General features: G+C 56.1%; 1 protein-coding gene across 1 annotated transcript; it reads right to left on the bottom strand.

Annotated features, from left to right (window-relative positions):
• Positions 1–8,223: 8,223 nt before the first annotated feature.
• GALNT9 (polypeptide N-acetylgalactosaminyltransferase 9) lies at positions 8,224–102,713 on the bottom strand. Its single transcript, XM_036823794.1, has 11 exons — positions 102,088–102,713; positions 78,116–78,296; positions 60,486–60,652; positions 58,077–58,251; positions 53,526–53,723; positions 44,283–44,400; positions 18,699–18,884; positions 16,533–16,670; positions 14,365–14,460; positions 10,057–10,224; positions 8,224–9,110 (listed from the first exon to the last, which is right to left on the bottom strand). The coding sequence occupies exons 1-11, from the start codon at positions 102,326–102,328 to the stop codon at positions 8,964–8,966; spliced, it is 1,815 nt and encodes a 604-aa protein (XP_036679689.1). The 5' UTR covers positions 102,329–102,713; the 3' UTR covers positions 8,224–8,963.
• Between the last annotated feature and the right edge of the window lie 19,183 nt (positions 102,714–121,896).

Genomic DNA, 121,896 nt, shown 5'->3' with positions numbered 1-121,896 from the left:
ATCTGTGTCCTGGGCAGCCTGGCGGGCGGGGTCCTGGTGGGGGCCACCTGGGATGTGCCTCTGGACGCCCCCGGCTCCCCTGGGAGTGACGGTGGTTGGCAGGCAGCGCTGTGGTCCCGTTTTAGGCTCCCCTCCAGGCCTCGGGGCTGGCAGGGTTCTCGCGGGCTCCACTCCCCCGTGCCCAAGGCAGCACCATTCTCTACTGTCCAGGAGACCTCTCTTGCGTCTTTGGGGGTCCCAGCTGCACAGGGTGCCAGGAGACCCCGGTCCCTGAGCCTGTGTGTGGCCCTGAGTAACCCCTTTCTCTGCAGGAGGCCCCCGTGCTTTCTCAAAGCTGTTGAAGGAGATTTCTTGGGCTCTGGGGGTCTTTTCTCTGCCGTCTACTCGGAGCCCCAGGACAAACCGCGTCCCTGGCTGCCCTGCCAGCCCGAGAGAGGCAGGGTTGGGACCCTGTGCCTGAGATGTTCCGTGGGCCGGGGCAGTTGATGTCCTCATTTGTAACCCTCTGCCGCCAGACGCAGAAGATGTTTTTCAAAGACAGTTGATCGATTTTCCTCCTGCTCCCACTGTGCCGACATTCATCTTCCTTCACGCGACGCTGCTGGGAGATCCACCGTGCGCTGCGGCCCGAAGCAGCAGCATTTTGAAGCGAAAGGGGGTGTGACGGTCTGGGTCCAGGAAGGGGAGGATGTCCCCTTTCCCAAGCCTCAGGGATGCCCCAGGGTCCCCTCCCAGGCAAACGGCACGGCTTCCGGATGCTGTGACGGGGATGACGGGCAGCGTCCTGGTCACCCAGTCGGTGGGGACCATGGATCAGCCGGGAGCCACACGCTAAAGCCGCTCTGATGGGGATTCTTTTATTTCCTTCTGGAGAGCTTTGGTGACTCCAGAAAATAGCAGCTCTTTGGGCTTAAAATGGCAGGGATCCACCGACCAGCGGGGCTTCCCCCAGGGCCAGTACGCAGTAGGGGCTACTCAGTGCCTGCCAGCTGGCCACCAGCTGTGCTCGGGGCTGCAGGCTCATGAAACCTCAGCCCACATCGCAAGCGAGCTCCAGGCTCTCGTCATGAATAAAGTTCTTTGTACACCTTTGTTGAGAGAGGGCTCATAATTCACCTCTCCAGGGAGGCCCTGGAGAGGCAAGGCTGGGACCCTCTCCCCAGCTATGGGGGCCCTGCCACGGGGCTGGGGGCTCCTGGCACCTTTGCTTCCCCGGCGTTCACAACCCAAGGCTACCCACTCCCAGCCAGTGTGCTCAGAACACCCTCGTTGAATAAGTGAGCGAGTGAATAAATGAATGAATGGCCCAGGCAAGAGGTATTCCCCTCCAGTCACCATTGAAAGGGGGTTTCAGGACAGGCTCTGGGGGGGCGGCAGACGTGTGGCTGGACCGACCACACGATTTGCCCAGCTCCTCGTTCAAATATGATTAGGGACCTCAGGTAAGTATTAAATGCAGCTGGGGTCCTTCTGAGCGGGGAGGGGGGCACTGTGGCGATGCCAGGTGGCACCACGCTGACCCTTAGTGAGTGTGCCTGGGGGTGAGGTCTATCCCCGAGAGAACGCCCGGCAGGCTGAGAGCACAGCGATGGCCCCTCTGTGCTTGTGGTTGGGACAGGGACCCCAGGGACCCCAGGACGAGGTAGGTGCTGGGGGCCCCCTCATCCCATTTCTTCTTCCACGCCAGGCCCTCCCTCGGGGCTGCACGAAGACTATTAATAATAATGACTGTCTTTGGCTGTACTCATGCCAGGAGCTCTGTGTGCTGTGCTTTTCTCCAAACGGTGATGGGCGGTGTTTTATAGAGCTCTTTTATTGCCTGGCGGTCATTTCAGTTTTCCTCTCATGCCATCTATGCGCACACAAGCTCTGTCTCTCCCCCGTGATGTGCTTTCTTCATTGGCCTCAGTATCTGAGCTGCCCTGCTGTGGGCTGAATTGTGTCCCCCCAAAAACATGAAGCCCTAACCCCCAGGGCCTCAGGCTGTGACCTTATCTGGAGATGAAGTCTTTACCAAGGTGATTAAGTTAAAATGAGACCCTTAGGGTGTGGGTTCTGATCCAACAGGACTGATGTCCTTATAAAAGGGGAAATTCGGACACAGACACGCACACAGGGGGAACATCACGTGCAGCAGAGGTGGAGATGGGGTGATGCTTCTAGAAGCCGAGGAGTGTTGCCAGTGGACCGCCAGGACCTGGGGGAGGGGCAGGGATAGACCCCCTTGCACGGCCTCAGGAGGAGCCAGCCCTGCTGGCACCTTGATCTTGGACTTCTGGCTGCAGAGCTGGGAGACATACTTGTCTGTTGCTGAAGGTGCCCATTTCGTGGCGCTTTGTCTGGCGGCCCCAGCAAACTGGTTCTCCTTCCCCAGGGCCTCCTTGTCTCCGAGGCCCTGCTCTGACCATCTCCACTCCTCTCCCCTCGCCTGCCCCAGCCCAGGGCACTTGCCCTCTGGTTGCTGCTGCCCCAGGGCATTTGCACAGGCTGTCCTCTCTGGTCTTTGCTCAAGCGGCACCTTCTCTGTGGGGTTTCCCCTGATGTCTCTTTAAGGATTGCACACCAGCCTCTCCCTCTTCTGTGGTGCTTTATTTTTCTCCTCAGCACTTACCACCATCCAACACGCATTTTGCCTATTGCTTATCATTGTCTGACCTGCTCTGTGAAGGTGAGGCCCAGGTCCACGGCAGGGCGGGTCGTCCGCACCAGGGACATCGCACAGCGTGTGGCAGGTGTTGAATAAACTAATGCATGAAAGAGTAAATTATGGCTCACAGCCGACACGTTTCTTGGCAGAAAATTTCAAAAATACAGATAAGAAAAAGAAGCAAATAAAAAAAATCAAAACCACCATGGATAAGATCTGTTATATGTTTTTTCCTAATCCTCAGAGCAAACTTTGGAGCAGGAATTACTTCTCCTTTTCAGGTTCAGACAGGGAAAGAAATTGACCAAAACCACACAGCAAGTAGAAGCTGCTCCTGGTGTCCCTCCCTAGGACACAGGGCTGCTTCCCAAAGGTCCCACAGACCCTGGAGCTGCCCCTCTGTTTATTTGTTGCCTTTGCTTCCTTCTTAGCTAAATTTTGCTCATGAACAGAGACAAGATGCTTCTCTTGGATTCTCAGAAGACTCTCCATCCCTTGTGTCTGCTGGGTCCCTGGCCAGCCCCTGCCAGGCCTGCATCCCGGCCTAGGAGCCCCTGGGGGCTGTCTCTCCCACCTGCTCCCAGGTGTTGGGGGCTGCCTCTCTCCTGGGGACCCCACTCCCTGGGCCCAATCCCACTGCAGTCTGCTTCCCCCAGGGTCACTCACTCAGACGGCCTGAGCTATAAATGAAGATGCATTGGAGTGATGAACATTTTTATTAGACAAAATTAAATTCTGATATACATTATCTCTCTCAAGAGCAGAGGAAAGGAAAAACAAAAAAACAAAAAAACCCAACCCTGCACGTTCACTGTTTTCCATCAGAAGCACCTGCTTATTAATGGGCTTTCCCAGAAACCCGTTGGGTTACAAATGAACCGTTTTAAACAAACGACATGGATTTTTCTGAATTTGCTACAGAGCCAATTTATAATTGAATTAATGAAAGAAGCGGGCCTGTTATTAAGTTTTATTAAATTCTAGTTGCTTGTATCTTTGCCATTTAAAACACGACTGTTGTTTAAAAAGGAAAAAAAAACACTAGGCAGCCGGGTAGAGTGGAAGAGCAGAGGCTTGGGGTTGAGCAGATCTAAGTGGCCCCCCGGGCCTGCCTTGGGCAAAGCGTGTGTTTGTGCCAGGTCACTTCACTCCCCGGGCCTCCGTTGCCCCATCCGCAAAATGGGCACAGAAGTTCTCAGCGCTACTTGGGGTTATTTCAAGAATTAAGTGGGATTAAAACCTGGCATTTTGAACATATTTCTCCCTCCCTCTCTCCCCTCCTTCCTTCTCCTCCTCCTTCTCGAAAATGGTTGCCAGCTCTTTTCCCAAGCAGGCGGGGGTAGGAAATCGCTGGGCAGGAGATCCCCTTTGTTCTGTGTGTCTATCCTAGTCCTGGTCACGAAACCGAGGAGACTCATCGTCGGGGTCCCGGGGGAGAACACAGCCGCGGTGTGCTGGTCAGACCCTAACCACCGACTCCGTGATGCCCAGTCTGGCCCATTTCCATCTACAAATATTCCCGCCAGGGGTGATTTCCAGCTACCAGCCTGACCTCTGGGAGCGTGGAGTTGAGAACAGGAGCTCGCCACCGTCCTCACCACACGGATACATAAACGCAAATAATCTCAAATAGAGTAAATCACCAGGAAGTGGTGAGTTTTGAGTATTTATTACCTTTGCTTTTAATATAATTGATTGAATTGTAAGTTCATGCAGTTGATTTTTAGTAATAGCTCTGGTTCACGACTGGTGCACAAAATTCCTGAAAATTTCAAAACTGGCTCTTGCCAGCTGGAGTGGCCCAGCTTCAGGTGCTGCTGCGGGTGACAGAGCGAGCCTGATTTCATCATGGGTGCCTCTCAGCCCGGGCCCCGCGAGGGGGAGGGCGTCCTGGGCCCTCTGCAGGGCAGGGGGACCCTGTGGCCCGGCTTCAACCTGTCCGAGTCAGGAATCCGGTCCAGCTGAGCTGAGCTGTGGCCGCCACCTCCGGGCCTGCGCTCAGAGCCACCTCCCGCCTCTGTGGCCCCGCCCGGCAAAGCAGAGAATTCTGTGTCCCACCTTTCTTGTCCTTCAGCTCCAGGTAGAGTCAGCCAAGAGGATATGTTGGAAAATTGGAGGGTGCAGAGAAACCACGGCGTTTCCCTCCGCGTCTCTGGTTTTAGGGCTCTTTCTGGAAGCGCCTTGTCTCGTCCATCCCTCCTCCTGGCTCTAGTTGCACCACCCCCTCCGGGGTCCCTTCAGCCGATGGAAGATGAGTCCCTGGGATGTCTCAGCCCTTCCGTAACTTGTGTGATCAATCCCTGGTATCAAATTCCCTTTGTCTGACAGATGGGATGCGGGCTGGTACAATCGGGGTGGCCTCAGCCATGGGCCAGTGGTTGGAAAACAAGACAAAGAAGAAACATTGTCCCTAAGGTAAGGGAAGTATGAACAGGAGGGCCAAACGGTTTAGGGGGCCGGGATGGCTTCAGTACCGTCCGTGGATGGCGTTAGTGGTTATTCTGAACCCAGGATTACAGAGGCGGGGGGGTCAATGAATGTGCATGTCACCATGAATTAGAAAGCTCTGTGAAGTTGGCCCCAGACAGAGGCACGCCTAGGGTGCAGGCAGGGGTCTCGACCAGCAGGGACGTTCCCACCAGCCGTGGCCAAGTGTCGACCACAAAACTGCAGGGACCGCTCCCAGTGGCACCACCAAGTGGCTGCCCCCCACACAGCAGCATGGAAACCGTGGTCCATCTTCAACTCTCTTTCCAGCTGACGTTTGGGTGGGGACTCTTTGCATGGAGTTACCCCCAGGATTCTCGGGCGGTTCTTCTAGAAAAGGGCAATCCTCACGAGGGATACACCTGCTCATGAGGCAGGTAAGGACTGCAGGGAATAGACATGAGTGCTCCAGGGTCATGTATTAGGACGAAGGCCACTCGGATCCGATAGACAGCTGCCTCCCACTAGGAGACCATGGACGATTCTGGGCCGTCATGGGCTGATTCACTTAGTCCCGCTGCCCGTGGACCCAGCTCAGCACCCCCTGCCTGGTCAACACCTTTGTCCTCACGTGTCCTGGTGCCAGGCAGGACCCTGGCAGAACGAGCAGGGTTTCAAAACACGGGAACTCGCCACCTCCCAAGGGGATGAGAGGTTTGTCAAGACATTGAGAAGCAATTTTCCAGGTGTCAGGCTTTCATGGGATCCTGTGTGAGCTACAAACCAGCCGACTTTGATGGGAGTGTCAATTTGCCTAATGAATTGTAACACAAGTAAGGTTTAGACGTTCGAGCCTGTGATATTTTCTATTTTAAACCACAGGCAATGCACGTTGCATGCTAATGGCCGCTATGTGTCGTAATTTCACTTAAGAAACTTCTGGATTTCTGCAGACCAGTCCTTGGCTAGAGACTGGCTTTCTTTTTTTTTTTTTAATAAGTTTATTTATTTTTGGCTGTGTTGGGTCTTCGTTGCTGCGTGCGGGCTTTCTCTAGTTGCGGCGAGCGGGGGCTACTCTTCATTACGGTGCACGGACTTCTCATTGTCGTGGCTTCTCTTGTTGCAGACCACGGGCTCTAGGCACGCAGGCTTCAGTAGTTGTGGCATGTGGGCTCAGTAGTTGTGGCTCGTGGGCTCTAGAGCGCAGGCTCAGTAGTTGTGGTGCACGGGCTTAGTTGCTCCGCGGCATGTGGGATCTTCCCAGACCAGGGCTCAAACCCGTGTCCCCTGTATTGGCAGGCGGATTCTTAACCACTGCGCCACCAGGGAAGCCCCAAGACTGGCTTTTAAGGCTTCACTCATTGCCAGTTTTTTTTGCCTCCATCATCGTCTTAAATTTGGGGGAAAATCTGGAATAGAGAGAGGGTTTGGGGGATTTGGGTTAGAGCTGATAGAATCCTCTGCTGAGAATGGAGAAATTGGGACACTTCAGAGCTCTCCCAGCAGCAGGAAGCAAGGCATTGGAGGAATGGGGTCAGGATCCCCAAGGAAGGAGAAGCGGAGGAGGGTGCCCAGTGGGCAGGGCACTGGGGGAGGGGCACATGCCACTGGGCTTGGGATGGAGGACAGTGAAGTGTAGATTCATTGCTTCACCCCAGGGCAAGGGGGCCATGGACTCACACGCCCCCTCAGACGCTGAGGGAAGGCCAGAGCCCTCACTCTCCACAGAGACCCAGAGTTCGCTTCTGTAACTGAGCAGGACCCTGTGGGGCCTTCCCGGGACAGACCCCCTGCCCCCGCCATGTCCTCTGCCTGCCTCTTGTCTGCAGAAAAACTTCAGCCTCTTAGGCCTTCCCTAAGTTTCAAAGAATAAATTTAATCAGAGAAATGAGACAATGCAAAAAGAAAGGAAAACAGTCAAGCAAGGCTATAATAGTTTAGCCATTAAACAAAGTCAAGGACCTTTAGTTCCTCCTCAAGGGCTGTAGATACTATGCTGAGCCATGTCCTTGAGCTGTTTTGCAGATACTGAGACCCCCACCAGGTGGGAGAAGTTAACTCTATGCTGACCACAAGCACGTAGACCCCAGACCGGCTGGAACCAGAAAGTTGATGATGTTGACTCCCGATTACCTCACCACCAGCCAATCAGAAGAAGGTCCACAAGGTGATCATGCACCTGGAAACCTCCCTCCCTCACCCTGTCTTTTCCTTTCCCTGAAAGCCCTCAGGGAGTGCGGGTCTTTTGAGCACTAACTACCTGGACTCCTTGCTTGCTCCCTGCAATAAACGCTGCCCTTCCCTTCACCACAAACTCGCGTCAGTAGATCAGCTTTACTGTGTGCAGGCGACTGGACCCAAGTTTGGTTCAGTAACACTTCTTCTGCTTCTTTCATATCTTCCAGGAAAATTTTCATCTCTTCTTTGGGGAAAATTCCCCCACGAGATATAAGATCCCTGGCACCACCAGAAGTGACTTTTCCTCTCCCAGAAAGAGGCACTATGGGATTAATGACTGAGAGGCAGGGAGCAAGAGGGGGGAGCCCGGGAGGTGTGGGGGATGGACTGGCTCCCCGTCTTCTGGAAGGACGGGCTGCCTGGCCACAGCAAAGTGAGAACAGGTAGGGTCTTCAAGCCCCCCAGCTTGAAGCCCTGATGTCTGGAAACCCTGCCAGCCTGCTTTCCAGGTTACTCTATACGAATGGGGAGAAACTTGGAGGTTACTGACGGTGCCCACAATTTCTGTCCCTGGGAGACCACCAAAGGGGCCAGGAGACCCTGTGCATGGGGCGGGGGGAGCTAGGTGGGTTGGCTTTCAGGAGCTTGGCATCCCATCTACTCTTCATTTCCATGGCTGGGTGAGCCAAGCCCTGGGGCCCCTCACCGTTGCACAGCTGAGGCCTTCCACCATTGGGCCGGAGGCAGGAGGAAGCAGCTAGGATTGGGAAGAAGCTAGCTTGGCACTGGACCTGATGGGGGAAAGCGACAGGCAGAACTTTTTGTCCTGCAATTTTAAGTGCAATCATGAGAGGACATCCTGGAGGCCCTGGGACAGCCCTGGTGGGGGTGTGCTGCTTCTCAACTCCAGCCCTGGAGTGTGAAAGCCACTGTGGACAGTACATAAACCGAGGGGTGTGGCCGTGTGCCAATAAAACTTTATTTATAAAAATAGGCGAGGGGCTGCGGGTCATTGTTTGCTGACCCCTGCCTTAGAGCAACACAAGAGGTGCCTGGCCCCGGGTGAGCTGCTAGAACAGGGTCCCTCCCTGGACGGCCGACCAGCTCTGGCTCCTGTGGACGAGACATCAGGTCTGTATGGTTTAATCACTCTTTACTGGACTGAAGCAGTCACATCAGTCTCCTCGTACGAGCGCTGCCGGGGGGTTGTCTTTGAGGCCACTGCAGCTGCTGTCCCCATCCCCCCTCACCAGCCAGGGAAAGCCTTGCTCCGCTCGGTTTAGATGGAGGTGGTCACCGGGGCAGCCCCGCCAAGGGGCGGAGAGGTCAGGAGCTCGGAGTTCACAGGGGGCTATTGCTGCCTGGGGGATGGACGGGAGCTTCAGCACATGCAAGGAGGTGGCCACTGGCGGCTCGACAGGAATACCGTAGAAAAGGCACGTGATTCGGATCTGGAGTTGGCGGTCAGCTGATGCGCTCAGGCAGAGCCGCCAGCTGCGGGGGGTCCACACTCCTGGAGGGGGGGAGGTCCCCATGTCCCCATGTCCCCAGGACCCGCCGGCAGCTGAGGACAGGTCGCCCCCCCCCGAAGTGGTGCGGGCACGGCCAGGGCCCTCTGGGTTCCAGTGGTGGGCTGAGTGGGAGGGGCCCCACGCCTGCCCCAGGTCCTCGGGGTCTGCGCTGGGGCGGGGGCACAGGGTGAGCCTGGGGGTCAGTGCCGCCCTGGCTGGATCCAGTTTCTGATGGTCCACTTCTGCCCCGAGCACCTCTGCACCACCAGCCGGAGCCCAAAGTTGGCATCCTTGGACATCTCCACCTCCAGGCACCGGCCCGTGTCTCTGCTCACGATGGGACCGCCCTGCATGGGAGGGAGACCCAGTCAGCCCGGGGGTCCCATCGCAAGAGCTTCTAAGGAGTGGGGGTGATACCAAGGCCAAGCGGGTCACTGCACGGCCACCTGAGACTCGGGGTCCTGACTCTCCCGGTCCCTCTGTCCCCCATCCCTTGGTCCCTCCTGACCCTCTGTTCCCCTGTCTCTGTCCTCAGTGACCTTCTGTCCCCCAATTCCTCTGTCCTCCCACCCCCGCCCCCATCAGCCATCTCCCTTCTCCTGGAGTCCCAGGAGTGATCAAGACAATGGACGCCAGGGCCCTTGAGACGGGTGTTTCCCCTAGAATGCCTCCCTGACCCCTGGCACGTCTGATTTGCCCATCGGTCACCTCTGCAGGCCCTCTGGTCCCCCAAACATCAAGGGCCCTGGCCCAAACCCATGGACCCCCAGGCTCATGTCCTGTATGTTCTCTATCCTTCCCCAGACAGGTCCTTCCCATGCACTCTGGCCCTCAGCATCCTGGCCCCACACACGGCCTCCTGGGGACCGCTGATCTCGTTGGCTCCACTGAGGCAGTGACAGCTAACCCCTGCAGCCTCTCCTGTGACCGGGAGCCCCCAGACAGGACGTGCACACATCTGTCCCAGGGTCTCCTGCGTGGGAGGGGTTGGGTCGATCTCAACAAATCTCTGGGGAGTCCAGTCTGGTCCACTTGGCCAGCAGCTGGGGCGGGGCTTCCGGGGCAGTCAGAGCCCATCCCTCTGCCAAAGCCCCTCCCCAGGAGGCCAGAAGAGGCCGCCACGGGGCTGTGCGCAGCCCGGCCCTTCCCTGGCTGTGGCTGCAGGCAGGTCCCCTGACATCCGTGAGGGGGTCACGTGGCAGCAGCTGGTCCAGCCCCCGAGCCCGGCAGCCCCCGCTGCCCTCAGCTCCCCACAGGCTGGTCCAGCGCCCGGGGTCCCAGCTGCCCGCTGACCTGGGTGAAGTCCCACAGCCGCTGCGCTGGCCGGGCCACGTCCTCACACTTTCTCAGGGCGGGCGTGCGGCCCCTGCCGTCATCCACCAGGCACTTGGAGTCGGGCAGGAAGGCGGTGGAGCCCAGGGGGCCCAGCTGCAGCAGGCCCTCGGCGCTGTACCGCACCAGCTGGGGAGAGGCGCGGAGCGGGCGCGTGGGCGGGGCTGGCCTCACACGGGGCCGCCCCCCCTCCCCCGCCCCAGGCCCTGGAGGGAGTAGGTGGGGCATGGTGGGTGGGGCCAGCCGGGTCACCGGGCCAGCCTTGCTGGGGAGGGGCCGGGCCCCGAGCAGCCCCCTCGGCCCCAGGGCACCGGGGAGGCCGTGTGCGGGGAGCCCCCGGGGGACGCCTTCCAGCGGCCCCAGCCCCCTTTCTTCCACAAATCCCCCCAGCAGGATGCTCCTGGACTCCTTCCCCCGAGCTCTGCTCGGACCCCTCCCTCCATGGGGCCCAGAGCCTCGGCCTCAGACGAGGAGGACTTCCCACGTGCCCCGGGCCGCCCATCTGCCCTCGAACCGGAGGCCGCCCCAAGTTCACGGTTCCAGGTCACGTCATTTGCCAAACACCATCTAAGTAACACCTGTGCGCTCACGAGACCAGTGCCCTAGATTCCTCCGCTCCCCGGCTGTGTGGCTTTGGGCAAGTCACGTCACCTCTCTGTGCCTCGGTTTCCTCATCTGTGAGCGGGAGATGATGACAGTGCCTGCCTGGCAGGGCCACCGTGAGGAACCCACGGGCGTGTGGAGCGCAGGCTGAGCACAGCAGGTGCCGGTGTCGGCCAAGTGCTTCTCTCCTCTCCTTTTCTCTCCCATAAGAGTGGGTGCACGCGCACACACACACTCTGCTGTGTTTTCCAGTACAATCTGATGGCACAGCACCTCCCCTGCATGTTCGCGCGGCCCTGCGACTCTGACACCCCCGCTTAGCGTGGGGCCCGCGTTCTCTCCCGCGTCCTCCTGGGGGCGGCGTGTGAACATCGCCGGAGTGGTGCCGCCGGACTCGGGGGCTGGGCGTAAACGCGCGTGACACCTCCCACGTCTCCTGGGGCGACCGTCCTCGGCATCACCGCTCCAAGGTGAGGAGGCCCGAGCAGCGGGGGGAGGCCGTGTGGGGAGGGGCCGAGGCCCCGGAGCGGCCCGCCCACGGCGGCTCAGAGGTGGCCTCACCAGCCTGCGGGGTGGCCTGGGCAGTGCCGTGCAGACGGTGGGTCCTGCTGCAGATCTGTGAGCAAAATAAAGACTGTGGTCCTTGCAGGCGGTTCTGTCTGGGGACAGGTGGTCACAGATATGCTCGTGTCCCTTCTCTGTAAACTTTCTGAAGCCACGGAGGTTTGACTATGGGGCCCGCAGCCCCTGAAATGTCCAGCACAAGCTCCAAGCCGGATCCCCTGCCACCTGTAGCTTCAGCCTCGCAGGTAAGGACCTGGCGGAGCTGGGAAGCGGGAGCCTCAGTGTCGGGGAGCCAGCACGGCCTGTGCTCAGGGAGGTCTGTCTCAGACGCCGAGTGGGGCAGTGAGCCGGGCTGGGAAGGGCTTCGGTGACTTTAGGCATCACTGCTGGCTTGTGGGGAGGCCATACTTTTAGAGATGCGTTCTGATACACTCCGAGGAGAAAGGACCTGATGCCTGCAACTTGCTTTAAAATGACTCAGAAAAAAATAAATGATGCAAATACGGCCCGATCTGAACACCACGGCGTCTGGATCAGGGGTGGAAAACGGTGTCTGTGAAGCGCAGGGAACAAGCCTGTGTGCTTCATGGATACCGCTGCACGTTGTTTTCCTTCTTTTCCCTCCATAAACCTTGAAAAAGGTAAAAACTTTTCTTTGGCCGGCAGGCTGCTGTTTGTTGACCCCATGAGTGTGTGGTTAGTCGTCTGAAGACTTTTCTTTTATTTATTTATTTATTTATTTATTTATTTATTTATTTATTTATGGCTGTGTTGGGTCTTCGTTTCTGTGCGAGGGCTTTCTCTAGTTGTGGCAAGCGGGGGCCACTCTTCATCGCGGTGCGCGGGCTTCTCACTGTCGCGGCCTCTCTTGTTGCGGAGCACAGGCTCCGGATGCGCAGGCTCAGTAATTGTGGCTCATGGGCCCAGCTGCTCCATGGCATGTGGGATCTTCCCAGACCAGGGCTCGAACCCGTGTCCCCTGCATTGACAGGCGGATTCTTAACCACTGCGCCACCAGGGAAGCCCCTGAAGACTTTTCTACTTTTCTGGAAGTTTGAAAATGGTCAGAATAAAACCTGGCAAGTTAAAGGAAGGGCCTCCTAACGACCCCCAGGCTATGTTGAGTCCAGCCCAGGAGGGGTCCCATGCCCACACGGAGGTGGACGCGCCTGCCCCGTGTCCCTCTCACTCACACTGGTCAGGCCAGCGCAGCGGACAGAGGACAGGGGGCTGGGCCCCATCGTGAGGGGTCCATGCACTGGTCTGTCTGCTCCCTGAGGACTGTTTACTAACCATCTGTACGTGTGCAGATTTTGGTCCGAGACTGGCTTTCTTTATGTTGTAGGCTGAACTGTTTCCCCCTCAAAAGTCATGTTGAAGTCCTAACCCCCTGGCACCTGTAAATGTGACCTTATTTGGAAATAGGGTCACTGCAGAAGTGCTCGAGGTAAGATGAGGTCATACCGGGTTAGGGCGGCCCTAATCCAACACGACTGGCGTCCTGATAAGGAGAGAAAACAGAGACACAAGGAGAAGGCAGGGTGAAGACGCAGCACAGGCCCGCACAGGCCACGCGATGACGGAGGCAGAGCCTGGAGGGGTGTGGCCACCAGACAAGAACCGTGGGACCACCGGGGCGGGAAGGGAGGCCCTAGAGCCCAGGAGGGATCACAGCCCTGCCCATGCCGTGATTTCAGATTTCTGGTCTCCAGAGCTGAGAGGATAAACACCTGTCATTTAAACCGGTTCCCAGTTGGCCCCAGGACACTAACACAGCCGGGGATCGGGGTTTGGGGATGTAGCTCGTCCCCGTGAACACTTCAGCAGCCTCCACTGAGACCAAACCGACTGAGGTCATTTGCAAAGGAGACACCACCGCGGGCGTGTCCGGCCTGGTGGGCACATGGGTCCATCCGACCTCTCCGTGGGGCGCGGCCCCGTGGGCTGGCCTCCCCGTCCACCTGCGTCCACGTCCACCCCGGTTCCAGCAGCGAGGCCGCTTCTGCCGGCCGCCCCAGGGTCCACTCACGGGGGTGGGTCTCCCCCAGGCGTGGCGCGGGGTCCTTGGAACACCCACCCTCACTCAGCCACGCGATTTGCTGCCCCAGACACCTCCGAAGCTGGCCCCGCGCTGCCTCTCTCCACAGCAGGGCTCGCTGGGAAATGACCACCGTCCACCCAGCCACGTGGAGTCGCAGAGGAGCAGGGTGTGTCCGGCGACGCCCCACAGACGTGGCCTCTCGCCTCAGGTCTGTGCCGGCCAGAGGCTTCCCCTCCTGCAGCTGAGGGCCCAGCAAACTGGACTTCTCCTGGGAGGCCACGTTTGCACCTCGATGGGTGATTCTGCTTCGCTCTCTAAAGGCGAGGCCATGTGCGAGCGGGGGTCCTGTGAAGAGGCGGCAGGGGTGCCAGGGGAGCACCGTCTTCTCCGTCGTCACAGGCTTGGCCCCTCGCGCCCGCGATGGGCCCCCGCGCAGCTGTGTGGATGTGTCAGCACCCGTGGATGTCCCAGAGCGGGGGCAGGTTCAGAGAGCTTCAGGGGGGCCGAGTGTCATTTCGGGGGTTAATTTAAGTAACACCCGCTGAGAAGAAGCCTTGTCGTTGAAAGCAGAAGGCGGATTCCCTGGGATTGGAAACATCAGGCTCCGCGTCGGGGTCCAGCACACCAGCACCGCCAGGAGCTCTGGAAACGTACCTGCCTGGGGTCTGGACACCCGCCTGGGTGTTTTTAAAGCCCTCCAGGTGATTCTGGGCTGGAGCATCGCTTGGTAGGCATTCAGCTGAGAAGAACTGGCAGTTAATGTGATACTTCCTGGGCTACGTCTACACTGTGGCTACCATTTACCCTCATTTTCCACTTCAGTCCACGCAGCAGCCCTGAGAAATAGGTACCATGATCATCCCATCGATGGATAGGGAAACTGAGGCACAGGTGTCAGGTGAGTCGCCCAAAGCAAAGCCATTGCTCTCAATTTACCCAGGGCCTGAGCTCACAGCCTGCACGGCATCAGAATGCCCCGGCAGGCCCGCCTCTGCCCCCCGGGAGCCGCCTCCACCTGTGTCCCGGGCTGTGTCCCTCAGGAACATCACTGCCACCCCTACCTGGGAGGACATCCCGTGGCAGGGGTACAGGATGGCACGGTCATCGTCTTCTGCCCCCTGGTCCAAGCAGTAGCCGCTGGCTTTGCTGTTTCTCACCTACGACCAGAAACCAGAGAGGCCCCATCACAAGGGTCCTAAAGGCAGAGGCCGGCTAGAGGGAGCTTTATCCACCTGTCCCCTGCCCAGGGCCTGCGGTGTCAGGAAGGGGTGGCCCTCCTGGGATAAGAGGAGGGGGAGGGGGAGGGGGAGGGGGGAGGGGGAGGAGGAGAGGACAGTGCTCTGGCCGGCGGGCTGGCTGCAGAGTGACTGGCTGGGCTCCTCGGAAGGGATGACCGTGCCTGGCTCCAGGGGAGACACGGACAGATGTGCCTCCCGTGCGTGCGTGTGTGTGTGTGTGCGTGTGTGTGTGTGCATGTGCGTGCATGTGTGCGCGTGTGTGCGTGCGTGTGTGTGTGTGTGCATGTGCGTGCATGTGTGCGTGCGTGTGTGTGTGTGCATGCGTGTGCGTGCATGTGTAGACCCGGCCACCCTCCCCGGGTGAAACTCGCCACAGAAGCGGTAGCCTTGGGAAACAGCGAGGAGGGCCTGGCTGGCTCCCGGGAACGGCCTCCCCACATTCACGCCTTTTGCCGCGTGACTGCAGCTCTTCCCGTCAACGGGGGTGGGGGGGCTACTCCCACAGCCCCCGAGTCTGGTCTGGCCTGGAGGCTTGCTCAGCCAATAGACGCAACAGAGACGGCTGTGTGCAGCTCTGAGCCTCAGGACACCCGCAGCTCCCACTCTGCCTTGAACCCTGACTCTACCCTGAGAACAAGCCGAGCTGCCTGCTGGGGGTGACAGACATGTCACCTGCGCCCCAGTGCCCTGTTGACAGCCAGCCACCCTCCAGGTGTGTGGGTGAGCCTGTCCCCAGAGACCTGATGTCAGCCTGGCCGAGGTCAGCTCAGCCTGCCCCAGGTCAGGGCTACCTGGATGACCCCTAGACTTGTGAGCAAGCACAGACGCTTACCGCCTGAACCCTCTGTGTTTTAGGGATGTTTGTTTGGCAGCACTAACTAACTGACACAGCACTCCCACCCCAGGAGGTAGCACAGGTTTGAACCTTGTCAGCTGGCAGAGTTCCTAATGTTACAGCTTCTGTGGGTGGGTGACGCGTGAGTTTGACTCATCGTGGTCAGGAGCAGGCAGGGCAGCCTGGGAGAGGCTGGGAGGACAGTGGTCTCCTGCCCACACCGCTGACACATCCGTGGTGCTCCCTGTCACGTGGGAAACCTCTGTGGCCAGAGGAGTGGGAATCTGGCTTGGGGGTGGACCAGGAGCTCCAGGAACGGACAGGCCCTCTGGGATTATCCCCCGCCCCCTGGTGTCACTTCTGCTTGGCCCACTTAAGTTCACGCATTCCTTCGCCTCGGGGAGCCTGGGTCCCCATGGAGGAGCTGAGGCCTGGGGTAGGGGGAGGCCCGTCCCCCAGCACAGACCAGGACGAGTGGGCAGGAACGCGGTGCCCTCCCCTGGCTTTAAGGAGAGGTGTGCGTGACCGTGCACTTGGGGGCCGGTGCAGACAGGTGGGTCTTCCCACAGCTGGTGCCTGTACTGGTGTGAGTCTGTGTGTCCTTCTGTCGTGCACTCATATGCAGGTATCGTGGCACACAAACACGGCTGTGTGTGTGAATGCATCCATGTGCAGGCCTCTGCGCATATGTACTCACGTGTTCACGTGTCATTTTGTCTCAGTAACAAGTATTTGTACCGTGCAGGACAGGCAGCTTGGGTGGGGTCTGCATACACTGGTGAAGATGTACAGGTAGCTTTTTGTGTGTCTGTGAGCAAAACTGTGTGCAAATGTACACTTCTGTGTCTGTGTGCACTTACACACATATGCATGTTTGCACGGATCAATGCATGTGCATGAGGGCATGTATAAACACGTGTGTAACACAGATACGTATACACACACGTGTCTCTGAATCTACTTTGTGTACCTCGGTATGCAGGCACGAGTGTGTGTCCCTGCGGCCCTTACACTGGTGTGTGCCACGTGCGCGTGAGTGTGCCCGTGTGCTCTGCTGGCTGCTGTCCGTGAACGTGCGCCCGGGGACAGGCCAGGACGCCGGGAGGCGGGGCGCGGGTGCGGGGCGCCGGGTGCAACCATCGCTCGGAGGCGGTACCTCTCCGTACGTGAGCGTGTCGTTGTAGGTCCTCATCTCCGGGTACACGTTGTCCAGGTACCACTTGAAGCTGTGGCACTTCAGCCTCTGGCGCAGGGCCAGCCGCTCGGACACGTCCCCGAAGTCCACGCCGGGGTTCTGCGAAGCCGGAAGCGAGGCAGGACGGGCGCTGCGGTGTGCAGAGCCCACACCAGCCAGGCCTCTGCCCGGGGGTGGGGGGGAGCCCCAGGACCTGCAGGGCCCCCATCCCAGGAGCGTGCCCGCCCTCAGGGCTTCCCGGCCCCGAGCCTCGTCTGGGGGCCTTCTGCCCTCCCAGGCCCCTGGAAGGTCCAGGGCAGCGGGGCCGGTGGGAAAGGCCTGGCATCTCCGGCCTGTTTGCAGCAGGCGCAGCTGGAGAGCGGCCGGCCTGGACAGACGGCCACCGGCAGTGTGTGTGGGCCAGGCTCGTAACACCCTGAGCCCTCCGAGGGAAAGACCTGACCTCAGCCAGCTCCCGGGAGGTGACTTCAAACATCCTGAGTATTGTTTACGGGGGCCAGGCCAGGTCGTCTGTGCCACAGGATGATCTACGGGGGTCGCTGCAGGGGCTGGAGACCAAGGCCGGCCACGTGGAGGTCAGCCACGTGCACGTGAGCCCCCGTAAATTCTGGGTGCTGAGGCTCGGCTGAGCTTCCCGGCTTGGTGACACGCTGTACGTATTGTCACACGTTGCAGCTGGGAGAATTAGGTGCAATTTCTGTGACTCCCTGGGAGTCATATCCTTTCATTCTAATAAACCACAGCCCCCATGTAACAGCTGTTCTGAGTTCTGAGTCCTTGTAGCCAAACACTGAACCTGAGGGTGGTCCTGGGGGCCCTGACACTCTGTGACAGGTTGGGGACGTGGGTGGGTTTGAGAAAGCCCCCTCCCCAAGCCCAGGTCCCTGAGGCTCTGATAGCAGCTAAGGAAGGACCGTGGGCCTGGTGTGAAGGGCAGACTCTGGGCTGGACGTGGGAGCAAGTGGCCTTGGCAGCCCTCCACCTACAAGGCGGCATCAGCCAGACACGGGGCCATGAATCCGACTCGGGTCAGGAGGCTGCGGTGAAGATGTTTAAAATACCAGGACGTTTTGCACATAATGAAGATAATGTTTAACTTTTCTGTTATATATACGAAGCTCTATCTGCTGACAGCTAGAAATCCATGCACGCGTGTGCCTGAGTGTGTGTGTATCCTAATAAAAGATCAAGCTCCTTCTGTGGGTGGATGTAAAAAAACAGCTGTTTCCAGGATGTCTACCCCAGAGACTCGAACCCTCCCGTGTCCAGGGGAGCAGCGAGTGCGTGAGGCTGGCCCTGCAGCCAGTGGGGGTGAGCGGGGCGGGCAGCCTGTCCTCAGCGCTCACACGCACACGCACGTACATGCATGCACGCAGGGCACACACGCGTGTACGCCCAAGCCCCCTTCTCCGGGCTGCCCCGCCCCCAGGCGCTGGTTGGGACCCTCTGGCTCACACCCAGATCCTGCTTCCCACCGGCCACAGGCAGACCCCTCGTACAGACCCCTCCTGCCCCCGCTCCCTGCAGGGCAGGCAGATCTGGCTGCAGACACCACGCGTGGGAGAAGCCGCCATCCCCACAGCAGGCGGGCCCTGAGAGCCTCGTGACAGGGTCCTGCGGAGGACCGAGTTACATTCCGGCTCTGCCTCTTTTCAGCCGCGCACCCTCGTGTGCCTCGGTTTCCCAATCCGCCGTGTGGAAGTGACGGGGTCATCATTACGGTCATCGTATCACTGTGGCCTCGTGCAGAACTGACTGGGGGAGGCTTCTGCGTGGCGAGGGGTAGGCTATGTGTCCTAGGAGGGGCTGTGGTCACCCTGGGGCAGCTCTCAGCGCAGCAGCGACTGCGACCCCGCAGTGCCACGTCTGCAGCCGCTCAGGGGCTCACACCGTGGAGGGAAGGAGCTCTCGTGGCGGGAGGGAGGCGTGCCGACCAGCGTCACAGCTGCTGGAAACGGGCTCTGCTTGGTGAAGGTCATGACGTTCCTGAGACTCATCCTGGCTGAGCTGTCCAGGAGGCCCCCCCCTCGCGTGGCCGGGCTGCGCCTTGGAGGACCCCCGAGGCTGTCCCCGGGGGGCAGCCCCCGCCCCCAGCCCTCCCCCTCCCCACGCGGTCCGCCAGCTTACGCTCATGGGGATGTTCCAGGCCATGTACACGTGGGACTTGAAGCCGTCCATCCACACCTCAGCCGCCCGCAGGGCGTTGCGCTTCGCGTAGTAGTCAATGTCGTTGTTGTAGGGCTTCTTGGTACGCTCGATGTGGGCCACGCGGGAGCAGGGCAGAACCTCCATGCTGCCGCCGCACTGCCACACCTGTGGGGACCCGGGCCCGGATGGCAGCCCCCGGGGCCAAGGGCACCATCCTCCCTCCCCGCATCCCCTGCTCGCCATCCCCGGGACAGGCCTTCCAGAGGGCAAGGAGGCCTGGCCGCCTGGGCCGCTCCAGCGGAAGACGCCAAAGAGGAGCCGCGGCCTTGGGTTAAGCCCACCAAAGCCTGGGGCAAGGCTGCCTCCCCGTCTGGGTTGCCCACCGAATTTCATTTCTCTTGCACGTTCCACAATCTAAACAATGGAGGGATTTTTCCTGACATCCTGACAATTCATTACTATCCCTTTCCTATGGTCCCCGCCCCCACTCAGTGTTTGCTCTGGGCCCAGAGCCTGGCCTGAGAGGGGTTACTTCCCACCAGCAGCTGTCCTCTCCCCCAGCTGGAAGAACCGACCTACAATCTAATTTTAAAAGAGCAGCTTGCGGGACTTCCCTGGTGGTGCAGTGGATAAGAATCCACCTGCCAATGCAGGGGACACAGGTTCGAGCCCTGGTCCGGGAAGATCCCACATGCCGTGGAGCAACTAAGCCCGTGCGCCACAACTACTGAGCCTGCGCTCTAGACCCCACGAGCCACAACTACTGAGCCTGAGATCTAGAGTCTGCACGCCACAACTACTGAAGCCCGTGCGCCTAGAGCCCATGCTCTTCAACAAGAGAAGCCACCGCAATGAGAAGCCTGCACACCGCAATGAAGAGTAGCCCCCATTCACTGCAACTAGAGAAGAAAGCCCGTGTGCAGCAATGAAGACCCAATGCAGCCAAAAATAAAATAAATAAATTTATATTTAAAAAAACAGCAGCTTGCTATGCAAACAGTGCTTCAAGCACCCCAGACACAGTCTCGGTCTAAAGGAAAAGTCTAAACAAACAGCTGTTTCCTCTGCAAATAAGGCTCCCCAAAGTCCGTAACTGCTAGAACCCTCACTTGTAATAGAAATGTTATCTTGCGTCAGGATCTCCTTTCATGCCTGCTTGTTTCTGCACTGCTTCACCTAACAAAACAGCCTTACTAGGCATGGGTTGTGTTAGTCTGTTCTATTCTACCCCATCCTATGCGATCCTACCTGTGCCACGGGGCGCCCAGATATTTGGTTCACACAGCTCTGGGTGTGTCCAGGAGCATGTTTCCAGGTGAGCTGAACACAAGTTGGTGGGCTAAGTAAAGCAGATTGCCCTCCTCAGTATGGGTGGGCCCCAACCAATCAGTTGAAGGCCTGAACAGAACGAAAAGGCTGAGGGAGAGACAATTCACTCTCTTTGCCTGACGGTCATCGAGCTGGGACACTGGTCTTCTCCTGCCTTCAGACTTGGTCTGGAACCACACCTTCGGCTCTCCTGGGCCTCTAGCTTACCAACTGCAGGTCTTGGGCTTCTGAGCCTCTGTAACTGTGTGGGCCAATTCCTTATCATCTCTGGGAACCCAGACTAATGTCCTACCCTGTCCTATCCCACCCCGTCCCATCCCACTGAAAAAATGCTGGTGCAACCCACCAGGTTGACTTCACCATGAACAACTCAGTCTGATCAACTTGGCCCAAGCGTTCTTCGGTCAGATTCTTACCCCTAAGCCTCTTCTAATTCAGACATTTTGGAGGTGCCAGGCATGTGCTAAGCACCTTACTCGCCTCATCTCACTCAACCCACCACGACCCAGGAAGCACGGGTACCACAGGCAATGTTCTCCTCACTGTACAGAAGAAGATACCGAGGGTCAGAGAGGTTAAGCCAGTCACACAAGCTCACGGGACCTGACCAGGCCTGACTGATCCCGCAGCCTCTTAATGTCAATGCTGTGCTGCCCACACCTCCCACACACAGACACTGTCTTCTGGAAACTGTTGTCTTTTATAGTTGAAATATAACATCAGTTCACAAACATTTGTCCATGCAGCCACAGTTGAAAGTTGTCGTTTCTTTTTTTTTTTTTAATAATTTTTATTGAAATATAGTTGATTTAAATGTTGTGGGTTTTTTTCTTTTTTTTTTGGCTGCTTTGGGTCTTTGTTGCTGCACGCAGGCTTTTCTCTAGTTGCGGCGAGGGGGGCTACTCTTTGTTGTGGTGTGTGGTCTTCTCATTGCCGTGGCTTCTCTTGTTGCGGAGCACGGGCTCTAGGCCCACGGGCCTCAGTAGTTGTGGCTCGCAGGCTTAGTTGCTCCGCGGTGTATGGGATCTTCCCGGACCAGGGATCAAACCAGTGCCCCCTGCATTAGCAGGCGGATTCTTAACCACTGCACCACCAGGGAAGTCTGAAAGTTGTCATTTCTTATCGCAGAGAGGATGGGCCTTAATTCACTTCCCTATTGCCCCAGTTATTAGACGTTTAGATTTTCCTCCTGTAGTTTCTTCACTATTAAAATCAAGGCTGTACTCCATATTAGAAACACTTTCTTGGGCTAAACCGTCACCGTAAGTTGGCAGGCACGGGTACTTTAAGCTAAAGTCTTGCTGACAAGTACAGCTGGGTGTTTCTCAGTCTTGGGCATGGATTTCACTCCGTGGGTCCCTCTGGCCTCTTGTCTAGCCTTCTTCAGCCTAAACGTTCTCCCTTACGCCCAGTTTAAGTGGTGCCAGCTTCATCAAGGCCCACTCCTCCCAGATAGCGACTGCACAGAGTGGCCTTGATGCCTCGGGGCTCCAGCCTGAATTTCCAGAACCCACTGTGGGGCCCATGAGGAGAGGGGCTTGAGAAGCGGGGCTGGCTTCACGGGAGGCATGGAAGGCAGAGCCTGCTAGAGCTCGCAGCAACTAGAGGCCGCCCTCGTTTCCTGGGGCCGCGTAACGAGGACCACAGACCAGGTGTAAACAACAGACACGTTCTCTCACAGCCCTTGAGGCCCCGCCTCCTCCGAGGCTCCAGGGGAGGGTCCCACCTCCCTCTCCCAGCTTCTGGTGGCCCCAGGTGCCCTTGGCTTGTGGCCCCATCCCTCCCGTCACGCGGCCTCCCCCGCTGTGGGTCTGTGTCTCAGGTTCCCCTCTCCTCTCTCGCGTAAGGACAACGGCCATCAGATTTAGGGCCCACCCTAATTCCAGGAGGATCTCATCTTGAGACCCCTCACAGCTTCCAGGCAGAGGTCTCTGGGGCTGCCATTCACCCACCACAGACGCCAAGCCCCCGTCTCGGGGAAGAGGACGGCCCAGCCCTGCCTGCTCCCTCGGTCCCACTCTCTGCCGCCGGAAAGCAGAGGAAGAAGGCAGGAGAATCTCGCAGCGGGTAACGGGCGGCCCCTCCTGACACCACCCACGGCTGGGATAAGAAATCACCTGAGCGCGGGAGGGAGGCTGCCCGCTCCTCGTGGCTCACTGAGCACGTGCCCAGCGCGCTCTCCCCCCGCCCGGCTCAGGGCCACCCGGGACCGCCGCTTGGCCCCCTGCAGGCTCAGCAGGCAGCACCCACGGCCTCCGCCCGATGGTGAGAACCGCGCATGCTCCGTATCAGAGACGCGGCGGATGTTTACGCCCGGGTCCCGAGCGGCAGACGCGGGCTTGCTTCCACGTGGCTTTGCTTCCACGTGGCTGGAGGTGGGGCCGCAGGGGGAGGGCTGAGGGCCCTGCCCAACTCCCACCACTTCGGCTCACACGTCTCCGTCAAACCGCGGCGCGTGGCCCAGCTGCCCAGGAGGCTGGGAGCGCAGGTGGACACCTGGTGAGCCGGCAACCTTCCAGGAGGCCAAACACTGAAACAAGCAGAGGAAGCTCTGCAGACCCGCAGGGCAGGCGCCTGGTGCCCCTGCCCATCCTCTGGGGCCACCGGCACCGCACGTTTCCTGAGGGGCCTCCCTGCCGTCCATGCCTGCCTGGCCTCCACCCGGGGCCGGGGCTCTGTCCAGCCGTCCAGCCCCCTGAACCTCCCAGGACTCGCCACCCCTCGCCCCTGCCCGTCTCAGAGCCCACCCCACACCCTGCCCAGGGCCTCTGTGCTGGCTGTTCCCTCTGGCGGGGACGCCCTCCCCGACCTCTGCCTGCCCAGCTGCCTCTCCACCTTCAACTCTGCTCGGATGCCACCTCCTCTGCGACTCCCTCCTTACCACCCATTTACAGCGCAGCCTCTCAAGCCTCACTCCCCGGCCAGCCCTGTCTACCCCTGTGGCTTTCGTGTCCTTCTAATGTGTGACACCATTTACCTGCTGATTCCACGTTGTCTGTCTGCCCCACTAAAATGTAAGCCTCGGTCAGTGGGGTTTTCCACTGCTGCATTCCCAGCTGACAAAGCTGGACCAGGAAGTAGCAGTGGGATGAAGATAAACCCCAACAAGGCCACGCGGGGGCGGCGGGGGATTAACCTCGTCCTCGTTGCAGATGAAAATAAGAACTGAGGCTCAGAGACGTTAAGAAACACATCCAGGGTCACACAGCTGGTTCGTGGTGGGACAGGGATTCAGAACCCTTGCACGAAGACCCTGAAGTTGCTGCTTCACCCACAGCTGTGAAAGGTGTCACGGGGACGATTCACACGATCTAAGTGTTCCTGTCACACCCACCCTGTGTCTCAACCACTAATTATCTCAATCGACTTCGTTAATTGCCACCCAAACAGAAACATCAAACAGGAGGCAGAGGACCAGGTGTCAGGCCTGCAGGCAGCTGCTTGGAGGGAGGACGAAGGGCACAGGGGTGCAGGGGGGAGCCCACCCCACCCAGAGGGACCCCCGCCCCTCAGCCGGCAGATCTCCTCAGCTCCTGGAGCCTTGGTGCTGGTTTCTGAGGCTGGGATTCCAGAGCAGCAGCCTTTATACATCAGCCCTTCTCCTTAAAAAGTCCGGAAATAATGGTCCATCAGCAGGAATGCCAGTGAAGGTTTATTTACCCTTCAGCCACCCTGGCAATGCGAGCCCGACAGGTGCCCCAATAGGAGCCGAGGGGCTGGGACCAGGACCCGGTGATGGGGGGCCGCGTGTGGCCTGGGGATGGCAGAGTGGGCGACAGGGCCTGAGTGCCTTCCCTCGAATCGACGCTCTTAGGACGTCCATCGTGAATCAAGCTGCCATTTCTCATGGTTTCTTCCCCATCTTCTTCCTGCACCACAATGGTCAACACGACATTTCTGGAGAGCCCTGCTACTAAAAAGCCGGTGCTTCCTGAAACCTGAGCGGAGAAGGAGAACGGTCCCGGCCGCTTGGCGGGGGAGGCCACGTGTCTGTGCATCATCTGTATGGAGACGCTTCTCCGGACTCTTGAGTTCATTCCCTTGGCCGCGCAGCCCAGGAGCGTGGCACGCGGCCCCTCGCCGGCCCCGCCTCTCCGTGAGCCTTCCCGTGAGGCCCGAGGGACGCGGAGGGGGACTGCCACGCTGCCAGGGCAGGAGCTCCCCAGTCTGCTCTGCGGTGGCATCTCCTGGTGGAGGTTAAAATCCTCACCCCTGTTGACCGCATCAGAACTGATGGTCTGATGGTCGGGTCCCTGGGGCCCGAATCTGCACTCGGGGTGGGGCGTGCTGTCCCGGGGCCTCCTGGGGAGGCGGAAGGAGCAAGCCCCGCGGTTCTGTTTGGATATAGCTGAACACAGGGGCCTCTGCTGCTGCAACCAGGGTTTCCAACTGGGTCCCCCCAGAGAGGCGACGCGGCCTGCGGCTCGACCCTGCAGCGAGACCCGCAGGGCGGCCAGGTGGGTGGGAAAGGACACACACATGCGCGCACGCACGCCGCTGGGGACGGCTCGCCCTGTGGATGTGCAGCTGTTCTGTGAAGCAGCCCCCTGCCCCGTGGAGGGGACTTCAGGAGGGACATCCAGGAGCCCCCCGGGGCCTCTGCCGGAGCCCTAGGGCCCAGCGCGCCGGCCACTGGGACAGAAGGCAGCTCTGCGCTGACACATCTTGGACCCGAAATAAAGAGCTTCGGGCCCAGAGCAGAGACCCAGCCAATCTCAGGTCCGTTGGAGCTGGCGGCCCAGCAAACAACCGCAGCTGCTTCTCCAGACGCAGCCCTGATCCCCGAGGGGGATGGAGGAGGAATGGGGGTCGGACGTCTGCTCCCTGCTGCCTCAGCGTTGACCCCGAAGGCCTCAGGGGTCTCAGGGTCGAAGCTGGAGAGAGGCCGGGGCTGCTGCAGCTTCTCAGAGTGGTCTGGGGGCCGGTCAGCAGTGCGGATGGTCAGGCCCGGCCCGCCCTCCCTGATCAGAACTGAGAAGCGCCCCTGGGAGACCTGGCGGGAGGTGCCACGGCGACGGTCGAGCTCCTGTTTATGTATCCAATCCCACCACAGTTGGGCGCTGACTGGTGAAACAGTGCCGGATAACAGATAAACCGATAAACCACCAGGCTGCGGGAATTCCCTGGCGGTCCAGTGGTTAGGGTTCGGCACTTTCGCTGCCATAGCCCAGGGTTCAATCCCTGGTTGGGGAACTAAGATCCCGTAAGCCACGCAGCGTGGCCAAAAAAACCCCGAAAAACAAAACAAACAAAGCAAAACCACTGGGCTGGTCCACCAGCCTGGAAATGCAGGCAGTCTGAGCCTTGAGCCCCTCCCCAAACGTCTGTCCATCCTTCCTGTACTTTCAGAGAACCCGGGGAGCACCGCTGGTGTGGCCCAGCCTGATTCACGTGGCCACTGCCAGGCTGGGTCAGGGCTGGGGACACCACCTCCTTCAGGATTATTCAGGAGAAGGATCACCCCAAAGGGCATTGGAAAAGAGGGCATTGATTCATGTGCCCAAGTGCAAACGTCCATGACCTATAATGCTGGCTCATTAGGAGACAGCTGGCCTGGGCTTGCACAGACTCGAGACAGGCCAGAGGGGAGCTATGCAGAGGGGAGAGGAGGGCTGGCCTGTGTAGTAACTGTGTCTTTTTTTTTCTTTTTTTTTTTTGGTTGCTCCAAGCGGCCCGTGGGATCTTAGTTCCCCGACCAGGGATCAAACCTGGGCCCTCGGCAGTGAAAGCTCGGAGTCCTAACCACTGGACTGCAGGGAATTCCCTTAACTGCGTCTTTTAAATTTCTTTATTCTGATACTTTGACGTTTGGGGCCTCGCTGACCCGGAGGGACGGCCTCTCCCAGGTTCCCGATTCCAGGAGGCTGTAAACCACTCACCTGAGCGCCCCTGTCACGTGTAACCCAGCCGGCCCGAGCCCCACCCCGACCCCCCTCTGTGGGCTCTCACACCCAGGGCAGGGCCAGCTCCGCGCCCCAGAGCCCCGGGAATGGCTCAGCCTGCCACTGCTGGGCTCCCCTGAGGCATCTTCCCCTGGGAAGCCCAGTAAAGGCTCTGACCCCGGTGCACCCCCCCCCCTGCCTCCGGACCTCCCCGTGGCCCCTCCTCCTGGGAGCCTCCCGTCAGTGGGCGTGGTCTCCTGATCCGCCGGCCGCTCCATACCTGAGTAATAATAAAACAGCTGGCCAGGGCTGGTGGCTACCTGGGGGCTGGGACAGCAGGTGACAGCGGGGCCTTAGACCCCAGTTCCCTCTCAGCTTTCATCTCACAGAGCAGGGCGCGCCTGGGCACTCCACAGAGGCCCGTCCGCATTATTATTCTCCAGCTGCCCTGGAGGAAGATTCTGGCTGCTGGGCAAACTCAGAGCGTGCTGCCGGGAGAGCTGAGAAGTTGCTGGCTCCCGCGTGCGGGCCTGGGAGAAACTTCTGCTGGTGGTGGGCTTGCCAGCGTCCTCGTGACTGCTCTCTGCTCCAGCCTGTTTGAGGCCACTTGGAGGGAATGATGGACAAACTCCTGCTCTCGGGGGTGCACACCCCAGTCAGGCGCCGTGGGCCCCGCCGGGGCCACTTTGGCAGAACAGAAGTCGGCAGTTTCACAGGCGACCTGCTCGGCACCCTCAAGTCTTTCTCACGTGATTTGCAGGTGACACAGGGAGGCTTTCAGTACCGCAAACCATCCCTGGCACGCATCCTGAGCTGCGGCTTTATCAGCCCTGCCCGTGTGCGCACAGATGCCTGGTGGCGGCCGAGTCACGGCTGTTCCGCGGACTCTGCTGTGCGTCCAGGCGGGAAGGGCTCTCTGAGCGCGGCCCTCGGCTCCCGGTGACGCTGTTTCTTGGTAGCTGCCCCGGCTGACGCGTGGACAGGCTCACCCACGCAGACGGCCTCTCCCGTCGTCCGGGGAGCTCGCTTTGCGATATCAGGATAGGCTGATCGCTACAATCAGCACCCGGATTTCACTGGACCCGCACAGGAGTTCACGCCTGGCTTCCGTCTCAGCGCACTGCAGGCAGCGGGGCACAGGCCGGGCGGCTCCACGCAGCCATTGGGGACCCGGCACCTTCGCGGCGGCTCCCTGCTCTCCCAGCGGCTGTTGGATGGAGAAGGAGCGCGGCGTGGGCGCGGAGGACGACGTGGGAGGACGTCCCTGCTCAGGCCTGGGGGTGGAGCCACCGCCCCCTCCCTGCATTGCCCCATCCGGGAGCCGGGGGTGGGGGGTGGGGGGGGAGGCCACGCCTAATGGGGCGGGCTGGTGCTGGACTCCAGGAAAGGGAGGCTTGCGATCACGCAGGGAGCTTTGCTGCAGGGGGAGGGGAGGGGGAGGGGAGGGGAGGGGGAGGGGAGGGGGGAGGGGGGAGGGGGAAGGGAGGGGGAGGGGGGAGGGGGGGGGGAGGGGAGGGGAGGGGAGGGGGAGGGGCGGGGAGGGGAGGGGAGGGGGAGGGGGAGGGGGAGGGGAGGGGGAGGGGAGGGAAGCAAAATGGAGGGAGGTGATCCGGCCTGCGTGGGAGACCCCGTGGAAGAGAAGGAGCACATGCTGAGTGAAGGCTGGAGAAGCAAATGAGAGGTCCAGAACGGCCCACCTCCATTCATCCCTTCTAAGGGGCTTCTGTTCCAGAGCTGGGGAGGGGCTGGCGTTTCCGAAGCTTCTGCCAGGGGGGCTTATCCGCGTGAGTCAATTCCTTAGTTCCGAACAAGAGGCACTGCAGCAGTATAACAGGCGGAGTGGGGAAGCCGGAGGTGGGGTGTGGGAGCCCAGCCTGGCGTCTTCTCGCTGCGCTGCCCTGCAGCCCTGAAGGACATTTTCTGAGGCAGGAGGAGGGCTCGTGGCAGATGCCGGTGGGTCCCCAGGCCTGCAGCACCCATTCCCGGATTCCCCTCGCTGTGTCCCTGGCCTGCACTGGGCATCTTCCTCCTGAGATCCGTGTGCCCTCATCACCCCTCTGGGAAGGGGCTCCACAGTCTGTGGGGCACGTGTTTTCTCTTCAGGCCGGTGAGCAGGGAACTCATTGGCCAGGCCAGAGGGAACCTCAGGGGCTGAAGCTGATGTCTTTACTGAGTGTTACTCTGCGTTTAAAGCTGGCTTTGTCCAGGCGGTGCATTATGAGGAACATCTTCTTGAGTCTCTGGGCTTGTCGTCCTTGGGCTAGCCTGCGTTTGTAAATGGTGAGGACAACTCGGGGATAATTTAGTTCTTAACTCCTAGGTTTACATGTGATGAACACACACATTTCCTTCTGGGTGTTGGGATCCACTGAACATGATAGAAGCTGGTTTTCACCTTGAAAATACTGAGGATGGGACTTTGCCTGTCAAGCTATGGCCAACATCTATTCAGGTTGCCCTCTCTCTTTTTTACCTTTGTAATAATCCATGGATCCAAAACTGATCAAACTGTCCATCCATCCACCCATTCACTCATTGATAAACCCATTCATCCACCCATCTACTCGTCCATCCATCCATCCACCACCTTTCCACCATCCACCAATCTATCCATCCACTCATCTATCCATCCATCCATCCATCCATCCATCCATCCACTCATCCATCCATCCATCCACCCATCCATCCATCCTTCCATCCATCCACCCACCCATTCATCTGCATCAGTGCATACAATCAACATGACTCTAGGCGATGTGCAAAGCTGTACTAAGATTAGGAAATCAAATTGAGAGGTGAAGCAAGCTCAGTGTTCCTAGCCCAGGCCTCTAGGAAAAAGGTTGGATGCACCAGTGGTCCAGGCTGAGGCTGAGAGGAACCCAGGCATCCTGCCTCACACCTGGCACATACCCAAGAGGTACCAGCCATCATCTTCCTTTTGGCAGTACAGAGTTTCCGCCTTTAACAAAAAAACAGGGCTTTATATTCACTCTGAAGAAAACCATGTGCCTCATTTTTAGAGATTTCACATCTGAACCTAATTTTTAAAAAAGATTTACAATCTGCGCAATTGCCCCCCACCCCAGCCCAGGTCCAATTTCAGGAAATAATTCCTGCCAAGGCTGATGCCTCCCTCTTGTCACACAGACTCCTGGCTCTGCAGGAATGATTCATCTCCAGGGGCAGAATTTGACTGGATTTAGCTTTGGAAAAACAAGTCCCATCTCCCAGGGCTCGGTTGGGCTCAATTCATAAATGTTTGACAAGAAAACATCTCTTCCTGGACTATCTGAGGCTATATATATATGTGTATACACACACATGCTATAAAAACTGCTGTTTCAGTGTTCTGCTCTTATGCCAGACACACAGAAACTTTCAAGCTGAGCTTTCATTCCAGGTTCCTCCCACTTGTTTCACTGAATGCTTTGAACTTCTCAAACAAAAGAAAAGAAAAAACCAGTTTCCTTCCTTCTAAACAAGTGGTGCTCAAAGTGTGGTCCTTGGGGAATTCCCTGGCGGTCCAGTGGTTAGGACTTGGCGCTCTCACTGCCAGGGGTCCAGGTTCAATTCCTGGTTGGGGAAGGCAGCCAAAAAAAAAAAAAAAGTGTGGTTCTCGGACCACAAACATCAGCATCCCCAACCCTCCTTAGAAATGCAGATTCTCAGGCTGCACTCCGGCTGCATTCCTACTGAATCAGAAACTCTGGGAATGTTTTAATAAGCCCTTTGGGGGGGAGGTTCTGATGTTTGCTGCAATTTGAGAACAGCTGTGCTAAATGCTGAGGCTTCTCATCCCTCCCCCCACCTTCTCATTAGTACTTTGAGCCATTGGCATAATCGTCTATTTCAGAAGCTCTGTCCCTTGAACACTACTTGAGGGTGGGACCACATCTTCTTGAGTTTTCTGTCCTCAAACAGAAGTGAGGCTATACTTTTTAGGTCATGATTCCCATGGAACCAAGCCCACTGTAGCTGGATGAAATGACAAAGAAGACATCTAGCTAATATCATGGATGTGAAAATCTCCCCTATCTGCCCCAAACATATAGAAATGATAGACAAGATGATTTTAAAAGTTAAAAATATATACTAGAAAACAAGATGAAATTCCGCTCAGCTCAGAAAGAGTAGAAATGCGCTGGTGTAAGTGAGACTGAAGCTCTAAGGCACATGCATCTCACCCTTACGAGGGGACGGGGGCTGAATGCGTAGCCAGGATCCTTGTGTGAAGCCTGGGGCTGAGACTAGGCTCCCTGATTACAAGTAGGAGGTGAAACCAGCTCTGACTGATCCCTGGGGTTCAGCCAGAAATAATCTACCGAGAGAGGAAGCAGACACGTACATAGCACCTGGAATCAGGCTGGTTCTCTGCGTGAGAAATGAAACTGGAGATCTCAGGGTGAAAACTATCGCTAATCAACTATGGTTCAATAAAAAGAAAAAAAGGAAAATAAAAAACCTAAGCCACTAAATTCTCAGCCATGGATCTGGGGACAAGATAACCTGAAACTTCCTCCCAGGAATGAGTGAGTGTGCTGTGAAGATACAGCTCCCATGAAAGATGAGCTCTCAAAAAAATTAAAAAGCACACAAGGAAACCTGATTCCAGGAGAGTCACCAACAAATCCAAAGATGGGTGAATTTAAACCCAAGGAAAGAGAGAGAGAAAAAGTGGCTAAAAAGGTCTTAAGCAGACTATTAAGATTTTTCAAAGAGATGAAGGAATGAGGGAAAAGCACTCATCAACATAGAACAGGAGGTTATGAATCAAAACAGGCAGTTATAAAAAAGAACAAGCAGATATGAAAAATACCACGGGAATATCTCATAAATATAAGATGTATTAATTAAAATTAAAAGGCAAAGCTAAATAGGTGGCTTAAATAGTCATCTGGACCAGGACTCAAGAAGAATACAAGGCAAAGGGTCATAGAACACGAGGGATTCAGGGCCCAGGACTATCTTCCCGTCCATTCCTGTGTGACACTCTGTAAACTCAACTGATGTACAGGTGGACAGAGTCTGATAAAATGTTTCTAAGTTCATACAAAAGAGGAAAAGCAAGAGAGCAGCCAGGAAGATTCTAAAATAACAATGAGGAAGCATTCAGTTGCTAGACATTAGCATATTTTATAAAGCAGGAGATAATGGCTAAAAGTAGAAAGTTCAAAATAGACACAAGCATATCTAGAAGCACTTAGAATATGATAAAGGTTGCCTTTCTCATCAGTGGGAAAGGATGGAATGTTTAGTGGATGGTGTGCAAAGAGATAGTCCATCTTTTAAAACAGTATAAAGAAGGATCACAACCTTACTTATGTAAAGAACATATTCCAAATGGATTAAAGATTTTAATGTAAAAAAAGAACTATAAAGTGTCAGAAGGAAATGTGGTCAAATAGTCTTTCAAATAGGCCTAAGAAGGACAGCAAATGCACAAGCCATTTAATAAAAAAGTAGGTACTTACATTAAAAAATTCTCTCTATAAAAAGTCAACATCATAAAATTAGAACAAGGAAAGCACTTGTGTCACACAATAAAGAGTTAATATCCCTAATGTATGAAGTGCTCTTAAAATCTACTAGAAAACGAGGGACGTCACGAGAAAAAAATGAGCAAAGAAAGAAAAATATATGGTCAACGAATGTACAAAAATATTAACCTCATTAGTAATTGAAGAAAAGCAAGTTAAACAACAAGACATTCCCTGTGTGTCTGTCATATATGAAAAAAGGAAGATTATATTTAATCAGATCACATGTGTTATATGCCGGGGAAACTGCCTCCTCATGTACCATTTGAGAGAACACACACCACACACACACACACACACACTCTGCATACACAGACACACACCACATACTCAGACGCACACACACCACACACAGACATGTAGACACACAGACACACATACCACACACCACACACCAAGCACACACACACACCCCACATACCACATACACATGACACACACACCACACACACACACCACACACACCACATACACAGACACACACCACACACAGACTTTTGTGGGGGGCAAGGAGGAGGATTTGGCAAATTGCATCAAAAGCCATAAAATTATGTGTTTCAGCTGATCTAGCAATTCCATTTCTAAAAGCTCATCCTGAGGAAATGCTGAGACGTGAAGGAAGATCCAGACGTGAGAACACGATTTCAGGGCTGTGCCGTGTGGAGGGGCTGCCCCATTATAGACAGAGACCCACCGTCGAGTAACTGTTGGGGTCATGGCTTTCAAGAAATGTACACATAGATAAAACATAAGCAAAAATGTGGCGCACATTATGTGTACGTGTACACGTGCACGTGGAGAGAATGTTTAGACACACGCAAGGCACCTCTGAGAGGATGTCCACCCTGGCAACAACAGAGACAGAATCCTGGGTGACTTGATTTTGTTCCTGTTAGCTGACCTTGTGTTTTTGTAATAAAAGTCGCTCTTATAAAGGGAAGAAAAACAGTATTCCAGAAATCCCTGCACAAACACTGAGCACCATCACATGCTGGTTACATTTCATTTCATCCCCAGCCGGTCCCAGGAGTTATGTCCTACACGCCCCTTGGGGACAGAAGTGGGAACTGAGGCTCAGAGAGGAGGTGCCCAGGTGGCTGACGGGCAGGGCCACCTCCAAATGCGAGTCTCACGGGGACACCTGAAGACCCCATGTAGCCACGGGGCTTTTCCACAGGACACTCAAGTGGACTGAGACGTTCCCTCCCCCACGTTGCACCTGCTTCTGCTGTCTGGAGGCCTGGGTCATCTGTTTGGGGGAGCAGAGGCTGGCTGGGCAGGTGAGGGGTCCCCCTGCGGGCTACTGGGGAGAGGACGCGCGTCCTCACCTTATCAGGCAAACAGACCCACTTGTGACTAGAACGAGCCCTTCCTGAAGCAGAACCAGAACGGGACTTCACAGCCCACTCCCCACCGCCACCAAGAAAGGTCCAGGACCAGCCTGGGGGACACCCACAGCCCCTCTGGTGTGGACCGTGGAGCAGCGTGGATTCCTCCGCGAGTAACGAGGCCACGTCCCTGCTCTGGCAGGACAGGAGCCTGTGACCATCCACTCCCGGGGAATAGGGAGAACCTGCCACCCGGCCCCAGATGTCTAGCGCTAAGGCAGCCCCTCAAAGGGTCGGGAGTTGAAGGCGCAGTAACTGCCCTCCGTGCTGAGAGGTTTGCCTGTAACACCCTGGGAAGGCAGCGAGTCGGAACATTTTAAAATAGAGAAGCAAACGATTTCCAATTGCTGTGTGGCAGAGCTTGCCTAACCAGGCGCGTGCCTCTTGATTCTGTCTTGACCTTTATTAAACCTAATGGACGCAACGGATTCATTTCCCCCTAATTGGCTCTAGGACTTTCCTCATTACGGGACGAGCAGTTGGCATTTCGACAATCACGGAAATGTAAATTAGCCCCGAGACCACAGAATTACTCCTCTAATTGGACTGAATCTATCAGAAGGGCTGTGTGGCCATCTGTGTTAACGACGGATCGGATTCAGCGGTGGCTTCAAGGGCCATCTGAGCAGAAGCAGGGGTTCCAGGAAGGCGGGGGAGGAGCACGCGGACCAGCGCCACCCATGGGCTCTGCCAGGAGGGCTATGCTCCTGCCACAGGGCCTTTGCACTTGCTATTCCCTCGCCGGAAACACTTCCCCGTAGCCACACAGCTTGCTTCCTCTCCTTCACGTCTGCTCAGATGTCACATCTCTGTATTCCCTTCCCTGATTATCCCTTTTAAAATGACAACCTCCCCCATCCCAGACATTGCTACCCTGGGGATGAGGGGACGTGTGACTGCTCTGTACCCTGCTGAATCCCCAGCACCTAGGATGGTGGTCGGCACTCGGACACTCGTATTCATCAACAAGACACTGTTTAGCAAATGAACAGCTTGCTTCCCTTTGATGCCCCCCCACCAACCCAGCACTTAGCACAGCACAGAGGCCCCCTCTTTCCCAAATGATTCATCCATCTATTCTGTAAGTAAAGCTAAACGTCGACAGCCAGTCGCATGCAGCAGTGAAGGAGACCCGCCCCAGGGCACAAGGACTCACTCACATCCCAACTGGTGACGGAGGGGGGAAACAGGCAGTAAAAGGTAAGCAAACCAGTGAGACAGTGATGGATAGAGCCACGTCGTGTGAGGAGACACAGCCAGGCTTTCGTGGGCTGTGGCTGGGCAGGGCGAAGACCAAGGGTCAGGAAGCAGCCAGGCCGGGCAGGGCTCCTGGGCTGAGCGGGATCGAGCTCGGTTTGGACAAGGGAGGCCGAAGGTCAGGGGCTGGTGCGGGTGGGCGAGAGGGTGGGCACCGGGACACATGGTCAGCAGGATGGTGAGGGTCCTGCACACCATGGGAGGGAGTTTGGGATTAATTCTCAGGGTGGGGAAGCCCTAATGAGGTTGAAATAATCCTCTCTTAGCTTTTACGTAGAGTGGATGAGAAGGGAGAAGGGTGCAGGCCGGAGATGAGCTGAACTCCAGGTGGGATTGACACCGACCTGGGTTTTTTAATCAGTAGACATTGATAAGAGGCCAGGTGAGAAATTCAGGCAAGGCTAGGCTTTATCAGGGTTGTGCTGAAGCACCAGGGAGTGAGAACTAGTAACAGGTGCCCTTGCTAGCTCCCGGGGAAGGGGAACTGGCCCCTTAAATGGGGAGCAGGCAGGGGTGGGTCCAGGGGTCAGGCCGGAGGGGTGCCTTAGGTGGCCTGCCCACCCACTCAGTGATGCTGTGTGCAGGGATCGTGGGCAGGACCCGGTTTTGCTCCCTGCAGCTCAGAAATGGCAGTTGGTTTGTGGCCTTTTTGTACCTTATTGTTCAAAATTTTCCCCAACTGAGCATGCGTGCAGTTATTTTTAGTCCCTTATAGTTTCTTCGTTTTCTGTTGTCCAGCTGCAAGCACTCCAGTAAAGGATCCCAGGTCCCAGCCTGTCTCAAAACCACACTTTTGGGACTTCCCTGGTGGTGCAGTGGTTAGGAATCCGCCTTCCAATGCAGGGGACACGGGTTCGATCCCTGGTCTGGGAAGATCCCACATGCCACGGAGCAACTAAGCCCATGTGCCACAACTACTGAGCTTGCGCTCTAGAGCCCACGAACCACAACTACTGAGCCCGTGTGCTGCAACTACTGAAGCCCGTGAGCCTAGAGCCCGTGCTCTGCAACAAGAGAGCAATGAGAAGCCCAGGCACCGCAACGAAGAGTAGCCCCCGCTCGCCGCAACTAGAGAAAGCCTGCACGCAGCAACGAAGACCCAATGCAGCCCAAAATAAATAAATTAAATAAATAAAATTTTAAAAAAGAGTCAATATAACTTATAAAAAAAAACAAAAACAGAAAGTACCAACAAACAAAAGTCCAGGACCAGATGGCTTCACAGGCAAATTCTATCAAACACTTAAAGAGCTAACACCTATTCTTCTGAAGCTGTTCCAAAAAATTGCAGAGGAAGGAAAACCCCCAAACTCATTCTACGAGGCCACCATCACCCTGATACCAAAACCAGACAAAGATACCACAAAAAAGAGAATTACAGGCCAGTATCACTGATGAACATAGACGCAAAAATACTCAACAAAATACTAGCAATTCGAATTCAACAACACATTAAAAGGATCATACATCATGATCAAGTGGGATTTATCCCAGGGATGCAAGGTTTCTTCAATATACGCAAAGCAACCAATGTGATACACCATATTAACAAATTGAAGAATAAAAACCATATGATCATCTCAATAGATGCAGAAAAAGCTTTTGACAAAATTCAACACCCATTAATGACAAAAACTCTCCAGAAAGTGGACATAGAGGGAACCTACCTCAACATAATAAAGTCCATATACGACAAACCCACAGCCAACATCATACTCAACAGTGAAAAGCAAAAAGCATTTCCTCTAAGATTAGGAACAAGACAAGAATGTCCACTCTGGCCACTTTCATTCAACATAGTTTTGGAAGTCCTAGCCATGGCAGAGAAGAAAAAGAAAAAAAAGGAATCCAGATTGGAAAAGAAGTTAAACTGTCACCGTTTGTAGATGACATGATACTATACGTAGAAAATCCTAAAGATGCTATTAGAGCTCATCAATGAATCTGGTAAAGTTGCAGGTTACAAAATTAATACACAGAAATCTGTTGCATTTCTGTACACTAACGACGAAAGATCAGAAAGAGAAATTCAAGAAACAATCCCATTTACCATCGCATCCACCCTCAGGGTGGATTCGCGGTCCAGCCTTCTTCCTGGGCCTTGGGGCCGCGTTCCATTCACTTCGTGTCCCTCTTCGTGTCCTGTGCGGTGGAGGCCTTCTAACCAGGCCCCCTCCTCCAGGGACAGGTGGCTTTTCTGGGAGGACACTGCCCAGGGCTGCGAGGCGCCCCCAACCAGAACAGAAACTGCTCCGGTCATTTCAAACAGGGGATGCAACACAGGACTGGTCACCGGTAGGGCGGGCAGTGAGGAAGGCAGGGCTCAGGCAGCCAGCGACCAGCAAGAGCCGGGCTGTGAGGGGCACGGGGTGCTCAGCGCCCAGGCCTCTCCCTGGAAGCTGCCGGAAGCACCTAGGGACCGTCAGGGCAGGAGCTGGAGCCCCAGGCGTGGGGGAGGGACGCCCAGCCCGGCCCCGCCAGAGCATCTCCAGGAGCTGGACGTGCAGCCTGCAGGGGACCCTGCGCCCCCCAGCGGTGGTGTATGGAACTGCTCCAGTGCCGTGGGTCAGGGACGGCCACGGGGACACATTGCTGTACGACGTTAAACAGCTGTTCCACTGAGAACGACATTTAGGAAAGGTGGCTTGAAATGAATCTTGTCCCTGCTCTAAACGGGGGCGGGGCACACCTGCCCGCTCTGATGCCCCCACGGCCCGGGCCTGCTGCCTCGCGCCTCTGCACCCTGCTGTGGCCCACGGGCTGCTGGGCTTGTAAGGAGACCCTGCCCTAAACTCAGGGACTGAGCCAGAGCCCCCAGCCCGGGTGACAGACAGTGGAGCTGCTGCCTTCGGGCCCTCGGGTCTCCTGCCACTGGCTGTTAACAGCAGAGGGCAGCCTGCAAACCACAGGGCAGGCATCACTCAGGCCTCCTGCCAGCCTTCGCCACCCCCAGGCCTCTGCAAGAACAGCCTGCTGCCCCTGGATGGTGGGCCTGCCTTTACCCGACGCCAGAGGTGAGGTCCTGGGGTTCTTGATCCTGGCCGCCGGGCTCGCCCGTGGAGGTCCCACCTCCCTTTCATGTCCCTGTCTGATTTTTTCTTTCTTCTTTCTTGCTATTTATAATTTACTTTATCTTGCTGGGATTTTTCTGTTTCCTGGCAAGCTACCTTAAATCAGGTCAACAATAAAAGTTTATAAAAATAGAGTTTCCATATGATCCAGCAATCCCACTCCTGGGCGTATTTCCGGACCAAACTCTAATGCAAAAAGATACATGCACCCCCATGTTCATAGCAGCACTATTCACAAGAGCCAAGACATGGAAACAACCTAAATGTCCATCGACAGATGAATGGATAAAGGAGATGTGGTACATATATACAATGGAATACTACTCAGCCATAAAAAAGAATGAAATAATGCCATTTGCAGCAACATGGATGCAACTAGAGATTATCATACTAAGTGAAGTAAGTCAGACAAAGACAAATACCATACGATATCAATTACATGCGGAGTCTAAAACATGACACAAATGAACCTATCTATGAAAGAGAATGGACTTGTGGTTGCCAAGGGGGAAAGGGGTGGAGGAGGGATGGAGTGGGAGTTTGGGTTTACTAGATGTAAACTATTATAGAATGGATAAACAACATGTCCTACTGTATAGCACAGGGAACTATATTCAGTATCCTGGGATAAACCATAATGGAAAAGAATAGAAAAAAGAATGTATATATATCTATAACTGAAAAAAATGAAAGTTTAAAAATATATATACATATATACGCCCATCTGTACACTTAATGTACATAAGTATGTGTGATTCTGTATATGCATGTCTATCTCTGCCATCTGTATGGATTCCACATGCCTGTCTATCCATATCTACATCCAGATCTACAGCAATATCTATATCTACACCTCTGTAGCTACATCCATACCCATTTCCACACCTAATCCATATCTACACCTACACCTGCATCACCCCGGTCAGCAAACGGCCCCTGATGTCCCACAGGCAACGCCAACCCCAGACCCCTCCCCGACAGCTAGGGGGACCCTGCCCAGCTCAGAGCCCAGAGCCCCCTTTACAAAGTGGAGACCCAGGCCCGGGGCGTTGGGGACCCACCTGTGGTCAAAGCACCAGGACCAGACGGAGCCTGCTGCCGGGCCTCCTTTTGCTGGACGCCCCTTCTTCAACACCTCGGAGGGTTTCTGTCTCCCTGCTAACATAACGCCTGGCCTCCCAATCCCTTGTCACTGTGACCACCGGCTAGAACTCACCCAGGTGAGTATCACCCTGGCCCTTCCTCGCGGTCTAATGGCCAAACCCGCAGTCACCATGTGTGCACAGAGCTCAGGGCTCCCAGCTACAGCTGGGCGCGAGGGAACTTCCACACCTGGACCCCTCCCTGCCTCACCAGCTGGGACCGGGGGCTTTCCCCAGCTCTGCCCTCCCGCTGCGCCAGTCAGCACCCCGTGACCCCCACGCGGCCTCGGCTGTCCCCCATGCTGCAAAATTCTCCAGGAGGATATTCCCACCCAGGTGCCACCAGGGATGAAGACTGGCCAGTCTCTCCATTTCCCTCTCCCAGGCGCCTACGTGGTGACACCCAGGGCAGTGCCTCCCCCACCCCCCATACCAAGTTCTCTTTCGGACAGATCGGGGTCTCAGATGGACCCCAACCCTAACCTTACGCCGTACACAGCCTGCTTCCTGGATTCCGGCGGTGGCGTCCAGCCTCATTTCTCTCTCCCCCCGGCGTGCGGCATGTGGCTGTCGCCCTCCTCCGGCTCCCCGACACCTGGCATCTTCTCACCTCGACCACACCCGCTGTTTCTCCCTCCCTTGTCGGTTCCCCCATGCTGGCTTCTGCCTGACCCTGCGCTGCCCCCGACCTGAGCCACTGCAAGCCCCTGGGGGTCCCCGCCCTCAAATTCCTCCTCCCGCCCTCATGGCCCCCAACCTCTGTCCGGTCCCACCTGGCTGGGTTGGCAAGCCAGCAGGCCCGGTCGCCCTTCCAGGCAGGTCCCTTCCAGCCCTCAGGCTCCCAGCTGGGTCTGGTTTGGAAGGAGACAGGGAGCAAGAGGTCTGTCGGGGTGCTTCTCCCCTGCCCCTCCCCGTGTGGGTGCCTTGCGTCTCCAGTGGTGGTTCATCCTCCCCAGGGCGGTCCCTCCGCCCAGGCGCATGTCCACTGAGCCCCCTGCTACCCACACCCAGGCCGGGGGTCGGGGACAGCGGCCAGGCTCCCCCAGCCCCCAGGGCCTCTGCAGCTTCCTTGGGACTCCGACTGTGGTTCCCGAGCTGACATCCTCTAACACTGGGAAGGGTGAGAATCCAGTGTAGAGGTGGAGGAATCAGTCAAACACGGAGAACTGGCACTTTCTGCCAGGTTCAGGAATCACTGGAAAGGATTTGTCTTTAATGACGAAAACAGTTGAGAAAAGTCAGCATACTGAAGACTGCCGGGCTAATCCTCTGATTCCATTTTAACATGTATAACTGAGGACTGATTCTAAATTTGTGATTTAAAATTGGACCTTGTCAGAGAATTTAAAACATTTGCAAACAATACCGAAATGCTTCAGAGAAGTTGAGATTTGGTATAAGTTTAATATACTAGACACACTAGAGTTTTTTAAGCGCTTAGGGGAATTTCTGCAATGATATCAGGCATTCAAGGTGCTTAAAGAGGAAAGGAAATATGCCACATTTATAAGTGTCATCTTAAAAGTTCAAGGAAATTTAATTAACTAAAGGCAGAAATGGAACTGATCGTTGTTTAATAGCATTTAATCTGTTCAGTCTGAGTTACTCAAGCATTAATCAAAGAAAAGGGGAAGGTGAGTGTTCTTATTTTATTTATAACCACAATAATATGATCTCTAGGTTTAACTTAAAAGCTTAAAGCGAACAGGTTTGGAAAGGTGTAACTTCAATAAACTGTCTATAAATTTTTAAAAACTAGCCTTAAATAATCTTTTCTGTGACCTAAGTCCCTACAGACAAACAAAAACCTAAATGAAACCCCAGAAAAAACCCACAAAATCCCAAGGACCCCGAACCAATCAGAGTTCAGCCCCACATCAGCAGAGCTCGGCCACAGGAGACCCCGAGGCTTGGCCCCTGGCCCCTCCCCCTGCATCCGTGGGCATTTACAGAGCGCTCAGTAATGCTCCAGGCCCGGTGCAGAGCAAGCCTGGCTGGCCTATGGTCCTCAGAGTGGCGGCCGGGCGGAGGCTGGTTCTCAAAGTGGGTTCCCTGGACCAGCAGAGTCAGTGGCCCTTGGGAATTTGTTGGAAATTAAGATTCCTGGCTGGGCTTCCCTGGTGGCGCAGTGGTTAAGAACCCACCTGCCAATGCAGGGGACACGGGTTCGAGCCCTGGCCCGGGAAGATCCCACATGCCGCGGAGTAACTAAGGCCGTGTGCCACAACTACTGAGCCTGCGCTCTAGAGCCCGCGAGCCACAACTACTGAAGCCCGCGCGCCTAGAGCCCGTGCTCCGCAACAAGAGAAGCCACCGCAATGAGAGGCCCGTGCACCGCAACGAAGAGGGGCCTTCGCTCGCTGCAACTAGAGAAAGCCCACGTGCAGCAACAAACACCCAACGCAGCCAAAAATAAATAAATAAATAAATTTAAAAATAAAGATTCCTGGGCTCCACCCCACCGTACTGAATCCACATCTCTGGGTTGGGGCCCAGTGATCTATTTTAAGGAGACTCTAAGGGATTCTGGTGCAGCTGGAGTCTGAGAACCAGGCCCAGAGACCTGCCTCACCCTCCTGGTGGGTCTCCCGGCCCCTCCTGCTCTGCTCAGCGCTCTGAGTGGTAGAGCGGCTGTCACCGCATCCTGGGGCCTCAGTGAGACAGGCTGGGACCTGGAACCTGGGCCCCTTTGCTGCAGTGCTTGCACCTGGACACACGTCTCCTCCAGCAATAAATACAAAGAAACTATAAGGGACTAAAAATAAATGCACGCATGTGCAGCTGGGGCAAATTCTGGACAAAAGATACAAAAAGACCAAAAAAACCCTCAACTGTCACTTCTGAAGAGCCAGGAGCAAAAACAGGGTGTCAGGAGCCAACGCAGGGCACTGCGCATGCCCCCTGCACTCAACACCACCATAGGGGCGGGCAGAGCACCTGAGCCATGCCTCCAGCCCGACCCCTGGACACACCCCTACCCTCACCCCATATAAGGAACCAGCTCGCACCCGCTCAGGGAGCGGGCAAGCAAGGGAAGCTGTTGTTTGTCCTCTCTCCCGCCTGCTGCAGCAGGGGCCCCAGTAAAGCCTTGCCTGAATTTCTTGTCTGGCCTCAGGCCGATTTCTATTGACTGGGGAAGGTCAAGAACCCCGGTCGGTATCATCAGGACTCAGCACCACGGCTAATTGTGATTCGTGTCCCATAGAATGTCCTAAAGATTGGGGAGTCACTGCACACGCTGGCTTCCTCTTGTTTTAAATCCAGAAACAGCTCTGAACCTCAGGCTTGGTTGCTGGTGGGTGGGCAGCTCATGGCCCATCTGCTGCTGCAGGACTTGGTCAGTTCACTGGCCATCCCCAAACCCTGAGTCTTGGCCTCTCTGAAGAGGGGCAGGAGGGCACGAGAGTGAGGTCAGAGGTGACAACGTGGGGTTCACATCCCTGACCTCCGGCTCTGGCTTCCCAGCTGCTGGCAGCCTCGCTCCCACACAGCCAGAGCCCCGTGGGCCACCCGTCATTTCCAGGCCGTTGGAGCTGCCCTGCTTCACAGTTTGGACCCATGACCAAGCTCAGTCAGCTTCCCCTGGAGGGAGGGCATCACCAACTGGGGCACCAACAGCTGCCTAAGATACTCTGCCCCTGGATGGGACGCTCTTGGTACTGGCAATGCTGATAATTAAGAATAATCAGGGGCTTCCCTGGTGGCGCAGTGGTTAAAAATCCGCCTGCCAATGCAGGGGACACGGGTTCGATCCCTGGTCCGGGAAGATCCCACATGCCGCAGAGCGACTAAGCCCGTGCGCCACAACTACTGAAGCCCGCGCGCCTAGAGCCCGTGAGCCACAACTACTGAAGCCCGCGCACCTAGAGCCCGTGCTCCGCAACAAAGAGAAGCCACCGCAATGAGAAGCCTGCACACCACAACGAAGAGTAGCCCCCGCTCACCGCAACTAGAGAAAGTCCGTGCACAGCAATGAAGACCCAGTGCAGCCAAAATATAAATAAATAAATAAATAAATAAATAAATTTATTTTAAAAAATAGGTCTAGAAAAAAGAGAGAGAAAACTTAAAACAGTGTTTCTTTAAAAAATAAATAAATAAAGGGGTAATCAGGTTGAAACAAGGTCACTCAGGTGGGCCCTAATCCAGCGTGACCGGTGTCCTCCTAACGGGGAGCACACAGAGGGAGGGGACGTAAAGACACAGGGAGAAGACGGCCCTGTGACTGGAGCGTCGCATCTACGAGCACCAGGCTTGACAGCAAATACCGGGAGCTGGGAGAGGCAGGAAGGACCCTCCCTGGGAGCCCCCAGGGGGCGCAGCCCCGGAGACTTCAGACTCCAGCCTCAGTGCAGTAAGAGGAGGGGGCCGTGGCTTTAGGCCTCCCGGGTGACGGCACTCTGTCAAGGCTAACAGATCCAGTGTCAAAAACTCTTTGATTTGCGGGCTCTGGTGTCGCCACTGGGCAGAGACAGCTAACCAGCTGGTTAGTGAGGCTTGAGCTAGTGTGGGTCTGCGTTCCGGCTCCTGGTACCAATGGCTAAGCTGCTTTCCCATCCTGGGCCTCTGAGCATTCTGTGTGGAGCGGGGTCACCGCACCTCAGAAGGAGCGTTTGCGCGTGAAGGGCAAGGAATTGGTGACCTGGTGACCTGGTGATCTGGTCGTAACCCACGACCTGGTGCTGAGGGCTCAAACCTGAACTCTCCTGGAAGCAGGATCCTTTGGCACCCCAGGTCCACAGTCCTTGAAAGCCCTGCCCATCCCTCTCCAGATGGGCTGTGTCCCGTCACGTTAATCATGCTGTGACCGTTCCGCTGAGCCGTGAACAGAGCCCAGAATACTAGCCTTTGACTGGACTCCGAACCCAACCTGATTTTATCCTAAGAATACACTGAACCAAGGAGGTGAAAGGCCTGCACACTGAAAACTACAAGACATTGATGAAAGAAGTTGAAGAAGACACAAATAAATGGAAAAGTATCCACGCTCATGGATTGGAAAAATGTTGTTAAAATGACCGTACTACCCAAAGCAATCTACAGATTGAGTACATCCCTATCAAAATGCCAATGACATTTTTCCTCAGAAATAGAACAACCAATCCTATAATTTGTATGGAACCACAAAGACCCCAGAGCAATCTTGAGAAAGAAGAACAAAGCTGGAGGCAACACACTCCCTGATTTCAAACTACATTGCAAAGCTACAAGAATCAAAACATATGGCATTGGCATAAAAACATTCCATAGATCAGTGGAACAGAATACAGAACCCAGAAATAAACCCATGCACACATTGTCAATTAATTTACAACAAAGGAGCCAAGAATATACAATGAGGAAAAGATAGTCTCCTCAATAAATGGTGCTGGGAAAACCAGACAGCTCCATGCTAAAGAGTAAAACTGGACCACTATCTTACACCATACAGAAAAATTAACTCAAAATGGACTAAAGCTTTGAGCATAAGACCTGGAATCATAAAATTCCTAGAAGAAAACATCCTCTCTGGAGCCTCCTCTACAAGCTGCCCACCCCCCAGGAGCAGCCGTGGGGAATTCGGATGCTCACAACCCCATCTGCACCCTGCTTTACACACATCCACCAAGACAAGCCCACAAAACAGGGTGGGTCTCCTCATTGCCATCGCGCAAACTCCCCAAGCCGAGGACCAGCTTTTACAATTTCCAACCCACCCCCATCAGCCCCCACTTTAGTGTAATGCAACAGAACGTGTGGCTTGAGAAATAAAGTCACATCCAAAACACAATCTCTTGTTACCATATTCATAATGTTTCCCAGTCCCGTTGCCATCGAGGTTTCTTACATTGACCTAAGCTTTGGGGCCTTATGTCCCCCTTACTGGTAACACGCAGCTCACGGACCAGCCAGGCCAACAGGTCTGCTCGGCAGACGGTCCCCTCAAGAGGCCTCGGTGGCCAGGCAGTGACACTTACCCTCATGCCCAGCTCGATGTTCTCCCCACCATACACCTCCATGCCCGGGTCCAGCAGGCCGATGTCCCCGAAGTACTCCCGGTCCACCACGAAGGAGCAGCCGATCATGGCCGGGGTTCTGGAGGGAAGCAGACAGTGCGTGAGCTGGTTTCTGGTGTGTGGCCCTGGACCCCCACAGCCTGGGTGGGCTCACCATCCTCTCTCCAAGTCCTCACACCTCATCCCTGCGCTCCTCGCCTCCGCTTGGTCACTGTGCCCAGGGCTTGGGACACAGGCAGGGCTGCCTAGGACTTGTCTTGGCATCCCTCAGAGATGACAAAAACCAGTATTCAATTCAGGCAACTTAGTGTAAATTTTTAAAAATCTGTTTACCCAATGAGTTGTTTAGTTGCCCTGACCATCAGTCACTTGCCTACCTCCTTCGTTATTTTATCTGTGTATCAGTAGTCAGGGCTGTAATGGACAGTTGCACAGGCTGTGCACTGCTCAACTCTACGGAACCTCCTCAATATCAGACTCTCTCTGAATGACACACCTTGAAGTTGTACAGTACACAACCTGTGCAGCTGTCTGCAAAAGACTGCCAACTGTACTATTATTCCTGTAATAATTCTATTTACAGCTACATATTTTTAAAATGTCAGTAAATCTTGCCTTGTCCCAAGCAATTGTATCTGTAAAGTCATGTGTCAATGTGCTGGTTATAGTTTTTTCTAAAATGCATTAACAATCTATCGGTGTTGAGACCTCCACTGGTCTCATGGAGCAGCGGTGATCAACGCAGGACATGGTGAGACAGAGTGGCAGAGACAAGTGGACGGTGTCACTGTGAACAGAACTGCACATTTGCTGACTCATTCATTCATTCATGATACATTCACATCATGAATGCAGGATATACTGAGTGCCTATTAGTTGGAGGGGATAAAAAAGAGAAAGGAAAGAGAACGGAAAAATATCTTTCTAGCAAGAAGTAGGCACAGTCTCTGTTTTGTAAGAAAGCAGGACCTTCCAAGCTTTTGAAGGACGTGTTTCCCTCAAAACAAAGACACCTCCCTTGTAGGCTGAGGGCTTAGTTTCTTCCGAGCTCCGAGAGGACTAGTAAAGGCTCCCCACTGGGGCTTCCCTGGTGGCGCAGTGGTTAAGAATCCGCCTGCCAATGCAGGGGACAAGGGTTCGATCCCTGCTCCGGGAAGATCCCACATGCCGCGGAGCAACTAAGCCCGTGCGCCACAACTACCGAGCCCGCGCTCTAGAGCCCACAAGCCACAACTACTGAAGTCCGCGTGCCTACAGCCTGTGCTCTGCAATAAGAGAAGCCACCGCAGTGAGAAGCCCGCGCACCGCAAAGAAGATCCAATGCAGCCAAAAATAAATAAATAAAACAAATAAATTAAAAAAAAACAAAACAAAAAGGCTCCCCATTGTCCCCGAAGGCCCCTGTGGTCCTGGCAAGGCTGAAGGCTAAGGCTGTTTCCTCCTCCGTTCCCCCCGCTGTGCCCTCCCGCTGCTCCCACAGGTATGAAGTCACTCATGAAAACGCCATGATAAATTGTTCTCAATCACAATTTAAAAGAAGCATTTCTTTTAAATGTGACTAGGACCTCAGAAGCAAATGCCCATGAGTTGTCCAAGAATAACAGAGGCATTAAAAGGCGATTATCCTTTTATTTGTAAAAAGATCCAATTTGTCCAGTCATGACATTTGAGTCACAAAATCTAACAGCAACGAAATTTTAATGTCATCTGTGATGTGTAATAGCGAGCGTTTGACCGGTTAAGTTATAGTTCGCCAACGAAGACAGACATTTCTCTCATTTTCTTAACGACACAAAACTCTCAGGTGATCTCTGGTGAATTTAATACCAAATCCCTGCCAAGTCTGTTGTAGCTAGTAATAATTTTTTTTTTACTGCTCAGAGTTCCAAAGTAAACTTAAACTCAGAAGGTGATGGAAGCAGAATCAGCTGGCACTGAATTGATTTGCATGAGAAATTCTTGCTGTGTTTACAGAAAACAGCCAGGGCCGAGGGGTTCTCAGGTTCGGCCAGGCAGGGGTAGACTTGTCGTCCTGGGGGCATCCTTCTATCGGGGCTGAAGTGCAGCATGCCGGGATATAGCAAGCAGCATCTCTGCAAAGGGTCCTCACCTGGGCTCCTGCCTTGTAAAGGCAACAGACATGCGGATACACACAGATGCATGGATACACACAACACACACGCATGCATGCACAAATACACACATGCAACAGACATACAGGCACACACGGACACATGTAGACACACACGCAACACACCCCCTACAAGGCCAGACACACACCCAACAAACAGATGTACAGATATACAGGCACATGTAATACACGTACATGGTCCCACAAACGTGACCACAGATAGATACACATACACACAGACCTACACGTACACACCCAAATGCACACAGGTACATGCAGACACACATATATATATACACACATAACACCCAGAGAAACACACATGTGCACCCCCCGCACACATAAACACAGGCCCACACCTGCAGTGAACACACACACAGATACACATACAACACATGCACACACAGAGACACACCCAGACACCCACACATAGACAATACACATCCTCGAGTCCATGGAATTCTGGAGTTCTGTATAAATGGGAGCGGATAAAATTAAGATCACAAATGGGTCCTTCAGCCTTCAGGAGAGTGACAAGGGACTAGAGAGTCATCTGCTCTTGGCGTCTTGAGGAAGAACACGTGCTCGCAGGCAGGGCGTGGCCAGGCAATCAGCACAGGCACAGGGAAGGCGTGTGTAGAATCTTGCAGACTCGCTGCCGAACCGGGTGCAGGGGCCACACGCACTGGTGGCGAGTTTGTGGAGGAACTGGTGTGGGTTGGCTCAACTGCCTTGGAAAAGTCCAGAGCTATGAATAGGGAGCCAACAATACCTGTGCAGTGATGCAATGGTGACCCGGCTCAGCGCGCACCGGCTGTGTGACCTCGGGCAAGTCACTCAGCTGCTCTGTGCTCAGCTTCCCTGCCCGTAACATGAGAGGCAGGCCGGTGCCTCCTCCACAGGCTGCTGTGCAGACGAAAACCGCATAGAGGAGTGTCTGGAGCCTGGGAACCGTTTGCTGTTATTATTTTATCCCCTGATTCCACAGCTGGCATTTATCCCAGGAGACTAATCCAAAAGCTATTCGCACAAAGCTGTGCACTGCAGCGTGAGTTATAGTGGCCAAAGGGAAATCAACTTAGAGTCCATCAGTGTAGACGGTCGAATGACTTTCGAGCCCTCCCTTTGATGGACTGTTACTTACCCAGCAGGCGAGGTGCTCACCAAGACCCCCCAGCACCACGGGAAGTGACCCTCAGGAGAGGGTGACAAGTCAGCAAGGAAAATGTCACTATCCTACCACCGTGACCAGAGAAGCAATTACGTGTGAGCGTGTGTGCACGCGGGTCTATGTGCGGTCTTGCGCGCGTGTGTGTCTGGGTGGGCGGGTCTATGTGTGGCTGTGGGTGTGTGAGTGTGTACATGTGTCTGTGTGCTTGCATTTGTATCTGTGTGTGCACCTCTATGCACGTGTGTGCATCTGTGTGTGACCTTGTGCATGTGTGTGTGAGTGTGCGTGTGTTACTTGGGGCCGCGTGCCATGCTCCCCTGCTTGGTGGGGGGGACTGGGTGCTGGGGGGGCCCCTCTGCCACCCCCAGAGCATCCCCCTTTCCTCCGGGCTCCTCTGGCCCCACTGGTAGCCGGCTTACACCCACGGTCCCTCCGCGTCCACCAGACACACTGGCCCAGATCTGGACTCCCTTCCGGGGGACGGGGTGCAAACCCTCGCACGAGCTCCACGGCCCCTGGAAGATGCGAGCCGCGTGCGCCAAGGGGCTGCACGGCCCTCCCCGAGGCGGGGGTCCATACGACACAGCCAAGATGCTCCGCACCCGCGCCCCGCTAGCAGCTCGGAGCCACGCGGAGACGGGGACAAACACGCCACTGGTCACGGGTCCCATTTTGACCTCCTTCAGACCCGGAAAATAGCTCCATTTCAATGACACGGTTCACGCGTGCGGCCAGCCGCCCCCAGCATGCAGGACCCCTGGGCCCACACCGGGCCCGCGGGCCCCTCCCTCCCCTTTCCACGCGCGGGGGAAGCCGTCTTTCTCCTTCTGTCAAGACTGAGATATTTCCCTCCAGCAATCCAAGCCTTCTTTTCACTCTTTTTTCTTCCTTGAGCTTCAAGGATAATGAATGGTAGGGAAACTTCCTAAAGGGAATCTTTACACGCCAGCCTCTCCCGGGCTAATTTCCCACCCGGGCTCCAGGGCGGGTGTGCGAGCTGCGTCCTTCAGGAGAAGGGCAGCGGCTCCGCGCCCAGGTCCGAGGGAAACGAGAAATCCCAGAGCGGTTTTCAGGAGAGACCCTTCCAGGCCCGCGCTGTCCCCGGGGATGCAGCTTCCCAGCCTGGGGTCAGGGTCTCGGGATGTGCAGGGTGAGGGGCTCCATCAGAGGGTGGCCAGGAGCCTTTTCTGCAGGCACTGGGGCGCCAGGGCTTCTCCCGAGGGCTCTGCTGTGGCGGGGGGGCTGTGAGAAGGGGGCGAGGAGGGCCGTCCGCTGGATAACAACCTTGGACGCAGAGGGCCTTGAGGCTGCCCCTGGGGTCCTGTTACTCCGGACCCTCCAGCCCGAGGGCCATGTGAAGCAGGCTGCTGGGAGCAGTGGGGACTGCGGCGCTGCCCCTCCGGGGGTCACTAGCAACTCGGCTCCAGTGCACCGTCACCAGGTAGGAATGGGGGCCTGGGTTTCCAGAATCTTCTACTTTTCAGAGAGTAGATATCAATTTCATGTGAAATCTCTTAAGTGGAAACATTGGTTCCAATTTCAAAACATACATGGTACAATCAAGGCAACACGCTGTAACTCAGAGGCGGCCCTTTCTAGAACTTGAAGGACGCGGTTACCCCACTCTTGGCTCCCTGGGTGCCGTGCACAGTGAGATGGGAGATTCAGAGTGACTTCTTCTCTCCCCAAGAAGAGGGGCCGGGGGTCTGGGGGGCCGTCCTGAAGCATCACAGGCAGGGCAGTGAGTCCCGGCATGGAGGCTGCCGAGGGCCAGGCGGGGTCTGGGGAGGCGCCGGTCGGCTTCCTCTCTTCCCCGAGGGACACACCACACCTGATTTCCAGGGAGCCTTGGCTGGGCGTGGTTAAAGCCATCACACGGGCCAGCTGGCCATCAGCCCCGCAGGCAGCCTTGAGAGGCCCTTGTCAGGACTCTGCTTCCCCGCGGGCTGCACTCATGCGCGTTGAGGATGCAGTTCGGGAACCGGCTGTGATGGTGGCTCCGCGTGGAGCCGCGGAATGTTTGTGATTGTCACACGCAGCATCGGCCCCAAACTGCCACCGTGGTCTCATCTCAGCACGGCTGTGTGTCTGCTCCATCCCCACGGGGACACCCTCCTGGCAGATGCCCAGCAAGGCTTAGGACCCTCCAATCTTGGAGCAGGGCTCTGCAGAGGGCCTGTTCTGGACATTGGCCATTTTTGGTTACCCAGCGTGTTCATTTCCCGTGGCTGCGAAAAGAAGTACCATAAACTGGGACTTCAGACAAGAGATGTCTGTCCTCTCACAGCTCTTGAGGCCAGAAGTCTGAGGTCAAGGTGTGTCGGACAGGGCCGCGCTCTCTCTGGAGGCTCCAGGGGAGGGTCCTTCCTGCCTCTTCCAGCTCCTGGTGGCCCCGGGTGTCCCTTGGCTTGTGGCTGCATCCCTCCCGTCTCTGCCTCCAGAGTGGCGTGGCCTTTCCTCTTCCGTGTGTGTCTCTCCTAAGGACACTCATGGCGGCATTCAGGGCCCAGCCAGGTGATCCAAGGTAATCTCCCCATCACAAGATCCTAATTACATCTGCAAAGATCCTTTCCCCAATGAGGTGGCATTCATGGGCTCTGGGGGTCAGAACGTGGACACGGCTGTCTGCTGCACCCAGCCTTCCATCTCAGCCTTCTTATAAACACCCCAACATCTTTTAGGGAGACCGCCTCTCTCCTTGCACATACTCCCTGTGGGACGGAGAGTCCCCAGACCTTCCCCTCTGTGAAGGTCAGCGGGTCATTGGCGGACCCCTTCTCCCGTCTGCTTCCAGGAAAGATGGGGGCAGGGGTTTGCGGCCCAAGTTCAGCCATTGCCACCTCTGTTCCGGGGACTGACTGAGGTGGAGGGACACCTGTCCGCAGTGTCGTGAAGCTGTCTGGCTTTCCTGCTGGTTCCTCCCCAGAGCCGCTTCAGCTCACATTAGCTGGCGCCCTTCTCTGTGGCTGGAACCCTCCTGGTCCCGGCTCAGAGCTGCTAATTTAACTGGCATGGTAAGCAGCTTGGGCATTGGAATTATTACTTTTTTGTGTGTTTTGAAATTCATTTTAAAAATCAACTCAGCAAAGGTAAATTTATACGCAACAGGACACAGCCCTTGAAAGCGTGTGGTCCAAGTGGTCTGACGGAGGGAACGCCGGGTAACTCCGTCGCAGTCCAGACGGAGAACGCGCCCATCCCAGCTCCCCGGCCCTCCACCAGGGGACTGCGTTCTCTGGGCTTCTCTGGGCATCAGGTCACACACTACGTGCTCCTTTGTATCTGGCTCTTTTGCCTCTGTTTCGCCATTTTGAGTTTCACCCGCACTGTTATGGGCATAACCGTTTATTCCCTTTTAGCTCTGAGAAGTCTCCCGTTACATAGATAGGTTATGCTTCGTTTATCTACTCGCCTATTGGTGGACACTTGGGTCCAATTCGGGACTATTGTGAATAAAGCTGCCACCACAAACATTCGTGTCTGTCTTTTGTAGACGTGTGTTTTCATTTCTTTTGGGAAAATACCTGGGGCAGAGCGGCTGGTCATACAGGAAGTGTTTTTACCTCTATGAGAAACGCCAGTTTTACGAAGTGGTCTTGCCGATGCCTTCTCCCACCGGCCGCGCTGAGAGTTCCAGCGACTCCGTGTCACCAGCCCCCGCTGCCACTGGTGTGTCTGTCCATTCCAGCAGGCGTGCAGGGCGCCTCACTGGGACACTGTGTGACTCCGCGGTGGGCGTTTTTCTGTGAGTGTGCTAGCATTTTGTCTACCTTCTTGTGCGCAGTGTCTGTGCAAGGCCTTCGCCCATTTTTTATTTGGGTTTTGGGCATCAGGGTTTTCCAGTGCTCTCCAGGGGATGCCAATAAGGAGCGAAGTTTGGGACAACACACAGTCTGGCCAGAGCAGCCTTCCTGCAGCTCGGGGCATCCAGGCTGCTTGAGACTTAATTTCTCGCTGGACGGCTCTTTGCTAATGGAGCGTAGGTGCCCGGAAGCCCCCGTAAGACACTCCTAGGGGAGGAGAGAGCTTTCAAAGGCGCAATGAGGGATGGTCTTGGTCGCTTGCGGGCAGAGTGGCTTGTTTCAGCAGGGACACATCAGTTTGTACAGATGAGGCAGGAGGGGTCCCAGCCCGAGGCCCTAAAATCCAAACCTCTACAGGGGGAGACCTGGCCAAGGCTCCAAGGGGTCAGCAGATCCTGCAGATGCACATTCACTCTGGGAAAAAAAATACCTCCATCCTGCTGGGCCCCCAGGAGAAAGTGGTAGCCCCACTAGATTTTGAAACATAGATTTCCCAAGGGCTCAGCAGACTAGGGAAGTGGAAGGAAAGGCTGCAAACTACAGAAGCTCAGTCGGTGATGGAAACAAACAAAGCAAGCCAGGTGCAAGAAATGACAGTGCAGGTAGGAAGGCAGAGCGTCAGGGAGACAATGGGGAGTGGTGGGGATTTCGGGAACTGGAGACCATCGCCCTGTTTAGACAGGGGACTGCTTCTCAGCCCCAGGGACTGCTGCCTTGTGAGAATGTGCACCTTCCCATTTTTATAAAGATGCTGGGTTGTGGGGTTTTTTAAAAATTTCTTTTATTTATTTATTTATTTTTGGCTGCATTGGGTCTTCATTGCTGCACACGGGCTTTCTTCTCTAGTTGCAGTGAGCGGGGGCTACTCTTCGTTGCAGTGTGAGGGCTTCTCATTGCGGTGGCTTCTCTTGTTGCAGAGCACAGGCTCTAGGCGTACGGGCTTCAGTAGTTGTGGCACGCGGGCTTCAGTAGCTGTGGCTCACGGGCTCTAGAGCGCAGGCTCAGTAGTTGTGGCACATGGGCTTCGTTGCTCTGCAGCATGTGGGATCTTCCCGGACCAGGGCTCGAACCCACTGGCAGGTGGATTCCCAACCACTGTGCCACCAGGGAAGCCCTGGGTTGTGTATTATTTTTTAATATTTTATTTATTTATTTATTTGGCTGTGCCGGGTCTTAGTTGCAGCAGGCGGGCTCCTTAGTTGTGGCATGCAATCTCTTAGTTGCAGCATGCATGTGGGATCTAGTTCCCTGACCAGGGATTGAACTTGGGCCCCCTGCATTGGGAGCGTGGAGTCTTAACCACTACGCCACAAGGGAAGTCCCTGGGTTGTGTATTTTTAACATGTGAAAATCTCTCCGTTTTCATGTTTGGGAACCGATTCAAAATAAAATAAACGCTTTGCAGGCCAATCTCTGGGGTCTGCTGAAACGCCTGGGGTCTCTGTAGCACACACAGCATCTGTGGTCTCCAGGTCTCTGCTCTGCTCCCCGGCTCGTGTATTTGACTCTTGTGGTGCTGTCTCTGCCTCTGTCTGTCTCTCCCTCGTTCCGTCTGGGTCTCTGTCTCCTTTCCCTCCCTCTCTCCATCTCTGCTCATGACACCCTCCCAGTTTTGTCTCTTGGTCTCCCTGCCGCCTACCCTGACTCTGTCTTCCTCTGTTCATCTCTCTTTCTTGTTCCCTCTCGCTCTCCTTGGTGTGTCCCCTGTTCTGCTCTCTCCATGTCTGTGTTCCTTTTCTCAGTCTCTTTTACTGGCTCTTTCTCTTTGGATGTTAGCTCTGTCTGTCTGTCTGTCTGCCTCCCTCCCTCTCCCGCCCTCTCCCCCGCCCCCGCCCGACCTCGTCATCTCTCAGGTCACAAACTGGAGCCGCTCCCAAGTTTCCCCATCACATCACCCTGTCCCTCTGCACATCTGGGCAGACGCTGCATCCCACCACACTTACTTCCCCACGTGGCGCCAGGCCCCGGCTTTCTGCAGAGGAGCACGCCCCGTCCCTCCAGCCCCCCAGCCCCCTGCGGCAGCCCCGCCCCACGCCCCCTCACGCTGTCCCGGCTCCTCCCAGGGCAGGCCCTGCCCCGGGGCCCCGGGCTCGGCTCACCTAATGGGCGCTGCCTCGTCGCCGCGGTCCAGCCAGTCCTGGGGCGGAATGATGTACATGCACCAGAGCCCCCAGTTGTAGCCGTGGGCCGCGCTGGCGTACTGCTGCACCTCAAACGTGTCGTACTTGATGTTGTCAATGGCCGGCAGGACGATGCGCCGCCGGTCCTCCCGGATCCGCGAGAGGGCGGGCTCGGCCCTGCGGGGCGGTGCATGCCCGTGGGGAAGGGCATGGGTGCCGGGACCCCCCGCCCCATTCCCCCAGGTGGGGGGGCCGGAGCCAGGCCTCCTCCAGGGAGGTGGCCACACCCGGTTCTGATGGCGCCTGCGGACGGCGGATCCAAGGGCTTCACCTCTGGAAGCCCCGGGGTCTCCTGGGCTGCAGACCCGCCTGCCGAGGTCTCGCCCTTCCCGGGGCAGCCCGTGGCTAAGGACTGATGGACACCAGGGATACGGGCACACGGATTGGGCCCAATGTCCGACACCTCTACGGGGCCGTCCTGGCTCCAGAGGCCCTGTGGGTCAGCTCAGTCTGTCCCTTCACAGCTCGGCCTCCCCCTCCAGCCCATCCCACTTCCCGGCCCTCCTTCCCCGCATGGGTGGCCACACGTTCATTTACAAGCATGAACTGAGGACCTGTCATGTGCCACACCCTGTTTTAACACAGCAGAGTACATTCACGAACTAGAAAAGAAAAAAAATCCATGCCTCAGGGAACTTAGGATACACTGAAGGGACAGAAAGGCTACCAGGTACTGTTGTGCAGTGCACAACCTACACAACAGTATGTGGTGGCCCTGACTGGGTGGGGGTCAGGGGACAGACAATAATGTGTAAATAAGTGATATAATATATTAGGAGGTGTTAGTTGTTGTGGTGGGAAAAGAGAGTAAGTAAGGGTGGTTTGGAATTGCACTTTTAAATAGGATGCCTGGTGTAAGTTGCCCTGGGAGATGACCACGAGGTGTAGGATGTAGCAGGTGGTGGGAGAGCCCGGCGGGGGGGGGGGGCGTTCCACGCAGAGAGAGCAGCCAGTGCTGAGCCCCTGGGACGTGCTGGTGCACTTGGGGAGCGGGCCAGGGGGCTGGAGTAGAGAGATGCGGGCAGTGTAGGCAATGAAGCCGGAGAGGAGAGGGACCAGAGGACATGGGCTCTCGGTCGCGGATTCTCCTTGCAGGAGTCCAAGAGGCCAGCAGGTGCAGCTTCGCCCCAGAGACGGCCTTGTCTACCGCAAGGATGAGGTGCTGCCCGAGGGCCCGTCACCAAGCTGGAGTTCAACGTGGTCGTGAGCAGCCCACTGACGGGGCAACCAGAGAGACGAATGCTACAGGGGGACAGGGGGCCAAGCTCAGGCAGGGACAGCGGGGGCGGGGGGGGCGCTGGGGCAGTTCTCTGACCCTGCCTGGCGAGATTCGCCACGTGGTCCGCTGTCCTTCCAAGCGAGAGCCTGGTATTTACCTACCTTTCAGCTTCATGAGGAGGATTAATTAATTACTGTTAGCAGAGTGTTTCAGAAATGAAAAGCTCTCTGCAAATGCCACGTCTGCTAATAAGGCAGGATCTCTGTGGAGGCAGTTCTTGGAGGAAAGGGCTATTTGCAGATGGATAGCTGGGTTTTCAGTTGTGAAAATTAAAGTTACACGGGTTTAAAGTTGCACTTTGATGTGGTAGACTTGTGGTTCTCCCAAATGCCCTCCAAATGCTCCAGGGAGTTTAACGTATATTAGAGGGACAGAAAGGCCTCCAGGTACAGCTGTGCAGTGCACAACCCGCACAACAGTATGGAGTGACCCTGCTGGGGAGGGCAGACCATAACATGTCATTAATGATAGAACGTGACAGGTGTCATGGGAAAAGAAGACTCGCTTCAGGAGGGTGGCAGAGGAGAGGGAAATGGGGGCCAGCAGGGGAAGTCAAAGCAGAAAGAAGTCGAATCTCGGTCAGTAACGTACTGGGACAGAACCAGCGCTGAGAACAAGCTCGTGGCCCTGGGGTGACTGAGATGCCACAGCGAGAGTGGAGGGAACGTGGAAGGAGAGGGCTCCACTCACCTGGAGTGGAGAAGGAGGTGTAGGATGTAGCAGGTGGTTACAGGCACCAAAGCCCTGGTCCAGCCAGCAGGAGCAGTTAGGAAAACCAAGAACTTTGAGAGACCGCGAAGGCCAGACCCTCGTGGCCCCCGGCTGGGGATACCGGCCAGGCGCCGTGGGACTTGATCAGCACGTCCACCACGAACACCTCCTTACGGCTTTCGCAGCCCTCCTCGCATTTCCCCCAAGGGAGTATCTCAGTGAACGTCTTAGTTTAGGCTTCACAGAGTTTGAAGGTATAATGTGGGAGATTTGACATAAAAACGGTGAGGCTTAGTTTCTCTTGAAACAGGGCAAGCTGCCCACCCGCCCCGGGGCTGACTTTTCCCTGCAGCTCATCTGGTAGGCGCTGCAGGCTACCCCATGCGGGGCTCATACTCCCCGCCCACTGTGGACCCCCTGCAGACCCTCCCACTGTGGGTTTCACTTAGGGATCTCGAGATGGGATCATCCTGGGTGACCTGGGTGGACGCTAAACCCACTGGCAAGGGTACTTAGAAGAGAGAAGAGGAGAGGCACAGTCACACAGAGAGGAGAAGCCGTGTGAAGACGGAGGTAGAGATTGGAGGGATGTGGCCACAAACCAAGGGACTCCTGGAGCCGCCAGGAGCTGGGAGAGGGTTGAGCGGTGTCTTCCCACAAAGATTTGTCCATCTGGAACCTGGGATGGGACCTTATTTCGAAATAGAGTCTTTGCAGATGTAATTCAGTTAAAAAGCCCAAGATGAGATCAGCCTGGATTGGGCTGGGCCCTGAATGCAAGACGCCTCCTTCTAAGAGAAAGGAGAGGGAGGTTTGAGATGCGGACACAGAGGAGAAGCAGCGTGATGACAGAGGTGGGGATGGAGGGACGTGGCCACAGCCCTGGGCGCCTGGAGCCCCCAGAGCTGGGAAGGCGGGCGGCTCCTCCTCTAGAGCTTCGGGGGGAGTGCAGGCCTGCCCGCACCTTGACTTTGAATTTTGAATTTCTGTTGTTTTGAGCCACCGGCCTTTGGTCATTCATTATGGCAGCCCCAGGACGCTCACGCACTGGGTGACCCTCCCTCCAGCCGCTCATGCAACACAGGTGGTCCCCTGGGGTCCTGGTCTGCAGTCCCCGTTAGGCACTTGCCTGAGGCCCGTGCGCTGCAGCCGGCGCCGCCGGGTGCGGGGTGTGACTCACGTGTAACCCTGGCAACCATCCCACTTTCTAACATCCCCACTCAGCACGGAGGAAACTGAGGTCCCCGCCCCCCGCCGGGGGCTCAACCCCTCGCGTCACGTTGGCGGGCCGAGCGTCACGCCGCAGTCCTGCGCGCCGGGAGCCTTCCCGCGGGATGTCACCCTCTGCCCGCCCCGCCTGCTGCCATTTATTCCTCTCGCGTCCACTGCAGGTCCCGGCGGGAGCGAGGGCTGCCGGGGGCGGGGCGTGGCGCCTCCCAGACGCAGGCACCAGAGAGGAAAATAAGGAAGCGTGCCAAGGGCCCAGTGGGCGCTTTCCAGAAAACTCTGAGGCGCATCCTGCTGTTCTAGCAACACATCCTCAGGCACCTGCTGTGAGAACATCGGCTCACGGCCGCCCTAGGGACCACAGGGTCTGGAGAGAGGCACCAGGGCCAACCCCAGCTCTGACGCCCCGTGTGGATGCCCGCCTCCCCTTTGGATGTGGATGCTTTGCTGGACAGATGACTGCTCGTAAGGCCTCACTGGCCGCCTTCGGGCACAGCCGCGTGAGAGTCCCGGGCGGCGGAGCACAGACCCCTGGGCCCACCCAGAGACCGTAGGTCACACAGAGCTGCATATCCTGCGAGCTCTCGGGGGCTGCAGATGCTGCTGGTCTGGGGTCCACGCTGAGTACTGAGGACCTGCAGGGGCCCTGCCTCCCCGGGGCAAACACAAAGCCAGGACAGGTGCCGCAGCCTTCCTGCGGGGCGGGCCCCGGGGCGCCTCTAGATCATCCCGCGCAGGTGCCCCTGGGTCACCGAGGTATCCCTGCTGCTCCCCGGCCACATCCCCCGCTAGGTTTCTCATTAGAAGCCCACCTCACCCCTGCATGGATGGGTGGGAGAAAATGGGTGGACGCTTTGATCTAGAATTTTCTGTAAGGATGAGAAATTGCTTCCAACTTGTGCCCTAGACTTAGGTCTCCATTAACTGAGACCCTACAGACCACGTGTCCATGCAGCAACTGCCCCCAGCCTTGTGTGTTCCCCTGGCCTGAGGTCACATGAGCAGCCTCACTTGACTGTCACCTGCTGGAATGACTGGCCAATTCAAATTCCTCTGGGGATAAGGTGGGGATACAGATCAATCTTCATGTATATGCATCACAAACAGGGTTCTGGGTTCAGGAGCTGGACGTGGAGTGGCCGTGTGGCTGGACTCAGCTGCCCCCGGCCCTGCCAGGCTCATCCTCTTTGCGGGGGTCCTGCAGGCGCCAGCAGACCCCGCCGACCCCGCCCAGGGCCCAGCCGCGCCCTTACCAGCCCATGCTGAACTCCACGTGGGCGTCAAAGAAGCCCACGACAGGGGCCGTGGCGACCTTCCAGCCCTGAAGCCGAGCCCGGATCAGGCCTTCTCTCCTGCTGTTTCGGACGATTTTCACGAGGCCCGGGTACCTCTTGCTGACGTACTGGTCCAGGTTGAGCTTGAGTTCCACTGCGGGGGACACAGAGATGTTTCGGGCGTGACACCTCGGGAGGGCCTGCGGTCACTGAGACCCACGGTCGTTGTGTGTCCTGGATCCATGTTTCATAAACATTCAGGAGGACCCACCGTTGCTGGGTGTGGGCTCGGGGTGCCGGGGGGACCGCGGAGAGATAAGAGCCCACCTCATGGAGCTGCATTCCAGCGGGAGAGACAATGAACAATCAAGCCTGACCGATTCAGACGGAGGCACGTGTTATAAAGACAGGAGAAAACGGGGCTGAGTTACTCAGCTGTAAAAAGGAAGGCAGTCCATGGACAGACGGATGGATAAACAAAGCGTGGTCCATCCATACAGTGGAACATGATCCAGCCTGAGAAAGGAGGGGATTCTGACACATGTAACTACGTGGATAAACTTGAGGACATTATGCTCAGTGAAATAAGCCAGTAGCCAGTTGACAAATCCTGTGTGATTCCACTTATATGAGGTCCCTAGAGCAGACAAATCCACAGAGACAGAAAGCAGGGTGTTGGGTGCCAGGGGCTGGGGGAGGGTGGTGGGGAGTTAGTGTTTAATGGGGACAGAGTTTCACTTTGGGAAAGTGAAAATGTTCTGGAGATGATGATGGTGAGAGTTGCACAATGATGTGAATGTACTTAATACTCCTGAACTCTACACTTATTCTGTAAATGGTTAATTTTATGTTGTGAGAATTTCAACTCAGTAAAATATTAAAAAACTGATGAGGGCACAGGCGTCTACGTGAGGAAGCTCCCAATGGCCAAAAGTGCAAGCCACAAAATAAGCCACAGTAATAACAGACTTTAGTCGGTAGGGAAAGAAAAAGGGGAAAAGGGAGGGGCATCTGAGTGAGGTGGGAACTTCTCCGGGCTGGCTGGGCAGGTGCAGGGGCGGCCTGTCTGCGGAGCTGACACGTGGGCCGTAACGGGGATGCAGAGCCGGCGGGGCAGAGCGGAGGACAGTTACAGGCGTGGGAAAGGAGCTCCGAGCCCCGTGGGGGATCCTTGGCCGGTCCCGGGGGGTGAGGGCAGGGGTGGGGAGGAGGGATGGGCTCAGGGCTGAGCAGGAGGGCTGCCGAGGACTGGAACCCGATCCTGGCTCCTGGGCCTCGGTCAGTACCCCTGCGCCTCGGCCGAGCGGGCTTCTTGCAGAAGACGCCTACCGCCCATCCCTACCCCCCAATATCACCAGGCTCCAGTGGGCACTCCTGTGAGGGCAGCCCTGGTCCCAGGGGTGCCCCCAGCCGCAGCGGCCAGGGCTTCCTGGAGCAGCCTCCCCGTGCTCTGTCCCGCCCTCTCCAGGGCCCCGCGGGGCGGCGCCAGCCACCCGCTCCCTGCTCTACGCGGGGCTCTCCCCGGCGTAGACGCAGAGCACACGCAGGGCTGGAGCTCCTTCAGGCCCAAGGGCGGCACCTCTGCCGTCCTGGAGGGCTCTGGGAGGCCTCTCCCCGCTCCCCTCCACCCGCCCCCCGACTCCCGCGGTGAGGAGGAGAGGCTGCTGTGATGGGAGAGACTGGGGACGAGGAGGGACCGGCAGGCCCAGCTCAGCGCACCAGGACCTCGGCGTGGGGACCGCAGACGCGGGCAGGCGGGGCACCTCCGGACGCCTGTTAGGGGCCCGGAGCCCCGGTGCCTGCTGGGTGTGGACAGCGTGCTGGGCTGGACTGGGGCTGACACAGGGCCACGCCAAGGGCCCAGGTTCTGCCGTGAGCGCCAGCCCAGCTTCCCCACCAGCAAGGCTCCCACTGGAGCTTTGTCCAGGTGCGGTTAGCATATGGGAGAACTCAGCACTCTGGGGGCCTTTCTGGCTGGAGGAGCGGAATAGCACCCTCCCACAGCTCAGGCCCACCCAGAGCCTCAGAATGAGACCTCAAGTGGAAATAGGATCTTTGTGGATATAACTGGTTCAGGATCTTGAGATGAAAACCTTCTGGATTAGGGTGGGGCCTAAATCCAAGGACAAGTGTTCTTAGAAGAAGAGGAGAGACACAGACACACCGGGAAGAGGCCTTGTGAAGATGGAGTCAGAGGTGGGAGGGATGTGGCCCCAAGCCCGGGACACCAGGGATGCCGGCAGCCGGGAGAAGCTGGGAGGGGCAGGAAGGACCCTCCCCTGGAGCCTCTGGAGGGAGTGTGGCCCTACTCACAGCCCGAATTCAGACTTCTGGCCTCCAGGGCTCTGACATGCTTCCCTCGCGGGGGGCCGGGCTGGTCCCACTCACCATTATCACTGTTGTCGTCTACCAGGATGACCTCCTTGAGGAGCTGGGAGGGCGTGAGGTTGACCACGCTGTGGACGGAGCGCAGGATGACCGAGAGGGCTTCATTGACAAAGATGAACACCACGGAGATCTGGGGCAGGTCGTCCGAGTAGGTCATCTGTCTGCACCTGCGGGAGAGGCGGGGTTGGGGGCAGTGGTCAGTGTCGAGATGTGATGGGGAGGTGGGAGCCTGGTGCCCCCGCAGGATGCCCACTGGGACCAGTTCTAAATCCTGCTACCAACGGAAGAGCAACAGCAATGCCACAGATGGAAAAGGACCGAGCGCAGTGAGGGAAACAGCACGATGACGTTTGTCTCGGAAGCTCTGGACTTCAAGGCTCTGAGCCTGAACCCTGCTGTCTCCTTGCAGGAAGGCAGGGAACTTGCACTTGTAAGGGGTTAAAGTCCCACCGGGATCACACGGAGCATTTTTCCTTGACGCCCTTGGAAGGCGTGGAAGAGAGATAAAAGGAATGGTGGTCATCTCACGGCGTAGTCCAGTGGAGGGTCTGGGAGAGAGCCCCAGCCCAGAGCCCTCGTCAGCTCCTGACGCCCAGCTCTGTCTGAGCGCCGGGTGGTCATGGAGCAGGCGGTATCTACTGGGTGGGTCCTGCACTCGGCGGGCACCGTCCCCTGAAGTGGGGTCTAAGTAGACAGTGCGGGGCTGCCCAGGAGGGCGGAGCACTAGTGCCAGACGAGGCCTGTTGAAGCAGGAGAGATGTCTGCGTGGGACAGCCTAATCGTGGCCTCCACCTAACCTTAGCATCGAGGCTGAAATAGAAGGATGAAGTATCTTCTTCCAAAGGGCTTATCTTGGCTGTAGGGTTGTGGGAGGGAAAAGATGGGGGGCAGGGAAAGCAAAATATTCCATGTTGGGTGTGGGATGAGGCCAGTGGGTGGCTGTTAGTGTAATAATACAGTGGAATACATTCACAAGGGGCAAAGGGAGCTCTCAAAAATAGAGAAATGGGAAGGAACGAAAAATAAAGTAAGACAGAAGGCACCCAATCAAGTACGTTGGCTGCTACAATAAATGTAAATAAACTTACTCTCTCCTTAAAGTGGCAGAGGCTTTTCAATGAAGTTAGATACATACACACTAAAGCACACTTACACATGCACACATTCACTCAGTCACACACAGCTCTGCTGTGCGCGGTTTACAATAAATACAGTTCAAATAGAGTGATTTTTTAAATTAATTAATTAACTTATTTCATAAATTTATTTATTTATTTATTTATGGCTGCATTGGGTCTTCACTGCTGCGTGTGGGCTTTCTCTAGTTGCGGCAAGCGGGGGCTACTCTTCATTGCGGTGTGCGGGCTTCTCATTGCGGTGGCTTCTCTTGTGGCGGAGCACGGGCTCTAGGCACACAGGCTTCAGTAGTTGTGGCTCGTGGGCTCTAGAGTACACGCTCAGTAGTTGTGGCGCATGGGCTTAGTTGCTCTGCGGCATGTGGGATCTTCCCGGACCAGGGCTCGAACCCATGTCCCCTGCATTGGCAAGCGGATTCTTAACCACTGCACCACCAGGGAAGTCCAGGAGTGATTTTTTTTAAAAAAGATTGGAAATATAATCAAGTGAGAAAGGGATGCCAGACAAATACCACCCCCCCCAAACCAGAAATTCAGCACAGATATCACATAGGATGAAGGAGGTAGACTAGTTATAAACCATTATCACAAAGTGACCTGGCAGCTGGGTATAAAAGGAAAAACTACTAGAAAAGTCTACAAGCGTGCATCACCTTCAGACTGGGCAGACTGAAAAAGTAAGACCATGAAGGAATTACGTAACGAATCCTCTAATTCCTTCTCGGAAAATTTTTTTTCTTATGCCCATAGGACATTTACAGAAAGTGGTCATGTATTTGGAGAATAGAAAACCTTAGATTTTTATGAAGCAGGGATTTTACAGGCAGGGCCATGTCTGTGGGCGTGTGACCCGGGCAGTCCCATGGGGCCCACACTGGGAAGGGCTCGCTCCCATCACAGGCTTCTCCTGTGTGCCCATGTGCTTCCTGTTCTCATAAGGTCATTAGCTTAGTGGCCGCCCTGCGCCAGTATGACCTCATCTTAACTAATTACAACCCCATTTCCTAATCAGGTTACATTCTGAGGTCCTGGGGGGTAGATTTGGACATATCTTTTGGGGGACACAACTTAGCCCATAGTCAGTTGGAGAAAGAGTTTTATTTGAAGGTGGGGAGGTTATTGCAGTTATCGGGGGCTGAGGATGGACGTGGGCCAGAGCTGTCTGAGAAAAATAACCAGTACTGGGGATAACCAATCATGATAAACAATAACTATATCAACCAATCATGAGGACAACTGATCATGGTGATAAATAATAGTGATGAAAACTGATACAGACGATAACCAATCATGATAATAACTAATACTAGTTGATAATCAATCATGACGACAACCAATCAGGATGATAGCAACAGCTGAGGGCCCCCAGCACACAGCACGCGCTCTGCCCCCCCGAGCCACCCTAACAGGAACCTAACATCCCCGTTTTGAAGATGAGGCTCCTGGCGGGTAACTCCCCGCTTCCGTAGTGCGCGCTGGCGTCAGAGCCGGACCCGAGCCACCAGCTTCAGGCAGAGGTGGTGTTCCTGCCCACCCTTCCAGGCTGCCCTCCAGCCCCTGCGCAGAGCTGGGGTTTGAGCGCCAGACTGACTTCAAGATGGACGAGAGCCCTGCGTCACTGTCGCATTGATATGGGCTGCAGTGCTGCTGGGGAGATTTCATTACTCAGAAAAATGCTTTCTGACAAGAAAACTTCACTCCATTTTTCTGTAGAGGAAAAAAGCTAGAATGCATAATTTTCATGAACTTGCAAATTGTGTAAAACAGGAAAAACACCACCTTGAGGAAGGAAATACATCTTGAGAGAGACTGTGGCTGCAGCTGCATACGGGAAGGACAAGTTCGCAGGTGCCTTTGGGGGAGGGGCTGCAGTGCCCCGCCCCTCCCCCGCCCCAGAGGCCTGGTCTCTGCCCTCCTGTGCCTTCTCCCCAGCTCACCATCCTCAGGCGTCCTCACGCGGCTTCTTTAGGGTCTCTGTACCCCCCATCACAGGCCCCCCAAGAGCTGCTCCTTCACCGCCGTACCCCAAGACCCCAGAGCTGCGCACGCAGTAGGGCTTATGAGCGTTTGTTGACAAGGGGAAGAAAGAACAAGAGTGAGTGAACGGGCTGCCACACAGGGCCAAGTCCTGACACTCGTGGGTCCCCCCACCCCGTCTCAATGTGAAGCACCTCGCCTCAGCAGGAACCTCCACGCATGTCCAGGGCGCGGAGGAGGCAGGTGGACTTGGGGGGCATGGGCGCCGTCACCCCCTTCCTCTCCCTCCACGACCGGGTCACGAGGCCATGGACCTCTCGGGCTTGGCCACTGGGCCACGAGGGTCTGTCCTAAGGGCTTCCAACCAGTAAGAGCCAACTCCTGCTGCCCGTGGAGAAGGCACCAGCGTCCACAGCCATCTCCCGGGGATACAGCACGCACGAGACACCCTTCCAGGGGCTGGGGGCAGGGCTCGGCAGGACAAGGGTGTGCCTGCCCGCACAGCTTCCACCGGTGGGGCACCGGGGAGAAGCAAGGAAGCAGGATCTGACTTCAGAGTGGATGGGCCTGTGGAGTGACAAAACGGGGCGATGGGGTCAAGAGTGCCGGGATGGGGAGGTGTCTTCAGACCAGGCCGGGGGGAGCCGCGGGGAGGTGCCGGGAGCCCAGACCTGCATCATTCTGCTAGGGCCGCCAAAGCAAACACCCAGACATTTATGGTCCCACATCCTGGAGGCGGGAAGTCCGAGATCGGGGTGTCGCAGGGCTGGCTCCCCCTGAGGTCTCTCTCCTGGGCTTGCAGACGGCCGTCTGCTCCCGTGTCCTCACGTGGTCATCCCTGCGTGTGTGTGTCCTCATCTCCTCTTCTAAGGACACCAGTCCTGTGGGATGAGGACCCATCCTATGGCCTCCTTTTACCTCAGTCACCTCTGTAAAGGCCCGGTCTCCACACACAGTCACATCCTGAGGTCCTGGGCTCAGGACTTCAACCTGTGCATTGGGGTCGGGGGACACAGCTCAGCCCCTAACGAGACCCAGAGGCTCAGGAGGGCCCAGCCAGGCTAGGACCGGGGCCGTCCAGTGCGGCAGGAGTGTGTGGGCACGTCTCCCATGGGGCGATGCACTGCCTCACTTTATTCTGTTCACCTACACGTAACAAATCACTCCCGTCATAAACATGTGCAGCTTACAAATGGTTGTTTAAATTAGAAATCGTGCAATATACATGGCTCATTTTTGTCCAGCACAAATTTGCATAAAAATAATCTGTTTTCCTTATAATATAATCCCCTTCTCAGTTGAAAAAAAAATTGGTTGTGTTAAATATCAAGCAGAGGGAGTTCCCTGGCGGTCCAGTGGTTAGCACTTGGTGCTTTCACTGCTGTGGCCCGGGTTCAATCCCTGGTGGGGGAACTAAGACCCCGCAAGCCGAGTGGCGCAGGCAAAAAAAACAAGAATCAATCGATAAATATTGAGCGGATCGAAGGGGGTGTCCCTCACACACAGGTAGGTATGACGTCAGTGAGGAAGTAAGAAATCCACACCTGAAACCCCGTTGAAGACAAAGGCGATTACCATCCTCCCCTGAGCTTTCCTTTACAGTCTCTGACCCCAGGCACCTGGCCAGTAGCGCACTTGGACTTGACCTTAGGCCGGAGTCCTCCTGTCCCGCCTTTGCACCCGCACAAGCTCCGGTGGCCGCTGTGTGGGACTGTCCCACGATATCCCTGCCTCCCACCTCCGGGCAGGAGGTGCTGTGTTTCCGGGTTTCCTTCTGCCCCTGAATCGGCCTCAGCTTCAGGGCTCAGTGTCTTCCCCACCCTGCAGGGACTGTCCCTGAGCTGAAGCCCGGGGGGCACTCAGTGGGGTGGGGGAAACGAAACTGACCGCCACGCTGCAGCCCTGGAAGAAGTTGGTCTAAGCGGAACCAGAGGGTTTTCCTCTGTAATTGAAAGCCCCGTTCCTGTCCGACAGAAAAAAAACCACATTTATGGTGATTGGAAAGAATCAGAGTTCACCAAGAGGGTGGCTCTGAGAGCTTGTAAACTTGGTGAGCCAGGGTGGGCCCCAGGAGTGGGGCAGAGGCCGGGACAGAGGCACTCGGGTACTGGGGGAGGAGGACCCCATCGCCCCCTCCCAGAGCCTCCGGAGGTGGAGGGAGACCCAGAGCGCTCCCACAAGCCGAGGCTCTTGGTTCACTGTAAAACTGAAGGAAGACGCGTGATACACTTTAAAGATTTCAACTTAACCGAGTAACATTTCTACATTCAAACTTGGAGCTAACAGGTACAGGTCAGGAGAGAACCAGACGACATCTCCCCGAGCCCTCCCTCCTGCTGCCCCCCACCTGCTCCCCTTAGCGATGAACCCGGTCCTTTTCTGGCCCGCCTGCTCTGGCAAAGCCTTGGCCTTGACTGTGGTCTCCCCCGCCTCTCCCTTGACCCCCTTCCTGGATGCGCTCACCGTCCGCTGAGAAAGGGCACGGTCTCTAGGATGTGCGAGCTGGACCCTCTCTGACCTGACCTCTTTGTCTGTTTCCTCTGGCTCACTCAATGGCCCCAAGTGGCCCCAGTGCTTCCAGAAGCACGCCAGGCCCGCTCCTGCCTCAGGGCCTTTGCACGCCCTCTCCTGCTCGGCACACGTCTCCCCCACGCGGCCACGTCACTGACTGCTCTTCTGCTCTTTCTACCCTGGGCTGGGAGCCCCCAGGCAGGGCCTCCTGTTTGTCTGGTCACTGCTTCACGGCATCTAGAACGGCAGACACTCCATGGGCTTCAATCCACAACATCTAAGAAGCTTCCATTCACAGCTCCTGGTGGAATCAAAGGTGGGGCATGAGGTGCACATTTAAAGCTGCAACATGTGTCGGAACTCTGAGTAATTTTGTGTGAGGGAAACGTTAAAAGTCTAAACTTGAGCCTCGAGCTGAATTTGAGGATACATGTGCACGTACACACACCACATGGGCACATGCATGCCCACACTCACACACAGCACACACACCCATGAGCCCTTGACAGGGCTGTGCCCCCGCCCAGCTTGGGGCATCTGCCTTATTTGGGGGTCTCTCCAGTCCTGGCTGAGCCACGTCTACTCCATCCAGACCAGGGTCTCCCAGTCTCAGCCCTGTGGACTCTGGGGGCTGGATAACTCGGATCATCCTCTGTGTGGCGGCCGTCCTGTGTGTGCTTAGCACCATGCCTGGCCCCCACCCAGGCTGAGACAACCCCCAATGCCTCCGGACATCTCCAAATGTGCCCCGGGGCGAAATCGCCCGGTGAGAAGCCCTGGTCCAGGATCTGGGGTCTGGCCCTGGGGGGGCTGGAACTTGGCAACCGTTCCAGCATCATGAGGCTCCCGGCACCCAGCCCAGCGTGCCCGGTGACTAATGTTAGCTGGAGTGCAACCCTCCCTAGGTGCCTTCCTCTCCCTGAAAATCGAACTCCAGCCGGAGTCCTGTCCATCCTGCCTCAGGCTGTGGACGTCTGCTGTGGTCCTGCTCAGTCTCTCCCTTGTCCCCCATAACATGTGTGGTTCACCCCCTACTGTCATACTCTAAGTCACTGGGTGGAATCCCAGCCCCTGGATGAAGGGGTGGGGGGGACGTGACTGGGTGTGAACCAGGCAGCTCAGCAATAGGCTCAGGAACAGACACACAGTCAGAGCCATGGAGAGGTTGGCTGGGGCCTTGGGGAGATAGGATGTAAGGCTGGAGCAGCTGCATCCATCTTGCATCCAGTGGTCAGGATGAAGCCAATGAGGCCAATAGCAGAGCAGAGAGATGGTGAGATGCCAGGTCCAGATGACATCAGATGAACCTCAAATCCAAGTCTACATGAAGCCAGTGCTTCCTCCAGACTTTGTAGTTGCAGGAATAATACATTCTCTCCCTGTTTCTCCCTTTTTCTCTCTTTTTCCAGCTTAAGCCAATTTGAAATGGATCTTCTGTCAGTCCTGATCCTGCACAGGTCCTGACATGTGCATGATGAAGGGACACACTTGCGAATGCCCCTCAGGAGGGGTCTGCCCAGTCAGCCGCACCCCAGAGTCCCAGACCAAGCCGAGAGGGGAAGACAGGGGACCAGTGGGTCCAGTGCTCACAGAGGTTAGTCTGGCCACTGCCTTGGCCATTGCACACCCTGTCTCAGGACATCCCCGTCCAGGCGAGCTGGGGGCTTTCTCACATTGTTGGTAGAGATGACACCAGCTGCTTCATCCTAACCCTGTCCTTGTCTAGGACACAGACAGTCCCAGCTTGGGACCTCGGCTGCCTCGAGAGGAGGAGAGAGCCAACTGCCAACCTCCTCAGCTAACTTCTCGGCAAACCCCATTCTTTGAGACTTGGGTGTCCCTGCCATCCTGAAAGGCAAAGACTGAGCAAACTAAACACTGGAGGGGCTCTGAGAAGGAGCAGGAAAACATCCTTGCCTTCCATGGTGCAAGGTGAGACACACAGACAACCCAGGACACATGAGGGGATGTCTGCAGGGGGCTCTGGGAAAGATTTCTCTGTTCTTAAAGAGGGACAAGGTGTAGGAACATATTTATTCTAGCCCTTTGGAAATTTGACCTGTGAAGACGTGATGCTGAGAGCTATGGCAACCATATTGTGACCATGAGGAGATAAGCCCAATGCACTGAGCGTGGCAGAGCAGAGAGTTGGGAAGAGCCCAGGTCCCTGATGATGTCATTGAACCACCAATGAACAACTCTACCCCCCAACCCCGAGCTGTGGACCTCTCACTATCTGAGATCAGGAATCCCAGTATTGTTGCAGCCACTTCAGACTTGCTAGGTTTTTCATCTGAAAGCATTCTCAGTGACACAGAACATCCATTCTTTTTAGAGGAATCCCACTCCTCCCTCGGAATGTCATCTAGCCCTTGTACCCTCAGACGTCACTGCACGACAGTCCGAGATGGGTGCTGTGGCAGATCACGCTTTCCAAAGATGCTGCAACAACAGCCCCCAAGTCCCCTGGGACTTTGCCACCCTCCCTTTGAACGACAGTGAACTCTGCCGCCTCTCACCAACAGGATACAGGGAAGGGACGCTACGTGCCTTCTGAGCTGAGTCACGAAGAGCAACAAGGCTTCGTGTGCTGGGACTTTGTTCCGGGGCCATGTGGCACCAGAGAGGCAACCGGACTCTGCCCAGGCCGCCACGCTGTGAGGAAGCCCAGGCCACACAAAGGGTCCCCGTGTGGGTGCTCGGGTGGACCGTCCATCTGCTGCCAGGCGTGTGCACGATGGCCCCCCCAGATGATTCCAGCCCCCGCCGTTGAGCACCCCCCATCACACCTTCCCAGCTGAGGTCTCAGGAAGTACTGCTCAGAGAGGCTATTCCCCCTGCACCCCGTCTGACCTCCTGCCTCTCAGTCCATTAAAACGTGGTTTAACGCAGCTGACTAAGCAGCAATCGTAACCAGGACAGGTACGTTCCCCAAAGTCCGGCGGCTCTGTCCTTTTCTTGGACACACGCTGTCCTGCACGGTGCTGGGTACACGCTGGACGCTTCCCACAGGCTGGCGGGCTTCACGCCCACCCCATCAGGTCAAGGCCGGAGGAGGGGCTGGGCTGCGGGCCCCAGAGAGGCTCTGGCTCGGCTCCGCATGTCCCATCTGGAGCCAGAGAAGCAGGACATCCTCAAGCACCAAGCCGTTTCGCAGAGGATTTATAAACCCACAGAGCAGCAGGCGTGGTTACGAGCTCTCGAAGCCACTTCCGAGGTCGTGACTGGAATGTGTCGCATGCCGCGTCCCAGCTGGCCTCCGGGAAACGGGGCCATGGCAGCGACACTGATGGAAATTTATGGGGACGCCCTTTGTGCCGCTGGAGAAATAAACGCAGGATGGAGAGGGGATGAAGTGGCAGTGGCCTCCCGGGGGGCAGCAAGCTTTGCCTGTGACAACAGGACACACATCCATCTCCTGCCAGAGGAGAGGGGTCTGGGCTGAGCACAGACCCGGGAAGCTGCACCATCGGAAACCGAGAGGGACGCTTCTGGGAACCGCTGTCAGGAGGGTTCTTGGAAGCGCGTCACCGGGGAGTGGGGATGCCTTCCTGGCGGCAGCATCTGCCTGCTGGGTTGACATGCTGCTGCCCTCTTGGGAACATCGGTGCGAGCCTGGAATCCCAGACCAGTGCATCCCACACCAACGCCTGGCCTTCCTGCCAGCCCAAGGCAGGATGCTGACGGGCACAGAGACAGAGCAGCCCCACGGAAAGCCGGCACAAGAGAGGCTGCTTGGGAAGGTGGGGAGGAGGACACCTGAGCAACGAGAAACGCCAGAGCCTCCTGCTTTGGGATCTTGTCTTTCGCAGCCTGAGTCCACCCATCCGTCCCGGCAGCTGGCTGCAAGACCTCCCAGAAACAATACGTACGTGCACGCACCCAGACGTGCGTATACTACACACGTGCACAAGCACACGTGCACACAAGTAAAACACTATGCAAATACACATGCATACAACTGCACACACACGACATAGATGTACACACGCGTGTTACACACGCCCACGATGCATTCACACGTGTGCACTCACAGGGCACCTTACACACAGCCACGCTCCGTGGAGACATTAAGGGCTCATAATTATTGGAGGAGCCTGTGCGCGGAGCTAAGGGTGAGTACAGATCTCGGACTCACTCTTCCACACCCAGGCCCTCGCTCACAGCTGCGGGCGACCCACACGCGCCTTTGGAGAGACCCTTGGGCTGAGATGCGTGAGAATCACCGCACCACGCGTTCAAGGAGACATGAGCACACATGCCACCCTCAGAGCTCAGAGCAAAAGCCGGTCAGAAACAGAACACTGGACCGTGCACAGAAAGACCCCTCACACAACCCCCTCACAGGAGCCCGGTGGGACAGTAACACGTGGGGTCGTGCGCTCATGGGCACGGTCGCCGTCTGGCTGCCTGGAGGCCTGCCCGCGCCCAGGAGAGCGAGTGGACTGCAAGGGTGGCCAGACCACCCACCCCTGGGTGCAGGGCTGCGGAGGACCCCTGGGCCCACCTGGAGTGTCTCTGCCTGGGCAGTGAGGTCCATCGGGGCCCAAGTGTGCGACCTTCAGGGCCTGTGACCTCCAGGCCCTCCAGGCACTCGCTAGGGCAGTCCCTGGGGTCGCTGGGCCAGAGGCCGACGACCCGTCACATGCCAGGGTCCAGCTCAGTGCAGCTGTCTTCTGTTGCCCCAGCAGCCCCAGCAGGGCCCTGGGGATCATCAGTGAGCCCTTAGGGTGCACAGTGGAAGGGAAGGGAGAGGCGGGACCCCGGCATTTGTTTGTCCGGCCCCCGACGGGATCTGGGGCAGCCCCACATTGAGTGGACCCTCAACGGGGCCCGTGAGTGGAATCCCCCATCCCAGTAGATCCCCCGCTGAGACGGAGCCACGGGGCAGGTGGCCTCCGATTTTCCTGTCTGACTTTGTTAGCCTCCAACCCTGCTCCAGGGGGACCAGCTGGCTGTAAAGAAGAGCCCGGCCCGCAGGAGGGTGAGCGGGTGGGGTCTGTTCCCCTCGGCGAGCATCCCACGCTGAGGGGCAGGCTCGGCTGAGGGGCCCCCGCCCTCCCCAAGCATCTCCTTCCCTGAGCTCCTGGGGCTGGTGGGAAGGGAAGGGCGTCTACCGGCTGCAGCAGGAGGAAAGGAACCAGCACGTTTCCCGGACAGCACCGTGCTTTCCGTCCCATCCTCTGGGACCCTTGCCTCCACTTGCAGACCCTCAATGCTGGTGGCATCGGAGCCCCCACGTGGAGCCGGATTGGCACGTGGCACGCGGCGCCTGCTTCCAGTGCCTCGCGATCACCATCCGCTAAATCCGCACTCATTACGCTTGACCGCCAAGCCATGCGCAGCAGAGACGATTTATACGCGCTAAGACTTCTCCAACGCCTAAGGCGGGGGGCAGCACCGCGCGGGAATGCAGGACGGGACCTCGGACAAGGCCGTTCACTTTTATGATGCTGTTTAATTTGGGTTTGCCAGTCTTCCTTCCGCCATCCCGTGGGCCAGTCTTAATAATCAAGATCTTTGTTATGTGCTTTGTGGCATAATTAAAGCCACCGCTTAGTCAGAAAAGCTATCTACCTCCAGACAAAGGGAAATCTATAATGTATCTAATGGAGAGAGGTAGAGAGAACTTTGGTTTGAGAGTGGCTGGAATTGCCAGTTGAGGTGGGAACACATGTCCACACGCGTGTGCCTGCACACACACACACACGCTCCTACACCCGCATGTGTTTCTGATGACTACACCTGCCAGATTGGGGGGATGGGCTCCGGGGGCTAAAGGCTGTTCAGGAAACCAAACTCTGAAGGCTTCAAACGGGCATAGACGGCGCTTGCATGTATGTATTTACTCATTTAATCCTCCACGAATATTTCCTGAGGGCCTCCTAAGCACCAGGCACGGCCACCGATGTGTGACAACGCGGAGCTGCTGCTATTCGCGGAGCGGAAGCCTCGCCCAGCGCCCGGGGCCTCGCGAGCCCGCATGTCGCCTGCGGCGGCGCCAGCCTCAGGCCTCCTCCCGCGGGCGCCGGGCACCCTCCGCGCGGGATCGCCGGCATCTCATTTCCTGCCGCGGCCCCTTGGAAGGCCTCAGCTGGCAGCGCCGGGTCAGGGACTGTGGGGCGGGCTGTCGGGTGGGGCTGAGGCGGCCCGCGGGAGCTGGGGCAGCCGCACTGGCTGGGGGGTCTCCGAGCGCCGGCTCTCAGGGCCCGGCCGCGTGGACGCCCTGCAGGAGCACGCAGGGCCTTCCTCACAGCGTGGCGGCCCCTGGTCCAGGGCCCCTGCCGGGCTGGCGGGGAGCCCTAAAGCTCCACAGCTCACCTCCGCCCTCCTCGATGGGATGACCAGCCTCAAAAGCCCACCTGATTGCAAGGGGACGGACACTGTCTCCACCTCTCGAGGGGGACGGGGCAAGGTTCCAGACGAGGGGTCTGCATCCACCTTTGGAAAATACGATCTGTCACACCGGGTGACGTGAGGAAGGTAAGACTCGGGGGGAAAACACGCCACACAACAGGGTTCAGCCAAATCCAGGCTGCCTCCTGGATTTGCAAATAAAGTTTTCTGGGGCCAGAGCCATGCCCGTTCATGTAGCTATTGGCTGGGCTGGGGCTGCTCTCACACGGCCCCAAAGCCTGAAACGTGTGCTCTCTGGCTCATGAGGTGATGAGAAACACGCACTGGTCCCTGCGCCCGCTTCTCAGACACAGAGCCGCACCCTCGGAACCCCCAGGGCGATGGGCGTGGTCGAAGTGCTGTGGGAGTCCCTGGGTGACGGAGGGAGTTTTGTTCTAATGAGGCAACTCTGGGTGGGCTCCTGGTTGGGGACTGGTCACCAGAAGGACCAAACCACTATTAGAAGTTGGCGCTTTCAGCCCCTCCTCCCCACCCTCTGGGTCATGCCGACGTGATGAAGCCCCGGTAAAAGCCTCTAAAGCACGGGATTTGGAGAGTTTCTGGGGTCCCAAACACACCCAGTGCCAGGAGGGTGGGGTACCCCAGCTCCTCGGGGACAGACGCTCCTGTGCTCAGGGCCCTCCCAGGCCTCCCGCCGTGCAGCTCGTTGTCTGGCTCTTACCCCGTGTCCTTCATCACGTCTTCATTCTGTAACAGGCCAGGAAACACAAGTGTTTCCCTAAGTTCGTGAGCAGTCCTAGCAAGTGTCTGAGGCCGAGCAGGGGTCAGAAGTGCCGGGGCAGCCTGGATCTGAGGTTGGCATCTGAGCCCTGCACATGCGGGGTCTGATGCCGACTCCAGGCAGATAGTGTCAGAACTGAATCGAAGTGTAGGACACCCAGCTGGTGTCAGAGAATTGGTTGGTGTGGGAAAGCCCCACACATCTGATGTCACAAGTGTTGTGAGTGTGGCAGTCTTGTGAGAGTAAAGAAAAACAGTGAGGTTTTTACACATGGCCTTTTTCAGGAAAAGTTTTCTGACACCGCCCACTGCAGAACATCAGGCGCAAGGATATTGTATTTTACTGAGCAGCTTTTTCACCTACTGCTGCACTGCCTGGGTGCCTCAACATCCCTCGTGGGGTTCCTAGATTCTGCCCACATCCCACTTGAGGATGTCACCAATTTCCTTCCAGGATCCTGACTGACCCAAGGGCAGACTTGAAGGCAGGCAGAGCTGGTGGCTAACAGCAGCATCCCCTAGATCAAGCCGTGCCTGAAAGCCTACCCTTCAGGGCCTGAGCCAATAAATTCCCTTTTTTTGCTTAAGCCGTTTCAAACTGGGTTTTAAGTCTTACCAACCCAGTCCCCAGAATGGTAGGCAATAAGGGGAATTCCTGTTGGAGGACTAAGGTTCGGGGAAGATCTCATTTCCAAATATAGAAGATGGGATGCCTGATCATGCTCATGAGAAGACCCCAGTTCCTCGTCAGAAAGGCCCCTGGGGGACTGGAGCCCGTGTTTTAAGCGAGGCTCTCATGAGGGCTGTCACTGCTTTGAATAATCCCCGTGATGTAGTCCCCTGAGCGCAGAGGGAAGCTGTGGGTTGAGTGACAGCGGCAACAAGCTCCAGAGGGGCCCCGGGCAGAGCCTACGGGACAGGAGGGGCGTGGGGGGAGGGGCGTGGGAAAAGGCCCCTTTCCACTTCTGATTCATCAGCCACATCGCCCATGGGGGTAGGAGGGGGGGTCTGCACATGTGCCTGGTGCCAAAGCCTCCTCGTTTCTTTTTTGGGAAGAAATGGGATATAAACAACCAGGTAAGTAACTAAATAAAATCCACATTCTCTAATTCAGGGAGGCAGAGAGCTCTGCCCCTTCAAATCAGAGTTTCTGTAAAGCAGGTTTCTATCAATTAAGGCAGATTGTAAAGGTCAGCTCTTTCCAAGTTCGCCCAGATGTCTTCTTTTGTGACGTGAGAGTGACAACTGGGGTTGATCACTCTGTCAGTTTTTATTTCGGCAGGCTGAGGTTTCTTACGGAGGATCTGAATCCTCAAAGCGAAAGCCAGAATCGCTCCTGCTGCAAATCCCAGGCCCAACAAGACATGGGAGGAGAGGGCTCCCGAGGACAGGCGAGTGTGCGGTGACACACCACACGCATCGGGTGGAGCCCTTTCGACTTAAAAAGCAGAAAATCCAGTGCAAATTCGCTTAAGCAAAAAATGTAAAATATGTATGTGTATGTGTGTATACTAATTTACTGCGGAGTCTAGAGGACTTATTTTTTAAATTTATTTGTAATTTGTTGCAAGTGGCTTCAGGGACAGCTGGATCCAGGTGCTCATAGCACTGGAACCCAGTTCCTCCCCACCTCCCAGCTCTGCCATGCCCTGCAACTGGATTTTTTCCTTCGGTTTCACAACTGCGCCCTGGGAGCTCAAGCTCTCCCCTCATGATGATAAGATAGTGCAGATCCCCAGGCTCCTAAACTTGCAGTTTTACTTTTGGGGAAAATCCTGATTTCCCCCCACCCATGGCCTCAGGTAATTCCAAGGCTCACGCTGGACTGGCCTAGACCATGTGATCTCCTTGAGCCAATCACTGTGGCTGGTGGACCGTGAGCTCTGATTGGCTTAGCCCTGGTCATGTGACCCACCCTGCAGCAGGGGTGGGAAGTTTCCATGGGTCCCCACATGGAAACAGGGAGCTACTGCCCCAAAGAAAGAGAACTGGATTTTGAGGAGGCGAATGACAAGCGTCTGCTTGTCGCAGACGCACATCTGTTCTGTAAGCGCCGCTGCTCTGATGCTGGGAGATGCGGCAGGACCGTTGGGAGACCCCTGCCCTTGGTCCAGGGCTGGGGGTGGTGGGCTGGACAGCGAGAGGTCTGCTGGCCTTGACCCCTGTGGGCTGGGACTGCTCTGAAAGCAGGCCCTGGGGGGATTCAGGGGGTCACAGAGAGGCTTCAGCTTCGTCATAATTTGGTCATGACTGGACTCAAGCCCAATGCCCACTGGGCAAGGGGTCCAGCCATGCAGAGGCAGCCTGGAGGGGTTCTAGAGGGTTCCACAGAACCACCAAAAGAACACGATCTCTGGGAAACAGGGCAAGAAGGGGCTTTCTTCAGTTATGACAACAAGTGCTATGAGGTGAAGGAGGAGACGCAGCAGGAGAACGCCCCCGCACTGCCTCCGACCCAAGTCCAGGGGCTGCACCCCCGGAGTCACAGGGACGGGGTGTTGTGACCCGATGTGCCGCGTGGCTCAGGAAGGTGGAGCACAGCGCCACTTCCGTGCCAAGTCGGCTGAGGTGTCCCCACTAGTACCACGTGCACAGGACGGGCTCAAGGCTGCGGGTCTGGCTTGTCCACACCCTGCACCTCCTGGGAGGTGACCTCTGAGCCCTTGGCACATCCTGCCTGAGGAGAGCGTCACCTTCACCTGGAGGCCTGGGGCCGTGCCAGGTAGTCTTTGCTACAGTGGGATTCATGTGGGGTCTCGGCTTGACCTCTGCAGGGGCTGGAGACTGAGGTCAGCCAGTAAAAACCCAGACACCAAGGCTCAAGGGAGCCCCCGGCGGGCAATATGTCATAGCGTGCTCACACCTCGCTGCTGGGGCAATCAGGCACCGTCCCTGTGAGCCCCACCGTGAGGGCCAGCTGGAAACTCCGGCCTGGTGTCCTTGAGCGATAACAAGCTGCACCACGTGTGTAACAGCTTTGCTGAGCCTTGTGAGTCCTTTTAGTGAGTTATTGAACTCGAGGTTGGCCTTGGGGGTCCTCCGAACCGCACCAGGGCTGCCCAGGCACTCAGAGCTAAACTCCAGCAGCTGTGCAGACCCTGCTGGTGGGCAACTTAGTTCATCCTCCAAAAGTCAGGACACAAGGGGGGCTTTCAGAAATGGACTCACACTCAAACACATGCACACGCACACGCGTGCACACACACTCCCACACACCCTCAGAGCACCTGACTCATTCAGGTCCGTGTCCGTGACTGCCGTCACATCTCGGCACCACCTGCGTTATTATTTACTTTGTATGTTTCTCCAAATTGGCCTTTTAAAATTCAAAACGGCACATTTATTTCATCGCTGCAAATGGAAAGCAGCCCTACTTATGCTAAATCAATGGTAACCATGAAGATAAATGCGATGAAGATAAAATAGCACCGTCACGAGCAGCGCGTGGTCAAGGCAGGGGAAGCCGCCTGCTCCGGGCTCTCCGGCTATAACGCGACAGAGCGGGGTTTCTCAGGAATGGAGTCACAGAGGGCCTAACCTCCCACTATGCAGCTCAGGCCCGCCAGTTCCCACCGCGCATCCCGGCTGCGGCTAGAACACGGAACCTGGGCAGACGCGCTGGTCCCCGCGCCCCAGGCCCCAGCACTCCCTGGGGCGGCCACGCGCTCACTGCCAGCCCTGCCCCAGCGCCCTAGAAACTCGTTTCTGGGCATCTCACCTCACTCCTCGCACAGCAAGCCCTCAAGCTTGGAGGAACAGGGAGTCTGTGAGAACCGCTCCCTGGTCCTCCCTGGGCTGGGGTAGCCCCGAGGCCGGCTCCGTAGCCCCCTGTGTCCCCAGTGGAGCTGATCCGCTGCCGACCACCTGTACCCGCACGATGAGGCACCGTCTCATGCTCCGGGCCCTTCCCTGTCAGCCTTCCCACCCCCTCCCAGGGCTTCTGGGACCACTTCCCAAACCAGAGTCCTATCTCAGAAGCCACAACTGGAAGAGGGGCAAACCAAGACAAGAGCTAAAGTAGACACTCCCCCGCACCCGCCATCCACCTTTCCTTGAAGGCTTCTCCACGGACTCAGGAGTCAGAGCGGCAACTCTGACCACACGGCTGCCCAGCCCAGCCCAGCCCAGAGCTGCAGCCCCTGCCAGGAAGAAGGTGCTGCTGGAAAGTGCTTTCAAGGTTGCCAGCGGCAGGCTGAGTTCCTGTGGCCAGGGCCACAGAAAGGAGCCTGGCTTCATGTCCAGGGTGCAGGCGCCCTGCTTGGCTGAAGTTATTAAAGCAATGAGGTCCACTCAACATGGAGTTTTGTTCCAGTCTCGCCTCTGCTTTACTACAGGGTGCAATGATCTGAGACCAGGGGTCCTGAGTGACCAGAAGGCAAGGCACAACCATCGAGGGGTCTGACTCTTCGGACTAATCAACTGCTGTGGCTTTGGGAGTGGTGGGGACAGGGGTTACAGGCAAGTGACCGAAATGGAACACGGCGATGCTAATTTCAAGCAGAACCTCCACCCACCATCGCGGCTCCTGCACCAAAAGCGGGAGGACAAACGCATTTGGCAGAGACTATGCTTCAAGCTGTGTCACTTGTCACTCGTGTCATTTGTATAAGTGGCGGCACCTGGAGCATCGGCGATGGCGCGGCCCAGCTTCCTGGGCAGCGCCGTCCCTGAGCAGCCTCAGTCCTGTACTGGCACCTGCAGAGGATGCCCATGGCCGAGAGCAGAGAAACCGGAGAACAGAAGACGGATGCGGAGGGCCCCCCACCCTCCGCTCTGCCTGTCCAGCAGATCCTGTGACATCTGGGTGCCAGGAGCCCAGGCCTGCGGGGGGCTGCCTAGAGGTGTCTGTGGGAGGGGCCGCGTACTCACTTTTTGGGCCTGTAGTCAGGGATGGTCCTGTCCAGGGAGATGCGGTCGCTGAGCTGCGCGTTGTACCCGTATTCCTCGAACTTGCCCTCTGTCTCCTGGCTGTTGTCACGCAGTGTGGCCGCCATGCCGCCCTGGCCCAGGCCGCCCGGCCCCTCCACCAGACCGATGGGCTTGGCGAGCCCTGGCGGAAAGGAGAAAAGAGGGGGTCAGGCACGTCCCAGGACCTACCGTGTCCTTCCCCCACCCTTCTCCCAGCCTCGCCCTAAAAGGCCCTTTGTTTCAGGTGCAAACTCAGCAAATTCCTTACATACTGCAGGATTCCAACTCTAGGACATTGCAGGAAAGGCAAAGCTATGGAGACAGTAAAAAGATCAGTGGTTGCCAGGGTTTGTGGGGAGGGATGAGTAGGCAGAGCACAGAGGATTTTTAGGGTAGTGAAACTGCTCTGTATCATTCTGTAATGGTGGATACATGTCCATATACATTTGTCCAAACCCAGAGCAAGTACGGCACCAAGAGTGAACCCTCATGTAAATTGTGGACTTTCAGTGATTATGATGCGTCAGTGCAGGTTCATTAATTGTAACAAATGTACCACATTAATGCAAGGTGTTAATAACAGGAGAAGCTGGGCGGGGGGCGAGGCCACGTGGGAACTCTCTGTACTCGCCACTCGATGTTTCTATAAACCCAAAACTGTTCTAAGAAGCAAACGCTATTTTTTTAAATATTTATTTATTTATTTTGGCTGCCCCGGGTCCTCATTGCCACGGGGTCTTTAGCTGTGGCATGCGAACTCTTAGTTGCGGCATGCATGAGGGATCCAGTTCCCTGACCAGGGATTGAACCCGGGCCCCCTACATTGGGAGCAAGGAGTCTTAGCCACTGGACCACCAGGGAAGTCCCATGGTTTTTTTTTTAAGTATAAAATAAAAATAAATTAACTTTAAAAATGCAAAGCAGCTGCCCCACTTGCTCACCAATCCTTGATATTGTTGGTCTTTATAATTTAAACTAATTGTACATCCACACAGTGGAATGCTACTTTGGGATAAAAACAAAGGAACTACCAAATATGCAACAATCTGGATGAGTCTCAAAGCATTAGGTTGAGCAAGAAGCCTCCAAAGACACTGAGGAAAACGTATGTGCGACTCTATTTACAAAATTGGAAGAACAGAGGAAGCTACTCTATGGTGACAGCAGCGAGAGCAGGGACCGCCAGGGGGGAAGGTGACATTGGCTGCAAAGGAGCCCTCCTGGGATGACCAGGGTGTGTATGCATGTGTGGGTGCCTGAGAAGGCCAGGCCAGGCCAAGGGAGTGTTTTCTGGAATGTTCTATTTGGTCAGTTGTGCCAGGAGAGGAGACATCATCCCCCTGATGCCAGGGACCAGAACAGTGCCAATCAAGCAAGGACAACACCGCTTGCTCTCTCTGGGATGGATGATTCTGGGGCATCTTGGCTTTGGGAGTGAGGTCCAGGGAGCAGAAGTTTAAGCCAGAAAGAGTTGGGATGAATTCCCATCCCGGAGGTGCATTTATTAGCTTCCACAGAGAAGTCTCTGGTCCTAGCTCAGGCCACTAGAAGTATAAACTCGGGGAAATATCTAACATTGATGTCACACGCTGCCCCACACTGGGTACCAGGATCTTCTTTTGTGACACCCACTCCCTCCTTAGCTTTTTAAATTAGTTAAACAAGGAGGCCACTTGGCTGAGGGGGTCTAATGCATGGCCTCTATGCAAGCAAACCCAAACCTAAGCCTGTGAATGCCTCAAGGTTACGAAATGGAAACCCAACCACACACAGCCAATCACACACGGCGAATCACAGCCAATCACACACAGCCAATCACAGGCGCCCACACACAGCCAATCACACAGAGCTAACCACACACAGCCAATCTCAGCCAATCACAGCCAACCACAGACAACCACACACAGCCAATCTCAGCCAATCACAGCCAACCACAGACAACCACACACAGCCAATCTCAGCCAACCACTCACCGCTGGGCTTTAAGCCATACCAGTTAACGATCACTTTTGCTTTGCTTCAGCGTTTACTCTATACTTTCTCCAGCTGCTATGGGTGGGGCGCTCCTAACCACTTCCAGTTCTAGGTTGCCCCATTCCAATCAATTTTTGTCCAAATATAATCCTTTTTGTTTGTTTTTTGGCTGGCAGCGCGCATGCGGGATCCCAATCAGGGACCAAACCCACGCCCCCTGCAGTGGAAGCCTGGAGCCCTAACCTCTGGACCACCAGGGAATTCCCATGTCCAATATAATCTTAAGATTTGTAACATGCGTCAGTTTGTCTTTTAGCGGTTCCCAGCGAGGGCAGGGGTGGGGAGCCGACCTCCAGCCTCCACACAGCCAGGGGCTCCTCTGATCACCAGAGCCAAGGCTGCAAGCCCCAGGGACCCCCCCAGTTCCCAGACCAGGGATCGAACCCGCGCCCCTGCATTGGGAGCGCAGAGTCTTAATCACTGGACCCCCAGGGAAGTCCCGGGAATACTCCAGAGGGCAGGGGGTGCCCAGGGTGGGACCGCCTGCAGCAGGCCAGGCCCTGGCAGTGTGGCTGAGGCCATCACACCCGCTTACAAAAGTAAAATGTGCACATGTTGAAAAATTCAAACCATCCAGAAAGCTATAAAATGAAGAGCTAACGTTTCCTGCGCTCTCTCCCTCTCTCCAAAAGAAACGATTTTTTCTGGTTTTAGGCCTTCTCATTTTGTCCACTGTGGACACGCAGAGTAATTTTATGGGTCTAGTTCTTGCTTTGTCAGCCAGAGACTATTTCCCTTGACTTTCTGGCATGAAAGATGAGGATTTAGTCCATTTCCCCTACCGCCTACATCCCGCTCCTGCCTCCCTTGATTTTTCTTAGCTGTTATTATTTTTAGTTGTTCTGGTGGTTACTTTTGTGACCTTAAAAGGAACACTTAAGGCTCTATTTCTGGAAGTATCAACTTTAGCTGCTGTCTATGGACTCCTTACCAGGTTACAGGAGAAATTCACATACTCCTGGGGTTGCTGTTCAATGGGTATGAAGTTTCGGTTATATATATTTGTTTCAGGGATACACACACACACACACACACACACACACACACACACACATCTCTGAATAAACTTGGAGGTCTGCTGTACAACACTGTGCCTAGCTAACAATACTGTATTGTGCACTTAAAACTGTGTTAAGAGGGCAGATCTCATGCTCAGTGTTCTTACCACAATAAAAATAAATAAATACATAAAATGTTGAATTGCGAAAGAAAAAGAAAAGACATTAACATACTTCCTTTGCGTCTCCCGCTTAGCTGTGCCATCCCTTTTATGGTGTCAAAGATCATTTGTAACATCTACATTTTGCTCTGTAACTGCGATTGGGCTTTCCACAGATTTGTCCATGGGTTGATTCCAAAACGAGAGAGGAGTCCACATTTGCCACACTGTGATTATGTAAATGTTATTCACTGTGGAGACAAGCAATGAGGGACCATGCGGACCGAAGTGGAATTCTATCACTAACTGAACCCGTGCACTTAGTGAAGAATTTCCAAATGTCAAGGCAGTATTGATTACTTTTGTGATACTCTGTTGATTTCCCCAAAGTATGCATATTTTGGTTTGCTTTAGGTTTGCATCTTGACTTTCTGTACAGCTTTTTAAGATGAATGTATGAGAATGATAACAGTAACATTCAGCTAGCATGTGTCCTTTAGATACCAGCACGTTTATTCCCCACAACACCCCTGTGAGGTAGGGCTATAATTCACCCCATTTTGCAGATGAGTTAACTGAGGCACAGAGAGGTCCAGTGACCTGCTCAAGGTCACATAGCTTGCAAGCACCAGAACCTGCATCTGTACGCAGGCAATGTGGCATCAAAGGAAGGCGCTTCACTGTCGTGTGCTGCTGACTCCCAGGAGCTTCCGAATCACCTGCCTTGTGAGACAGGGTCCAGTTTCCTCTTGCAGACACTCCTCACGGCAGAGCTGGGACTAGAGTGAGGTGCCTGGGGTGCAAGATTCAAGGAGACGCCCGCCTTCAGGGTCCCCGTCTCTCAAAGTCCTCCACGACTTTGCTCCTTGAATCAGCCATTTGCCAGGTGCCACGTCCGCAAATGACCACAAAAGCACCGCTGCGGACGTGCTGGTGGGACCAGCTGGACACTGGCCATCGTTGGAACCAAAGCCCCAGGAGCCTTGTCCGTGTTCTTCATTGCTGATGTCCCAGCAGCCATAGAGCCCGGAGGGACGTGAGCTGGGAGAGTGGATGGAGAATGAATGACTGAGCCCAATGGACAGAGAGGGTGGGCAGGGAACCAGCACGCCAACCCCAAGGGGCTGCACCCCTGAGACCCTCTCCTGCTGGGCCCTGGAGGCGGGGGCTCCGCGGAGGAACAGCTGCCCTTAGATGGCGGTTCTCAAACGTGGGCAGCGAGCCCTGGAGGACACAGACTGCAGGGGCCCACCCGGAGCATCTGATTCCGCAGGTCCGGGGTGGGCCGGAGAACTGGCATCTCTGAGAAGCCCCCAGGGCATGCTGGTGCTGCCGGCTGGGGACCCCACTCGGAGGACCTCTGCCGTGGAACAGGCGCTCACCGCCTTTCACCCCGGAACAGGTACAAGACGCACTGCAGACGGGAACACGGTGCACACCCTGCCTTTGGGCTCCAGTGGGGCTGGCGGCAAGGGGAGGATCCTGGGTCGGCACCCTCTGGGCCTCACCCTGGGCCCTCTTGGCCCTGCGGTGATGGCCGACCCAGGGGAGGCTGCAGCGGCTCTCAGAGGCTGGCCGCCTGGAGCACCCCTGCGGGGAGGCGAGGGGTCAGAGGTGCCCGCCGCGGGTCTCTGATAGTCCCCTTCGTAGTCTCCGGAGCAGTAAAGATCTGTAACCGCTCCCCTGATTGAGAACCCACGGATCTCATCTCACTTTTAAGGAAAGTCGCGCACATCGGTGCTTCCCCGCAGGGTTCCCGGAGCACTCATCCCCCCTCTTTTCTCGTATCCCAGCGTTGACTCACATCTTTTCTCCCAAAGAATTCCTTCTAAAGAGGCGGGATTGATTGATCCCCCCGGGAAATGAGGGCAAACGGAGAGAGAAGAAAATTGTCAAGATTAAAGATGGCTCGGGCGTTACTGCAGGGTCTGAGGCCCACTGAACCGATGGCCAGGTAGGGCCTGCCGAGGCCTGCTGGAGCCACGCCTGCGCTGGGCTTTTGTCCTCACATCTCTCAGCTCCTGACTTCACCAAGCAGCCCGCAGGGGATGGGGTGGGGCTGGGGCCGGGGTGGGACCGTGGGGTGGGACTGAAGGGGTGGGGCCTGAGGCGGGGGTGGGGCCGGGGTGGGACCTGGGGCGGGGCGGGGCGGGGGTGGTGCTGGGGGGTGGCGGTGGGTGTGTGGGGAGGCAGCAAAGTGCCCTCATTCCTGCCCTGCCTCTGGGGGCTCCTGCTCCAATTAGCCAGCCTCAGTGCGAGGGCCCCTGAAAAAGCAAGAAACCAGGTTCTCCGGACGGTTCTGGGTTGAACTGTGGCCCCCAGAGATACGCCCAAGTCCTGACGCTTGGGACCCGTGGGTGCAAACTTATTTGGATATAGGCCTTTGCAGATGTAGTCAGTTACAATGAGGGCACCCTGAATTGTGGTGGGTTCTAACCCAATGACTTGAGACCCTTAAAAGAAGGAATTTTGGACACAGACACACACAGAGGAGATGGCCATGAGACCACAGAGGCGGAGTTGGGAGTGATGTGGCCACGAGCGCAGGACACCCGGGGCCACCAGGAGCTGGAAGAGGCAGGAAGGATCCTCCCCTGGAGCCTCCAGAGGGAGCGTGGCCCTGCACACACCTTGGCTGCAGATTTCTGGCCTCCAGAACCGTGAGGGAACGAATGTCTCCTGTTTCAGCCATCCGCTTGCGGTGCTCTGTTAGGGTGGCCCCAGGAAACAAACACACGGACCCACCACTCACACCGCCCGCTGGGACGTGACCTGCAGCCCGTGGGTCCTGAGAACTGCACGTGCCGAGGTGGAGCACCCCTCACATCCGACGGACGCTCGGGCCGTCGTCAGGCCGACCCGCGCGGACGTGGGTGCAGATTCCAGAGGCACCCGGCCTCCTTCGCAGGAGCAGGGGGTTGTTTTTCCTGTTTGAAGCTCTCCACCTCCTCCTCCAGTGGAGGGTGCCGCAAACTTGTCATTTCATCCTTGAATAGACGTGATTTTGAGAACAATGGGAAATTTGCATTCATTAGCTCGGAAACTTCTGTTGGACAGCTTTTCCGACAAAAGAAACAAAAGCCAGCATCCTCAACGCAGTTCTGGGACTGGAGGTCAGAGCTGACGTTTGCTGCACAGGCCCGCCCGTGCCAGGCACTGCCCACACCTGCTTCCTTTACTCCCCACGGGCCCTTCTATGCCAGGTGCCTTCATCCCCCCACTTCACAGAGGAGACCACCGTGGCTCGCCATGGCCACAGAGCCAGGAGGTGGCGAGCCCAGCCTCTTAGCCATGTGCTGTAAACGTCAAAGCATCTCAGGGAAGCTTCTTAGAGGGGACTCATTAAAGGTCACCAGCTTTTCACTTTGACATCAAGGACATTTTAATTACAGTTACTTGTCACTGTTACTACCATCTCATGAAAGGAAGGTCCTGCACTACACCCTGGGCAGGAAGGATGCGCCCTCATGATAGTATTTTAGTGAAATACATCTGACTTTCATTTCGCCCAGGCAGGTGGAGGGCGCTGGGGTGAGCATCAGGCCCCCGCTGCAGATGAGCCACAGAAGGCTCTCCCAGCACCTGTTGGCCCACGGTGCTCCTGGTTGCACACTTCCCCTCCAGGCAGGTAAGGGGCTCCCTCTGGGGGGAGGGGGGGAATGCCGGTCAAGGTTAGAGGCAGGGATGGTGCTGGGAACACGCACAGCCAGCACGGCACGAGGACCGACCAGGTGACAGTGGATAACAGGTGCAACCATGTCACAGCATCCAAACTGAATAAAAGCCCTGGTCAGGAGATCTGCGGAGCCCCTCTGCACACCCACAGGGGCCTCACATCTCTCTCACAAGCTGAGCTGCCAACTGGCATTCAGGAAGCTTCTCCAGCTCAGTGGGAATCCCAGGATGACCCAGGCTTCCCCGGCGCCCGCTGGCTCCCCGCTTCTGCATTGCCCTTGGGGAGGGGCCGGGGGGGGCACCAAGGGGCAATTCTGCATCCTGCTTTTGCTGCCACTTAAAGTTATTGTCAGTGTCTCCTACACTGTTATATGTGACTCGATAATAATTATAATTAATAATCACCTTTTAAACCACCACGATATTTAAACATTTACTCAACAGTTCCTATGTGCTTATACATTTACTTATTTATTTTTAAAATTTTATTTATTTATTTATTTATGGCTGTGTTGGGTCTTCGTTTCTGCGCGAGGGCTTTCTCTAGTTGCGGCGAGCGGGGGCCACTCTTCATCGCGGTGCGCGGGCCTCTCACTGTCGCGGACTCTCTTGTTGCGGAGCACAGGCTCCAGACGCGCAGGCTCAGTAGTTGTGGCTCACGGGCCTAGCTGCTCCGCGGCATGCGGGATCTTCCCAGACCAGGGCTCGAACCCGTGTCCCCTGCATTGGCAGGCAGATTCTCAACCACTGCGCCACCAGGGAAGCCCTATTTATTTATTTTATGCATTTAGGTTTGTTTCCTTATTTCAGATATTGAACTACTGGGTCAAGGATAAAATATTTTTGTGGATCTTGGTGCCAAATTACTTTCCAGAAAGTTTAGATTTGTTTCATATTGTTGCCAGCAATATATGTTCTTACTTTTCTAATTAGAAAGTGCATTTCTTCTGACTGAAAAGATCATAAATACTTATTGCAGAAAATTCTGAAACCACACACACACACACATGCCCACAGGACTACCCAGGGTCTCACTCCACAGGGAAAACCAATATCAGTATTTCAGTGCTCTATATTATTTTTATAAGATTGTATGTAATAGTTTCAACTAAGTTTAATAAATACACATGATGTATATACAAGTCTGCATTCTGCTCTTATCACTACATCCTAAGCATTTTCTTATGTCACAAAACGTCTGCGTAAGCATAACTTTTTATGACTGCAAACATAAAATCTCATCTTGTGGCTGTACCATTTATTCCTTCACCCATTCATCAAAAATATACGAAGCATCTCAAATGCCAAGAGCCGTGCCAGGTGCTGTGCGTAGGTACCCGGGGGAACAGGCACAATGCCTGCCCTCAAGGGGCTGACTGTCCGGGCAGGAGACAGTCACACAAACAGGCAATCGTGGGCCAGTGTGCTGAGGTCAGCCACGCTCATGGGAAGACACAGGGCAGCTGACCCCGCAGCTTGGGGTTGGGGGTTCAGATACGGCCTCCTGGAGCCTCCAGGGAGCTTTCTGAGCCTGCAGGAAATGGGCCCACAGAAGGGGCAGGAAGACTCACCATCGGGTGGAGGGGGCTTGGAGGGGCCTGTGCTGAGTCTGATGGTCTGGCGGTGGTGTCCAGGTGGGAGAGGATGAGGGCTCCCTGCGGGCAAGACGGCCTGTGGACACGGATGACCCAGTACCTTCCCTCCCTCTCTCTCCCCGCGACCTCAGCAGGCCCTCTCTGGTTCTTTCAGGAACCGGCCCTCTCCATGGCTGTCACCCATGTGGCCTGCCTTCTCCACCACAGGGTTCCAATGAGACACTTCATCCCCTGGACACTGGCCAACGGTGGGCATGTGCCCCAGGAAGATTAATAACCAGGAGACACAGCCCCCTCCTCTGATATCTTGAGCACCACGAATAAGAGCTTTGAGGGCCATCTTTGTCTACACAAAGGGAGGCTGCCCGTTCAGGTGCACTCCAGCCCAGCCCAGGTAAACAGGAGCTGAGCTGGCCAAGGCAGAACAGGGCCTGAGGCCCCAGCACAGAGGCCTGGTGGGTGGGTGGCTCTCCCAGGGGCCCAGATAGCTGGGAGCCCAGGCGGAGGGGGCAGAGGTGGGTCCCGCGCTGTAGGAAGCAAGTCGTCAAGGTCGGGTGGAAAGCAAGGCTCCGAGGGGCAGGCACAACTCAAGGCCCTTTCCAAATCCAAAGTCCCAGCATGCCCCTACGGATGGAGTGCCCATCGGGGTGCCCACTGCTTCCAGAACATTCTCTGCTCTGGTGCTCTTGCCCAGAGCCCGAGGGGACACCTCTGGTGAAACGCATTTGGCTTCAGAGGCAACAATTTGACTTTCCAGAGGTAAAGTGTCTTCCGTTTGAGAGCCTGGGTGAACCGTCTCAAATTCATCATCTCTGCGGTAACTGGCAGGGATTGTGCACTTACGTGAAAGGCCGCCGATCGCCCACAGCAATTCTACTTTTATGGAATAATCATTTGAAGTTCCTTTCCCACGACCTGAGGGAGCACACTTTTCTAATTACAAGAGATAATTTGGAAGACGCAGTGGCGAGGAGATGGCTCTATCCGAGCGCAGGCGGGAGGCCCTATTCACGCGGGGGGCAGGGGATGGACTCTGGGTTGCAAGGCAGGACAGCAGGAAGGTGCGACTGCGGGGGCGACTCAGGAGCTGAGGGGAGGAGTCTGGAGCCCGTTTCCCAGACGCTTTCTCTTGTTGTGCCCTAAGAAAAGTGACAATGGCGTTGCATGATAAATACGGACTGTCGTTCGGCATGTGTCATAGGGCAATAGGGAGGGGTGGGGACTGGGGTGAGTGGGTGCACGCGTCCCACCTGCAGGGACCACTGCTCCGGATCTAACAGGTCCAAAGACACCAGATCTTCTAGACTTTCGAGAGAAAGCAGCAGTACAGATTCATCTTTCTAAATATCAGCAACTCATTCATAGTTTGGAAAAAAATCGCATGAAGTTAACTAACAAATAGGGTCTCTATCTGTTAGTTAGCCAGGATGGCTGTGGTGGGCTAAGTAATGGCTCCCAGAGGTACCAGGTTCTAATCCCCAGAACCTGTGGACACGTTGCCTTAAATGGTAAACGGGACTTTGCAGGTGGGATTAAGTTAAGACCCCTGAGATGGGGAGAGATGGGTTACCCAGGAGGGCCCTAAACACCGTCACAAGTGTCTCTGAATGGAGAGCGTTGGGGGAGATTCGACAGAGACAGGGAGCCATGTGATGTGGGGGCTCTGCAGGCAGCGAAGGCAGGAAGGATCCTCCCCTGCAGCCTTCAGAGAGCGTGGCTCTGCCCACACCCCGACTGTAGCCCAGGGAAACCCATTCTGGGCTCCTGACCTCCAGAACTGTGAGAGAACAAATCTGCGTGGTGTTAAGTCCCCAGCACGTGAATTGTCACAGCAGCTCCAGGAAATGAACACGACAGACGAAGCTGCTGTAACAGCAGGGGAAGCTAAAGTCCTGGGTGGTTCCTCCCTCGCTCCTCTGCCCTGGGGCCCTGACGTCCCCAGGATGCGGCAGGGGACCAGGCAGAGCGCTTGCTGGAGACCTGCCCACCAAGGTAGGGAGGTCCCCAGAGCTGGGGTCTTGGGATGGTCTGCTCTCACCAGCCCTTGCCAGTAGCCCTGGGCTGAGCAGCTGAAGCCCTTTCATCTGCCGTCAGCACACGTGAGCCGTGGTGCCCCAGGGATGGCGGGAGCACAGATTGTCAGACCCGGAGGTTCGGGGGGTTGGGGGGCCGAAGGCATCTGCTGAGGCGCCACATGAGCTGGCGGAGGCAGGGCCAGGCCTGGAGTCCAGGTGCTCTGGAGATGAGCCCTGGCCCGGGGATTCTGCAGCTGCCGGGCACCTCAGAACCTCAGGGCAGCCGGCTAGAGAGCAGGTGCCTGGGTTCTGAGGTGCCCGGCAGCTGGACACGCCTCGGGACCCTCGGGCGCTGACCCTCAGCCAATGCAGACGGTCCGGACCCTGCAGAGGAGCAGCCAACAGGAGGAACCAGCGGGGCTGGAGAGGGGATGAAGTCCCAGAGGTGCGCTGTGGGGTCGTGGTGTTTTCCCCACGTGGTGCTCTTGGAAATCAGCCCAAGCAGGTTTCACGTGGAAGCCTGACTCCGGCTTTTTGGAAGGATCTGGCATGCTGGCCGCATGGGCCTGCTTCTCCACAGGGCAGCGATGGGCTGCAGCCGAGAGCTCCACCGCTGACCCAGGCAGGGCCTCTGCTCTCTCGCCCTCCCTGCAGGTTTTGCCCGGTGCCCTGGAGGTCGAGAGGTTGTGCCCCTGGTTTAGATGGATGGAGAGGGGTGGTGGGTTGAATGGTGGCCCCAAAGGCATTGTCCAGCAGGAACCTGTGAACGTGGCCTTATTTGGAAAAAGGGTCTTTGCAGATGTAACTAAGGTAAGGACTTGGGATGAGATCATCTGGATGAGGGTGGGTCTTAAATGCGACGACCTGCATCCTTACAATTTAGAGAGACACTTACAGAAGGAGAAGCCACATGATGAGGGAGAGAGAGATTGGAATGAAGTGTCTACAAGCCAAGGACTGCCGAGGATTGCCGGGGGCACGAGAAGCTGGGGAGAGGCCTGGAACAGATGCCCTCAGAGCCTCCAGGAGGGATCAGCCTGCCAACACTTTCATTTCACACTTCCGGCCTCCAGGGCTGTGAGAGAAGAAATTCCTGTTGTTTAAAGCTACCCCGTTTGTGGTCATTTGTTATAGCAGCCCCAGGAAGCTCATAGGAGAGGGAAGGACGAGGAGGAGGGGGAGGGGGAGAGGGAGGGGTGGGTAGGAGGAGGAAAAGGGCCAGCTGCAGACCCTGTGGTTGCTTGGCCAGCATCTATTCTCTCCATCCTTTTTATTAGTAGAACCTCAATTTGTTTTGGAGAGAAATGCATTCAGCTATAAGGCTCGCCTCCCTGGGCTGACCTTGCAGCTAGGAGTGGCATGTGACCAAGATCTGGTCAATAAAATTTAAATGGAATTTGCTGGGTGGAATTTCTGGGAAACGTGTCTAAAAGGGGCAGAGACTCAGCTGGTATATGTGGGGTTTGTTTTTGGTTTTTGCCTTTTATCTACAGCCCTTCCCCCTTTCTCCTACCTGGAACTAGGACTCGATGTCTGGGGCTGGAGCAGCCATCGTGTGACCATGAGGTGGAATGCCACACAAGAGGAAGGGGGGAGCTGCAGTTCAAATGGGGTTGGGCTCTTGAGGACATCTACCAGCCTCAGGATTTCATGTTCCACAAGAAAAACAAAGCACAGTGCAGTTAGGTCATGTCAGTTGGGGTTTTGTCGGGACTCTGAATTCTTCACCCAGAGAAGCAAGGGGGTTCGAGTTAGGAATAAGAGGACACTGCAACAAGAAAGGCCAAGCCGCCTTCCCCAGCCAGTGGCCTCCCACCCAAGGAGGACTTGGCTGCCCATCCTGAGCCGAGAGCCTTCCAGGGACGTGGATGGAGCCGCCAGCTCCCGAGGACCACCCCCCCGAACATCCTGTCCCCCAGAAGAGTCATTTCGCACTTGGCCAACCCACTCCTTCCAGCACAGAAACCTGGGCTATGTGGGCGGCTGCGATTTTTCAACTTGGAAGGAAGCGTGGCTTTCAAGCTTCCAGCTTCTCTTTGAGTCACTGATTTCCATCTGTCATAGCGACTTAAGCCAATATTCTGAGAGAGGAAACAGCCCAAATGGAGAGGCTGCCGGTCACAAGATAATCTGAGAGGAAGAGGTAGAATGAAGACACCTTCGGGAACCGGGTTGGACAGGCCCGTGAGGTACGGCCTCGGTCTCGGGACACCCCTGGGGACACACGGCCGCCGGCAGCCCAGAGAAGGGGACTCCGTCAGCAGGGTCCCCATAGGGACAAGCCAGGCCAGTCGGACTGACCCGCCACCCTAAAGCCACTAAGATTTAAAAAAAAGTAACAAAATCAATTGTGAAAAAGCACTAAGTATCTGACGAGATGGGAAGAAATTACTGGGCTGAATGGGAAGGACAGCGGGAATCTGGGAGATGAGTCCAGGACTTGCTTTCTCCCCGGAGGGTGTTCTGAACTCTGTGGACTTGGGGGCGCCGGGGGAGGAAGTCAGAGGGCCAGATGGACCCCCGTGTGGGGCATTCAGCCTCCGTGCGGCCTGGGGAACGGCAGGCCTTGAACGGGGTGGGAGGGGCTCCACTGAAGAGCGCCCCCCCGCCCCCAGCCCCGAGCCTGGAGGAGCAGATACAGACCCTGCCCGTCCAGGCCTCCAACGAGGCCGCAACTCCATGTTTCCTGACGATGACCAGCACGCAGCAAACACACCAGGACACTCGAGAGAACAGAGACAGGCTTCAGACGGGCACTGCCGGGTGGTGGGTCCTCACGCTGCCCTCGGATCAAAGAGGCCATGAGTCTCCTCTCCTAACATCACCCAGCAAGCAGGACTCCACAGCGCGCAGTGGAGAAACCCCCCGTCACCTGCCCGTCACCTGCCGGGCCCCAGGTAGTGCCCTCCCAGTGCCTGTGACCTTGGGGTTGGGGGGATGAGGGGTGGCAGCGGTGGCCCCGGCTTCCCTCTTTTCTCCCCCTATGAGAATTTAGGCTGATTTAACGTGCCTGATTATTAATTTTGATGATTACAAAGCGGAGATTAAAGCAAGAGCCCCTGGTTCGCCTTCGAAGATAACATCCCTCCCAGCTTCAGTTTTAGCCACTCTCTCCAAACACAACGGCTAATTTCATTACAGACAGGTCTTTTAAGATTCCCTGGGGACCCAAACCAATAACATATTGTCAATAGTGGGAAGAAGGACTGCCCTTCTGAAACTATGAAGTCATGAATATTTTGCAGGACATGGCAATACCTGTAAAATATATTCTCACTGAGACTAATATAGTATTTGATAAATCTTCATACATAATACTCATGTTCAACTAATATGAATATTTATGGCGCCAAAGCCTGGGAGATAAGGGATGACTGGAAATATCTGGCGAAATGCGTTTCCTCGCTCTTTCACTTTGCAAAGCACATGGGCCGTGGAATGTCCCTCGGCCAGCTCTTGTGCCAACCTGCCCCAGATTTGGGCCTGATCACTGCTGGGGAGTGGGTACGGGGGACATTTGGGCATCCTGTCCCTTCAGTGGTGACCTGGCTCTGAGCAAAGCTGCCCAAGGATGTCAGGGTGGCTGGGGCCTGACCTTCCCCATGCCCACCGCATTGGGCTCTGGTCCCGACAGCAGAATCTCCCGGGAAATGCTTGTCCCGTGGGCCAGTCCCGCTCTGGGGGTCACAGGCAGGAGGAGACCTCAGAGCCCACACTCAGGTCCCCAGGGAGCCGAGAGTCTGGGCAGCCCAGAGAGTGAGGCTGGCTCTGTCCCCCTAGCCCCACTGGGTGGGTACAGAGGGCCCGGCGCCACCCTGGGCCTAGCTGCTGACATCCCGGGGCAGGGGCTGCCTGCCTTGCTCAGGCCAGAGCCCCAGGACCTTGTGCATAGTAGGTGCTTATGAATGAATGAATGAAGGCACATATGCATGAATGAATGAAGGCACATATGCATGAATGAATGGGCCACTGCAGGGCGCCCACCAAAGGAAACGGAACTGGAGCCAGGGGTGTTGCCCCCAAGCTCCGTCTGGAGAGAGTGTCCTTCCAGACAAAGAATGATGGACAAGCCTAAGAGCTCACACTGACCCTGAAGATGCAGAGCGCCCCCTGGCATGGTAACCCCAGCTCAGTCAGCTTGGGCTTCGTAACGAGTACCCCTGACAGGGGGCCTAACGGCAGACATCTCTTTCTCACGGTTCTGGAGGCTGGAAGTCCAGATCAAGGCAGCAATTTGGTTCCTGATGAGAACCCTCTCCCTGCCTTGCAGATGGCGGCCTCCCTGCTATGTCCTCAGTGGTTCTTCCTCGGTGTGTGCACGCAGAGAGAATGAGATCCCCGACCTCCTCTTCTTATGAGGCCACTAATCCCATCATGGGGGCCACGCTTATGACCTCACCTCCCCCTAACCACATCCCAGAGGCCCCACCTCTTAACACCAGCCCACTGGGATTAGGGCTCCAACATAGGAATTTGGGGGACACAGACATTTAGTCCATTCATTCCACCACTGGCCCCCCAAATTCATGTCCTTCTCTCATGCAAAATACACTCACTCCTTCCCAACAACCCCAAAAGCTTTAATCTGCTCTAGCATCAAGTAGGAAGTCTCAAGTCAAGGGCTTCTCTAAATGTGTATCAGCCACTCACGTCCCCTCAAATCTGAGCCACCTGGACAGCTGTGGTGCTGGGCTCTCCAGCACCCAGAGCCAGGCCGGGGCAGAGTCCGATGTCTCATTTTGCTCCTGGTCCAACCCCTCCCCCGCCCACCCTAAAGAAAGCTGGAATGTGTTTGAGTTGAGGGCTGTAGCCAAGCCACCAAAATTCAAACCCCACCTTCACCCACGTCCTAACTTCAGGCGAAACGCTCAGCCTTTGTGTGCCTCCATCTGGGTGAAGGGGGCAGTGCCCCCATCCCAGGGCGGCTGTGGGGCATGTGACACTCAGGATGACGGGTGCTTGCGTTATTTGTCCTTCTGGCAACACACAGTCGAATGTCTCCTGACACAGGGGCTGTTCGCATTTCCCTGCCGTTTGGGTTTCTCTCACCCACGTTTAGCATCCCAGCCACTCCCACCAAGACAGGAGAGTCATGGGCCCACTGTCAAGTGCCTTCGAGAAGACCCGGGGGCAGAGTGGCGCAGGTGCAGCCAGGTGTGGGCAGGTACCTGCGACCACAGTTAGGGTGCTCGGGCGGAGGAGGGAACGGAGGGCTGGGCGAGGCTGCAATGGGAAGAGCGGTTCCTGCTGGGGGATGGTCTGCAGGCTCCAATCTGCAGAACCGCTGCTCCTGGCCCAGCGTCCGGCTGCGTGAGCAGGGCTGGCTGTTGAGTCAGGACAGATCACACCCGCACTGCCTGTCCCCGGACCCACCCTCAGAACCGCCCTCGACCGCTCCAAGTTCATTGAACACAGCTCTGTGGCTTCCTGGCTCCTCGCTAGAGCTGGGATGAAGTGAGACCAGGAAGAGGGTTGGGGACCTGTGGTACCCGCCCGCCCGAAGGTAATCCCCAGAGGCCCCTCCAGCCACAGGGCCCCAGGTCGGGGGCAGAGTCCTGGGCCGGGAAGAGCTGCCTTTCCGGAGGGAGGTGGGGTGCAGCGTGAAGGTACCTGCTCTAAGTGGCCCTGACTGAGGACCAGCAGGTCCCTGCTTCTTGGGTCCTTCTGACCCCGAAGGCCACCAGGTCAGGGACAGAGAGGCCAGCCCTTCCAGCAGCGGAGGGACCTTGGAAGCGAGGAGATGAAGGCCTAGAGCTTGGCAGTGTGACCTCCACAGGTCTCAGAACCACGTGAATTTTCTCTGGATAGCGCTCTGGACACACTCACTCCCAGCTGCCAGGAATCTGCTCTGACATCTGCAGCCAGGAGGGAGCACGTGCCTCACAGCCCTGTTCGCAGGGGCAGCAAGGGCTTCCTGCAGCCCCGGGCAGTGCCTAGCGCTCTTTGACTGTGCCACAAGGCGGGGCCGCCCTTACACCAGGGCCACGCCGGATACGAGGCTGTCCTCCTCACACCCGCGCCAGGCCAGCTGTTCACCTCCACAAGCGTGCGCGGGGCCCCCGCCTTCCTGGCCCTCTGTCCTCCTCCAGCCATTCCAGATGCCTGTCCCCCTTTCTCACTGCTTGGCTTTGCACCCTCTGTGGGGTCTCCTCCCATATTCACTCATCCAGCATCCATCCACCTCCCCACCCACCCCCGTGTCCACTCAAACATCCTTCCTTCCTCCCTCCCTCCCCCACCATAAGTCCATCCACCCATTCAGTGAACAAATATTTACTGAGAAGCTGTTATGTGTCAGGCAGCATGCTAGCATCTGTCCAAATTCTGCCTCATTTCAGTTCTTTTCCTTCCATTGTCTTTGCTCACATTTCTGACGACCTATTATGTGTCAGGCACTTTCACACGCATCATCTTGTCTAATCGCCTCAAAATCCTTTCCTGGAAGGATGATCACCCTCCCCATTTCACAGATGGGAAAACCGTGGCTCAGCGAGGGGAACTGACCTGCCAGGGTCACCCAGTTGGGGTTTGGGTCATCTATCCAACTCCAGTGTGCAGCTCCAAACTCCTCTCCTTCCAGGAAGCCCTCCTGACCTTCAACACAGCCCATCAACACAGGGCTCTTTCTTGTCACTCACACTCATTGCCTTAGAGAACAGAGAATACCAGGCAGTTGCCTCCCCGCTACCTGGCTGTAAACCCTCAGAGGAAGGCACCCAGGCTCTGAGCTTTGGGCACCCCCCCCCCCGCCCCGTGCTCTGCACAACAGCCAGCGTTGGTTCTGTGAATAAAGTGTGAACTGGATGAAACCACCTCCCTGATCCCCCCTCCCCAACTTCCCGTGGATGCCTGGGCCCCATGCGTTTTTCTGCAGGGGTGGGGCTGCACCAGAAAGGGAACCACAGGGCTGGCGGAGTCGGTGTGGGGAAGATCAGGGGACTGAGGACAAGCGGAAAAGAGAGCTGGAGCTCTCAGCCAAGTCAGCTGAGCAAGAACCACGTGCCAGGCATCGCCCAAGAGCTCACATGCTTCCCTCACTTACTTCTCACAGTGATACCGAGAGATCATTAGTATTTCATCCCATTTCACAGGTGAAGAAACTGAGAGCAAGGCTGTGAAGGAAGCTGCCCAAGGCTGCAGGGAGCAGGGCTGCTTCCCCAGGCCGTCTGGCTATGCAGCCACATTTTAGCTGCAAAGCTCTGCCCCACCAAGGAAGATAAGCTTTTTTCCTTCCCTGCGTCCACTGCTAAGAGCTCAGGCACGTGGAATATTAACACATTTTCCACAGTCTGCTCACATAGTGCGAAAATAGTCCCTTGCATAACCCAGGCACTTTCTGTTACTTTCTTTCTCTGAAATAAAATCGAGGCTTGCGGGGTTTCAGGTGCGGGCTGCACCCAGAGCTGGCTTGACTGGACTATTCTGTTAAAAGTACAAGCAGTCCTTTTGGCTCTAGCCGGAGGCATAAGCCCTCACCACCGAGCTGACCAGGCTGATGTCTTCCCAGTCCATCCCCAGGGAGGCGGTCCAGGGCAGGGACCCTGGCGCCAGCGTGCCGGGGTCCAAATCCCACCACTACCGTCCCCCCTGGGACGTCAGCCCCGAGAGGCAGGAACCCGTGCCTCAGTCACTCCTGACTCGGCATCAGGAACACGTGAGGAGTGAACAACACACGGATAAGAGATGTTCCATCATTCCAGAGAGGGAGAGCTTCCGCCTGCAGGGGAGTTTCCAAGGACCCATCTCTCCAGCCTTGCCCCTCCCTCCTTTGACACCTGGCTAACCTCCCTTCAAGGGTACCTGTGCTTTCTGAGAGCAGAACAGAGAAGTTGACCAAACTGTTCCAAGACCTGGATCCCATCTGGGAATGTCCTCAGTGGGACATCGGATATGGAAATGGATAGAGACTTTTTTTTTGTCGAGTTTCCAGCCAACGAAGGATAAGCTGTCCTTTCAGAATATAGTGCCGAAACTTTGAAATATGCAGATTGCTGAGCTGAATTGTAAATGCAATCACTTAGCCCCAGCACACTCCCGAGGCGGGGATCACCGCCTGCATGAATTATCCCTAGAATCGAGGCCCCACTGGATCTGCAGACAGAAGTCTGCGGATAGAGCCAGCCCGGGTGAGGTCCGCTCCTCCCAAGGGAATTGCGTGAGGGGTGTTTATCTCAGGGTGAAGCATCCCTGCCTCCCGTCCCCTGAAAATGCCAAGGCCCAGGTCTGCACAGCGCTAACCTCTGTGACCAGAAGTGGCCTCGGTTGTTCTGACTCACCAGTGGTCAGTTGGGGTCAGAGCCAGACCAGCAGGCAGAGGAGCGCAGGCAAAGAAGAGGGAAAAAAGCAAAACCAACACGCTCTTAATCTCAGGGTGAGTGAAATGTAATCGCAGGCAGCCCCAGTGGAGGAGAAGGGAAAAGGTGATTCTTGTCAAACACCCCGCCGGCCGAGGCTGTGTGAGGCCTGGGCTCTAGTTGGGAGCACCGACTATTTTCTCACTTTCTGTAGTAAATCAACAACAGTGGGGGAGGTGTGAGACGGATGCAGGGGGATAAGGCCACTCAATTAATGACCTGACGGGGAGGAAACGGCCAACCAATTAAATGCTGCCATTTTGAAGCAAGACCTGCCAGGACCCGTGATTGAATCCCCAACAAACTGCAGCCACTCTTTCAGCCACGGTGGCTGTGACTGTTGGGATCGGCAATGCAGGACAGTTTAACTCATAAAGCAGATTCAAGGAGGATGGAGATGGATGAACTCAAGCTGGAAAGGCCCCAGAACCAGCGGGGAGCTACTTCTGGAATTAAAACTCACAATGAATAGGGAAAGCTTTCGGATGAAATGCACATGCCCTACAGGTGGAATATGGTCTTCATAATGGAGCTGCTCATGCACAGAAGGGGCTCGGAAACCCCTCTTGAGAAGCCGGCTCTCAGGGGTGGGCGGGCTGGGACAGGCGTGCCACGGAGGCAAGGGGTGGTCCAGTGGGGCGGCCAGCCCCTCTCTGGCCTCAAGAACCTTCCATGCGCTTCTCAGACTCCCACCCAGCCCCTTCTCCACGCTCTCCTGCAGGCTCCACCCAAGTGTGTCACTCATCCTTTTGTCACGTAAACGGTACTGATGAGGCAATCTCCCGGTGCCAGAGTTTGAGGCACCCGCTGTCCTCATGTGGCTTGTGCTCTTGTGTGACGTGTGAATCCCGTCGCAGGTGGGGAAACCTTGGACGCCTCCCCAAATTCAGCTTCTCAGCTGTGACATCTGCCTACTTCCAAAGCAGGCACCACAGCACGGGGAAGACGGCTGCACGAGGAGATACTTGTTCCCTCTGTGGCCCGAGGGTCCAAGGTAAACGCATTCTCTCCACCCTTCTGCTTCTCACCTTCCCCCCGGGGGCCTCCTGGTCCTGGCTCCTATAGGCTTCGATTATTAAAACTCGTGGTGTTCAGACCCTTGGTAGGATTTCAGCTTCCCGATCTGAAACCTGGGCCCCCCTGTAGCAGAGGCAGCCTCGGGGACACACACCCCTTAGCAACATGACAGCCCAGCTCCCCACTCTTCCCAGCCCTTCCTTCACGCCCGCACCCCCCGTACCATCCCATCCGCTGCTCTGCTGCAGACCCGGGCTTCCCAGAGTGTGGGGTCGGAACCCTGGCAGGACCGGCACGCGGGACAGGATTGTTGGCAGAAAATGAACACGGTGTTAAACAGCATTGACTCGCGCCATGCGACTTATCCCCTTTTAAAGTCTGTCTCAATCTCCCGATTTCTTCAAGGAGAAAGTCTTGGTTTCATGCCAATATATCCCCCATACTTGAGACTCTCCCTTTTAACAAAGAGAGGGCAGGTTTCTGGCTCAGAGCCTCCAGTGACAGCTGCATGCCTCACGCTGGAATTGAAGAGTGTGCTTTTGTTTTCATTGCATTCATTCACACAGTCCCCTCCTGCTTATGGGTACAGCGGTTATTTGCAATTGTCTTTCAAAATAAATTTATTCTAAACAAAAACAATCAATTGTTTAGAGAAAGATCCACTCACTCGCTCATCCAACAGATATTTATAGAGCACTAACTATATGCAAGGTACCTCCCTAGACCCTTGGCATTTAGAGTTGTGAATAAAACAGACAAAAATTCCCACCCTCAGATGAATAGCAGAACAGGTGTTGTGCACAAATATGGTAAAACAGCACCAGTCTTATGTGAATGTCTCTAGTTTGAGAGAGAGCAGGGGCAGCAAGTACCTCTTCCCAATGGAGGGGAAGTGGCATTGGCAGGGCTGGTGGGAGAGGGCCTGCACCTGAGATGTCCAAGGCCATTGCCTGATAGACCACAATCGGACCTTCTGTTATTTTAACTTGAACTTTTGATAAGTGCAGAAATGTAGATCATTCTGAAGCAAGTATGCTTTTAGCAGCTGCCACCACTAACTTTCTAAACAACCTGGGGCAAGTCTTGCTGTCTCATTGGCCCTCAGCTTTTCCATCTGTACAATGGGCCCATGGCTTTGACTTCTGACTGTAATGGCTTTGACCTCTGACTGTAAAGCACTTGGGCTGGGGTGGGTCTGGTTAGAGGGAATTAACGCACATGTGTCTGAATTTTAAAAACCAACCAACCAACCCAAATGGAAACCCTCCCATCCCATCCCCAGCTTGAATTCAGCCTCTGCTCCTAAGGGGTCATAAGAAGGCAGAGGGGCTTGAGCATACGATCAACTAAATGGGACTCTCTTTCCCTTCTCACTGAGCTTAGAGGTTCTCCAATCCCACTTTCAAAAGACTCACTGTGCCAGTTGCAGGCAACGGAACCAGGGATGCTGTATTTTATGTGCAATTTAAGATATTCAGAAGGATGATTTTTGTCTATAAACATTTTTTCTTGCCTTGAGCACTGAATTTAGAAGGAAACTCTCGTGTACATACAGGATGTGACTACACTGCATTTCCTTAAAGAATATTTTCCCCCGGGTCCTGTGAATTTGAATCTACACACACCACTTAATAAGTCTTTGCTGAGGTCAACAAGACATCTCGAGTAAAGGTCACTGGACCAGCTAAAGAAAGGGTGTGGGGAGAGTTGGGGAGAATACCCGGCCTCTGGGCCCTGCTCCCGGGGACAGCCTTTCCTTCCCACCAGCTCCTTCAAGCCAGGAGAGGTATTTCTAGAAAGCAGTCAAGGCAAAGGAAATATAAGCAATAAATCAATTTTGTTTGGGTTTCTCCCTCTCCTTTCTAAACTCAGCTGAATTAGTATCGAGTAGAAGCTCCAGGAATCCATTTCATATTTCTTGGATCTAAAACACAACAGACACTAGTGCAAAGGGCAGCGGCTCGCCTCTTCCAGGAAGCATTCTCTTTGCTGTTCTTCAACATCCTTTAACACAGGAATCGGTGCCAGTTTGAAGGCGTGAGCACTGCTTTCACACAGCTTCTTGTGAACAAAGGTCAACCCCACCCCTGCACTGTCCTATCCTTAGGGACCGACCTGGGATGAGGGTCAGACTGGGGCTCTCTTGTCATTTCCAGGAACAAATACTGAAGGACCCCTGGGTAAGATGCTATGCTAGGCACATGGCCTAAGAGAGGGATGCAAGATGGACTCATCAAAGAGAGTGGAGCTGGGGGGAGGGGACAGAGAGGTAGAACAGTTGGAGGAAGGGGTGGGTAAAGAAAGGAGAAAGGGGTGGGAGGAGGAGCCGGAAGAGGAAAGCCGGGGGGTGGGGGGAGAGGAAGGAGGGAGAAGCCAGGAGACGGGAGAGGGAGAGGCTGGGGTGGGCCTGGGGATAACCCTCCACTTTCCCAAAACCCTTCATCATCTCCCATCAGTGTCGGGAAAGTCGGTCGAAGGTCTTGGCTTTTTCTGCCTCCAAGAATCCTGGTCCCTTCTCACCCTGAAGGGTGGGGAGAACGGCTCTCGGTGCTGAGCTGGCCGTCATGATGTGACACAACCCGACGCGCTGCCAGTGTTTTTATATAACCCTCTGTTTTCCCCATAAAACAGACCATAACACCCTGGCAAATACACTTCAATAAAGCTGTGTGCTATTACTGGGGCGCGCCGCCTTCCCGGAGATGAATCACTGCTGGAATGGTCAAGTGGCAGTTGAACCAAACTTTTCTCCCCTCGTGGCTTCAGCTGAGCAGGAGAGATCAGAAAAGCCACGGAGCCCACCAAAAGTACCTCCAGAGAAAAACCAGGAGTTCGGGGGTGGTGAGAAGGTGCTTGGGAAGTCAGAGGACGCTCCGCCTTCCCTGAGCAGGTGGGCAAGGCTGCGGACACCTCCTGCGCCCGGGCGTCACCAAGCCTCAGGTTCAGAGCCGCTGCTCCGAGGCCGGCTGGGCCTCCAGAAGAAAATCCTGAGATGACCCTCACATCGGGTGGCGACATGCAGAGCAGGCCCTGCCTGTGCAAGCTGGCTCCCAGCTCCTGCCGGAGCCTGTTACTGACGCTGCCTGAGGGGCGTTGCTGGGTCTGCTGATGCAGAAACCAGAATAGCACAGGACAGAGGGGAGCCCACGAATGAGGTAAGCGCAAACTTTCCTCCTTCCTCCTTGTGCCTCGGCACCGAGTGAACCGAAGGAGCAGCCGGCGCTCCGCTGCGTCCCCAAGTGGAAAAGCACTCCTCCCCCCACCCCCTCACCCCCGGCTGCACGTTGGCCCTGACCCTCCTTGACTCCCACTCTGACTCTCAGGGTGACCCACACCGGCTTGGGATGAAACAAGGGGCCCACCTCCAGGAGCTGGGCTTCCTGTAGAAGCTTCCAAGGACTCCAGGGTCCATCTAGGTAATTAACACCTGCCAAGCCCCTGCTAGAGGCCCTGGAGTCTCTTCATCCACGAGTCACAGGCTCACGGCCTCAGACGCGGCCCACGACTCTGTGGAGTGAGCCCCAAGCATCCCCAGGACAGGGGGCTGATCGGGCCCAGGGGCCGGGGGTACCTTCCTCCACCGACATTTAAAGGACACCCCTGACGGGCAGTGTCACCACCCCACCTCTCTGCACTTCTTCCCCGAGGGAGGGGAGCGGGTCCGGGCTAAGCCCCGATGCGCCACATCTCCCAGAGCATCTCAGCTCTTGTCCTGGGCACGCCTGCTCTTAACGCAGGTCCTACAACCCCTAGAAGTTCTCTCACATCCCCTCGGGGAACAAGGCGGTTTCCCTCATGTGTGCTGGGGGGGGGGGGCGGCGGTACTCAAGGGTCCACTGGGCGAGTGAATGCGCGAGTGGCCATGCAGGCCAGTGCCCTCTGTTACACGGAGCCTTCATTGCTATCGGCCTCCTACCTAATTCCCTCCCAAGTAACAGGAGTTCGATCCCAGCCCTGGTTGGCCATCGGGCCCCTGGGGTCCTCGGAGGTTCTAGCGCTCGGGCACAGTGCAGTGTCCCAAGCACGGGGACACTTCCCCCCTGCCCAGCCCCTTTGTCCCGAGCGGGGCGCTGGCTCGGCTCACCGTTCAGCTGGGTGTAGACCACCTCCTCCAGGTGGTCGAGGCGTTGCAGGATGGCTTCGCGCTCCGCCAGCGCGCCCACCTTGGCGTGCCGGCTACGCACCCGGCGGTCGGCGCCGCGCACGATCTGCACCAGCCCCTCTGAGCGGTCCTGCAGGCGGCAGTACACCGAGAAGAGGATGATGCCGACGAACACCAGGATGTTGACCGTCAGCAAAGTTTTGATCTTCCTGGCCACCGCCATGAACGCGGCTGGAAGCTGGGGGCTGCCTCACCCGCGGGGCATCCCCGTGGGCCCGGCGGCCACAGGAGCCTCCGTCTGGCCCGCTGCTTCGGGGACCATGAGCCAGCCCAGCGTGCCGCGGGCGGGGGGCTGCGGACCGGCTGCGCGCTCTGCCGCCCGTCCCCGGGAGCTGTCCCTTCAGCACCACCCGCGCCCGCTCAGCACGCCCCTCCGCCTCCCGGGCTCCCCGCGCGCAGGGGCTGCCCGGGGCCGCGGATGCGGGGGGCACCCGGCATCCTCCGCAGAGGGGCGCGTCCCAGTCTCGGGGGCGGCGGGGCGGGCCTCGGGGCCCGGAGAAACGACGGAGGCGCGGGCCGGCAGGCGCTCGGCTGGCGTGCAGCTCCTGCCCGCCCCGCCGCCACGGCGCCGGTGCGGAGTGACGCGGCCGCCCAGCTCATCAGCATGCAAGCGGGGCCCGCACCCTCCCCCGCAGGCCCGCCCTCCCGGGACGCCCCCTCCGGGACCACCCTCCCCTCCCCTCCCCTGCGGGGCGCAAGGTCCGGCGCGCGCTCCTGGCGCCAGAGCAGGGTGGGGCGGGGCCTCGCGCTCAGGGGACCCCGACCAAGGGCATCCGGGCGGGGGCGGGGGGGCGGAGCGCGCGCGCAGTCTCTCTCCACGCCCCCTCCCCAGACTTGACCGGCCGAGGCGGGGTCCTGGGGAGCGCCTGGGCAAGGCGGTGTAGTCCGCGCGGATGAGCAGGGGGAGGTGGGGGCGTCTTTATGAGCAGAAGGGGGGACAGTAGGGTCAAAGCCACCTCGGTGGTTCGTCTTCCCCTTCCCTAGGCCAAACTGAATCTACTCCCGGCCTCCCTCCCCTTGGCCCTCTCTGGGGCTGAAGGCTGGGGAGAGCTGAGTCCAAGGACGGGTGGACCGCGCTTGAGAGTCGGTGGTACCTACGGGCACCTCCAGGCGGAACTGCGAAACCCACCAGGAGGGGGGAAAGGCGCAGACTCCTGCGCGTCGGGTGCTCCAGGTCGGGGTCCTCAGACCTCCGGGGAGAGCAAACCCGGCTCACCGCCTCTCCACTCCCATCTCCAATCTAGCCCCAAGCCCGCGTTTTATAAATGAGACAGCCGGGCTCCGTTGGAACCTGAGCGCCCAGAAGGCAGGGGGTTCTGTCTACTTCACGCTGTCTCGCCAGTGCCTGAAGCTTAGTTGGTGCTCAGTAAATATCTGTTGAGAGAATAAATGTGGGAACATGCATTAAGAGCTGGCTTTGTGGGGCTTCCCTGGTGGCGCAGTGGTTAAGAATCCGCCTGCCAATGCAGGGGACACGGGTTCGAGCCCTGGTCTGGGAGGATCCCACACGCCATGGAGCAACTAAGCCCGTGAGCCACAACTACTGAGCCCATGCGCCACAACTACTGAAGCCCACGTGCCTAGAGCCCGTGCTCCACAACAAGAGAAGCCACGCAATGAGAAGCCCACGCACCGCAACGAAGAGTAGCCCCCGCTCGCTGCAACTAGAGAAAGCCTGCGCACAGCAACGAAAACCCAACGCAGCCAAAAATAAATAAATTAATAATAATTAAAAAAAAAAAAAAGAGCTGGCTTTGTGCTGGTCCCTCACTATACAGAGATGAATAAGATACTGACCCTTGGGCTTCAGGGAGCTCTTGGCATGTGTGCGTGTGTGCACATGTGTGTATGCATGTGTGTCTCTGTGAGTGCATTTTGTTTTTTGGCCACATCACGTGGCATGTGGAACTTCCCTGATCGGGGATCGAACCTGTGTCCCCTGCAGTGGAAGTGCAAATTCTTAACCACTGGACCGCCAAGGAAGTTCCTCTGTGTGTGCATTTGAGTGTGTGTGTTCATATGTGTGTCCAGGTATGTGCATTTGTGTGTCCAAAAGCGCATTTATGTGTGTACATATGTGTACATGTGTGTATTTGTCCATGTGTGCATTTATGTGTGTGTCCATGGGCATGTGTCTATGTGTGTGTTCATGTGTAGATGTGTGTGTATCCATGCATGCGTGTATAGGGGAACTTCAGGGTCTTCTGGCTCTTAGTCCAATGCTCCTTTTGCAAGCATACGTTTCTAAACATCAGACATACTAGCCTATCCAGCATGGAGGTTTTATGCCTCTTGGTAGATTCTCTTGAGATCCAAAAGACCCCTCGCTCCTCTCCCTCATCAAAACTTTCTTTTCTTTCTCAGGACGTTTGTCCAAGAAATGCAGAAGACCATCACCAGGAAGGACCCAGCCACTGGGACTTGAGGCCAGCTGTCTACAGGGTGTTCACCAGATAAATCACTTGTTCTGAGAGGAAGCTGGGATTCTGTTTTTCATCATCATTCTGGGAGAGTCTCACAATGCGGCAAGTTTGATAAACACTGGTCTGTTCTTGATAAATAGCCATTCCCCTGTCCCTCCTTAAGAAATACGGTATTTTTCTGTTTACAAAATGCCAATTTGTAAGATGTTTCCCCATTTTACAAGGATGGCTTTTGGAATAAAAATACAAACGGCTAACATTTACACAGTTGGTAAGATTGTGCCAGACCCTGTTCTAGGTCCTTTGTGGCCTCTATGGCCATTAACCGATTAAGACCAACAGCAACTGGCATGATCTAATTAAACTATGAGGAAACTGAGGCAGTGAGAGGGCGAGTGCCTTGTTCAAGGTCACATCAAGGGCAAAGCATGGATCTGGGCTTCAAGCCCAGACAGTTTGGCTCCAGAATCAAATTTATTAGCCACTGTCACTCAAGGAAAAAAAAATCAAGCACTTTTCATTATATGTCTATTGAACATGATGTTAAAGTGGTTTTGCAGAAGGAAACATTATTTTGTTCATGTAAATACATTGTGCTGCATTCTAAGGTTTAGCAGGAAATGATACATCCCCAATATGCATTAATATTTGGCTACATTTCATTTGAAATACAAGCACATTGACTGGGGAAAATTTGGGGGTACTTTGCAGGGAGGGAAATGCATCAGTCCAGCGAACTGGTATTCATTTGATTTTTTAAATATACTGAGTGCTCAGCAGTGAGTTGTGAGATGTGCTGCAGTAACGTGGATCTAACGCAGGACCATGGAAGGAGAAGCACCACCCCCTTCCACCACCACCGTCTTGCCTCTGACAAAGCTCGGGCTTCCCAGGGGCTTCCTCAGATGCCAGCCCTTCAGAAGCCGCAAGGGAACCTGCAGTCCAGAGTGCTGATTTGCCAGCCTGGGAAAACCCTCACTGGAATCGCGGATACCAAGTGGGAAGGCACCCACGGGACTAAGGGAGTCTTGTGGTCACAACCTTGAGGAGGGCAGGCGTCTCTGCTGATGCAGGCCACGGGAAGGCGGAACCATGGAAACACAACGTGGCCCTGGCAAGGGACGTGCTAGGTCCTCTGATGTCCTTGAAGTCAGCCTCCGTCCCGAGGTTTGCCTTGAGACAACACTCTTGTCTGAACAGAATTCACTCTGAGTTGGGCCTTGCCCTTTTGTGGACCACAAACTGAAACTCAAGATTCACTAGATGATTCTCTCCTAGCTCATGGAGAGGAGGGCATTTCCTGTTCAGAATTCAGCCTGAGTATACAGCATGCCGTGTTTTAGTATCTAAACGTATCAGTCAGGAGAGCCTGGGTGATGCTGCAGAAACAAACGGCCAGATCTCAGCAGCTCAAACAAAGCAGGGCTATTTCTCGAACAAGGTGCATATCCACGGGGGCCAACAGCGGAGCTCTGCTGACCACTCACCTCGGGACCCTGTCTGCGGAGAGCAGCTACCTTGAGCGTTGCCTCCGGCTGTGCCGAGGGGAGAGGAGAGGAGAGCTTAGGAGGGCCTCACGCTGGTCCTTAAACTCCCAGCCTAGAAGTGACACCTGCTATTTCCACTCAAAACGTATCGTCCAGAAAGCGTCATGTGGACCACCCTGCACCAACAGCTGGGGTAGAAGTGAAATTCTGCTGTGCACTTGGAAGAGGGCGATCTGGAGATATTTGGGTGAATAACACTCAGGATCCGCACAGCAACCTTCCAGATAATTAGGATTTTATTCCAAACGCCCCCCACACTCCCAAATACCAGGCTCCCCGGGGTAGCAACACGTGATTGTTGTCAAATTAAAATTTAATGCAACCATTTCATGGAAGACTAAAGCAAAAGAAAAAAAACAAAAAACAAACGTGCGGTGAATTTTGGTTTAGACAAGATTCATTGACGAGGTTGGATCTCAGGCATCTGCTCCTGAGCCAATGTCCTCTGAGAATTGAAACTTGAGCTTCTGAATGATGGGACTCCTCCCCATGGGGATTCTCAGCTGGCAGGGGCCCGAGGCGAGGGCAGAGGTTGTGCGGGCCAAGCTCTCGCTGAGTGATTGGCCCCCAAACGCGGAGCGGCAGGAACGCTCCAACAGCTCCAGTTCATGACCAGAGACAAAGTGGGGAGCTAATGACACCCCAGGATCCCAACTCCAGTCTTGTCTTCCCCTGCGTCTGACTTAGGCCACCAGACCTGACTCTAAGCAGCTTTAAAGAGGCAACAGAGATGTTGGCGGAGCCCGTTCATTAAACACGGGCCCCTCTTGGATGCCCCCCGTGACGGCTGGTGGGCCGCAGCCCATTACCCCCACAGATGGGTACATCAGTCCTCGGGCAGGTGATGCAGGCCCACAGTGGGTGGAGAGGAGGGAGATTTGAGATCTGCAGGCCAGGCCACCACCTGCTTTCTCCGGGCACAAAGGGCACCTTCCACTGAGCCAAGAGAGGAAAGTAGCGCCCGGGTGACCAGAAGGTGCGTGTAAGGGGTGGGGAGGGGGGAGCAGGGGGTTGTGAGAGAGAGAGATGGACAGGGAGAGAAAGAGGGGAAGGACGGGGAGGGTGGAGGAGAAAGAGAATTCGGTGGGAGGCGGGGTGGAAGGGAGTGTTCATCACAATGGAAGGCGCTGGGTGTCGTCTCCTGCTGTCATTTCTCCCCAAGACATTCTAAAATGGTGACAGAATTTGCGAGCGACGTCACTACCTGAATCACCTCTGGCCCTTGGGTTCTGAAGCCAACCCAGCTTCACAATTGCTCCGGCACAATGGCGTCGTCTATTTCCCGACAGTAATTGTCAGCAGGTTCGAATGTCTGTTCCTCACTGGTCTCAGGTAGAACAAAACCGCATCTAGGAGGCCTTCCGTGTCTGACTCTTAATTTATTTACCAGACACTTAAAGAGCGTTTACCACATGCCAGACACTGGTCCAAGCACTTTACAAAATGCATTCACTTAACCCTCATAGCAACCCTCAAAGGGAAGCGCCATTATGCCCATTTTGTAGATGAGGAAATAGAGGCACAGAGAGGTTTAATAACTGCCTAAAGTCACACAGGTATCGGAGATGGAGCTGGGAAGCAACCCAGGCCATCTGGCTCCAGCTTTTAAACTCTACGCTCAGCTGCCTCTGCTGCCAGTAAGCTATCTAAAATATATTCTTCCCTTTGCCATATTGAAGATTAATCTCTCCTGTTTCCTACTCGCCCATAATGCTAACTTGTCCCTTCATCACAGGTGCCTGGGCTGCTGCATCATTAATCCACCAGGGTATTCAAAGCACCGCCAAACAGCAGCTTAAATCAACAGCATTCAGTCATTCAGCAGGTGCGTCTGCAACCAAGGCAGGGCTCACAGGTCAGGCTCATCTCTGCTCCATGACGTCTGGGGCCCCAGTTGGCATTAAGGAGTGGAATGGGGTCATCTGAAGGTTCATTCGCTCGTGTCTGTCGTTGTGGCCAGTGGTTGGCTGGGCCCTGGGCTGCGCTACCGGAACACACATGCTGGCCCCTCCGTGCACACGGGCCCCTCCACGTGGCCAGGGCTCCCTCATAACGTGACTGCCCGTTCCGGGACCAAGCCTGCCTAGAGGGCCAGCCACACTGCCTCTTGTGACCCAGCCTCAGAAGTCACACAGTGTTGCTTCCGCCACCCAGACTGAGCGGAGGGACACAGACAACATCTCTTTGTGGACATGTTTTGGAATCACTCTACCTGGGGACCGCTTCCCTAACCAGTCTGATGAAACGTCTCTTGCTCTCACCTCCCAGCTGTTGGAAGGACATGGCTCAAGGCTAGTTGCATGGAGGACCAATCCCCGGTGGGACCAGGGGTCTCGTGTGTATGGGCATTATTCTTGATTGCAGTTAGGTATTTTTTTATTGATTGATTGATTGATTGATTGCTGTGTTGGGTCTTCGTTTCTGTGCGAGGGCTTTCTCTAGTTGCGGCAAGCGTGGGCCACTCTTCATCGCGGTGCGCGGGCCTTTCACTGTCGCGGCCTCTCTTGTTGTGGGGCACAGGCTCCAGACGTGCAGGCTCAGTAGTTGTGGCTCACGGGCCTAGCTGCTCCGCGGTATGTGGGATCTTCCCAGACCAGGGCTCGAACCCGTGTCCCCTGCATTGGCAGGCAGATTCTCAACCACTGCGCCACCAGGGAAGCCCTGCAGTTAGGTTTTAACAACTACACCACTTGAGCAGGTGAGTCTAATGTCATAAACCCTGGGCTGGAGTCCCAGCGGGGCAGATGCTATCAGTTGCTTACCCAACCTCCCTTCCTTCCCTGATGCAAGAGCAACAACAAATGCCTCTGGGCCACAAACGCCTATTTCAGACCAAGAAGTAAATCTTGATTAGTTGAAACCAACCCATGATAGGTCTATGGAAGGTGCTATGGTCTGAACGTTTGTGTCCCCCCCAAATTTCATATGTTGAAATCCTAACCCCCAAAGGTGATGGTATTAGTAGAAGGTGGGGCCTTCGGGAGGTGATGAGGTCATGAGGTGGAGCCCTCATGGGTGGGGTTAGTGCCCTTATTAAAGAGGCCCCAGAGAGCTCCCTCGCCCCTTCCACCATGTAAGGACACAACCAGAAGTCGACAGTCTGTAGCCTTGGAGAGGACCCTCACCTGACCATGCTGGTGCCATGATCTTGGACTTCCAGTCTCCAGAACTGTGAGAAATAAGTATCTGTTGTTTATAAGCTACTCAGTCTGAGGTATCTTGTTATAGCAGCTCAAATGGGCTAAGACAGGTGGTCATATTAGCCTGTTGTGGCCTAGAGTGTAGGCAGGCGTCTTCAGGGTAGAGCTTGTAGGAAAGGTTTTCTTCCTTGATTAAGAGGCACTGATTCTACTGATCTGGCCAATTTTCCCTTTCCCCCTTCCATTTGTCCTCTCTGGAACTCAAACGTAATGCCTGGAGGAACAGTAGCCATTTGGTAACCATGAAGCTACAAGCATATGGATGAAGGTCAACACCCGTTAAGGATGACAAAACAGAAAAATGAAGGAGGACGGTCCCTGACAGCACCACTGAGCAGCTCTCCAGGCCTGGGCTGCTGGTCTGTGGAATCTTGTTATGTGAAACAAATGAACTGCTATGGCTTGAGCTGCTATTAGCCAGGCTTTCGGCCCTGCCTTCCTAGTTAATATACCTCATGAGCTGCTCCACGGTTTGGGGCCGGCTGAACCACTCAATCATCCACCGCAAGCACAACTTCCATGGTCCCTTGACTCATTAACCCCCATAAATGTCTACCATCCTAGCTGGAGAACAAGGGTGATGTGTCTTCCCTGTCCTGTGTTCTGAGCAAGGAGCTTTTAGTGACCGTCACTAGCAGACTGTTGCCAAAGCAACACTTATAACCTGGATCTGCCCTGGGCACCCATGGCCTCTGCTTGGGGCTGTGTGCATCCAGGGCTGTCACTTGGCCCAGGGCACCCAGGCTGCTCCAAGGCCAGAGGCTGCAGGCAGCTTGGTGCCCTTGCAGCAAACGAGGCAGGGAGGGAGCTTCCCATGACCTTGTCATCAGCTGAGCGCCCTGCGGGTTGAGGAGGGGCACCCACGCCCAGGTGGGAATGCCGCCGCAGGCTCTGCCAGCCCCACACGGCACCACCCCCATCCTACCTGAGCCCACCTTGCCTGGGCGTGGCTCAGCCCACACCTGCTTCTCTCTGACGGGGCGCCTTCTGTGGTCCGTGCTGCCCTGGAGTCTGGCCCCCGTGGGGCAGATGGACCACCAGGGCCTCCTGAACGCCTGTCCCTCTCTCCTGCCCTCTGTGGCTAAGCTTCTTGGTGCGGCTGCCTTCACTTCCTGCTTGGATTCCCATCCTTGGTTCCCCCTTCAGTGGCACCCCTGCCTTTCCACCAGGAGGGCTCTCGTGAAGGTACTTGCCAGACTCAGGGACCTGCTGGCGGCTCCTCCCTCACGCCCCTCCCACGCTGTGCTGGTACGTGTTTAACAATCAGCTCTACAGGGGGGAGAGAGCAGTTGTGTAGGGTTTGCCAATTTCCATGGTGTAAATACTCCCATCATGGCTGGTTTCAAGCTGGCAATGTGACACCACTGAACGTAGAGTTGGGGACATGCCCAGTCGGGCTTTGTGGGCTGGTTGGAGCCTCTCCGCCTGGCCAGCCCCTCTCTCGGCGGCCCTGACACCAGGTAGCTCGCCTTTCTTGGAAACTGTTCTCCAGCTTGGGTGGCACCACCCTTCCTTGGATTCCCTCCTGCGCCTCTGGCCTCGCCTTCTGGGTCTCCTGGGGGGACTGGTCTTCCCTGCTCGGCCTTGAAGTGTGGCGCCCCTCAGGGCCCTTAGACCTTTCTTCAACTCACTCTACCCGACTGCATCCACACCCGCTTCCATTTCTGTCCGACCGTCCCAAGTCAGCATCTTCTTCCCATATTGGGGAGCTGAGGAGAAAAGCCTGCGGATACAAGAATGGCAGAGACCTCAGCGAGATGGAGACGCCGACTCCCCGGGTCCGTCCCGGCGACTGGTCCCCTCCCGGTCTCTGCCCACCTTGTGGGTCGGTGGGCCGCACTTCGTCATCCTCATTCCACACCACACCTCTCTTTCCTTCCCGATCAGACCACACAGTGCAAGTCTTCATCACCTCTTCAAGTTGGTCCCGGGGGCTTCCCTAGTGGTGCAGTGGTTAAGAATCCGCCTGCCAACGCAGGGGACATGGGTTCGAGCCCCGGTCTGGGAAGATCCCACATGCCGCGGAGCAACTAGGCCTGTGAGCCACAATTACGAGCCTGCGCCTCTGGAGCCTGTGCTCCGCAACAAGAGAGGCCGTGACAGTGAGAGGCCCGCGCACCGCGATGAAGAGTGGCCCCGGCTTGCCGCAACTAGAGAAAGCCCTTGCACAGAAACGAAGACCCAACACAGCCATAAATAATAAATTAATTAATTAATTAAAAAAAAAAAAAAGAATCCGCCTGCCAACGCAGGGGACACGGGTTCGAGCCCTGGTCCGGGAAGATCCCACATGCCGCGGAGCAACTAAGCCAGTGCGCCACAACTACTGAGCTTGCGCTCTAGAGCCCACGAGCCACAACTGCTGAGCCCACGTGCTGCAACTACTGAAGCCCGCGCACCTAGAGCCCGTGCTCTGCAGCAAGAGAAGCCCGCACACCACAACGAAGAGTAGCCCCTGCTCACTGCAACTAGAGAAAGCCCGCACGCAGCAATGAAGACACAACACAGCCAAAAATAAATAAATTAAAAAAAAAAAAAAAGTTGTTCCCCGTGACCCCCATCCCTCTTGCCGTCCGTCATCAATGGCGGCATGAGGATTCCTTCCAAAGCACAGCTCCAGCAGGGGTGCCACACTTCCTCACATGCTTCCACGGCTCCCTAGTGCCTCCAGGATAAAGTCCGCCCGGCAAGCCTCAGGCCTCCGCACACTCGCTCTGCGCTATGTTCCCAACATCATCTCTTACGGCTCCCCATCACCCCTCACCACTGGTCGATAAAATGGAAACCTGCGCTGTTTCCTCAACACCCTGCCCTGTGCCCCTGTGCTTGAGCTCAACTGTCCCTTCCCAGGAATCCCCAGACACTGCTGGCTGGTAATGGTGTTATCACTACCGATTTGCAAACAAGGAAACTGAAGCTCAGAGACGTGAAGTGACCAGCCAGGCCACACAGCAGGGAAGCCGCACAGCCAGGATTGGCACGAGGGCAGTCGTGTGCCAGGTCCACACCCCGCCAGCAGGCTCTGCCTCGTTGGAAGCGAACTTGGATCTCAAGACGTCCAGAGTGCGAGGCCTCAGTCACGCAGGCCCAGGGCTGCCACCTCCCCCTTACCTGGAGGACACGTTTTGAGACGCCCAGTGTGCTGCCAGGACGGGATAAGGGGGCTCAGCCAGTTCCTGAGGCCCGGGAAGACCACGACGAAGGGGCTTTGTCCAGGGTTTCTGCTGCTGTCATGCCGGGAAGTGCCGTGACCTGGGTCAGCGCGTTATCAAAGAGAAACAGACATCTTTGCATTAGGAACATGAAACTACCATCCTCTCCAGAGGGAGATCTTTGATTTCCCTTTCTGCTATAGGTAGAATTAGCTCAGAGCTCACAGAGAACACTTCAGCTGGAAAAGGCCATTCCTGGACACTCTTCCTTCTGCCAGAGGAGAAAATCTTTGTCTAAACGGTTTTCATTTCCATCGACTCTCAGGCCTGGAGTAGACCTGTAAGCTGGCCAGCCCGCCCTTATTGGGTCCCTTGAAAGGTTCTAATAACCCAGGCTGACTTGAAAATACAGCATTCACAGTTTCCAGGGACCCACGGCTCCCGGTGGAGTCACTGCCCGGCCTTCGCGAGGTCCTGTCCGAGCAGAGGGAGGCTACGGCCTGTGGGGAGCGGCCCCGGCGCGGAGCTGTGGGCCGCCGATGGCTGCGGTGTGCTACCCACGCAGTCGCCACGGCCGGCCGGAGTCAGACCTTCGTGGGCCGAGGCTCCCAGAGCGGCACGGGGCGCGGGTGGGTGAGCGAAGGTGGCCCCGTGCCACACACGGCCCTGAGAGGCTGGGAGCGTCCAGCCTGGACTTCCGCGGGCTGACGGCGGGGCCTGACCACAGAGGAAGCTTGGGGACACACGGTGGCTCGGGAGCGAGGAGAAGGCCCCCCCCTGTCCCGGGGACACGCTCTGTGGCTCCACCTGACCTGGAAAGATATCAGCGTCGGGGCGGAGTTGGAGGAGGTATGTAGACACAGAACAATGGCACAATAAGATCGGGGTTTTTTCACAGCTTTACTGGGGTATAATTGACAAATAAAATTGTAGATACTTAAGGTGTACAATGTGATGATTTGATACGCGTATACGTTGTGAACCGATCACCACAATTAAGCTAATCGCACATCCATCACCCCACTTAGGTACCATTCTGTGTGTGCGGTGAGAATAATTAACATTTCCTCTCAGCAAATTTCAAGTACACAGTGCAGGATTGTTAAATATAGTCTCCACACTGTACGTGAGATCCCACTTGCAACTGGAACTTTGTGCCCTTTGACCAGCATCTCCCCATTCCCCACCCCCCCACCAGCCCCTGGAAACCAGCATCCTACTCTTTTTGCTTCTATGATTTCAGCTTTTTACAGATTCCACATGTAAGTGAGATCATACAGTGTTTGTCTCTCTGTGTCTGGATTATCTCACTTAGGTCCATCCATGTTGTTGTAAATGGCAGGATTTCCTTTTTTTAAGGCGGGACCATATTCCTTTGTACACACACACCCATGCCACACGTGTTCTTAACATGGCCTTCTTTTTTTAAATATTTATTTATTTATTTGGAGTCTTAGCCCCTGGACCACCAGGGAAGTCCCAACATGGTCTTCTTTTTAAGCTCCACGTAGGAACAGAAGCTACCTGAGGGGCCCCCTGACTGCTCAGTCGGCAGCCTCGCAGGGGGAGGGGTGGGGCTGAGGCCTGGAGAGTGACCGGCCCTGTGGTGGACCTGTTTTCTTGCCGCCCACCCATCACCCCTTCTTCTGGAAATAATGTCTGTTTGGGGCGCCACCCCTCATTCAGCCACAGTCCAGGGGCTTGCATGGCTCCCCTCCCACCCTGCACTCAGCCCGTGGCAGGCAGGCACCAGGCGGGCGGATCAGACGCTGCGTTGTGCTGGTGACCGCGATCGGCTCGCAAATGGACGGTGACCAAGCTGTTGAATCTGGTCAGAGGTGACCCAAGACTTCCGCTTGAGTGACCAGGAAAGACGGATTTGGGGGCTGTGAGCTGTGACCCTGGTGCAGCCAGTGCCGCTGCAGGGAAATAACCCAAAGGACAGTGCAGCCAACCCCTGGGGAAACTACAGCCTTGGGATGGGAAGAGCTAAGACCCTGAGGCAGCGATTGAGCCTCTGGATCAATCTATGCCTGAAGCCAGTACACGACTGTGTCAGTTCAGCGCCAAGACCAGACGAGAGGTACAGGAAATCTACTGGAAGAAATGCCTGCAGAGGGTGAGAGGGAGGAAACCAGAGTGGGCAGGGACGTCTTCAGACCGAGCAGGTCTGGCGCCTGCGGGACGGCAGGAGGAAGGAGCTTCAGGGCCGAGGAGCCCAGTCTGAGGTGCAGCCGGAAAGTCTCAGCCAGGCTGACGGCGTCCTCAAGCCAGCGCTGCCCCGCGTCCTGCAGGAAGGCCTGCACCCATCCCAGAAAGGGAGTTCACAAAGGAAGACAGACAAATGGCCAGTACATTTATGGGGAAACAATCAACTTCTCTGGTGACCAAAGAAATCCAGGTTAAAACATCCATAAATATCACTGTAACCGCTAGACCAGCTGGGGCTGAAAGAACAGCATGAGGTCACGGGGAGGGAGTGGGGCGGGGACTGCCTCTCCCGCTGTAGGGAGAGTAAATGGGCGCTTTCTGGGGGTGACCTAGCCCGACCCACCCAAGTCCCCACAGTCACAGCCCGCCTTCGACCGCAAAACCACGTCTAGTCATGTGTGCTTCCAAAAGAGAGATGTGAACAAAGACAGGTGTGCAAGGAGATTTGAGTGCTGTTTCAGGATGGGGTGGGGAACGCTTTTCGCCAGGTGTGCACGTGAGTGTGTGTGCAGTGTGTGTACGTGGAGGTGACTTGCAGGTGGGTCAGACTGCATGCGTGCGCGTGCCCGTGTGTGCCCCCCACGGCGACAGGGCCTGACTGACTTGGCGGGAGTGGGTGGCATGCGGCCGGGTGGAGAGGGGAAGTACTGGTTTGCACAAGTCACCAAGGCTGCTTTGCAGAAAGGGAGGCCAGGGTCAGAGGCCAGGAGGCCACAGCGCGTCGTCTCGGCGTGAAAGCCTGACGTCTGCGCGGACTTTGGTTCTTCTGGGCACGGAGGACGGGCGCCACGCCTGGGCGGCAGGGACGGAAAGCGAGCTCGGGTCTCCCCGGCGACCGGGGTGCAGGCGCGCCGCTCTTGCCTCTGGGATCCTGACCTCGCGCAGTCAGGCTGCCGGCGCCGCTCAGGGGCCCACACGCACAAGCGCCCCCCCACCGCGCACCCCCGGTGCTGCCGTCCCGCAGTCCGACGTCCGCCCCGTGGTGGCTGTGACCCCACACGGGCCCGTCTGAATGCAGAGGCCCTGGCCCTGCCCGGGGAGCCGTGGAGGCCCCGGCGCGGCCCCTTCTCTGAGCCAGACACAGACCCACACCCTCGGCAGCTCGGGCCCCAGCCTCACTCGCACGGCGCACAGGCGCTGTTGCCCCGGGCAGGGCCCGCGGCTGCGCGAGCAAAGGGCATCTGAGCAGCCGGGGGCGCCCCGCTCCTTGGAGGAAGCCGCCGAGCAGGAGGCCCTGACGGGTGAAGAAGGGAGGGGTCATCCCGCGGGAACCTGGTGAGGACGGGCTCCGCGCGGGGTCGGGGAACCTTCTGGAACCGGGAGCAGGCTGGAGTGGCTGAGCTCGGCAAGAGGGAAGGGGCGTTCAGGACGAGGCAGGGAGGCCAGAAGCGCGCAGCCCAAGGCACAGTTTGACCGTGTCCCCGACGAGAGGGGCGAGTTCCAATCACGGGGGGCATCTCACGCTTCATTAGAGAAGGTCAGGCTTTCTGCCCTGCGGTGGGCGGTCGGGGGACGGAGTGCGGCTCATGCAGCGTGGCTGGGAAGCTTCCAGCAGGCGGGTTGGATGCGCAGGAGAGCGAAGCGAGGGCGGAGATGCCATGGGATGGAGGGGCTTCCGCAGCCAGGAAGAGGCTCCCCGGGGTGGCGGGGAGAGAGCTTCCCCCGTGGAGAAAGGAGCAAAGGCAGGCGCAGGCAGGGCTGGGGCTTGGTGGCAGGAACTTCAGGCTTTGTGGCTTCGGGTTTCTCCCTGGAAGAGGTGCACACTGGGGTCCAAGAGGAAGGGGAGGAGGGGGACCTGTCGTGCTCCTGGGGATATGGGTGACCCCGAGCCTGCACCGGGAGCGGGCAGGGCCGACCTGACTTCTCCTCTGAAGTCTCTGCGCTGCCTTCCGGGGCCCTGGCTGAAGCTGTGAGCAGTCACCGGCGGGAGAACAGGTGGGGCAGGTAGGGCACAGCGGCCTCCGACTGTCGTGGGCTGAACGTCAGCCCCCCAGACACACGTCCATGTGCCAACCCCGGGGCCTGTGAATGCGACCTCGTTTGGAGACGGGGTCTTTGCAGGTGGAATTAAGGTGAGGATCTTGAGATGAATCATCCTGGGTTAGGGCGGGCCCTACAGCCAGCGGCTGGCTCCCTAAGGGAGGAGAGAAAGGGGGGATGGGGGCCCACGGGAGGGAGGCCAGGCGAGGCCAGAGCAGAGACCGGAGTGCGTGGTCCACAGGGCCGGGGCCGCCACTCCAGGAGCTGGAGAAGCAGCGGTAGATCTGCCCTCAGATCCCCCGGGAGGAACCGGCCCTGCGACGCCCAGGTCTCAGATTTCTGGCCTCCAGAACTGAGAGGACAAACTCCTGTGGTTTTCAGCGCTCAGGGAACTCATAACAAGACTTTAAAACAAGCTTCACATATAAACGGTGATAACAATGAACATCAGAACACACGAGGGGAGTCCTGTTTTCCTGTACACTCTGTGGCGGCCCCTGCAGGCAAGAGATTACACAGGGAGTGTCTGCCAGTGGGAGAGGGGAGGTGACTTCATTTCATTTGATGTTTATATGGTCCTCACTGTTGCCAGGGCTTCACAAATCTCATCTCTGGCCAGCTGTGGCCCCAATGTTGTCAGAGGTTCCAAAATTTTCAAGAGAACTAGAAATTTCAAATCCCACGTGAAATTTCTCAGTATTTAAATGTTGGCAAGAAGCAGCATGTGCTAAAATGCTGTGGGTCAACACCGCGTCTGAGACACCTGGGGCAGCTTCTCTGGAGACCCCGCGGGGCTCATGCCCGCTCTTCAGCCAGGAGCGACCTCCCTGTAAGCAGCGAGGGCTGTCGGGAGCCGATCAGGACTCCCGGGGGCTGGTTGACATCCCGCTGGGGCTTGAAACTGGCCGTGGCGGGAGGTTCACACCACAGACCCTGGCAGAGGCTGCAGCTCCCGCCGCCCCTCCACCTCCACCGCACAGTCTCGGCCCCTTGTTAACCCCTTGCTCCCCAGCATGCCCTCCCCACCAGGGCCAGCTTGGCCCTTTCTTCCCCACAAGCAGGGCCCTTTTCCATGCGATGACCACAGGGAGGCGGGCTAATGTCAGGCTCTCCCAACCTCTAATCCACGGGCCCAGAACCCGCATAGCCCACCTGGGCTGACCCCACTCTCTCCGCCTTGGGCACGGTGGGCCACCTGCTTGGCTGTGGCCGGGATGTCTGCCTGCACTTTCTCTCTCTGCTGGGGTCACTAAGGGGATGAGATACACACCTGGAGGTCCTGGCAGCAATTCTGGGAGGGAGCCTGCCTGAGAATACAGTCAACGCCCAGGGCAGCAGAACTGAGGGAGCGAGGGAGGGCGGAAGAGGGAGACACACACACACACATAGAACACACACAGTGTAGGGAATCCACGCGTAGTACATACATACACACGTGTGCAGTCCCTCCCCATTGTTGGCGGATTCCGTACTTGCGCATGTGCCTGCGCACTGGAATCTATCTGTAACCTCACCATTGGTACTCATGGTTCTTCCTGGTCACTCGGGGACGTGGCAGAGCAGGAGAGACGTGGCTGGCCCGACACGCGTTTTCCTGGCAGGGGCGGAGTCAGGCAATGCTGCCGTCTTGTGTCAGCTCTGGGGCAAGTGCACTTCGTGTCTGTTTAGGGCCACGTTTTTTGCATTTTTGTGCTTTTTGTGGGTGATTTCACTGTTTAAAACAGCCCTCAGCACAGAGCTGAAGCGCCATCCAGTGTCCTAAGGACAAGAAGGCTGTGATGTGCCACTGAGAAAATGCGTGTCAGAGGGGTTTTTTTCTGGTGTGGTCACAGTGCTGTGGACGTGAAGTCCACATTCCTGAATCAACAACATACATTAATTGAGATTTCTTTAAACAGAAACGCACATAAAACAAGGTTATGTATTGATTAGTTGATGAAAATGTTGTGACCAGAAGCTCACAGGAACCCAACTCTGTTTTACCCCTAAGAACAGCACTTTAGTATCCACTGATTCAGTATTCGCAGTGACTTTATAGAACATAACTACGGAGAATAATGATAATAGACCAAATACACAAACACGTGTGTATATGTGTGTGTGTGTGTGTATATATATATATATATATATATATATGGGTGTAAATTGTAATGATATCATTTAAGCCCCTGGAGCCAGCTATGTCTGAAGCCCTAGATCCATCACACAACCCCTGGTTATATAAATCAGTACATTTCCTCTTTTGGTTAAACTTGTGTGGGCTGGGACTCTACTGCTTGCTAACAAAAGCTTTCTTTTTTTTTTTTTTTAATTAATTTCTTTTTATTTATTTAGTTAGTTAGTTTTGGCTGCGTTGGGTCTTCGTTGCTACGCGCGGGCTTTTCTCTAGTTGTGGCGAGCGGGGGCTACTCTTTGTTGCGGTGCGCGGGCTTCTCATTGCAGTGGCTTCTCTTGTTGCGGAGCATGGGCTCTAGGCACGCAGGCTTCAGTAGTTGTGGCACGTGGGCTCAGTAGTTGTGGCACACGGGCTTAGTTGCTCCGCAGCATGTGAGATCTTCCCAACAAAAGCTTTCTTACTAACATATTACCCAGGATGTAATTTCTTATTTCTAAGAAGGGGTCTCCTGGGAATCACAAAAAGATCTTTACTTGCCAAGCACCTTGTCCAAGCTGACAGCAGGAAAGCTCAACACTTTTGGTGACATTTGGGAGCAGTGAGAGTCAGGGTAGGACACGGGCCCCCCTGTGGGCCATCTGACATTCCTCTCCCCTCTGGGCAGTCTCCCCAACTCTGGTTTTCCAGCTGAACCCCCCAAGGTAGGCAACAAAGCAGAGCCGTCATGCAGGAAGATTTACAACAGACTTTTGTACACGCGTGTGTGCTCGCGGACACAGCGCCCCAGCCGCTGCCTTTCATTTCATTTAGTGTGAAGGAGCAAGCGGGTCCCAAACTGCAGGTACTCAGTCCTCATAAATCAGACATCTCTGAGCGCCTTCCGCGACGGCCGGCTCTGGGCGGGGCGTCACTGCCCTGCTCCCGGCTTTCTTCTCGCCAACGGGAATGGTCCCGAGAACCGGTGGGCGGGGAGCCCCCTTCCAGAGTGCAGGGGTGGGTGTCAGTGCACCCTGTGTGATGCGTCCGTGGAGGAAGAATGCGTGGGTGGGCGTCCACGAGTAGGAAGCTATCCTTCCCGCTTGTCTCAGAGCCCCGGCCCCGGGCACCCCTGACCTGTGGACCGCCGTACACAGTGTTCACCAGACTCGCTCCTCCTCACCTCCCAGGCCCGAGCTCTGGTGTCGTCGCCCCCGAGCGTGCCCCGACCCCCACTGAGCCCCCGCAGTCCGTCTGTCTCGTCGTCCTTCACGGTCCTCGTCACCACGGAGCAGGCATCTCAGAGGTCCTGGCTGTGTGTACCTGGGCTTTGTCTCCAGTTCAGACTCTGGGCCTCAGCGACAGTGCCTGATAAACACTTGCTTCCCGTTTCCCGGGACGGAGGAGAGGTGAACTGCACGGTCTGCCTCGGAGAAGCCAGTGGACACAGACCAGTGGGGTGGGCAGTAGAGGTGACGGGGACCCCAGACTAGCCCTCTTGTCGAGGCGCCAAGGGTCTCGAGGGGCCCCTAAGCAGCTCCTGTACGAGTAGGAACCGAGTCCCGAGGCTGGGGACTTGCCTCTGGGAAGTTGCCCAGCTCCACGCCCCTGTTCCCAGCTGGAGGTTCGGGGTGTCTGCAAACACAGCTCCAGAAAGGAGGGGAAGGCGCTGGCCGGGGGTACTGGTGAAGGCGAGCTGGCAGTGAGCTCTAATCAAAACCTCAATTCCTCACCGAGCTCACAGAGAAGGGGGCGCCGGAGCAGGTGGCAGAGAGGGCGTGTGGGTGGCTGAATCGCTCCAAGCTTTGGAGGACACCCGGCTTTCCACCCTGTCGTAACTCCATGAGTTAATTTTTAGGGGAAATCAATGCTCTTCTGTGCTGGCCAAGAAAACATTTCTGCAGCTCTTCCCATCCCTGACCGGATGGGATCGGATTTGGCCAAAGTGGCGCCTGGGAGAGTGGCAGATGGACTCGCGGGCCCCCCCAGACCTCACCTGCCCTCTGCCCACACGCATGTGTCCCCCGCGGGCGCACCCGTGACACTCCAGGCAGCGGTCACTGGAACCCGCCAAGACAGGTCCAGGTCTGAGGCTGAAGGAGATCACAGCCTCTGCCAGAGCTGGTGCCCTGGGGCCACGTGCATACAAAGTTACCGTCGTGAGAAAGCCGGCTGCTCAGTGTTCCCCACGGTCATCTCTGGACCCCTGGGGGCTCGGCCATCGCAAGGGTGTCCGGAGAAGGTGGGAAAATGGGAAGCCAGCAAGGAACGGTGGGAGCGCCGCCCAGATGCTTTGTGCGGGGGGCGCATCGCAGAGCGACTGCCAGTGCTGTGGCTTCCGGGCACACATGCTGCCGCGAGACTTGTCAGGTGTCCCCAGGAGTCCTGAGGCCGTTCAGGCACAGGAATGTCACCTGCCCGTTTTTCTAAACAAACCATCTAGAATAACCTGTAACAACCTCATTAGAAAAACAATCTGTGCTGCTTCAAGGCTTCCGGAGCCGGAGCCGGGAGCGTGGGCTTCTCAGTTTTGTGAGCGCCGGCCTGGGCCTTTGCCAGCTCTCACAACTATATAATTTAATCTAATTGATCAATTAAATCCAAATAATTTTTCAACAAGCTGTAATAACAGTTCTATAATTTCAGTTCTACATATAATTTTCTTAACGACTTTATCAAAGGAAATTGCTCACTGGGACTTGCTCTGTGTGTGGGAGCTGTCATCTCCACAACTCCGAGACCCACGCAGCTGCGGGCAGCAGCCCACGTGCAGAGCTCGCTGACAGGGTGGGGTCGCGTCCCCCCCCCAGAGGAGGCAGCTTCCCGTCTACCTGACTAGTGGCCCTGCTGAGTCACGTCCGGGCGAAGTGCTCAGGCGGGCTGGTCATCAGACCTGGTGGAGACACTGTGGTTCTCTCTGCCTCATCTGTTGAATTATGTTCCGTTACGCTGAGTAATAATCAGGAGCCCAGAACAGCAGAGGCCCGTACTGAACAGTAATGTTTGTCCACGGCTAGGTCAGCCGGTTCTCCGGGCTGGCTCGGCTGTCGTGAGAGGACAGCTCTCCCCCCCACACACACGTGGACCCTTGGCTGAGATGGCTCGGCTCCTCCGGCGGGCTGGCCC

Source organism: Balaenoptera musculus, chromosome 14 (assembly GCF_009873245.2).
Source record: "Balaenoptera musculus isolate JJ_BM4_2016_0621 chromosome 14, mBalMus1.pri.v3, whole genome shotgun sequence".
Classification (NCBI taxonomy): domain Eukaryota; kingdom Metazoa; phylum Chordata; class Mammalia; order Artiodactyla; family Balaenopteridae; genus Balaenoptera; species Balaenoptera musculus.
This window is presented reverse-complemented; position numbering and strand designations above follow the sequence as displayed.

What these genes read in the sequence shown, in the direction of transcription:
- GALNT9 (XM_036823794.1), bottom strand. Translation starts at nt 102,328, where the DNA reads ATGGCGGTGGCCAGGAAGATCAAAACTTTGCTGACGGTCAACATCCTG. An exon ending in GGTCTACACCCAGCTGAACG is followed by an intron (nt 78,297 to 102,087) that starts GTGAGCCGAGCC and finishes CCTTTCCGCCAG; the next exon opens with GGCTCGCCAAGCCCATCGGT. An exon ending in ACATCGAGCTGGGCATGAGG is followed by an intron (nt 18,885 to 44,282) that starts GTAAGTGTCACT and finishes GGGTCCCCACAG; the next exon opens with GTGTGGCAGTGCGGCGGCAG.